This window comes from Pan troglodytes, chromosome 16 (genome assembly GCF_028858775.2).
Source record: "Pan troglodytes isolate AG18354 chromosome 16, NHGRI_mPanTro3-v2.0_pri, whole genome shotgun sequence".
Lineage (NCBI taxonomy): Eukaryota > Metazoa > Chordata > Mammalia > Primates > Hominidae > Pan > Pan troglodytes.
The window spans coordinates 80,585,299-80,726,704 of NC_072414.2; the positions used below are offsets into that span (position 1 = coordinate 80,585,299).

The window sequence follows — 141,406 nt, forward strand, 5'->3', positions numbered from 1 at the left end:
AACCACCTCTTCGTGATGCCTCTGCCTTTTGGAAAGCTTGGTGGTCTCCAATATCTGGTCCCAGGAGACAAGGAATAAAGCTGGGAGGAGGAATGGGGCTTTCTGAGGAGCTAACAATCCTAGGACTAGGAGGAAACCTCACCCTGGCAAGCTCCCTGAACCCACCACCTTAACTGAAAGATTTCGAACTAGAACATGTCTTAAGGCCTGGTGTGGAACAGTCACAGGAAGGAGGCTGCCCTCCTCTCTTTGCCTAGACCATGGGCAAACTGGGCACTACATGGGGCTCCACCAAAGGTCCAGGGCCCCCATCAGGGTGTGATGGGCTATTCTGGCAGCAGGGACCCAGTGATGGGGTCAGCCAGGCCTCACAGTGCACCATTGTGACCCTCACATACACTGGGAATATTCGGACCCCTAAAGAAGGGAACCCAGTGACTGAAATAGCCAAGTGGAGCCCAAACCTTATTCCGCCACTGGGAAACTGACTAGAGATAGCAATTGAGGCTGTTCACAATATTTCAGCTTTTCACTAACATGACACATAGGATTGCACTTTCTCTTCCACATTAGTTGGATGGAGTCATATGGCTAGTTCCAGCCAATGAGTTCTAACCAGAAGTGTCATGTGCCACCTCTGGGCTGGAGCATTTAATTGCTGATGCATGAGCATCCAGAGTTCTCTTTCCCTGTGCCATGGCAACCAGCAGTGTTCCAGATGGTGGCTGCTCCAGTCAGCCTGTGCTGGAGTGAGGATGATGTTGACCTGGTGCAAAGCTCCCAGCCTTTTCTCTTGGCCATGAGTATGGGCAAGAATGACATCTTTGTTATTTCAAGTCACTGAGATTTGGGGGCTGTTATTACTGCAGCATAACCCAGCCTGTCCTCACTGGAATATGAGTCAAAGGCCAACCAGAGCTGCACGTGTTCAGTATCACCCAATTCCAGGGACCCCCTCTAACCTTATTTCCCTATCGCCTACTTCTGACTTTGGGTCCAAGCCATTGCCTCAGTCCTAACACAACAAAAGAGAAAGGTGCCTCAGAAGCCAAACCAGTGTGGACTCCAAGTGGATGATGTTCTCTGAGCCTAAGATGCCAGCTCTTCGGGATTCAGTGGATTCCAGTGGGGGTCAGGGTGAGGGTTAGACTGCCATAGGAGGCAAAGCCCAGCTTGTCCATGGAGTCCCAGGAGTTGAGCTGTGACACAGGAACTGGTGTCTGACATCAGACTCCAAAGTACTAGCACTTCTTGCCTGCTTCAACTAAAGACAGACCAACTTGGCCTCTTCCGTGGTTTCTCTTCGGCCACGGAGAGCTCCTGCCTGTGGGTCTTCATCTGAAGTCTCCCTTGGGGCACTGTCTTCAGCCTCATGTCCCCATGAATCCTAGTGTGACTCTAGTTCTCCCATCAACTCTCTAACTTGCTATGTCATGAAGAATGTGGCTTCTAGCCTTCTTCCTTTCTCCCAACCATTGTGAGCTCAAGCCTCAGGCCATGGCCTTTGCCTATAGAATCATCCTTCTCTTCTGTCATTGAAACAGCTCCCAACCCCACCATCCCCTAGTGGATAGAGGCTGGCTAAATATTACTAAGACCTCACCCATCCACCCCTGGAGTTCCCATGCGTTCCCTACCCATTCCCATTATATACTTTACCTCATCTTTACTACATCTCAGAAAGACCAAACTTGATCTTTTCAATCAAGTGAGTAGGGAGGGGAGAAGAAATAAATGAATGTTTATGAGACCTGCAATGAGCTAGTCATTCTCCTTCACTGACTCCGTGACTCATGCAGGATGGTGAGGGATTAAAGGTACAGGTTCTGGAACCAAATTGCCTGGTGTTGAGTCTCAGCTCTGCCACTTGCTAGCAGTGTGATCTTAAGCAAGCTGCTTCACCTTTCTGGACCTCTGCTTACTTTTTGTATAAAACAGCAATGTGGCCGGGCCCGGTGGCTCACGCCTATAATCCCAGCACTTTGGGAGGCTGAGGCGGGTGGATCTTGAGGTCAGGAGTTCGAGACCCAGCCTGGCCAACATTTAGAGAGCCTCGTCTCTACTAAAAATACAAAAAGTAGCCAGGCATGGTGGCGGGCGCCTGTAATCCCAGGTACTCGGGAGGCTGAGGCAGAGAATTGCTTGAACCCAGAAGGCAGAGATTACAGTGAGCTGAGATTGTGCCACTGCACTCCAGCCTGGGCGACAGGGAGACTCCGTCTCAAAACAAAACAAAACAAAACAAAACAAACAAACAAAAAAACCCAAAAAGGAGTGATTTGTGATGGGTATTAACAAACCATCACATTGCTATGGTTACTGAATGAGTTGCTAGACATAAAGTGTATGCTAGAACAACGCCTAGCATGGTGCCCAGTGCATGTGAGTTATTATGATTCACCCACAGAGTATCTAAATGTACCAGACACAGGGCACACAAAGAGAACAAAATAGACCTATTCATTCATTCAACAAATATTCATTGAGGGACTGCATGTGTCACCCACTGTGATGGGAGCTGGGCACATGTGTCTCTGCCCTCATGAAGCTCACAATCTGGTGAGGGAGGGAGGAGGACAGTAAACCAGTGAATAGCAAACTGATCTGGGCTAGGAGGGATGGAGGCACTGTAACAGAGGTTGACGGAGGCAGAGGAGAGGTGGGGGTGGGTCAGGGAAGGCTTCTGATATTTAAAGGACAATGTGAAGATGAGGTGGTGCTATCCTGAAAAGAGCAAGGGGAAGTGCAAGGGAGATGGGTAGGGAGATGAAGGAGATGAGGGGAGGGAGGCAGGCAGGGCCAGGTCACTCAGGCCTTATAGTGCAACCCCAATCCACAAGGTGGTTACAAGCAGAGAAGCGACAGGATCTCATCTTACATCTTTCAATGGGCATACTGCAATTTTCCTTTCACTGAAGAGGAAACTGAGGCCCAAGCTCAAATCCCTGGTAAATGATGTGGTTGGGACTACAACAGCTCTCATCAGCCCCAGCTCAGCAAACTTGCCAGTTTACTACTTCTCACTCACCCTCTCCTGTACAGCAGGAACGAACTCTCCAAAAGCCCTTCACCCGATCATGGGGTCGTGGTGCCTGTCTTGACTTAAACTCACACCACCATGCACAATTGAGGGTCCAGCAAAGGTTTCCATGCCAATGGCTTGTGCAAACAACACTCCCCTGCGCTCCTTCCCCACCGTTTCCATCCCCCACAACTACCGGAGTTGACACCCAAGCCAATAACCACAGGTAAACGTGTTTCTCCCTGGGACACGGAGTTAAACACACAACCACAGAGATGTGTCTCAAGTCCAGAATGGAAGGGCCAAGGTGCCAGGGATGACAAATCCTCCGGGAATCCAGCTCGAAGCTCCCCCCGGAGACACCCCTCCCCAAAATAGGCAAAGAGGGTCAGGAACACTCGTGCAAACAGCTGATCCACAAAACCCCCACTGTGCCCACAGCTTTCCCCACCTCAGCCCTTTCTATTTTTATCAGGAGAGTGAGAGGGGGTTGCCAGGCGGGGCCACGGCGCTGTTTATGTCTGAAATTTGAAAAGATGCACAGAGTACTTGAGAGAAGGCGTTGCCGCTAAAGGAATTTCGGAGGAGAATTTCAAACCCAGCAGGGTGAATAGGTGCCTTGTGTTCTGACTTTTGACTCTGGAAAAGCCGCGTTTCCAACCTTGGCATGCAGAGGGGGCAGGGATAAGGAGAAAATGCATGCGTGTGAGATTCAGACAGGGAGTGAGACCCGGCTCACCTGGGCACAGGGAAAAACTGATTTTCAGACTGGGAGTGCTTTGGGAGGAAGCCCTTCTGCCCCTCCAGTGTCATTTCTACTTATTTATGCCCCAAGTAATTCATGGACTTTTCTTGCTCTCTTAGCCTTACCTGATTAGCCCCACTCCAATCTAGCCATTCTCTACTCCATATCTGCCATCTGTCTCCAGTTTATCAGTGAGTTTTGCTGGGTATTAATTTTCTTACGTATTTGCTCATTAAGACTTTAAGAGGCAGAAAAGCTGAAGAAAAGGAGGCTATTGGACAAAAATGTCCAATATCTGTCCAGAATCTCACTCTGGACACACAGGCTGGGATGCAGAGGCACGATCTCTGCTTACTGCAGCCTTAACCTCCTAAGCTCAAATAATTCTCCCACCTCAGCCCTCTGAATAGCTGGGACTACAGGCATGCGCCACTACGCCTGGCTAATTTTTGTATTTTTTGTAGAGATGGGGTTTTAAGAGGCTTTAAGTCACTCTGATTTGTCAATTTTTTGCTTCCTAATTACATTGTATGTGTCCCTTTGATAGCTGTATGCCTACTGTTTCTTTAACACACACACAACTTAAACCTGGTGGAGGGTTTTACTCTATAGGCAATACAGCAGGACAAATTGGTGCTATCTCTCCAACTGTGTAAAACAGGAGGCAAGAAGGGGTAACAAGAAAGTATCTTCCTGCTGAGGGAATTTCAACACATATCTCCTCTTTTTGCCTTCATCCTTCAAAGGTTAAACTGGCTCTAACGGCCCTGTACATTCCAGACCAGGCTACACAAGACCCTTATTAAGCCGGGGATCCTCAGGAAGGTTGGCGTCACTTTTAGGGGGTTGGACTTCTGACTTGATATGGGACTTCAGGGTGGACCTGATCCCCAAGTTTGTAGTTGATCTCATTTCCTTGGGTCTGGGAGTAAGCGCCAAGAAGCTCCAGCCTCACTGATGCACAGAGCTGCAAAAATGCAACTGTTTATGAAGTTCATTGGCCACAAAGTCCTAGAAGCCACAAGATGCAGTTGTCATGCAATTAAACTCTAGCTGTCTGCCCGATGAAAGTTCGTGGCTTGACAATGTCTCGATTTCTTTTTCTCTAGAACCTCCTCACACGCAGCACATTTTCTTGGGTGTGTGAGGGTCTCTGGCATTCCCTCCCCATGTTTCTAGATCTCTCTGTTTCTCTCAGCATCCTTACATTTTTGTCCAATAGCCTCCCTTTCTTCATCTTTTCTGCCGCTTCCATTTTCTCCCTTAATTAGTAAGCAATTAAGATATATTTTAGCATTTGTTGAATACAATTTAATGCTCCATTCTTCTTCTTTTTTTTTTTTTTTTTTTTTTTGAGGCAGAATCTTACCCTGTCACCCAGGCTGGAGTGCAGTAGCATGATTTCTGCTTACTGCAGCCTTGACCTCCCAAGCTCAAGTAATTCTCCGACCGCAGCACCCCCGAATAGCTGGGACTACAGGCGCACACCAACATGCCTGGCTAATTTTTGTATTTTTTGTAGAGATGGGGTTTGCCCTGTTGCCCAGGCTGGTCTCCAACTCCTGGGCTCAAGAAACCCACCCACCTTGGCCTCCCAAAGTGCTGGGATTACAGGCGAGAGTCACCGCACCTGGCTTAATGCTCCATTCTTATCTTAGGTTAATAATTTCCCTGAACTCCAGACCCACATTTCTCTGCCGTTTGGCTGCCTCCCCCTGGATGTCCCTCTACCTCTAAAAACCCAATTTGTTTACAACTAAACTCTCCGTCTTTTCTCCCCAAGTCAAGCACTTCCCGCTCCATCTTTTGTCCCCAAGCCAGCTGCTTCCCAGTTCCCCACTTTCCTGTTGCTGTTGCAGCAACTCCACCTCTGTCAATCATTCAGGTTCAGAAGTTCGAGGCCATCCGTGATTCCTGTCCCTTCCTGTCCACTCTCACTGCTGTCACCATAGAATTATTTCACCGCCTGCAGATGCAGTCATTGCACGTACCCTTCAATGTGTTGGCACATGCCATATTTTAAATTTTTAAATTAATCATCATCTGATTTTACATAAAAATCCAGATGTTTGGTTTCCCAAAGAAAAAATAATAACTACTGCTACTACAGAAACAACATGATGTAGCAACAGTGAGCCTGAGTTCCTGGTGCCAACATTCAGTGGGAGCTGGGTAGTTAGTGCTGCCCTATGAATGGGACTTACAACCTCCAGTTTGAGTGAAAGGCAGACCCAAAGGAGTACACCTGGGAAAATAACATCCAATCAAGTTCAAAAATAGACAAAATTGATCTATCAGTCAGGTCAGAATAGTGGTCGCCCTGGGGTGGGGGGATCTTCAAAGGAGCTAGAAAGTTTCTTCATATTGACCTGGGTGTGACTACAATGTTGTTCACTGAGTTGTACACTTAAGATGCACTTTATATATATCACATATTATAAAAGAAAGGAAGAGAGGGAGGGAAATGTGTTGGCTCAGTGCCTAGCTTAGTCCCTGGTATGTAGTAAGTACTCAGTAAATGGTTGTTATTTTGAGATGGAGTGTTGTTGCTCTTGTTGCCAGGCTGGAGTGCAATGGCACGATCTTGGCTCACCGCAACCTCTGCCCCACCAGGCTCAAGCGATTCTCCCACCTCAGCCTCCTGAGTAGCTGGGATTACAGGCATGCGGCACCATGCCTGCCTAATTTTGTATTTTTAGTAGAGACGAGGGTTCTCCATGTTGGTCAGGCTGGTCTTGAACTCCTGACCTCAGGTGATCCACCCGCCTCGGCCTCCCAAAGTGCTGGGATTACAGGCTTGAGCCACCGCACCTGGCCTAAAAGTTGTAAAGTATGAAGGCTCTGGAACCAGGTGGCCTGGGTTAGATCCCTGCTTCTACTAGTTAGCAACCATTGCTAATTAGTAGAGCACTGTATTAGTCTGTTTTCACACTGCTGTAAAGAACTACCTGAGACTGGGTAACTTATGAAGAAAAGAGGTTTAATTCACTCACGGTTCTGCAGGCTGTACAGGTAGCATGACTGGGAAGGCTTCAGGAAACTTACAGTCATAGTGGAAGGCGAAGGGGAAGCAAGCACAGCTGACCATTGCAGAGCAGGAGAGAGAGTGCAGGGGGAGGTGCTACACGCTTTTAAACCATCAGATCTTGTGAGAACTCACTCACTATCACGAGAACAGCCAGGGGGAAATCCACCCCCACGATCCAATCACCTTCCACCAGGTCCCTCCCCCAACACTGGGAATTACAATTCAACATGAGTTTTGGGTGGGGACACAGAGCTAAACCATATCAGGCAGCTTTCTAAACATTCCTGTCTTCAGTTTCTTCGTCTGTGAAATGGAGTTAGTGAGACTCCCTACCTCATAGGGTGATTGTGAGGTCTGTTGAAGCGCATAGCACAAGGCCTGGTAGGCAGTAAGAGCTCAATAAGTGTAACCCTAAAGGGAAGAAAATCCTGACATATGCCGCAATATGACTGAACCTGGAAGACATGATGCTAAGTGACTAAGCCAATCGCAAAAAGACAAATTTGGCGCTAATCCACTTACATAAGGTACTGACAGTAGTTAAATTCATAGAGACACAAAGTAGAATGGTGGTGGCTACGGGCAGAGGGTAGGGGTAATTAGGAATTATTATTAAATGGGTACATAGTTTTCATTGCAGAAGATAAAAAAAGTTTTGAAGATGGATAGTAGTGATGATTACATAACAATGTGAATGTACTTAATGGCACTGAACTGTACTCTTAAAATGGTTTAAATGATGAATTTTATGTTATGTATATGTTACTACAATAAATAAGTAAATAAATATGGCCATAATAATGAGGCTGTGTCAGCCCATGGAGGAACTGGCATTCCATTTTTTTGAACTTGAGAATTTGAGACTAGATAGAGTACTCTCAGCATTTTGGAAATGCCTGTTGGTAATGTATTTGGTAGATGACTGTTTTAAGACTGTAATGCTAACGAGTAAATGTCCTAAGAATAAAAGGTAACCCAGCTAAGTACTGATTTTTTCCTTACATATTCTTCATTTTCTCCCCTTAAAAAATATGCCCTAAAAAAAAATACAGCAATAACAACCACTAAAATGTCAGGAAGACTGTTCCCCGCACTATAATATCAAATGAGTGCCAAGTTTTTTGGGGAAAAGTCATGCCCACATCTTAGCAGATCATTTTTAAGCTATGGGATTGCTGTCTGCACCTCTTCTATTTCAATTCTAGCAAATGTTCATGAGATATCATTTTTGCTTATTTTATAAGTGTATATTCTGTATCTATACCATCACGTGTGGAAATCTGGGACAACAATTTTTCTGAATAATCTAATATTTACCACTGAAAGAAACTAAAAATATCAAGCCCAATGTGACAAAGGTTGAGAAGCCAGTCCCAAAAGACTCTAATGGCTGGAATAAGGAAAAGAATAGAGAAGAGCCAGCTACGATCTGGAGTGCGGGAGCCCCTTAGGGTTCGGGGTCAGGGAGAGAAGGTGAGCAGGATCACATGAGCCTCAGGGGCTGGGGCTGCCAGGAAGTACACCAGGAAGTACAAAGCCTAAATCCTCCTACTTCTCTTCTTATTCCAGACTTGCTTGGAAAAAGCTGTTGATGATGATGATGATGATGATGATGGTGGTGGTGGTGGTGGTGGTTGTGATGATGGTGGTGGGATGGATGCTGATGATGATGGTGATACGTAACATTCCACTCAGCATCACTCACTGAGTATTCTCAATGATAAAAAAAAAACACTAGTGAGTAATGAATGAAATGCTTGCCATAATTTCCTCTTTTATAAATGGCAGGGTTTTACTAAAAATAAGAATCTGCTATGAATTCAGAAAAAAAAATTGAAACTGAAGCTTTAAGAGAGTTTCCTTAAACGTGCCCTTCAATTTCTATGTCTTTGGTGACACAGCACTTTCCCGTTACTGTATGTCATTATTCCACACAGACCCGTGGAGGCTTGTGAGTGTTTCATTAACTGTCTCCATGTTCTTTATTATAACATTTCCCTCCTACTTTGCCACTTGTACAGTGTTAAAGTAATAAAACAGCACTTTTCAAGTGTTCCACTAGTTCTCACTAGACTCCACTCCCTGGCCCAGTTCTGCTATAAGAAGGCTTTTCTATATCATGTTTCTATGGCCCTTTGCTTCCAAAAAGGATCACAACGTTCTCTACACATATTACATATAGTATTCATCGTTGCCACAGTCCTATGAGGTGGGTATTTTTAGCTTCTTTTACAAACACAGAAAACAGCACACAGGAGAGAATGTACTTACTCAGGCACACCAAATTGTGGGGGCTAGGGGGAAGGAAGAAAATTAACCATCCTTGCACTTTGAGCCAGATCAGTTACTAGGGGCTGACATTCCATATCTTATTTTAATTCTCACAACAATTCCATAAGATAGCTCCATTTTACAGATGTGAAACCAAAATCCAGAGAGGTTAAGAAACTCACCCAAGGTTCCCATGCCAGACCTGGGATTCACATCCAATGCTCCCGATTACACAGGGAATCTCCTTGCTCCACAGCTCTCTTTGTTGCTTGAGATACACAGGAATCCCTTTCATGGGGGCCCGCATGGAAACAGTCTTCATTTTAATTGCCTGCAAGATTAAATATCAAGCAACAGTGAGATGTAGTTCCGAAACTCAACGATGTTTGGCCATACCGGTAGGAGCAGAATATCCAAATGGTTAGAGAAAAGAGTTGTCCTGGCTCCCCTCTAATCAGTTCACACCTGGGTTTGTGCATCTAATGCCGGGCATTGCATTTTTGAGGGGCATCCACAAACAAGGTTCGCAGAGAGTGAGGAATCCAGAAGCAAACTCCAGAAGAACACTCCCTTGGGAAACAGTCAAAGACCCTGTGAGGAGAGACATGAAGGGTGATGTGAGAACCCTCCCGCACTAACTGGAGGCTGCCCCTGTTGAAATGGGGGCAGACTGTGTTGCTCTAGAGAGCAGAATTGGGCCACTCACTTGTAAAAGAGTTTGGAATGAATGCTTCAGAGGAATTCTGCAAGCACCTTATATTGGGACTTAGCAAGGTACCTTCATGGTGTCCCCATGTACGGGATAGAAATAAGCACTCCATGGTAATACAGTCAGATGGATGGGGGGACTGGCCATGCTCTATGAGTTAGTTTAATGGAGTGTAGAAGCCAGCCTCCAAGATGCCCCCAGTGATCCCCATCCCCTGGTATTCACACCCTGTATGACCCTCCCACACTAGTTCAGGACTGGCCCTGTGTGGGACTTCCAAACCTATGACACAGAAGCACTGCACTCACTGTGTCACTGCCAGCAGCCAGCACCAATTCACCAATCACGTGAGCGACCCACCTTGGACATGGATCCTCAAGCCCCAGTCAAGCTTTCAGCCGACTGCAGCTGTAACTGACATCTGACTACAACTTCATGAGCTAGTCCAAGCCAGAACTGCCTGGCGAAGTTTCTCCCAAATTCCTGATCCATAGAAACCATGAGAGATATTAAATAACTATTGTTTTAAGACACTCAGTTTTGAGGTGATTTGTTACACAGCCATTATAACTGGAATATCGAATTATGTCATTCATTCCAGGAGGGCTGTCTCTAGTGCTCTGCTCTAGAACTCAGCCCTAATCTCTGTCCCAGGCAATATTTTTATGAACAGCCTGAATGAAAACATAGAAGTGGCACACTAGTTAGCTTTGTAGAATGTCTGCTGCTAAGAGGAATGGCAAACACATAGAATAACAGAGTCAGAATCCAAGATGATCTGAAGTAGTAAACTGAATTAGTTAGTGTAATGTTTAAAAGAAGCAAAAATGAAGCCCCACACTTGGATTGGAAAAACCCATTGTACCAGGATAAGCCAAAGGAGATGCTAGGTGGCAGAAGCACTGTGAAAAGGAAGTCTGAGCTGGCTGCAGGCTCCAAATGAGTCATGATGAGGCTGTCATAAAAGCACATAAATGTTGGCTGCATTACCAGAAGCACAGGACCCAGGTTATTGAGGTGAGCTCTCCTCTGGACCGAATCCAAAAGGGAGAAGGGAGAGACTTGAGATCACTGATTCCAAACACAGAAAGGTTTATCATGTGGCAGGAGGTCCTGGGACAGGTTAGGGTTGGGGGGATGGAAATGGGCCTGTCTTGTTCACTGCTGAATCCATAGTATTGGGCATGAGCTTCTGTGAAAGCTGAAAGCTGCCTAAATACTAGAACCATGTGAAAAAATTGGATGTGGCCTCAGAAGGGAGTCAAACTCATGGCCACATCCAAGCAGAGTCTGATGTCCTACTTGAGGGAAACATCATGGACAGGACTGACATACTCTATGGAGGGGTGTCCTTAAAGTTCTCCAAGAGCTCTTCCCAGCTCTGAGATTCTCTTATTCTGTGATTTGTGATTGAATGAGTAGAACCTGCTGAATGATGTCAGCACAGTGCTTCTCAAACTTCAGCAGGCATATACAACACGGGAGGGATCTTGTTAAAATGCAGATTGTGAGTCAGTAGGTCTGGGGAACCTGGCATTCTGCATTTTGAATAAGCTTCCAGGTGACACTGCCAGTCTATAGAACATACTCTGAGCAGCAAGAGGTTAGAAATTGCCAGTTTACAGCAGATTGCATCGGGCAGCCTGGAAAAGGCATTAGGCAACTGTAAAGTATTCTAGCAGAAGAGGGATGACCAGCTTCAGAAATATTACACCGGAACAGAGCTCCTGAGTTGGACAGGAAGAGCCTGTGTATGCCACCAAGGGCCTTCTGACACGCATGTCCTTTGACTCTCTGAATACTGTCTTTAAAGTGTCCAAATGCGTTGCCATCATCCTGGGTTTTTTGTATCCTTTAGGGGTAGGGAGTGTGAATTCATACCAGCCTGTACTCCAATCCCATTCACTACCTCGGTGGCCTCTGAGTCTTGGTTTCTTAGTGTGTAAATGGGAATGGCATCCATCTGAGAGGCTGCTGTACCAAGCAGCATCTGACACATAATAGGTGCCCAATATATGTTTCTTAGACTCATTACAAAACCAGATGATCAATAAACATTTGTTCCCTTCAATACAAAGATAAATCGCCTAATTAATATTTGCCCTTGACTTGTTCTTCATTAACCCCACCTGCCCTAGGATGAATGTTGACATGACCCCATTCTACAAATGAGAGCAATTTGTTCTCCCACAAGGCATCAGGTAAACACAGGCATGAGAATCCATGACCTCGTTGGAATTTCAGGGACTGCTTTTTTCCCAGAGGGTCATTTCTCCCTGGTCCAGGCATTGAGGCCAGTAACTATTAAGATTTCATCTCTTTTTTTTTTTGAGACGGAGTCTTGCTCTGTCGCCCAGGCTGGAGTGCAGTGGCGCGATCTCGGCTCACTGCAAGCTCCGCCTCCCGGGTTCACGCCATTCTCCTGCCTCAGCCTCCCCAGTAGCTGGGACTACAGGCGCCCGCCGCCACGCCCGGCTAATTTTTTTGTATTTTTAGTAGAGACGGGGGTTTCACCGTGTTAGCCAGGATGGTCTCCATCTCCTGACCTCGTGATCCGCCCGCCTCGGCCTCCCAAAGTGCTGGGATTACAGGCGTGAGCCACTGCGCCCGGCCTCATCTCATTTTTTTATCTGTGAGAGAAGCCACTATCACCCCCTAAGGGGCTTCGGTCACCAGCATTTTGTCTGTGTCCTAAATACTTCAAGACTTACAGACCTGACTCAATACGCTCAGGTAGAAAAAAGTGTGAAATCAAGAATGGCCAACCACTGGAACACTTTAGCCATTGCTCTGAGAGGTGGGTAGATAGAGTGGGCACTATGCTCCCTCCGACGGGGCTTCACTGCCCTGGACAGGGGAGAGACAGGCGGCTCACAGAGCATGTGCTGGGCCAGGGCCAGTCCCGCCCCCAGGCAGAGATGGCCAGTAAAATAACCACATAATTCCAGTGGAGTCGCCCTGGGGAAACCGAGGCACTTCAGTTCCTTTTCATCAAGGAACTGATTAAAGTGTGGTCTATTATCTCTGTAGTGGGGAGTCTCGAAAGATTCCACTTCTTCCTCTTCTTGCCCAATGAGAGGGTCAGGAAGTTTCCACCACCATCCTGACTGTGGCCACCACATCCTGGTGTGAAGCACCACCAGCTTCCTCCATAAGAACTCTGAAGGTCACCAGCCAGCTTGAGTCCTCCGAAGGTGCTGTGGCTCAACCAGCAGCCTGTGTAGCAGAGAGCACAAGACCTGGGACTCGAACTCAGTCCCACCTTAAAGAGGGATCTCCACCACTTTCTGAGCCTCAGTTTTCACATCTTTGGTTAGGGGCAGGTGGGAAGTTGCCATATTTACCTTGTTGGGCTCTTTGGAAAAATTAAATGAAATGTTAATGTATGTTACACAACGGGCTCATAGGAGGGATTCAAAAGCTGCTAGTTCTTTTTCTCCTTTTCCTGGAAACAGTATTAAAGAGTACTGTAGAGACACTGGAGAATTCCTGCTTCATATGAGATGTCCTTGGTCTCTCCCGGGGAATTTGAAGACCCAGAGACTCGCAGCTCCCCGTGCGCCTCCCCGCTGACGCCTTACCTCCCCCTCTCCACCATCCCCTGCCATCCCGGTGTACGCCACCCCCAAAAAAACTTTCAGCCAGCTCCTCGGTGAGGGTCGTTCCAAATCGTGGCCGACAGTAGGGGGCTGCACCCTCCTTAGATCGCGTCGTGCCCAGCCTCAGCTGCAGAACCCCGCCGGGCGCCCGGGCGCCCGGGAGCCCTGTCCGGCCGCGGCGGCCTCAGAGTCCGGGCACTTGGGGATTCTCTGAGGGTGCAGCCCTCCTGGGCCCCTCCGACTGCGGAGCTGCCGACCGCAATGCAGACGCGGGCCCTCCAGCCCTTCTCGCGCCGCCTTCCTCCCGCCAGCCCCGGAGCTGCCGGGTCCGCGCCGCCCCGGGGAGCGCTCCTCTCGCGCCCTGAGCGCAGGCCGGCTTCCCCATCGGCGCGCCGGTCCGGAGCCAGGGTCCAGCGCGCTCCAGACGCCTCTGCCTTCCCCTCCCCCTGTCGGCCGCCTCTCGGTCCCCGGGGGTGGGGTTTCCCTTTGCGCTCGCCCCCTCCCGCCCCCACCCCTCACGGGCCCTCCCCTCCCCCGCCCGTCCCTATGTATGTGTCACAGCGCGCCATGCCCGCCCGCCCGCCCACCTACCTCCCCGCCGCTCCAGAGGGGGCTCTCAGAGCTGAGGACGCGCGCAGCGCTGCTCAAGGTCTCTCTCTCTCAGCACCCTCGCCGGCCGGCATCTGACGCGGGTGCCAGGGTCTCCGGGCACCTTTCAGTGTCCATTCCCTCAGCCAGCCAGGACTCCGCAACCCAGCAGTTGCCGCTGCGGCCACAGCCCGAGGGGACCTGCGGACAGGACGCCGGCAGGAGGAGGGGTGCGCAGCGCCCGCGCAGAGCGTCTCCCTCGCTACGCAGCGAGACCCGGGCCTCCCGGCCCCAGGAGCCCCCAGCCGCCTCGCCAGGTGTGTGGGACTGAAGTTCTTGGAGAAGGGAGTCCAACTCTTCAAGGTAACTGTCTCCTTCCCTCCAGAGCGAGGCTCTCCCAGGGCGCCGGGCGAGCCAGGAACGGGACTGAGGCTGCACGCCCCGGGGCTGGGGGCTGCACTGCCTTGGTCTCCGCCCTAGAGCTATGTGTGCCGGGGGCGCAGCACATCCACCGGCTGCGTCCGCGGTGGAGTTGAGCAAACTTTTTGGCTGTTGCAGACTCAGTGAATGGGGCAAAGGAAACGTGAGAAGGGGCACTTGTCTCCTAGTCCGCCAGGATGAAGGAACAAGGGAGCCTTTTCTCCAAACACCTAGGTGATTTTAAATCCTAGGGTCTGGAAAGACCCATGGTTGACAGAGTAGCAGCTTCAGAGTCAAGGGAATGTGGGTTCAAATCGCCGAGGTGCTACTTTTGAGCTGGAAGGTGTGCTTCACCTTCCTGAGCCTTGGCCTGCCCTCAGTCAGCTGAGAAGGAAAAGGCCTTCGCGGGGTCTGGAAGAATAAATGAAATCATATGGACACTATGTCAGGGACACAGCGGGTCCTAAGCCGAGGCTAGATAGTCCATCCTTGGCCACTTGGCTTACTCCAGGGAACAGAGTGCCTGAAGAGTCTGCCCAGGGGAGAGTGGCAGAACCTGGGACAGAGCTACTGAACTGCCAGCAGGGGAGAGGAGAGCAGTGCCCTGAACACACGGGTGTCCAACCAAGAAGGGGCATTTCTCAAGGAAGAAAGGGGAGGGGAGTTGAGGACACACGACCACGAGCGGTTTTTCCGTCTGTGGGTTCCTCTTCAAACGAAGCCAATGCTGGTGGAGCAGGAGCCCTTTCCAACCCTGGGGCTGGGTTGGAGGCTGTCAGTATGTCAACTGAACCACACTCTGGGCAGAGCAAGCTGCGGGGGTGGGGGCTTGTCTCTGGTTGTGAGACAGGATCCAACCCAAACTTTTCCATCATTATCCTCCTTTCAGTCATGAGCTGGGTTCTGACAGGATCCTACTAGGGTTTCACCATGAAGAAGCTGGAGTTCCAGCATGTTGACTGATGTGTAAATTCTGATTCTGTGGGGCTGGCTGCCAGGAGGAAAATACAAAGCTGAATTGGGTTAGCACGGTGTTTTGGGGTCCTGGGTGCTGCAGTGGGTGGGTGTCTGACAGTTTAGAGGGGATTCTGGACCTTGAAAATTCACCCACCTCGTCTGAAGAGGAGGGCAAGTGGACCCAGAAAGGTGCAATGAATTTCTGAAGGTTGAACTGTGACTTAGGGGCAAGGGCAGAACTAGAATCCAGGTTTTCTGAGGCCATAGTCGGTCCCTCGTCCTGATTTAAGAGTCCTGAATTCTTGGGTTCTAATCCTTATCTCTCTTTCTTGTCCTGGGTTGCCATGGACAAGGAGCAATCAGGTTGCTCATGCACCCTGGGCAAGGTGGGTTTGGAGGCACTATGAAGATACAGTTCAGGAGTGTTGGCTTGTCAATCACAGGCTCCAGGGAGAAACTGCAGGAAATGGAAAGGCAATGGGGAAGAAAACCCTGAAGCTTGTTGGGGGAGGAAGCATTGAGCGGCAGTGGGGAGGAGAGGTTCTAACCTGAAAGAAAGATTGCAGAATAGTAGATCTCCCCAGTATAAAAAGTTTCAGAAGAAGGAATTGTCCAAAGGAAGAAAATATCTCTTAGAGAGATGCTGGAATTCCACAGGTTACCTTGAGCTGTGTTTAATTTAGATATTCTTACGTGTAGTTTCTAGTGCTGTGCCTGGTATTTTCATTCATTCTCCAATATCTGCTGAGCGCCACCTAGGTGCCAGGCTCTGTGCTCAATGCTGGCCCACAGCGGGTACTCAATAAACAGCAGATATGAGATGACCCAAGCAAAGGGCTTAGCGTAGTGCCTGGCACTGGGCAAGTACTCAGTAACTGTTTCATATTATTAATATTACTATTATCATTCTTAATTCTAGTAGTAAATGAATGTTTTTCTTTTTCTAGAATATTCACTGACAATCATACTTAAATGGGAATATTTTGTTTAATGTTCGGAAGCCCTCCTCACACCCAGGCACACCTCTTGCCCCTGTTCCCCATCTCTCTCACACCCACATGCCCAATCCCAGGCAGCCACTCACCCCTGCATGCCGAGGCAGAGCGTTCTCCTCCTCTTATGCCCCCTCCCCAATTAGAGAGGGAGCTCCAAGAGAGAGCTCACCTCCTGAGACAGTGGGCAAGAGCCAGGAGGGTGGACAGCCTGCATGCAAGGAAGACTGGGATTCAGATTCCAGCTCAGCCACTCGCTGGCTACATGGCTTTGCTAAGGGTACTGAGCCTCCCAGAGGCTTCATTTCCTCTTCTCTAAAAAGGGGAGAAAAATCCTCCGATAAGAGATTTTTGTGAAGATTAAAAGACATAAAGTGTGTGCCTTGTCCAGCTCTCAGCAAGCACCACAAACTTTAATTCCTCTCCTCTAACAGCTCCTAAGCCCCCTTGTGGGTCACAAACCCCAAGTTATGGATAGCAAAAATTTCAAATATTTTCTCTTGATAAGAGACTGTGTGTCCTAACTTTTGGTGTGAATTTTTTTTTTTTTTTTAAGATGGGAGTCTTGCTCTGTTATCCAGGCTAGAGTGCAGTGGCCCAATGTTGGCTCACTGCAACCTCCGCCTCCCAGGTTCAAGTGATTCTTGTGCCTCAGCCTCCCGAGTAGCTGGGGTTACTTGTGTACCACCACGCCCGGCTAATTTTTGTATTTTTAGTACAGACGAGATTTCACCATGTTGGCCAGGCTGGTCTCGAACTTCTGACCTCAGGTGATCGCCTGCCTCAGCCTCCCAAAATGCTAGGATTCAGGCGTGAGCCACCATGCCCAGCCAGTGAATTTCTTTTTAATGATGCCTTCTAGAACTGGGTTCCTCCCAAGACCCTTCTTATTGGGCCCTTAGGAGGACCTCAGCTGAGCCAAAGGAAGCCCATGAGACCCTGCCTAGAGTCCCACTTTGAGTCTGTCTCTGCTGCTGCAGGGATGTCTAGCACCAGATTTGTCCAACTGCAGGTTGTGAAATCAATTTAGCGGGGTTCTTAATAAAATAGGAAATACCAGATAATCTCATAGTGCCTCCTATGTAGCAAAGGTAAGTACTGTTTCTGGAAACTTTTGTTTCTGTTATTTATTTTGAAGCCCTCTATAAGGGTATGTGTGTTTATAATATAAATGTATATATGCAAATATATACAAATTTGATATTTGCATATATTTTTATTTAATTTTTTTTACTATATTGGTCCCAATGATGTTTCTGTCTCAGAAATTTCAGCATTGTGGCCCTAGGTGGCAGGTGCTGGGGCATCCTTGCTGCCACTGCACCAAGTGCTGGGGAGTCAAGGCAGCTGAGGTGGAAGCTGGAGTTGGGGAAAGGCAAGTTCAAGGAAGAGGACCCAGAGTCAGAGAGGAAGCAGGGCATGGAGGAAGGTCTGCTTATAAGTAGAGCAGGGGAGGGGACAGGCCAGCAGCTGCCCTGGGAAAGGGGATCAGGAGCACATCTTGGGAACAGGAGCCTTCCTCTCCTGCTGTCAACGGCCTGGCCTCGTGGCCATGCTTCGTGTCCTGATGGTAGCCGCGCTGCCGCCCTGATAACTTAAAGGAAGCCCCTTCAGTGGGATGAAGGGCCCGTCTCTGTGACAGCTACTTTGGGAGTGGCTGCTCCCCTTCCCCCAGATCCAACAGGACACAGCCATCCCTGCGAGGGAGTCTGGGCCCCTGGACGCAGTTGAAGAAGGGCCACTGGGAGGCCGGCAGAACAAGGGGAGGGCTGGAGAAGGAGCGGGAGTGCAGGCCAGAGGAGGACCAGAGAGGGGGAATTTGTAGGGAAAACGGTAAAACGGTTTCTTTTTTCAAAAGTTGAATCCAGGGCAAGAACGGAAACGGTGGAGTTTACTTTTAAAAACTCAGAGCCTCCTTGTAAGTGGTGGAGTGTGTGTGTGTGTGTGTGTGTGTGTGTGTGTGTGCATGCATGCTGGGAGGGCGGGCCCTGCGGGCTGGCCAGGCCTGTGAGAGGTGACTTCTCTCCCTCTCAATGGCCTTACAGTGTATCCTAAAGAAGCTTTTTGTTAAACTCATGAATAGGTGGATTTGGGGTGTGTGATGCTGGGCATCACGATTTGGATATTTGGTTACCTTTGAGGTTACATATTTTTCCTCTTAAGATACACACTCAAAAAAGGAGCCACCTCTTCTGTGTAGGTCACTATTTTGGTGTATGTGGGGGCGGGGGTGCCTGTCTTTCTGTAATTGATTTGACTGGAGGAGTGAGGGTAAGAAGGAGAAACACGGGACATGGCAGATCTGCAATGCCTGACCTGGGAGACAGCCTCCCTCAGCTCCCTGGTCTCTGGCAGTCCCCAGATCACAGATGCCCAGGGCCTTCCAGGCCTGTGATGGTCCTCATTTAAGAGATCGCAAAAGGGACCTAGGCCCAAAGAGGGGAAGGATATGCCCCAGGCTGCTGCCCCAGAGCAGGTTGGTAAGAATCTGGACTGAGATCTAGACCTTCAGGTTCTCATCACAGAATATGTCGTGTTCGCAGAGATCATTCATTCATTCTTTCAGCAGCACTTGCTACATGCCAGGCACTGTGCTAGGCATGGATAACATAGCAGTGAATAAATCAACTCACTCTTCCTGCCCTCCACCTACTTACAGTCTAATGGGGAAGACGGACTGTAACCAACCTGAACCTGACCCCTCATTTCTATACAGCAGTGGCTGTCACCTGGGGCTATTTTGCCCTCCTTCCCCGGGGAACATTTGGCCATGTCTGGAGACGTTTTTTGTTGTCACCACTGGAGAGTGAGGTGCTTGCTGCTAGCATCTCATGGATAGAGCCAGGGGTACTGTGAAACATCTTACAGTGTACAGCACAGCCCCCGCCCACATACATGCACAATAGAGAATTATCTGGCCCAAAACATCAATAGTCCCAAGGCTGAGACACCCTGCTGCAGACCTTCATTTAGTTCATGGGCCAGGCCATGCCCAACTGGGCACGGCAACTGGAAAAGAGGGGATAGGACAAGAAGGAGAGTTAGGTAGGCAGTGCAGAGGAGACAATAAATGAAAAGGAAAAGAAAAGTCCGAGCCCCCATGGTAAATTAGAAAAAATGTGGGCTTTGGTGGCCCAGACTGAGGTTGAAATCCTAGCTGTATCCCCTTGGGTAAGTCAGTTATCCTCTCTGAGCCTCACTGCGTTTCTGTTTCCATGAGATGGACTCATGGTACAGTTGTGAAGGTTTGAAAGCAAATAAAGGACCTGGCACAAATTAGACATACAATAAAATGGCAACTGTTATTAGTATATTTGAGGCTTTTAAAGTCCCCACTACGGAAAATTACAGCATCCACACGTGTGATCAGGAAGCCAAAGAAGCCTGCTCTTTGGGGCAGGGTTGCCATAGTATTCCCTCTGCTTGGGGGAGGGGCAGTGGGTGGTGTGAGCATCTCCCTTCAGTGTGTGTGGTGGGAGGAGCACTGCACTTGGAGTCACATGGACAGGGCACTGATGGCCATATGACCTAGGGGGAACTGCTTCACCTCTCAGCCTCAGGTTCTTTATTTATAACGCGGAGATGCTAAGCCTGCCCTCATGGGCCAAGATCCAGTGAGGACCTCCGAAGGAGGCCTGTGGGGGTGCCTTGAAGCCGATGCAGGCACCTTTGGTGTCTGGTGTGCCCTGTCCCTAACCCAGGGCCAGGCACATACAACAGACTAGTTGAATGAACCATAGTACTATAAATTCCTTTCAGTTCTTGACAAAGAGAGCACCAAGAATACCCAGTTGGGCAATCCTTCACTTTGTCACTCCTCCATCCTTTGCAAGATGCAGGGACCTCTGGTTCCCAGAACGTGCTGCATCAGGTTGCAGCACCAGGCAGCTGCATCCTCCAGAGAGCACTGCAGATACAGCAGCTGCACCGTGACAGCCCCACAGGGGCATCCCCATGGGGAGTGGGAGGTAGAGGGGTGGGGGTTCTCCAGAGCTGAGGTGAGCCCAGCTACTGAAAAGAGGACCAAATGAGGATCAGGACCCTGGAGATTTATCTCAATGCAGGCATGTCATTGAATACCTCCACTTTCCTATCTGTAAAATGGAGTTGAAGTCATGATAAAGTAAGGCCTCACTAAAAGCCACTAGCCAAAGGGGTGGATTTGGGTAAACTGTCAAGCTTTCCTGAGCTTCTATTTTACAGAGTCATAAAACACTGGAGCAGAAAGGGATTTATGGGTCACCACAGCGTCTTCTTCATTATGCAGAGGGGGAGGCTGAGTCCCAGAGAGCGGAGGACACTTGGATGGGGGTTCACAGGCTGCTCTTGCACCCAGGCTTCTGAGGCTCCTCCCTTCACACCACGCAAGTCCCATTCCAGCCAGTAAACGGAAGCGTCAGATCACAGCAACGCTGTGACATCCAATCAGAACCCAACTCTAAACAGATTTGGTCCTTGGGTTACCCATTGTCCACCCTTGGGACACCTTCTGGCTCTGTCCCTCCATGTCCTTGCTGTTTCCAGGGCTAATTTTTTGGGGGAAAAAAAAAAAACCTCTAGAAGAGAAATGTGTAAGGCAAGTCAGAGTTCAGCCTCCCATCTCCCTCAGAAAACCTGGCCTTCTCGCCTCAGCCGCCGCCTCGGGTCCTGTGTAGGGGATTTTTCCCAGCAAAGTCTGGACCCTTGGCCTGACCCTCCCCTCACTCCATCCCTCCCCAAGCAGATGCTCCCTGTCTCCCCTCCAGCCCATCTCACTTTGACCTGCATATCCAGATGGCTCAGGGGAAGCCTGGATTCTAGGATGACTCAGGCAGGAATGTAGTAAATGTTTTTCAACGTCACAAGACACTGAAAAGGAGGCCTGGAGGTGTCATTAGAGTTAGCCTTCAGTCCCTAAAATTAGCTGCATCTAAGGAGCTTTTCAAAAATACGGGTGGCTGAAGCCCTAATGTGCTCCAAGAGATTCTGCTTCAGTGAGATGGGGGCTTGGAGGCGGGGAATCTGTGGTTTTCAAAATTGCCCCAGGTGATTCCATTGTGGTCTAGTTTGTCAACTCCTAGTTTAAAGCCCAAAACAGTTCCTCAGAGTGTATTTGGTTCTAAGCTCTTCTCTCTAGCCCTGCCTCTTGGGCCACTTGCTCTCTTCCTTCCCCAAGGGCAGGACTACAGCCACTGCCCCCAGTTTGTCCTTTAGGGGAGTGAGAAGGTCATGGCCAGCTTCTCCTGTCTTCACTTCCCTGCCTGAGACAGGGGCCCTTCCTCCCTTGGTTCTCCAAGGTGGTTTGTATAGAACACGCCTTCCAAGGCCAGCAACAGGCTTTGTAGGTGAAAAGGATCTCATCCCTCAGAGAAAGTCAAGGATGAACAAAATTAACCCTAGTTAATTTGGGGTCTCTTCCCTGCAGGGCTTCTCAAAATGCTGATGGACCTTGGAAATCACCAAGTTTTTCAAACTGAATTTGACCGTGAAGCTTTTTTTTCCTAAAGCAGATGGAGGGACTTGAGCCTAAAAAGATGCTAATCTAGGCACTGGCCCAGGTTGAGCCTGCAGCAGGAATACAGCAGCTGCACCCAGGCCAAGGGGCAAGGGGAGACCCCACCAGGTAGGGCTTAAAATCCTAAATCTCAAATGAACTCACTGACCCAGCAAGCGCTCTCCAAGCCCCACATCTCACATCTGTAACCTTCCCTCTAAAGGCTGGCCATGCTGGGTACTCATTTTCTTCCTTTTTCTCTGGATTAGAAGACAACAATGAGGTAGAACATTCAGTGGAGTTCACTGTGGGGTGGGGTGGGGCTCTGACCCCAGGGGATTCCTGCCTTTCCACTTGTTCCCTATCCAAACCTGGCCACCTGCCTCCCCTATGTGAGCTGAGGGCCTAACCCTCTGTTGTTCCCTGGCCTGTTGGGTGACTCCAGTGGGTGCCAGTCCCCTGGAAGACTTGGACTAGCACCAATGGGGGTGAACAGCAGCCCCTGGAGCTGAGTAAAGAGGTGCCCTGCTTGCATGCTTGTCTCTGTCGCCTGACTTCACTGCCCCATACATGGGCATCACCCCCACCCCAGACTCACGTGACCCAGCCAGGTGCTTTGTTCTCTCCCATCCCCAGGCTATCTATTCCCCCTAAAGCAGCCTTGTTCTGAGATTCCCACTTGTTTCCTAAACGCAACCCATGTGGGTCTCTGTTGTGACTTGTTAATATTTTGACAGAGGGTCACCTGGTGTGGGAGACCTGATTGCTTAGATTGCCTTCACACCCACTCCTGAGCGGGAGGAGGGTTAGGAGTGGGGATGGCTTCTTTAGCGAAGGAGGAGCCTAGCCCTGGGGTTAGCGCCTCGGCCTCCTGCAGCCCCATCTAGGCCCTCCCCATCTGCCCTCTTCTCTGGATCTGCCTTCTCAGTGACCCAGGGACTCCCGGGTTTGCACACAGCAGGGTCAGCAAGACTTATGTACACCAGATAAGGCTGATGCTTCAGCGGTTGGAAAACAGGACTCCCACCCCCTCCTAAGTCACTGCAAGTACTGCACGGAATGACTCGCCCTTGGATGCACACAGCAATTGATCAAGGTTATTTGCATATTTCCTGTCAGCCCCCTGGGGATTGCAGAGGCATTTAGAAGACCTTAGAGATGGTCCTGTCTCACTTAAAATCAAGCCCAATCCCTAGCCTTGGCCTACAGGCCCCCAAGCTGGCTGGTATCCCCTCCTCCTCACATCATTCTCCCCTCCTCCACCTCCCTGCAGCCCCTGGCCTCTCACTTCCTTCAGGACTTTTGCCCTCTCGGTCCCCCTGCCCAGGTGCTCTTCCCACAGGGCTTTGCATGGCTGGTTCATTCTGGTCATGCAAGTTCAAATGTCACCTCCTCTTGGGAAGCTTTTTTTTTTGTGCCCATCTGATTTAAAGAAAACAAACACCCCCACTCCCATCCCCTGCATTTTTCTTTAACTTATCATTATCTAGAAATTCTGGCTGGTCAGTTTCCTTGGTGATTCTCTGCCCTCCTGAGCTCCACAAAGAGCACTCCTTCTCACTCCACCAAGGGGAGTGAGGAGGTCATGGCCAGTTTCTCCTGTCTCCACTTCCCTTCCTGAGACAGGGACCTTTTCTCCCTTGGTTCTCCAAGATGGTTTCTATAGAACATGCCTTCCAAGGCCAGCAACAGGCTTTGTAGGTGAAAAGGATCTCATCCCTCAGAGAAAGTCAAGGTTGAACAAAATTAACCCTAGTTAATTTTGGGTCCCTTCTTAATATGCTGATGGACCTTGGAAATCTCCATGCAGCAAAAGCTGCATGGGACATGAGCCCCATCTGTCTTGGTCACTCTCTGTCTCCAGCACCTAGGAAATGCTTGGCACACAGTAGGTGGTCAGGAAAAGTTTGTTGGCTGGACAAATAACTTCAGAGCTTTTCAAACCATGCTTCAGAGTCTGCGGGGGTCAGTCCATGATACCCCATGGGGGCTAGAGAGGTGGGTCAAGAAGTGTACAGCCAGATTCTATTAGAACATCTCCAGTTTTCTGTCTTTTGAAAGCCACTGATATGTTGCACTCTGCTCTTGTCATATATAGGAAATCTGGGACTCAGAAAAGAATATGTCTTTACTGTGGCCATGGCTCAGGGACTCTGCACAGTCAGAATGGCCACCACCTGGGCCAGCTTATGTTCTGCCACCAGTGACCCAACTGAGGAGAGGGATGGCCACTTCCATATGCCAACCCCATATCTCCCCAGCTTCTCTCAGTAGTTCGTGATGACTCAAACATCGTCAGGGAGGAGCTGCTTTTAGGAATAAATGTATATTTTTAGGTGCTACCACCTTTGGGGCCTTATCACTACTGGGCTACCCAGCATGTGCCAGGGCCATCTTTCACCTCATTTCCTTTACATCTTTTGAGCCTCAGGGTCCTATCACCTCTGTGCCACAGTAGGAAGCAGGTCAGGCAGTGGGGCTAGGATGGAGAATAAGATGTAGTCTCCCTGGCTACTCAGCCTTCGTGACTTTGTAGATCTCAGTGAGCACCTCTTCTCAGCCACTAGGGTCCACACTGAATATCTGTCACCTCACCTCCAGAATAATCTGCTTCTGTCCTCTCCAGCTCCATGCCCTGGGGGCCTCCCCTGACCCTCCAGCTCCCTCTGGTCTCTCCTCAGTTGTGATGGTGACTCTGGCACATTGGTACCTACATATTTATTCCTAGTTCCCCTCCTGATGACATCTAGTGCTTAGACTCACAAAAGAATCCATTCAGCCATTGTCTTCCAGGAGTGGATGGGATAGAAGGGCTCCAAGCTCACCAAAGTGACTTCGTCAGCAGCCATCCCTCATCAGCAGTGTGACCTTGACAGAGTTGATTAGTCTTGCTGTGCCTCGTTTTCCTCATCTGTGAATTGGGTATAATGACTCCTTCCCGATAGATTTGTTGGGAGGGTAAAATGAGATAATATAGCTAAACCACAGTACCTCCCAAGAGCAAGGGCTCTCAAAACAGTAACTGCTGTAAATCATGAATATTCCCAGACCCATTCCTGGTATCTCTGAACCTGAATTTTTGGATGATCATGACTGCCTCCTCTTGCCCAAACTGAAGTTTCTCAGCTGCTTTTCTGCCTACTTATGCTCTTAAGATAGTCTTACCATCCTGGAGCAGAAAGGGGCCTCAGGAATGCAAGAAGAGCCACATGCTGTCTGCCACCCTGCAGCTAGCTGAGGGACAGGACAGATGACGAAAGCCAGGGCTGGCTCCTGATAGGCCTGGAAAGTGTGGCAGGTTCTGTTGTACACAGGGCTCCCACAATGCATCACTCCAGAGGGCGCCATTCCATCGTGGTCCATGGGAATAGCGACTCCTCGAGTTGTGCCAGTGTGCAGCGTTTGCAATTGATTGTACCCGACTCCTTCAACCATTCTCTGGGACTGCGCTGCAGATGTTGTACTACAAAGGCTGGATCAACAAGAACTCCTCTTCAGGTGTCATAGCTGCTAGCCAGCATGTCCATGCTATCAGGAGACTTGTGAGGCGGGAGGTGCTGGTGCAGGGCTAGGGGCTGCCTCTGGCCCTACCAAACTCTGCCTCCATCCCCTGTCCTCCTCTCCTGGGACTAGGGAGTGGGGAATCCTAAATGTACCAGAAGAACCTTTGGTGGTTCTCAGCCAGTTAAGGTGGCTGAACAGACTCAGTTCTACCTCCAGCTGAAACTTTGGTTTTTCTTGTCCTGTGTGGACCCCAGAAAAAAAAAAAAAAAGATGCTCTGAGTCCAGACAGGACAGAAATCCAGAAAAAACATTCACTTCTTGATTTTTCCTTAATAAAAGGGAGGATCTGGAATATGGTTCTCCCCTCTCTTGGTTCCACTAGAAATAGAGAGCCCACGTTGTGTATCAGTGGGAATGGAAGGGGAGGTCCTGTGGTAGCTTGAGGGTCAGGAAGCCAGGCCAAGAAAGCCACAAAGATTGGATTCCAAGTAGAAGGGGAAGACCAGGCGCAGTAGCTCATGCCTGTAATCCCAGCACTTTGAGAGGCCGAGGTGGGAGGATCACTTGAGGTCAGGAGTTTGAGACCAGCTTGGGCAACATGGTGAAACCTCATCTCTACTAAAAATATAAAAATTAACTGGGTGAGGCAGCAGGCACCTGTAATCCCAGCTACTTGGGAGACTAAGGTACGAGAATTGCTTGAACCCAGGAGGAGGAGGTTACAGTGAACTGAGATCATGCCATTGCACTCCAGCCTGGGTGACAGAGCGAGACTCCAACTCAAGAAAAAAAAAAAAGTAGAAGTGCAGAAGAGAAAGGTCTTAAAAAAAAAACCATCAAGAACAATTTCAAGACATGAAATGTTCTGCACCGATTAAAAAAAAAAAGAAGGAGCCATTGAGATCAGACATAGGAAATAGTTTTCCTGAGAAATCTAAGCGACCCTGAGGTTGACTACCAAGTAAGATTGGGGACTGTTGTTTATAAAGAAGTTTTTAGATTAGTAGTAGTGTTATAATAAAAAGTTACCTTGTATTCATTTCCTAGGCCTGCCATAACAAAGTGCCACAAACTGAGTAGCTTAAAACAATAGACATTTATAGTCTCACAGTCTTGGAGGCCAGAAGTCTGAAATCAAGCCATTGGCAGGGCCATGCTCCCTCTGAAACCTATGGGAAATCCTTCCTTGCCCCTTCCTGGCTTCTGGTGGCAGCTGTCAATCTTTGGTGTTCCTTGGCTTGCAGCTGCGTCACTCCCATCTCTGCCTCGGCTGTCACTTGGTGATCTCCCTGTGTGTCTGTATTTCCACAAGGACATCTTCCCCTCCAATAAGGACACCAGCTATATTGGACTAAGGGCCCATCCTAACAACCTCATCTTAACTTGATTACATCTGCAAAGACCTTGTTTCCAAATAAGGTCACATTCACAGGCAATGGGGGTTCAGGCTTAGACATAAGGTATCTTTTTTTGGTGGGAGGGACTCAGTTCAACATATAACACCCTTTATTGACTTGCTGTCAATGTATTTAGACCTGTGCTTCATCAAAGGGATTTAAGGGAAGTCATTCTCTTGGGGGAGATGGATTAAACAAATGATGTATTCTCCCATCGGTCAGTGCTTTTATGCTAACTAGAGACTGGGCAGGTTGAGTAGAAAGTGTATGAATGCCATTGTATGATCTGAGCTGAAATCTGGTGTGCACATACTTCACACTGAAGCAGCAGAAAGCTCTATGAAGTAGGTCTAATTATTCCCATTTTATAGATAACAACACTGAGACATAGCTGGTAAGTGGTAGGACCAGGACTTGAACTCATGACTCTGATTCCAAAGTTCATGGTTGCCTGGCTGTTCCATGCACTATGCTTAGAGAAAAGGCAAATTTCTCAGTCTTTACTCACATACCCTGATATCTAGCATAAGAAAAAGAAGCAAAGAGGCCTGTTACCCAGAATGGGCCCCATGGATCAAGGTATGTGTGTAAGCTCCTGTTTATTTCAACGCACCATGCCCAAGAACTTCATATGGATTCCTTCAGCTCAGAGTCAGAGCCACCTTCAGGAGACAGAGGCTGTGAGCGAGAAAAACTTTGAGCCCCAAATCTGTTGAACACAGTAACAGAAGAAAATTCTGTTTCCCACCATCTGATTCTCAAGAGTTTTAACACACCAGGAGCCTACTCCCTTCCCCACTGAGACTTTCCTTCCCCTTCTATCCCCAGTCGGCTGCCATCTTGGTCACTGTGGAGCCCTTTGGCTTTACATAAAACTCCTGCTCTCCTAATGACCTTCCAAGGCTGGAATCTATTTTCTCCTGTGATTGACTTGAATGTAGTTTTGTTTTTGTTTTTGTTTTTGTCTTTGAGACAGAGCCTTGATTTGTCACCCAGGCTGGAGTGCAGTGGTGCGATCTTGGCTCGCTGCAACCTCTGCCTCCCGGGTTCAAGCAATTCTTCTGCCTCGGCCTCCCGAGTAGCTGTGACTACAGGTGTGTGCCACCACACCCGACTAATTTTTTTGTATTTTTAGTGGAGGTAGGGTTTCACTGTGTTAGCCAGAATGGTCTTGCTCTCCTGACCTCATGAGCTACCCACCTTGGCCTCCCAAAGTGCTGGGATTATAGGCATGAGCCACTGTGCCTGGCCAAATGTAGATTTTTTTTAAGGATATAAAATTCACTTTATTTTTAGAGACAGATTTCCTTTAAAAATAATAAAGGACATCATAGAAAATTTAGGAAATATAAAGGTTCAAGATAGAAAAAAAAAAAATTGGCCAGGCACGGTGGCTTATGCCTGTAATCCCAGGACTTTGGGAAGCCAAAGCAGGCAGATCACTTGAGCTCAGGAGTTCAAGACCAGCCTGAGAAACATGGTGAAACCCTGTCTCTACAAAAAATACAAAAATTAGCCAGGCATAGTGGTGCATGCCTATAGTCCCAGCTATTCAGGAGGCTGAGGTGGGAGGATTGCTTGAGCCTGGGAGGCGGAGGTTGCAGTGAGCCCAGATCATGCCACTGCACTCCAGACTGCGCAACAGAGTGAGACTCTGAAAAAAAAAAAAAAAAGAAAGAAAGAAAGAAAAGGAAAAGGAAAAAAAAGAAAAAATAAAAATATACTATAGACTTAACACCCAAAGATAACCAGAGTTAAATTTCTGTCTGTCTTTCCTGTCTTTTTCCCATTGAATAGATATACAGAAAAATAGAATGGAATTGTATTTTATGTGTTATTTTGCAGTTTACTTTTTGTGCTTAATGATATAGCATGAACATGTTTCCAAGTAAGTAAACAGTTTTCCTTACTTGACTATTCTATGTGCCAGGCTCTCTACCAGAGACAGGAATGGATAGAAAAGAAGGGATAGAAGTTTTCTCTGCTCTCAAGGAGCCCACAGTCTAGGTAGGAGAGAGGCATGTCTGCAATGAAAAGTACTTGTCAGTAGAATGCAAAGAGCCCTAGTTCTTTGCCCCAGCACTGCATCTGATAACACAACTATGAGTGCATTCTTCCATAAGGGAAAATCTGCACAGTTGCTCCCACCAAGTCTGAATGGATTTGAGGTTCAGCTGCAATGCAGTGGTGTGCCATTGGGAGAAAGAATACTTTAGTGAGAAATTCCGCAGGTTCTCCTCCTGGTAGGTATGTGTCCTCAGTGAGCCAGAGACAAGAGACTGAAATTTGCCATTCCCAGAGTTGGCCCCAGTTCCCTTGTTTCTCTTATGGTGTGAGCATCTTGAGGCACCAAGCAGGTGTCTGGTGTTTGATGATATTTATTTCTCATACAATATGGCCCTCATAGCAAGCCAATTAATTTATTGGCCACTCAAATACCCAATAGTCTGACTCAGCAATGGAAGGCAGATGGTTGTGTTGGACTCATTGGAAGATAACATGGGGGTCTCCAATATGGTGCCTTCCTCCAAGATTTTCAAGGGGAATTTTGTTCGTACCTGGTTTCTGACTTGTGTGGAGCTTTAGGGGCCAACCCCATGAAGAGATTCAGTTTGGCATGGTGAAAAGCATTCTGGAGATGGATGGTGATAATGGTTGCATAACAATGTGAATACGCGATGCCACTGAACTGTACATTTTTCGAAGATTAAGATGATAAATTTTATGTTATGTATATTTTACCACAATTTAGGAGAAAACATAATCAATTTCTTAAAGTAAGGAAAGGTAGCTTCCTAGTGAGGATAATGTCTTTGGAGAAACCCTGACTGGAAGGAACTGAGAGGCAGCAGACAGCATGAGTCCCCAGAAGGCACTTTTGTGAGGGCAGCTGCTGTGGCATCCTGTTGGGAGGCTATTAAGCACTATAATCCGGAGAGCCTTGCAGGGGACAGTCACACAGCCAGTATAGGCTGGCAGAGGACTGGGGACATGCCAGAGACAGCTGGAAAGGAAGGAAACAAAGTGTCGGGGGGCAACATCATGTCAACGTTTTGCAGCTCTTCAGTGACTGCTCTGGGACAGGTAGGCTGTTAGAGGGAGGTCTTTGAGGGGCTTAGGGAGCAAGTCTCTCCTCTTCTGGGGTTGGAGGCCTTATTCTGCAGCCCTGAGGTACCTTGGTTCTTTGAGTCAAATCTGATGCTGAACTCACTCCATGTGGAGAACCCTTCTGTAGCAGGCACTGAGCAAATGTCTGTTAATTGAATCCATGATTTAAATGAATCTGGAGTTGGCTGGATTCATGGACTCATGCCTGTAATCCCAACACTTTGGAAGGTTGAGGTGGGGGGATTGCTTGAAGTCAGAAGTCTGAGAGCAGCCTGGGCAACATAATGAGACTCTCGTCTCTACAAAAAAAAAAAAAAAATAGCTTGGTGTGGTGGCTCACACCTGTAGTTCCAGCTACTCAGGAGGCTGAGACAGGAAGATCACTTGAACCCAGGAATTGAAGGCTGCAGTGATCTATGATCTCACCACTGCACTCCAGCCTGGGTGACAGAGCAAGACCCTATCTCTAAAAAACATTTTTTTAATTAAAAAAAATTAATCTGGGGGCACAGTTATCAAAGGCCCTTTGAGGACTAGAACAAACCTCCAAGGGGTACTATCTTCAGCCCTTAGCATCATTCCTGGCACACACATGGGAAGCAGGGAACTAGTTGAGAGCCCAGCTTTTGGAGTCAGACCAATCCGGGTTTGAATTCTGGCTCTACCACTCACTGGCTGAGGGAGATGAGATAAGTTATTTACCCCCTCTGAGCCTCTGTCCCCTTGGTTCTAAAATAGGACTAATCACAGTGTGCCCCTCCCAGGACTATTGTGAGCATTAAACGAGATGAGGCTTATGTTCAAAATGCTGCTGGGCACCATGCCTGGCATGGACTCAAGCCTGGATATATGCAATTTTTAGAGGACGTAGTTGTGATAGGTGTTCACAGATGAGTTATAGACCCAAGGATGAATAAAACCCAGTGCATGCTCCTCCCAGTCAGTCTCCTTGCAGAGGCAGGCAGGTGCTACAGGCAGCACGTGCTCCTGCTGTGATCGAGGAGGGCAAACTGGATCATAATGGGAACATGATGGGGGACTTTGTGGAGGAAGGGCCCACCACCAAAGACCGTGAGGACTGTAGTTTCTCCCTGATACATACCTGAGTCATTCCTTGAAACCCTGAGAGCCTATTCATCACCTACAGAATGAAGTCAATTTCTATAGCCCAATCATGGAGGCCTCTTCAGAATCTGGCCCCACTTTGTTTCTAACTTTATTTAATGCTACACCACTTGGACCTGCTCCTTTCTCCCTGCCTTGTGTGTTCAGTCTCTTACTCTTAGAAGGCCCTTTCCCCACCTCTACATGTCTATATTGTACCTGTCCATCAAGGCTCAACTCAAATCCTACCTCTTTGTTGAAGCTCTCCCAGGTCTCCCAAATCAGATGATGCAGATTCTGCATCCTCTCAACTCCCAGAGCCCGCTCTCTCTGCCTCTCATTGAGAAGGGCTCTCCTTGTATTGTAGGATTTTTTTTGAGATAAGGTCTTTCTCCATTGCCCAGGCTGGGGTGAAGTGGTTGCATTAGTCCATTCTCACGCTGCTAATAAAGACATATCCAAGACTGGGTAATTTATAAAGGAAAGAGGTTTAAATGACTCACAGTTTAGCACAGCTGGGAAGGCCTGAGGAAGCATACAATCATGGTGGAAGGGGAAGCAAACACATCCTTCTTCACATGATGGCAGGAAGGAGAAGTGCCAAGCAAAGGGGGAAAAGCCCCTTATAAAACTATCAGACTTCATGAGAACTCATCACAATCAAGAGAACAACATGAGGGTAATCACTCCCATGATTCAATTACCTCCCACTGGGTCCCTCCCATGATATATGGGAATTATGGGAACTATAACTGAAAATGAGATTTGGGTGGAGACACAGCCAAACTATATCAGTGGCACAACCAGGGTTCACTGCAGCCTTGACCTCCCAGGCTCATGCGATCCTCCTACCTCAGCCTCCCGAGTAGCTGGAACCACAGTTGCATACCACCATGGCTGGCTAGTGTTGTAGAGACAGGGGGAAGGGTTGGGGGATGGGGGGTGGTCTCCCTAAGTTGTCGGGGATGATCTCCCTATGTTGTCCAGGCTGGTCTCAAACTCCTGGGCTCAAGCAATCCTCTGGCTTTGGCCTCCCAATATTGTAGGATTTATTCCCCCATTGCATCCCTGCCTCACACAGTGAGCCCCTGGGGGTAGATTCACAGCTGGTCCATCTATAGTTCCCTGTCAGCACCTGCTACAGAGTCTTCCATATGGTGAGTGTTTGACAGAGGAAAGGAAAGAGGAGGAAAGGCAAGAAGTGCTTGGAACTTTTCTGGATGAAAGGCAATTATTCCTGCCATGTGAGGTCCAGAAAGAAGGCTGTCCCAAGGAGGGAAAGCAGTGTCACTGAAGGATGCCCGTGGGATGAAGAGGTCTTGTTCACTGTCCACTCAGCCAACACTGAACCATCCTGGCCAGGATGTACTGACCTCATGGATCAGGGTGGGAGGTGTCCAAGACCACCCTCTGGTTCAGTAATTTGCTAGAAGGGCTCACAGAACTCAGCAAAACTGTTACACTCACAGTTACGGTTTATTACAGCAAAAGGATACAGATGAAAATCAGCAAAGGGAAGAGGCGCAAAGGGCAGGGGCCAGGAGAGACCAGGCATGAGCTTCCAGTTGTCCTCTTCTAGAGGAGTCATGCAGACAGCATTGCCTTCTCCCAGAAATAATACGTGCAACATCCACAGAGTCTTGCTAACCAGGGAAGCTCACCTGAGCCTTGGTATTCAGGGGTTATACTGCGGTGTGGTCATATAGACATGGCTGACCTTAGTCTCCAGCCCCTCCAGAGGTCAGGTTGATACCTTGTGCCCCAAGGTCCCCACCGTACATCACACCATTAGCCTAGGCCATCCAGCATGGCCCAAGCCTCCCACATAAACAGATTCTTATTAGACAGGACATTCCAAGGGCTTAGAGGTTGCCTCCTGGCAGCCAGGGTCAAGGGCCCAACCTTTCTTCGGGCAAAGTTAATCCTTTGCTGCACAGAAGGACTGCTCTGTGAATGCCCTGAAATCATACACAAAATCCCAGGAGTGTGGGCACTATTTCCTAAGAACTGTGTCCATAGCTTCCATCAGCTCTCAAAGAGAACCATGATCCAAGGAGCTAACTACATGTTTTTTTTTTTTGAGATGGAGTTTCGCTCTTGTTGCCCAGGCTGGAGTGCAATGGCGTGATCTTGGCTCACTGCAACCTCCGCCTCCCAGGTTCAAGCAATTCTCCTGCCTCAGCCTCCCGTGTAGCTGGGATTATGGGCATGCACCACCATGCCTGGCTAATTTTTTGTATTTTTAGTAGAGACGGGGTTTCTCCATGTTGAGGCTAGTCTCGAACTCCTGACCTCAGGTGATCTGCCCGCCTCGGCCTCCCAAAGTGCTGGGATTACAGGCGTGAGCCACCACGCCTGGCCGCTAACTACATGTGTTCTATGAGGTGAGGTCCTTCCCAGACCCTGGAATCAGGGGTTGCAATTAGGGTCCAAATAATGAGGTTGGACTACAGATAACCCATCTCCTTTCTTACCTTTGACTAGATCCAAGGACTAAACTCCAAGAACCTGAGCATCTGTCCCCAAAACTGAAAGGATTGGACTGGTCACCCCTTGTTTCCCTACAGCCACATCCCAGGCACCTGGCCCTTGCTTTGTCCAGAAATTCACCTATAACTCCACACATCTGATGGCCCTTTCTGGCAAGCAGGCATTTCCATCAGGACCCTCAGCTGCCAGACACATTTACTGGAGGTCACTTTTTAAACCTGGGCTCAATTTCCACACAGGGAGGCTACTGAAGCATCACACTGGGTCCCCCAGCCCCTTCTCATAGAGGAAAGATCTCTCTGTCCTGCAGGGTTGGCAGTCAGCGCCAAGTAAAGGGAATTTAGCTCTTGGCCCAAGATCCCTGCCCAGGAAAGGTGCTTGCGCCTGCTGGAAACTTTGGGCTGAAGTATAATCCTTTCCAAAAACTCAGGTCTGATATTTACACAAAGTCTGAAATTAATGCAGAGAAAACTTCCAAGTGCTTGGACTGGAGCAGAAGGCTGAGAACAGGAAGGGGCTGGTCCCTGGTACTAGTTTTGGTTTTTTGGTGGTTTTTTTTTTCTTTTTTTTTCTCACAGAACAGGGCAAAGCTGAGTGTCCCTGGGTGAGTGAAGCAGGAGCATTAATCATGCCCAGTGCTTCTCCACATTAAACTGGTTTTCCTGGGAATTTGCAATTGAGAGTGGGGAGGGGTAAGAATCGTGGGAAAAGGCTGATGGTGTTCAGCCAAATCCATCCTTCACGTGCCCACCCTTCTCCAGGCACATGCTTTGGGGCCATCCACGGCTGCAGCCACCCCATCCTTAGGAAGCACCACTAGCCTTCCTTTCTGGTACCTGGACTCAGCATCACTCCCAGCCTCTTGGAGATGCAGCCTTCATTCAGCACACAGCTCAGCTCTGAGTTCTGTCTTGTCCCTGGATGTCTCTAGGGTCACCTACTACTCCCTGCTTGGTGGCCCAGGCCTATCCTTCTCCACTCTTGCACCTCTTTTAGCAGAAAAGGAGTGAGAATGGATATTTCCATGGGCCGTGTGTGCGCTCCCGGCTACCCCTGACAGCTCTACTCAGAGCTACCCTCCCTCCTGGGGCTTCTTATGTGTTCTAAGGCTGAGGCAAGAAGACTGTGAAATCAGGTGACACTCAACAGTTATGATCGGTCTTAAGATTAACACTCCTGGCCGGGCGCAGTGGCTCACGCCTGTAATCCCAGCACTTTCGGAGGCCGAGGCAGGCAGATCATGAGATCAGGAGATCAAGACCATCCTGGCTAACACAGTGAAACCCCATCTCTACTAAAAATACAAAAAATTAGCCAGGCGTGGTGGCGGGCACCTGTAGTCCCAGCTACTCAGGAGGCTGAGGCAGGAGAATGGCGTGAACCCAGGAGGTGGAGCTTGCAGTAAGGCAAGATTGCGCCACTGCACTCCCGGGTGACAGAGCGAGACTCCGTCTCAAAAACAACAACAACAACAACAAAAAGATTAACACTCCTTCTACTTCCAAACCTAATACAAAGGGACATTGCCTAGTGATTAAGAGCATTCATTCATTCAACAAATACTTGTTGAGCACCTACTATGTGCCAAGCACTGTTCTAGGCACCGGAAATACAGCAGTGAGAAAAACCAAAAAAACTCCCTGCCCTCATGGGGTGTATATTCAAGTAGCTGAAACAGACAGTGAACAAACAAACAAAAAAGGACAATAATTTCAAATAATAATGATGCTATCGGCCAGGTGTGGTGGCTCATGCCTATAATCCCAGCATTTTGGGAAGCCAAGTCAAGCGGATTACCTGAGGTCAGGAGTTCAAGAACAGCCTGGCCAGCATGGTGAAACCCCATCTCTACTAAAAATACAAAAATTAGCCAGACATGGTGGCACACACCTGTAATCCCAGCTACTTGGGAGGCTGACGCAGGAGAGTTGCTTGAGCCCGGGAGGTGGAGGTTGCAGTGAGCCAAGATCTGACAGGCCTTCAGCACCACTGCACTCTAGACTGGCTGACAGAGCGAGACTCTGTCAAAAAAAAAAAAAAAAAAAAAAAGCTATAAATAGACTTTAACAGGGTAACATGATAGGGAGGGAGGGATAGGGGAGCAGGGTGGTCAAGGAAGGGACATTTAAACAGGCTAGAATGACAATGGCCAGCGAGGGAAAGATCCAGAAGTGTGTGCTGGAAGAAGAAAGAGCAAGCACAAAACCCTTAGGAGAAAATCAGCTCGTGTGGTCAAGGCACAGCTAGAATGTGGCGGGGTTGAGGGTTTGGGGAATAGTGATCTGAGCAGGAGCAGGAGCGGATCACATGGGGCCTCACAGGCCCTGGGAAGGAGCTGGATTTTTCTCCAAGAACATTCATCCTTTTCTGCCATGAAGTCCATAGGCCAAGCTCCCTTTTGCTCCCACCCCCTCCAGCAGGATCAGACTACCCAGGGAACACGAGGACTTCTGGTGGGTGACTTGGAAGGAATAAGAGGAAGTTCCAAGTAAGTTGCCACAAGGAATCATCACTCTGTATCTCTTCTCCTAACTGGAAATAAGTAATTTCCAGAGGCCTCACCTATGAAAATTCTGGCCAAAGGTGCCAAGAAACTTGCCCAAATTCACCTAGATAGTACATTATGAGTCAAAGGTATGAATTCAGGTTGTGTTCTTAAGATACCCACCTTCTAGTGTACCATGTTATCTCCCAAGAGGCTTGAGAAGAGGCTATTCAGGAAACTGCATAGAGACTGGGTCCAAAGTGGACCTCAGAGAGAGGATGAAGAACAGCATATCTCTTGTCCCAACAGGTCCAAGTCAAAGAGGTATTACTAGCAGGGACATAGATCAGTGAGTGAAGGGAATCACGACAGAGAGGCCAGAGAGGGGAGAAATTGATGTCATCTTTTCAAGTATTTCTGTGCTACACGTCCTAAACCCCAGCCTGCTCCTTCCACTTCCTACTGTGCCCACCCCCACCTCCAGAAGCAGGCAGAACCTTCACCTAAAAGCTCACACAGGCCTTCGGCAAACCAAGGCCAGCTCTGTTTTTATTGTTTGACCAGCATCCGCCTGGCTCCTGGTCAGGACAGTGAGGTTGGCCTCGGACTGGCAGTGGCAGAAACAGCTCCGTGGGCTGATTTCTGAAGCTGAAGTTTCGAAGAGGCTTCAAAACACCCCTCTCCCTGTCCCTCTGTGATCAGCAACACAGGAAGCAGCAGGAGTTGGTCAGCTCTTCCAACTGCCAGAGGTACACGGTCTCTCATGGTAGGATGGGACTTTAGAAAAGCTTAGAGACTCAGCTCACGTCGGGGGGCTCTACTGACTACCCACAGGTTGACTAGTAGGAATCCAGATATTTTTGAGCAGATGATGATCACGCTTTTGTAGGTGCTGGCTGAGACATAGCCCATTTAATCAGAAATGACTTGATTAGAGCTCTTGAAAAAGCTCATCCTGAAAACCCCTGGAGGAAGTTAACAGGACTGTCTGCAGCCCTGCCACGCAGCAGGGCATTTGTATAGTGGCCTTTTTTTTCTTTTTTTTTTTTTTTTGGAGCCCCTGGGAAATTTGCCTGAAGGACACTGTGGAAGAGCCACCATGCTGGGCTGTGGGAGCCAGCTTTGCAGGGGACCCCTGGAGACACAGGGAAAGCCAGGACTCAGAGCCCCAGCAGGGCCCTGCCCTGTGGATGGAAGGTCCAGGAGTGGATCAGGAGTCCCACTTGGGAACCCCCTCCTCCAAAATGGACCCTGTGTTACTCATTGGCAAGATCCCACCAACCCTGCGCATATTCCAGGCACTCTGCCCATATTCCTGGGCAGAACTGGAAGAGATTTGGGTTTCCCTCTCGTGAACTAATTAGTGATGCATTTTCCCATCTACCAACCCCTAAAACTTTCCAGATCTGAAATTCCATGAGAACATTCCCCATATCCCCCTTGATTTATATTTGTTACCTAGTATGTTGTCTCCCCCTTGAAATGTGTTTGTTGACTGAATAATGGAATTAATGAGTAAAGCTAATGAGCGTAAAGGGACTGTAAATGCTGAGAAAACCATAGCATTGTAGCCACAGGACCTGGATTCCAAACCAAACTCAGCCACTCACTATCTGTGTGACTTTGGGCACGTTGTCTAACCTCTCTGAGCCATTGTCTTCCGTCCTATGAAGACTGTTCTAAGGATAAGAAACGGCACATGTACAGCTGAGAGAGGAGTTCCTGACATACAGGAGGCCCTTCCTAAAGATGGCCCCTAGATTGTTCCTGAAGCCATGGCATAAGTGGATTCTGGCTATAAAATGCCCACTGTTGCCTGAAGATAGAGAGGGGATGACTGCCCTCCCTGACCACGGAGAAGCTCCAAGAGCTCTGTGGCAAGCCGTGGAGACGGCAGTGGCAGATTAGGCTCTTCCTTTACAGTCCACAGTTTTATTTCAACTCACATCCTAGTCCTGGGGCGAATAGAGGAATGATCCCTAGGCTAAAATAGTTGGTGGGGTGGGGGGCCCCATTGTTTGCTGTCATTGCAGAACAAATGACCATTCACTTACAGTATCATTTAAATTAGATACAGATGCAAATTGTATGTGGGTGGTGTTTCTTATCAGGCTAGCACCCATTAGTTGGGTGGCTACTTTGTGCAGAAACTGACCTCAGTGCCCCATTCACTTGGACCATCATTTAAATTTGATATAGATGCAAATTGCATGTGAGTGGCACTTTTTATCAGGCTAGCACCCATTAGTTGGGTGGCTACTGTGTGCTAAGACCTGCCTCAGTGCCCATAGTAGGTGCTTGGTGTATCCATATTAGATGAAATGCAGTGAGGGGCATACACAATGCAGGTGTTCTTGCTCCTCAGTGAGGGAGGAACCAGCCAGACAAACCTTGAGAAAGGAGACCAACTCAGTATCTCTCATTTAAGTCCTACAGCGTCCTATGCTATTTGATAGATCCTATCTTATCAGCACTTTAGAGGTAAGGAAATTGAGCCTCGAGAGGTTAAATAATTGAGCCAAGGTCATATGCTCACAGGAAAGTGTCAAAGCTGTGATTCAGCCACATCTGTCTGACTCCCAATCATGCTCTTTCTGTTGCACCAGGCCTGCTCCCACCCTGGCCATCGCACCCACCCATGCACACATCCCTTAAGTGGTTGGCCTAGTAGTTTGAAACAAAAGTGGGAAAGAAGCCACAAGCCAGGATGAGTCTGCTAATAAGTTGGTCATAACAACAAGAAATGACAAAGGACACAGGCAGATAGGAGAGCGTTTCAGGCTGGGGGAGGTTTCCAGGTGGTGGCATTTGCATGGGGCCTCAAGGAAGGTGGGATTAGGTCAGACATCGAGCTAAAGAGAGAGTGTTTTTTGAAGGAATGGAACTGTGTGAGCAAAAGAAGGGAGAGAAAGGACAGGGCCAGACCCTAGCCCCAGATTCAAATAGGGCACTGCCAGGGGATAAGACCCATGCCACATCGGCAGTCAGGTAACAAGTACAACCTGCAGGTATGACACTCTCCGTGGTGTCATTTCTCAGTTTCTTATTTTCTTTTCTCGCAGCTCCACTACCCGAGCCTTTTTTTTTGCTCCCCAGAGAGCCTCCCCTCACTTCTGTTAGATGTGTGCACCACCCTCCCAACCTCACAACTCTCCTTTCTGCCTTTTCCTCCCTAGCACAGTGAGGGCATGGGGGCATCTTTCTGAATAGGCTGGACCTTCCCAGAGAATGTGCTCAATACGCAAGCGAAACCCTTGTGCATTGCGCTGGATGTTGCAGCAGAACAGCAAGCAATGAGCAGGTCCCTGGCCACGAGGGAGGCTGAGAGGGTGGAGATGCAGTTCCTTCTGCTCCCAGAAGTTAAAAAGGTGGAACTCTTCTCTGCACTGCGTGGAGCTGGCATTTGGAATCTCAGGGAACTCCAGAGTTAATTCTCCCACCTGCCCCCATTTCAGAGATGGAAAATCCAAGGCTCAGGGTCAGGCAGCCATTTTAGTCAGGGCCAAGGTTAGGACCCAGAGCCAACTCACTCATGTCTGCTATCTCTGGATACAGATTTGTCTGCACTCACTAGGCTAGAAGCAACTCCAAGGAAAAACCTTTCTTTCCCTTCACTGGGCCCCTCTGTCTTAGCACAGAGCTGCTCAAGGCCAATCCTAGACAAAAGTATGGCCTTGAAGGGTTTATCTCCAGCACTCCCCACCCTGCTGCCAACTGTCTGTTTCACAGGACCTACACACTTGCCCGGAATGGAGAAAAACACATGGAATTTGATTTAAGACGCTTCAGTGATGATAGAGCAAGTAACAAATTTGGAAAAAGGAAATCAAAGATACGGAAAAAGACAAGGTGTTGAAGAAGGTGGGGAGAAGAGAAAGAGGAGGAAATATCAAAAGAGTATTGGCAGCTACAAAAATTACCTTCACAATTTCCCTGGGGGTGATGCTTGCATGATGATCCCAATTTACAGAAGGGAAAACTGTAAACTGAGGCCTTACATTGAGTTTCCTGGTGAGTTAGGACAGAGCTGGGACTGAAATCAGCTTCCTGGTTTCCCGTTTCTATACCATCCCACCACGACTGTTTAGAATATGTGGGAAGTTAACAGCTGCAGTTGGGGTGACTCTGGCCAGATATGCTCTTGGTGTAGGGTCCCTGGCCTTTTCCCTATGCTGCGTTTGAAATCCCAGCTTCGAGTGCATATGCTACTGCGTTTATGCACAGCTATCAGGATGATCTTGTTCATGAGCGAGTGACAAGAGAAAAGGTGCTATTGGGAGATTAGGCTGCAAATAAGTGATGTGCTGGTGACTGGTGACTACAGGAATGGGGCACCTTGGTCCTTTCGAATCCATCTTCTAGGACTTAAGTCAGGGACACAGAGCCACCTGGTCACAGGCAAATCTTACTGGTCTACCAGTCTACCAAACCCCAACGTCTACTTGCTCATCTAACAAGGAGGTGTCAAATACCATTTTGTGTTATTCCTGGTACTGTGTGAGTTAGCATAAAGGGATTTTGTTTTCATTTAAGACTTGATTTTCAACCTCTAGGAGGTCACAGTCTGCGTGATGAGACAAAGTTAGCACACATAAAACAACAGAAGAAAAATTGGGTGCTAAACAGCGTGTAGAAAGTCATAGCTGGGGGGAATACAACCCAGGGCCAAGGCCTGGTGAGGTTTCAGGGAGGAGGCCTGCAGGATCTGGGAGGGGAGGGTGGGCGTTCACGTAGCCAGCAAACATTTGCTGAGTCTACACTGATGTGGACTCACGCTGGGCCAGGGGAGGTGACATGGAGATGAACATTTCCTGACCATACCCTAGGGCTGGCAAACTGGCCTTGGTTTTAGGGCCAGCCTCAATGTCCCCAGGGACACATGGAGGACAGCACAATGAATGGAGAATGAGGCTTCATTCAAAGGAAAGAAAAGTGCTCATTATCCTTCCCCAGCCCGTTTCTTTATTTACTATTATAGTCATGCAACATTTAACAGGGATGCGTTCTGAGAAATGCATTCTTAGGCAATTTTGTCATCCAGCAACACGTGCAGTGGAGACCCCTCCACTAAAGTGTACTTACACAAACCTGGATGGTACAGCCTACTACACTCCTAGGCCATATGGTATAACCTAGTGCTCCTAGGTGACACACCCATACAGCATGTTACTATACTGAATACTGTATTTTTACTGTACCTTTTGTATGTGTAGATAGATTTAGATACACAAATGCTTCCCTTTGTGTATCTAAACCTATCTAAACCTATAAAAGATACAGTAAAAATCCTGTATAAAAGATAAACAATGGTACACCTATAGGGCATTTACCATGAACAGAGCTTGCAGGACTGGAAGTTGCTCTGGATGGGTGAGTGACTGAGTGGTGAGTGAATGCGAAGGCCTAGTACATTATTGTACACTGGTGTAGGCTTTATAGACACTGTACACTTAGGCTACACTAAATTTGTAAAAATAAATAAAGTAATTGCACTATGACGCTACGACGGCTGCAGCGTCACCAGGTGATCACCAGGTGATCGGCGTTTGTCAGCCCCATTAGAATCTTACAGGACCATCATCGTAGGTACAGTTTGTTGTTGACTGAAATGTTATGTGGCCCATGGCTGTAGTTACTTCCAGTAGTATGCTGGTAAATCCACTCTCAAAAAGGAAAAGAAAGAAAAAGAAAAAGAAGAAGTCTCACCTCGTTGATAGTGTCTGCTGATATCCATCATAACCAGTTTCAAACTACCAGTGTGATGTCACCGAACACAAAATTTGAAAGAGAGGCATAAAATGGGCTCTGGCCGGCTGGTGCCAATTGGCTGTAGCATAACACTGGTTCTCCTTGGAGCCCTGGGAAGGGGTGACCCTGATTGTTCCTCCTCTGGGCCGCACATGGCCTGTGACCTTCCCAAAATCACATGCTGCACTGAAGCGCTATCATTAATCAATACAGCCATGCACATCACAAGGAAGCAGCGTGTCTCTAGCTGAGACTTACTGAATGTGAAGTGGGAGTGGTCTACCTCATTTGGCTGGGCACCACCTAGGTGCTCATCACATGTGAGCCTCTAGTCCCATCCTCAGCCCTCCTCCCCCCAAGGCCTAGGGTTGAAGGAGATTACTTCTAAGACGTACGGGCTGCCATTTGTCCATTCATTCATTCAGCAATTTCCTCTCTTTGTGCCACACACTACATTGGGTGCCAGGGAGACAGTGGGGAACAAGACAGACACAGCAGCTACCTTGTGAAGTTCATTAATGCTGGGAATTATGAGGGCCAGGCCCCCTGGCACTGAGTTCTGGTTTGGGCTCCACTTCCAACCTACCATATGGCCTTGAGCAACTCAGCCTCCTCCTTGGGCCTCAGTTTCTTCATCTGTAAAATGAAGAAGTTAGGCTTGATGTTCACTAAGGTCTCTCACAGCTTAGACCTTCTGTGGCTCCAGGGGGTAAAGAGAGGTCCAGAAGGCCGCCACAGGAGGAAGCGTTGGTTGGAGGGGCCAGGAATGTCTCCATGGAGGAACAGCAGGCAGGAAGCAGATTGGACCTCTGAAGATTCACCATGAGTCCCATGAAAGAGGAGGGGATGTGTTTTGGGTGGCTTCTGATGGTGGAACTCTTGGATGTAAATTATAATGTGGGTGAGCCATTTTGACTCAATCTTGAAAGTTCTTGAGTACAATTGGAGCTGCTCAGCCAAGGAATGGGCCACCTTGTGATGGAAAGAGCACCTAACATGCAATCAGAGGCCAAAGACCACCTGGCTGAGCTGTATATACAGGATTCATGCCAGGGAGGTCATTATTGTAAAGCATCATGATCGTCAGTAGTGAAGGAATGAAAAAAAAGAAGTTGTGTGGTCCACTGTATTATGTGGAAAAGACAAATAGCATGCAAAAAGATTGCAATTACAGAAAAACACAAGTAGATACCTTAAAAAAAAAAAAAAAGACTAGAATGGCCAGGTACCATGGCTCACACCTGTAATCCCAGCACTTTGGGAGGCCAAAGTGGGTGGATCACTTGAGGACAGGAGTTCGAGACCAGCCTGCCCAACATGGTGAAACCATGTCTCTACCAAAAAATACAAAAATTAGCCAGGTATGGTGGCACACACCTGTAGTCTCAACTACTCGATGGTTGAGGCAGGACAATTGCTTGAACCTGGGAGGCAGAGGTTGCAGTGAGCCAAGATCATGCCACTGCACTCCAACCTGGATGACTAGAAGGCAAACTATCAAAACACTAATAATGAGGATTCGGATTGTAGATGATGGTCATTTTTTTTTCCCATTGTCCTATTTTCCAAATATTTGGTAGTATGATAATGTTGTGTTTGAAATGAATGCAGTTTTATTATTTATGGAAAGTCATCTGGTCCAACCCTCATCCTGGGACAGGAAGCCTCTCTACAACCACTAAACTCTCTTCCAATCCCCCAGTTCTGAGAGGCTCACTCAGGCCTGACAACCAGGGAGGTGGGAGGAAAGTTACACTGATGGATGCTTGCTGAGTGCCAGAGCCTGTGCTGGGTGCAGAGCCAAAGAAACAGTGTCCGGCCTGGAGGAGGGACGATGGCAGTCACATTATCTCACTCAGTCTTTGAAACAGCCGTGGGGCAGGTCCTGGATTATTAAGCAGTAGGCGTCCACCCACATCGAGGAGGGGTCTCCACTGCACATGTTGCTGGAAGACGCATTCAGGGAGAGTGGGTGAGCTGCCTGTTCAATCCCATAATTTGATGGAATCCAGGCCAAGACCTTGGCCAGGTAGACAACCATGGGGTAGAGTCTGGCTGATGAGGAGGTGAAGGTTTCCTTGTCTGCAACCTGGACACATGCACGCATGCTCACACAGACACATAGCCTCAGCTCAAGCTAAAAGCACCTCACTTTCCCCTACCAAATCTCCACATAATGTTCTCTGAGAAAGTCAGTTCCTTGGTGATGAACCCAAACCACATGACTCTCACCCGGCCTTCACCCAGCATCCCCTTCCTGCTCCCCAAGCTCCCCTCTCCGCTTCATTTCAGGCTCCCCGTCCCCTTCCTCTGCCTCACCTATGCTGTCGCCCTGTCAGCACCTAATTCAGCTTCCCATGGAGAAAGGCCTCCCTGTTGACAGGGCCGTGCTGGGACTCGGGGCTGCCAAAGTCAGTCTTCTCGCATAAAAGGCTCAGTGAGTCCTGGAGACACTTGGAAGCCAGACAGAATGGAATTTCTCCCTATTTTCTTTACAGCTGAGAAAACACACACAAACACAAGAGCATATTTATTGCGATATTTCTATCCCAAAGTTTGTCTTAAAAAAAAAAAAAAGAAATAAAATTAGTTTCTCTGCCCACTCCACCCCTATCCCCCTACCCCCACTCTCCTCCTCCCCACCTCTTTTCATTCCTTCCCATTTCCTGGTTTAGGCCAGGGAGAGAAACCAAGCCGTCCAAGCCCCACAGAGCACTCCTACAACCCCGGACAATGTCCAGCTTGTTCAGAGAGTGAGGGAAGAAACACAGCTCCGAAAACATACACACAACCTCCCAATGAAGGGTGTTCTGAGGGAAGAACAGGCGGGCCTTGTGTCTGAACACGAATCCCTAAGGCTCTGGGAAGAGAGGAGCCGGAAAGTCTAGACCCCTCCCCAGAGTGGAGAAGACACTTTGCCCTCTGCCCTCTGGGGAACTATTTCCCAGCCGCAACTGGTCACATGGGGCTTGAACGAGAGCCCCTCATGGTGCCACAGCCTGCAGCCAGAGACTTTTCTTTAAAAGGCAGCATCTAGGTAGAAAAATCCCTAAGGAGACACAGGGGCTACTTCTCACAACTTTGGGATTTTCCAGACTTTCTCCAGTGTGAGGATGACGTGCCTCATGCATTCACGCCATACCCCCAGCAGCACCCACAGACAGCCCTTTCATTTCTGGGGTGACTCGTATATGTAGCATAGGTGGTAGAAAGATGACACACTCAATCAACAGGAAGAAAAAGTCACTCGGAGTCCTGGGCCCACCCTGCCCCTGCCCCTGGCGTTCCTGGATGGGAACACCAGTGCCCTCCCAACACCCCTCCTGAGCCTAGGGACTCCTGGGGTGCCCCCCTCATCCCCAAATCCATCCAGCCCCAGCCGGCGGTGACTGAGCCAAGAGCGACACCTGCTGGGCCACTGGACTCTGATAGAGCAAAGGTCTGGGAATGCCAGGGGCGAGAGTTGCTGAAAGCTCCACTCTTTTCTTTAGTCCCAGATCCTCCATCCGCTCCAAGGTTCCCTCCCTCTGTGATGCAAGCACTTCTTAAACCAAAAGGGCAGGGTAGGTGCTGATGCAAGTCCATCCAACAGAACAACTCGGGGAACATCACCAGGCATGCACCGTGGAGGGAAGGTTACAGGAGGTGTCTGTAATGCGACTGCACGTGTTCTAGGCCAGCGGTGCTCCATCTTGGCTGCACCTTAGAACCTTCCAAGCTCTAAAAATCCTGAGGTCCAGGCTGAAGCCCAGGTGATTTCAGTGTGCAGCTGAGGTTGAGAGCGCTGCTCTGATGGGTCTCCTGTACATTCTGTTGGGTCTTCTTGGGTACACCTATGCTGGAGTCAGGGTTCCAATTGTGCACCTTTACACTGCGGTTGTCACAGACCTGTGTACTTATTATGACAGCTTTCCAGCAGATGACGATAAGGAAGGTTTGTCTGTCTAATCCACATGAAGTCATTGATCTAGCAGGAGAGCTACAGCTTCCTAGGTCTAATTTCTCTCCTAAAATATTAATCCGTTCATCCCATAACCTCCTCAAGAGCTCTGTAGGTGAATATCTTTTCCCTGACATGAACCAGGCCCCTAAACCTTGCCTTAAACCTTGGAGGCTAGTCCATTCTAAAACACACGTGATCTCTGGATTTGAAGTTGGTAGCAGGCCCAGGTTTCATTAGGGATGTTGAGCAACTCATCACTTCTCTGAGCCTGAAGGACTGTATTAGTCAGGGTTCTCCAAGGAAACAAACCAATAGGACACATGCACACAAACACACACCTACGCACACAGACACATACATACACACACACACACACACACACACACACACGAGAGACAGAGAGAGAATTATTATAAGGAATGGGTTCATGCAATTATAGAGGCTGGCAAGTCCCAAGGTCTGCATGATAAGTTGGTAAGCTAGACCAGGAGACCTGGTGGTGTAATTCTAGTCCAAGTTTGAAGGCTTGAGACCTAAATGAAATGATTGGAGTAGTTTCAGTTTGAAAGTCAGTAAGCTTGAGACCTAGGAAGAGCAGTTGTTTCAATTTAAGTCCAAAGGGAAGAAAAAGCAATGTTCTAGCTCAAAGGCCATCAAGCACAAATAATTCTCTCTTTCTCAGGACAGGTCAGTCTTTTCTCTCTATTCAGTCTTCAACTGATTGGACTAGACCCTCCCACATTAGGGAGGACCATCTGCTTTATTCAGTCTACCAATTCCAATGTCAATCTCATCCGGAAACACCCTCACAGACACACCCAGAACAATGCTTGGCCAAATGTCTGGGTGCCCCGGCCCAGTCAAGTTGACTCATACAATGAACCATCACAGGAACTCATTCAGATGAGACTTCACTGGCTGAAAGATGGGAGGTTAGGTTTATTAGCCTAATGCCTGGAATTAAACTGAGAAACCTGTGAAGGTTTTGTGAGGGAAGGATTTTTTAAGAAAATATCTCACAAACCACGTGCAGCCTCTTTCTCTGGAGATGATTCCAGGTCCTTGGGTGTGGAATCATCACTTTGCATCATATGTCACATGACTCTGCTTGACCTCACCATGCCTTCACTGTCTAAATAACGCCTCTGCCTCCCCTCTTCCAGGTGAACTATGACCACTTTACTCTGGGTTTTCGTGACTCTGAGGGTCATCACTGCAGCTGTCACTGTAGAAACTTCAGGTGAGGACATTCCTATACATGTTTCACGTATTCAGTAGGCATGAGTACTGGGTTTGAGTACTGGGTACTGAACCTGGTGCTACTGGTCCCAGGGATATAATTTCCCCTTTCCTGGACTTTTCCTGGCCCCACCCTTCCCCTATTGATGCATGCATAACTGTGATGGGATAGCACCCATGCGCGGGCACACTCTTGCAGGAGCCTTGCTCAGATAACACTGCTCCTGACTGCCCTCAAGCCCCGACAGCTGGCAGGGAGAGCTCCCGGCAGGTGCCCTCCTTCCCTCCATGGATCTCAGTGAGGACTGCTGCACACTGAGCTTGCAGGAGGGGCAGGACATAGACAAACCAGTGGAGAAAGGGCCATTGAGGGAGGATCGGCTGGAGCACCAAAGAAGAAAGGTCACTTGGGAGACAGCCAGAGAAAAGCCCCAGGGAATCAGACAGGTCTTTGCCTTTTCTGCAAACCATCCTCGGGAAGCCCCAGCCTGGTTTCGTGCATGTGGAAGGCACTGGGTCTACTGATAATCCAGCATTGGACCAAATGAGCAAAACTTCCACTGACCCCAGGATGGGCTTGACCCCAGAAGGGAAGGTATGTCTCCCCTAGGCCCAGACAAGAGAGGACTCTGCTCTTGGCTGTGTATTTTAGAGGCCCCCACTGGCCATCCTCCAGCCTCAACCCTCTCCAAAGGAAGCGGAGTCAGCAGGGCCAATGTGTCCGCCCAAATCTGCACTTCCCCTTTAGAGCACATTCTGGGGTCCCAGGATGCCCAGAATTTCCTCTCCAAGTGGGCCCAGGCCACATCCAGGGCCTGCATGGGTCCATCCTCCTACAGGGACACCATACTCCTGGTGGGAGCCACCCTGGGCCCAAGGGAGGGGCCAAGGAGTGGCTGTTTGTATGGGGTGTGGGCAGAGCAGGGCTGTGGGGCTGAGATAAGCACAGCAGCACATGAGACCCCCTCACAGTGCAGTCAGTGTGGGAAAAAGAAGGCAGCCCAGCTCCCCATGCTCCCACCCAGCCACTACAGCCCAAGGCAAAACACCAAGGAATCCAAGAATTCTGAATTTAAATCTGTGCTTTCAGGTCATTTTGAAAGGTACCATTGTCAAATAGGAAGATAGGACATAGAACTTAATAATCTGTTGGCCTGATTTACCACTTTTGCATCTGTAGACATATGGGACAAGGGCCTTCATTTGTACTGTTGCTGGGAGACCCACAGCCATGCAGCCCCTGGCTGTACCCAGGGGTGGTCTGCCCACACAGGGAAACCAGTTCATTAGGTTTGAGTGGGGCTTTAAAAACTGCTGAGCTGGGCACGACAGTCCCGTTCAGCTCTCCCCTGAGAACCACTACTGCTAAAACCAAGCCATGTCCAGGGTGCGAGGGCCCAGCACTCGGAGGAAGATGCCTGTGGAAGGGGCCGGTGGGACTGTCCAGGACATCAGAAGGTTAAGGCCTGGACTCTAAGCATTCCTCGCTCCCCTCCCCTTGCCCTGTGATGTATCTACAACCCACAAATATCTGAAACATTTTTTATTTCAACCTGTAGGCCCCCATGAAAGAATAGGTTTCATAAATGTATGAGTCTCCATGAAAGGTGCTATTTTTTTTTTTTTGGAAAGCTGTTTTTTTTCTTTTTTTTTTTTTCCCATTCCCAGCAGATCTTTTATTTCTAACAAGATTTGGTAAGCTTGTTGCACCTCCTGTATTGACACTCTCCATTATATTAACATGTTTGGAGTCTGATCCTATCCCATCGCCTCTCCTGCATCTGACTGTTTGCACACCAAAATGTCTGATCTTCTCGGATGCTTCTCCACCTGAGTCCCCTGACTCCCAAACAGCAGAAGAGAGTGACTTGTCCCAGTGGCAAAATCAGGCTCGCACCCAAAGCAGACCTCCCCAAATGGGACACATCTTAGAAGTTTTCTGTCTCAGCTTTAAAATTGTGTAGATTACTTTTCTACCCCAACATAATTTTTCCCAAAATCTTTGAGTTAAGCTGTCACTCCAAGGAGATGGGTCCTGTTTTATTCCATGCTTTGGTGCCCACTGCAGTACCCCAGTTTGAGAAACAGGGAGTTGGTCCTGACTCTGACGTCTCCCCTCCCTCCTCTGGAATCCTTTTCTAGCTCCATAGTTTCTGTCTCGAGATGCAGAGGCCAGGGGTCTTGAGGAACACTGCTCTGGAAAGGGTGTGGCAAGCCTTTCTGGGAATTCCCACATGACACGGGAGCATCCCCATCATAGAGACAGACACACTCATTGGATTTTGCTCTCTCAGGAGAGTGCATTGCTGGAAGGATGGATGGGGAGGCGGGGTGGTCCTCTCTAGGCACTAACAGGTCTCTCTTCTACCCCACCTCTCCCACACAGACCATGACAACTCGCTGAGTGTCAGCATCCCCCAACCGTCCCCACTGAGGGTCCTCCTGGGGACATCCCTCACCATCCCCTGCTATTTCATCGACCCCATGCACCCTGTGACCACCGCCCCTTCTACCGCCCCCCTGGCCCCAAGAATCAAGTGGAGCCGTGTGTCCAAGGAGAAGGAGGTAGTGCTGCTGGTGGCCACTGAAGGGCGCGTGCGGGTCAACAGTGCCTACCAGGACAAGGTCTCACTGCCCAACTACCCGGCCATCCCCAGTGACGCCACCTTGGAAGTCCAGAGCCTGCGCTCCAATGACTCTGGGGTCTACCGCTGCGAGGTGATGCATGGCATCGAGGACAGCGAGGCCACCCTGGAGGTCGTGGTGAAAGGTGAGAGCCTCCCACAGGGACAGACGCTGCTTCACCCACATAAAGAACCAGAGCAGTCTCCGCAGTGCAGGCGCAGGCAGGCTGGCCTTCAAACCAGCTCCTCCACGCACCTCAGCCAAGTTACTTAACTTCAGCTGCTTCCTCTGTGACATGGAGCTGGTAATATCATTCTCTCTGGACTTAGGGAGCATTAAATACTTCCTGGCTGTGGTCACAGGTAACTGACAGTTTGTGCTTCCCAAGAATCCTGTGATCCGGTGGGTCTTGTGATCGTACCCATTTTACAGACAAGCAAACTGAGGGCAAGTGACTTGCCTGAGGTTACCCTGGAAATGAGTCAGAGCAGTCTCCTGACAGTTCATCCTGGTGTCTTTTCCCTCCCCCTCTCCACTCTTATTCTCAGTTCCAGAAGCCAAAGCAAGGGCTGAAGACTCCCTGGTCTCTTTCTCTCCATGGCCCAAGGAGAACAGTCAGGTCTTTGGTTAGCTTCAGGACTTTGGTCAACACCAGATTTTTCCCAGGGGGAGGTACAGTGGGAGACTCTGTCAAAGACAGTTCACTCCTGGGCACACCTTAAATGGGGTTTCCACTAGGGTGGCCCTGGGCTGAGGGTGCAGGGCGTTCTGAGTGTCTCTTTCTCTTAATGCAATATGGGGGTCTTGGAGTGATAAGAAAAAATTATAAGGAGGCAGATTTTAGTTTAATTCAAAGAACTTTCTCATTATCAGGATTATCATAAGTCTTTAAAAAGGAATGCCTTATAAAGTAGTGAGCTCCCCATTACAGGGTGTTCCAGCAAATTCAGAAGGATCACGTGCAAAGGTGTACAGGGAGTCATGCATCAGCCCAGACCAGCCAGTTCCCTAAGATCCCTTTGACTATTGCCATAATTCTGCGAGGGCCTTGGTGATCAGAGACTGTGCCTGACCAGCTCTTCCGCTTGTGGGCGTGTATGTGTCTTGCAGGCATCGTGTTCCATTACAGAGCCATCTCTACACGGTACACCCTCGACTTTGACAGGGCGCAGCGGGCCTGCCTGCAGAACAGTGCCATCATTGCCACGCCTGAGCAGCTGCAGGCCGCCTACGAAGACGGCTTCCACCAGTGTGACGCCGGCTGGCTGGCTGACCAGACTGTCAGGTGAGCCCTAGCCCATCAGCTAGTGGGGGCCAGGAGTCAGCAGCCACAGGGGAGTGGGGCGGGTGCTGGGTGGAACGTTGGCCAGCACTGAGCTGGTGCCAGCATGACACTGTGGCCAGCCTAGGTTAGAGGCCGTGGTCATACCTTGGCCAAACAGCAGCTCAATGACCCATCCCAAACCCTTGTTATTGTGATTCTCTCTTGCAAATGGGATGAGGGACTGCTAGCAACCTTGCCCTACATGTCATTATTTTTCCTACCCATTTTTTTCTTTGCCATGATTTCCTCACTTTTAAACTTCGGTGTCTTCTGTATTTTTGTAAACAACCTTCCATCCTTTTTGTTTTTAATAAGGCAAGATATAAATTGAACCCCTTGGTACATCCTTCCCTGAGCGTAGTTGCTGAGGAGTGAGGTGCAGAGCAGACCAGATAGACCCTGCCCTCAAGGGATCTCAATGCACTGTGAAGGCAAGATGATATCACCCATTTCAGGAGCATCATAGCTCCAACAGCCAGAAACACAAAGCCTCAGGAAGGAAAATGTCTTTGCAGTCTCGGGGTAGGAAAACAGATCTTAGGATACAAAAACTATAGCCATAAAAAAAAAAAAAGATGAGATAATAGTCTAGCATAGAGCAAGAGCCCACACCTGGGGGCATAAAGAACTGGACTCAGCCGGGCGCAGTGGCTCATGCCTGTAATCCCAGCACTTTGGGAGGCCAAGGCGGGCAGATCACGAGGTCAGGAGATCGAGACCATCCTAGCTAACATGGTGAAACCCCATCTCTACTAAAAAATACAAAAAATTAGCCGGGCGTGGTGGTGGGCTCCTGTAGTCCCAGCTACTCGGGAGGCTGAGGCAGGAGAATGGCGTGAACCCGGGAGGTGGAGCTTGCAGTGAGCCGAGATCGCGCCACTGCACTCCAGCCTAGGTGACAGAGCGAGACTCCATCTCAAAAAATAAAAGAACTGGACTCAAATTCCAGCTCTGGCACTTGGAAGCTGCGTGACTGTGGACAAATGATTTAACACCTCTGAGCCCCAGTTTCTTCAAGTGTAAAGTAGATTGATGATAGCACCTACCTCACTGGGTTGACATGAGACTCAAATGATATAGAGTGAGGCCTAACAAACTATGGCCCAGAGGCCAAGTCCAACCCACCCCTTGCTTCTGTAAATAAAGTTTTATTGGGACACAGTCACACCCATTTGCATATCTGTGGGTGCTTCACGCTACAGTGGCAGTTGAGTGGTCACCACACAGACTATGCAAAACCTAAAATATTTACTATCTTGCCTTTTATAGAAAAAAAATATGTGAGCCCCTGATAGAGAAAGTGTGTTTTGTACCACTAAATATTCAGTAGTGGGGGCTGCCTTTAATCATGATTCACTGTAAAAACAGATAGGCAGTTGACATATTCAGAAGAGACATTGTCAAATGCAATATTAAGTTGCTGTTTCCTCCCATGGGAGGAGGATTCAAAGGCAGAGGCCATGGGCTTCCCTTTGTCCCCTGAGTGTCACACCTCCATTTCGGGTTCCTGGCAGATACCCCATCCACACTCCCCGGGAAGGCTGCTATGGAGACAAGGATGAGTTTCCTGGTGTGAGGACGTATGGTATCCGAGACACCAACGAGACCTATGATGTGTACTGCTTCGCCGAGGAGATGGAGGGTGAGCTGCCCTGCCCACCAGGAGGCACCCAGCTCCCTTCCCAAGGCCACCTTCCCCTCCCCATCTCCCCACTGACACTTGAGATCACACAGGCTGCCAGCTCAGGGCCTGACACACTCTGTCCTCCTCTGCCATGAAGGGAGGTGGGCTGAGGCCTACAGGTCTGCACCCCTCGCACTCCACTTTGGAGAGGGTCTCAGTGGCCCCAACATCTGCAAAATGTCTGATGTCGCCACTGGACCCAAGAGCACATGTCACAGGAGGTTTCTCACCTGGGATTGCCCCTCCCAGCTGAGACCCTGGCTGCTGTGACAAGCACATCCCTGTTCTAAGGTCCACCATGCTGTCAAAGTCCAGCCCAGCCTTACCCTCGCAAGCGACACTACACCTGCAACGAAGCTCCCAGGGCAGCTGGCCACCCAGCCACCCTCTCCCAGAGTCCCTGTGGGCAGCCCCAGCTCTGTTCTTGGACAGAGCTGGGGGCAGCAGAGAGGAACCTGGGCTTTTTCTGTTTTGTAAAGGGCACCAGTTTTGGTCACAGAGTTACCCACGCACGTGGATGACACCCTTTCCCCCATCTGCACCCATATATTCCTTTGTACTTTCCAGACTCTGCAATGTCTATCTCCTCCCTCCCTGCCCTCCCCCCCCCCAACCTGAGCACAGTGCCCACAGCTCCTCCAGGCTGGGGAGAAGAGCTGACAACTGGCACTTTCTGGGTGAGGGGCCCCGGCCAGGCTTTCTCACCATCGTAGGCCCCATGCCGCATTCCCACCCCAGGGGGCAAACCTGCCTATTAGGTAACAAGTTATTTGTGTGTTCCCACATTTGGCTAACCAAAGACAAATAGAACTGCCAGTTAGAGCTGCCACTGAGCAGGGGTAGCCAGAACCACCCCTGTGAGTGGATGCCGTCCGCCCCCACCCTTACCCCTTACCCTTACCCCTGACACAACCTTGTTAGATTTTGGGAAATTTTTTTTAAGCTCATGGTCCTCAAATGATGCTCTTACGGACTCTTCAGGGTCTAGAGACCCCAGTTTGGGAACCACTGCTCCAAGGGCTCAAGGTCTGATGCCTGCTTTTCCCAGGAAAAGTTGAGGTTTTTAAAAGGATTTGCCTTGAGTAGGCAATGCTTAACTCCTAGGAAAGATCCCCCTGTGGTGGAATGCAAATGGGGCAAAGAGGCTTTTGAGCAGAATTTTCCTCCCAGATTTCAAGTTTGCTCCACCCTTTGCCCAATCTCCCTGCCACTTTTGCTGCTTCTTTCTTGGTCCCCTTGTTTTAGGAAATTGATGTCATCCTACACAAAAGCCCAGAAATAAGCAATGAAGGGCAAGATCTGAGATGCAGACATATGGGACCAGGACTTTGGGAAGTTAAAGGACTCCCAAGACCTCGTGGAAAAGTGTGGATCTCTCTGGGGATGCAGAGCAGGGGGAGGGGGAGAAGACCCTTACCCAGCTGGCTGTGTCCTTCACAGGTGAGGTCTTTTATGCAACATCTCCAGAGAAGTTCACCTTCCAGGAAGCAGCCAATGAGTGCCGGCGGCTGGGTGCCCGGCTGGCCACCACGGGCCAGCTCTACCTGGCCTGGCAGGCTGGCATGGACATGTGCAGCGCCGGCTGGTTGGCCGACCGCAGCGTGCGCTACCCCATCTCCAAGGCCCGGCCCAACTGCGGTGGCAACCTCCTGGGCGTGAGGACTGTCTACGTGCATGCCAACCAGACGGGCTACCCCGACCCCTCATCCCGCTACGACGCCATCTGCTACACAGGTGGGGCACGGCTGGTGGTGGGAAGGGAGTTCATGCCACTAAATGGGGTCCTAGAGGGAAGAGGGGATCTTGGAAAGGGAGGGTTGGTTTTTGCCCTTGAAGGGGCCATGGGGTACCTGAACCCCATGTTTTTAGGACACCCCTCCATTTTCACTGGTTCCTAGGAAGCACTAAGGTAGAGACTCTTGAGACTGCAGCGTATCTAGCTCTGTCTCATCGGATCAGCACAGACGAGGCTTAAAAGCCTCCAAACTGTTTTCCCCAGTTTGAATCAAAGCTCTGTCACCTACTACTGTGCAACCCTGGCAAAGTCAAGGCTGTGAACCTCACTCTTCTCATCTGTCTAATGGGGAGATGGGGTGCCTGCCTGCGAAGATGTTGGGGGTCTGACATGTGACCCTGGCAGCCATGGGAGGGTGCTGCTATCTGCCTTTTTAAATTGAATATGTCTAAAAGGAGGGTCAAAATGGGTTTTGTTGTGTTTTGTTTTTTTGTTTTTCTTTGAGACAGGGTCTCACTCTGTCATCAAGGCAGGAGTTCAGTGGTGTAATCATAGCTTACTGCAGCCTTAGCCTCCTGGGCTCAAGCAATCCTCCTGCCTCAGCCTCCCATGCAACTGGGAATACAGGCACCACCATGCTTTGCTATTTTTTTTTTTTTTTTTTGGTAGAGATGGGGTCTTGTCATGTTGCCCAGACTGGGCAAAATGTCATTTTACTTTATTATTATTATTATTATTGTTGAGACAGAATCTCACTCTGTCACCCAGGCTGGAGTGCAGTGGTGCTATTTCAGCTCATTGCAACCTCCATCTCCCAGGTTCAAACGATTCTTCTGCCTCAGCCTCCCAGGTAGATTGGGATTACAGGTGTGCACCATCATGCCCAGCTAATTTTGTATTTTTAGTAGAGATGGGTTTCACCATGTTGACCAGGCTGGTCTTGAACTCCTGACCTCAGGTGATCCACCCACCTCAGCCTCCCAAAGTGCTGAGCTTGCACGCGTGAGCCACCACGCCCGGCCGCAAAATGTTATTGAAAAGAGTAGGGGAAAGTTTGATGGGGACTTTATTTTGAAAAATTACACCAAAATGTTCAAATAAGTTTTTATCTTACATTTAACACATTTTGGGTTATAATTATAATTACATGCTAATTCTTGGAGGAAAAAACAATGCATCACATGAATGAGGAGTTGCAAAACTTTTATGTCCTAAGTGGTGATAACACAATGACAACTCATTACACGTTTCATTTCCACAACCTGATCTTACAGGAAGAGAGTTAATAGCTGGGATTTCCCCCTCGAAGCCTCTCTTAACCTTTTGGTATTCTAACCACTCTTTTGGAAGTAGTATCACTCTCATGGGACCCTCATTTTTCCATGACTATGAGACAGGCAGTTCTCCAAAGCCACCTTCATCAACTTCACAAACTGCACTTTCTGCAAGATTTTCTGATTTCTCCTTATAACTGACTTACCTGGTCCTGTTGGATAGTTACAGCATCAGATGGTTGGTAAGGTGCTCACGAGACGAGTGAAGCAGCAGCTGTGTTGAGCAGGAAGGGCTGTTGGGGTGGGAACTGATCTTTATGAGCCGTCAGCTCATTGGTCAATATCTTGCCTTCTGATAGCTCTTGCACTCTTGCAATCTTGAAACTGTGGGGACTCCTACAATGAATGCCGATAGCTGAGTACCCCTGAAATGGGCTTGGCAAGGTGCCTGGCACACAGTGGTGCCCTCCTGCCCCAGCAGGGAAGGAGGAGGAGCCATGCTCATCTCCAGCCCACTCCTCATCCCCCTCAAGCCGGTCCCAGGCTGAGAGGCTAAAGCTTGTCTTTGCCCCTCCCCTAGGTGAAGACTTTGTGGACATCCCAGAAAACTTCTTTGGAGTAGGGGGTGAGGAGGACATCACCATCCAGACAGTGACCTGGCCTGACATGGAGCTGCCACTGCCTCGAAACATCACTGAGGGTGAAGCCCGAGGCAGCGTGATCCTTACCGTAAAGCCCATCTTCGAGGTCTCCCCCAGTCCCCTGGAACCCGAGGAGCCCTTCACGTTTGCCCCTGAAATAGGGGCCACTGCCTTCCCTGAGGTTGAGAATGAGACTGGAGAGGCCACCAGGCCCTGGGGCTTTCCCACACCTGGCCTGGGCCCTGCCACAGCATTCACCAGTGAGGACCTCGTCGTGCAGGTGACCGCTGTCCCTGGGCAGCCGCATTTGCCAGGGGGTAAGTAGCTGCCTGTGGGTGCATCCAGGGGCAGGTGGAGAGAACTTGGCCTGCAAGGAAGGGATTCCCGCAGTTGAAGGCTGTACCTTCTACTTAACCTGGCACGTGGGACAATGTTCTCTCCTCTCAGACCTTATTCTCCTCATCTGTGGAACAAAAACAATAGGCCAGACTAGTCAGGTCCACACTCTTGCCACCAGGGATTTATTTCAAATGAGGTCATATGTGGAATCCAGTCTCTGTATCAAGCAGGCACATGTGCCACATAGTTCTAAGGGAAGTAGCGTGGAGAACAACTGGGCTCCTTCTGTCCAGGGCCCCTCCTTGCCCCATCAGACACCCCAACAAAACAGAGCCACTAGAAAACCACTGCCTTGGATGACCCCTGAGGCCTCTCACTGCTCTGACCTCCCAGGACAAAGGCCAGCAAACTGTGGACAGTGGGCTGGGTTTAGCTGTTCTCATATGGCCCATGACTTAAGAATGATTTTTACGTTCTTAAATAGGGGCAAAAAGTCAAAAGAAAAATAATATTTTGTGACACATGAAAATTATATAAAATTCAAATTTCAATGTCCACAAATAAAGTTTGATTGGAACAAAGCCATAGCCATCTGTGGACAAGTTGTCTATGACTAACTGAGGACAATCACAGCGAGGTTGAATACAGTCAGTCTTTCATGTCTGGATTCAACCAACCGTAGATGGAAAATATTCCAAAAGAAAAGAAACAATAACAACAATACAACAATAAAAGTAATACAGATTTAAAACAATACAGTATAACCACTACTTACATAGCATTGACGTTGTATCAGGTTTTATAGGTAATCTAGAGATGCTTTTATACAAATACTACACTTTTATATCAGGGACTTGAGACTCTGCAGATTTTGGTATCTGAGGAGATCCTGGATCCCGAAGGATAACTGTAGTTGTAACAGAAGCCACATTGCCCACAAAGCCTAAAATATTTACCATTCGGCTCTTTCCAGAAAACGCTTCCAACTCCTATTCTAAGATGACAGTGTTCTAGGTGCTTAATACATGTGTGAAAATGGGATGTCAGGTAGCATAGAGCCCAGTGCTTCCCAAACTCAAGTCTATGAACAAGGACATTCTGGTGTGGCCTTGTTCCGTAATGGCCTTGGTGGGGTTCCCACGCAGCGGAGGGGCAGATGGATGCTGCCATCCACCATCACACCCACGTGGCTACCAAGTGGGATTTCAGCTTGCATTGCCCAGATAAATCCAATATGTCAGGCAGCAGGAGTTGGCCCCCCTCTGTGCCCATGGAGCCTTGGGAACTGCACACCGTGGGTCCCTGAACCTGACCGCTCCCTCCTCCCCACCCAGGGGTCGTCTTCCACTACCGCCCGGGACCCACCCGCTACTCGCTGACCTTTGAGGAGGCACAGCAGGCCTGCCTGCACACGGGGGCGGTCATTGCCTCGCCAGAGCAGCTCCAGGCCGCCTACGAAGCAGGCTATGAGCAGTGTGACGCCGGCTGGCTGCGGGACCAGACCGTCAGGTGAAGCCATGCTCCTCGCCCAGCCCGAACCCAGTTGAAGAGGTCAGGCTTAAGGAGCCACAGCCTGACACCGCCCCCAGCACACTGAGCACCCAATACCTTGTGGGTTAATGAATGAATTAGTGACTCAACTGAGGCATATCCCGAAAGGGTGGTGAAGGGCACCGAGTAATGTTCAGTTCTTGGTCATTTCTCCCCATCAGACAGAGGCAGCAGCCCCCTCCTCAAGTGCGCCGTTCCCCTCCAGCCTGACCCAGTGCCCTTCCATGCAGCTGCTCTCTCCTGAAGCCAGAAATCTCCCAGGAGCCACCAGATCCTTCCCCCAGGCTGCTCGGAGAACTTGCTGCATAAGGGGCTTTTTCCTGGTTTGAATACCACCAGACAACTGAAGACATGTCCAAGTCCCTGAGTAGCCTCTGGCCTCAGCCCAGGGCCGTGCATCTACCAGCCCCTGGAACAGGCCTTCATCTTCTCCTCCCACTCTTCTTTGCAGATACCCCATTGTGAGCCCACGGACCCCATGCGTGGGTGACAAGGACAGCAGCCCAGGGGTCAGGACCTATGGCGTGCGCCCATCAACAGAGACCTATGATGTCTACTGCTTTGTGGACAGACTTGAGGGTACAAGCCACATTCTCACATTTCGGGCCCTAGATGGGCAGGGGGTGGGCAGGGAGCTGACAGGGCGATACAAAGAAGAGAGGGGGTTACCACCCACCCACCCCTGATCCCACCCAGCTTTCCAGGTGGGAAAGGGTCCTGCTGAAAAGGGAAGGCCCCCAGCCCCGCCCTCAGATCTAGTGCCTGCTCTCCTACTGAATGTTTCATGTGGTCTCCTCCAGCATCGCAGGGGAGCATCAGTCCCTTTAAAAAGCAATGAGGTCTGTGGGTAAATCTCGGTTTATTATAAATAAACGCTATATACACCAACTCCTTCTTGGAGAGTCCCAATGCCTGGGCACAAATCAAAGGCACTGAGAAGTCCTGCAGTAAAAACAAACACAAAAAACCTCTTCAGGCTGGGCACAGTGGCTCACCTGTAATCCTAGCACTTTGGGAGGCAGAGGTGCCTCAATGTGAGTGGACTGCTCTAGCCCAGGAGTTCGAGACCAGCCTGGGCAACATGGTCAAATCCGGTCTCTACTTATTTAAAAAGAAAGAAAAAGAAAAACTTCCTTAACTCTCTTTAACTCAGCATTGCCCAATTTTTAACCACAGACCTTTATTTTGTTTTATTTCATTTCTTTTAATTTCCATGAAAATTACCAAATTTCTACTGAATGCAATTTTGGAAATGCTGGTGTTCCAGAAAGATTTCGGCATTGCCACTCACTTGTTTCAAGACCCTGGGCAAGTCACTTAACTTCTCTAGGCCTCAGCTCCTTCATCTATAAAATGGGGCTGATTTATATGTACATCAGAGGTTTTTTTGAGTATTAAATGAGATATGTATGAAAAGTTCTTGGCACAAGTAGGTGTTCAGTAAGTGTAAGCTCTCCTCCCCCTGAACCGGATAGGTATCAGGTACATTGCTAAGTGCTGGGACCCAGCCCCTGCCCTGGATGAGTTCCCAGGGTGTGGGGTGAGCACGTCCACAGCAGTCACAGTGATAAGTGCAGTGGTATAGGGGTGCAAAGGGATTGGAGGGGGCCCAGGCGAGCTGCCTCGCTTAGCCAAGGGAGGGGGTGCCTAAGTGTGAGTGGAGAATCCAGAAAAGAGGGACGGAGGAGAAGTTGTTGTGGAAACAACTCGGCCCAGTTTGACGGGAATTTTGACTGTTTTGGCACCGAAAGTCCTGTGTACCGGGAAACCCCAGTCCAGTACAAACCAGAGCGGTGGTCACCTATTTCCCAGGGTCTCAGAAAATCTAAGGGGGAGTGGTCAAAAAAGGGGTGATGGAGCTGGGCTGGGTCTTAGCCCTGGTGAGGAGGGTTAGAGGAACTCTGTCCCGGGTGGGCAGGGATGGAACTGGCCTGAGTGTAGGGGGGGTCATATTCTACCCCTTGCCTCTGCCCCCAGGGGAGGTGTTCTTCGCCACACGCCTTGAGCAGTTCACCTTCCAGGAAGCACTGGAGTTCTGTGAATCTCACAATGCCACGCTGGCCACCACGGGCCAGCTCTACGCCGCCTGGAGCCGTGGCCTGGACAAGTGCTATGCCGGCTGGCTGGCCGACGGCAGCCTCCGCTACCCCATCGTCACCCCAAGGCCTGCCTGCGGTGGGGACAAGCCAGGCGTGAGAACGGTCTACCTCTACCCTAACCAGACGGGCCTCCCAGACCCACTGTCCCGGCACCATGCCTTCTGCTTCCGAGGTATGCAGCCTCACTTCGGCTCCAACAGCCCCTTTTGTCTGGAGAGGACCCTCCCTGGGTTCACCGGATCCTGCCACCACCCAGTATCCCATCCATCAGCGCAAGAAAATGTCAGTCCCTCTGGGGCAGAGCCAGCTCTGAAACCAGCACAATGCAGGCTTTGACCCCAAGGCAAGGTCATCCTTCTAAAGTTCCCCAGAGACAAGTAGAGATAAATAAGAACTTGAGCTGGTATTTATGTCTACTAGAAATGAAGCAGACCTGAATTTGAGTTATGGCTCTGCTGCTTAATAGCTGTGTGAAAATGGAGATATAATGGTTCCTACTTCAGAGAGAGCTGCAAGAATTAATTAAGTGCACGTGGTGCCCTTGGCATAGTGCCTGGGACACAGTAAATGCTCAATAAATGTTAGCTTTATTTCACATACATATATATATGTAAAGCTATAATATATAGCTTTATTTTGTACAACCTGTAATTTGTACACCCTTGTCAAATTCTCTCCTGCTTGCAAATATTTTTGTGATGAGTTTAGTCAAATTATTCTATTATTCTTCACTAAGCACTGGTGGTTCAAGTTTTTCGTTGACCTATGCTATGGATATTCTACCATTTCAACCATCACTCCCCATTGGACTTCTGAGAGTGATGTCATCAAGCAATATAGTAAGCATGGCCAGGGCATAGCCGTGGAATTGCTGGGCTCTGGATGAGTTCCTGCAGAGTCCATGGAGGGTCTGGGTGCATGGACCAGAATGTAGATTGTAATAACAGCCTGTGCCATGTTTTATAGTTTACATCAAAACTGAGTGTCCTCGCAACTTCCTGTGAATCTAGAATTATACTCAAATAAACTTAAGGGGAAAAAAACTTGAGTGTCCCCAAGTTTCCCAGACATCCAGGGTCACCTTTTAAAACCCAATTCAAGGCCAGGAGCAGTGGCTTACGCCTGTAATCCCAGCACTTTGGGAGGCCAAGGCTGGCGGATCACTTGAGGTTAAGAGTTCGAGATCAGCCTGGCCAACATGGTGAAACCCTGTCTCTACTAAAAAAAGTGCAAAAATTAGCCGAGTTTGGTGGTGTGCACCTGTAATCCCAGCTACTAGGGAGGCTGAGGCAGGAGAACCGCCTGAACCCAGGAGGCGGAGGTTGCAGTGAGCTGAGATTATTCTGCTCTACTCCAGCCTGGGCAGCAGAGCAAGACTCTGTCTCAAAAAAAAAAAAAAATTCAAAGTTCAGCCAGCCTCAATAAGTCAAGTCCAATTCTCTCCCAGAGCCTTTGATGAGGCTCTTGTCCCAGTGCCCCTCTCCCTGCTCTGGGAAGCAGAAATCAAGCCAGTTAACCTCCCAGAAATTTCCCAGCCATGCTGCCCCCAGTCTCCCACCCCTGACCCTCCGTGAACTCAGCCTTGTGTATTATCCTGCACGGTTCAGCTTCCTTGCTGACCAAGCCTACTGCTGGTTTCCCCACACCAGTACAGTTACCCCCAGCCCATGAATCCTGCCTTCACGCTTTCAAATGCCAAGATGGTTTCATGGAATTGAAGTACCATCCTCCTATTTTTGGTCCTGACACACTTGGAACATAATCCCTGTCCCCAAGGTCGACAGCGTTGTTCAGTAGTTGAGAGCGTGGAGTCTGGCACCAGATACTTGAATTCAAAGACTAGATCTGACATTTGTAAGCCATTGACTCTGGGCAAATCATGTAACTCTGTGCCTCAGTTTCCCCATCTGTAAAATGAGATAATCATATCTCTCTCATAAAGCTGTTGTGAGATAAAGTGATTTTAGATACACAAGGCTTTAGAGCAATGCCCGGCATATATGGTTGATTCTGCAGGGGAGATGCCCCAGATCACCGGAACTAAAGTGCTGATGGTGCATATGGATATTATATCATTGGTGCCGATGGCTCTTACTAAGCGAGAAGGCAAACAGCCATCTGCTGAACTAGGAGGTGGGGCCTGGCCCACCTCAGAGTCCCCTAGCTCCCCTCAAGAAGGGCCAGCCAAGGACGGGTCACTGGTAAGAGAGGGACTCACTCTGACCACCTACATCTCCTTTAGGCATTTCAGCGGTTCCTTCTCCAGGAGAAGAAGAGGGTGGCACACCCACATCACCCTCTGGTGTGGAGGAGTGGATCGCGACCCAAGTGGTTCCTGGTGTGGCTGCTGTCCCCGTAGAAGAGGAGACAACTGCTGTACCCTCAGGGGAGACTACTGCCATCCTAGAGTTCACCACCGAGCCAGAAAACCAGACAGAATGGGAACCAGCCTATACCCCAGTGGGCACATCCCCGCTGCCAGGTTGGTATGGTTTGGGTTCTGGGGCACACCCTGAAGCTGCATACCCCTGTCTGCCTACAGTGTGCCTGGTGGGGCGGGGGGGTTCCCTCCCTGGGATTTGTGCTGTTTCCTCAGCCCTGACACTGGCTGGGTTTGCTGCTGTGGGCAACTTCAGCCACCTCAGCTGGCCTGTAGGACCTGCCCCAGAGTGACAAAAACAGCCTTGTTCATAAAATTTTTTTATTACACATTTACTTTTCTGGCCCTTATTTCCCTTGCATGAACCCCCAAATGCCCAGGACTGTGCTGATGAGAGGGGCCTCAGTTACCTTGTCCTCCTGCACTGACACCCTCACCCTAACCTCAGCCCTCTCTTGTGGGAGGATCTCTAATAGAGGAGAAAGAACCAGGGAGGGGGTTACTGTTGGAAGTCTGACTGTGACCTGTCTCCTTGCCTTTCTCCTCCTTCCATTTCCCTCTTCTGGGCCAGGCCTCCTCAGGCAGAACTTCCTGAACTCTGTCACAATTAAACCAGATGAGACTTAACAGGATGAAAGCAGCAGTCCCTAAACCTTGTTGGATAAAGTGTTTTGTGGCCACTAAAGTTTGGGAAATGCTGGCTTACAGAGATTAACAGGTTTCCTCACTGCAGACCTTCTCAGAGCCTTGAATATGCTAATGTGCACTGTAAGTCTCCAAGAGGAGGTGATAGATGTAGTGTGTCCCAAATGAACCACAGAGCCTCCCTCCACTCCCACACAGCATTGTTAATATCTAGCAGCTTCCAATTGGGGAAAGCTTGATTTAAAACAATGTACAGTAGTATGTGTGTATACCTGGTAGAGTCAGTTTCCCTGGGGGTATGTGCATCTGAAAAAAGGAGTATATCCGAGCTCCCACTAACTCATCCAGCTATGCATCAGCATTCTGTGCATGGTTCCAGAGCAATTTGGTGGTGTCAGGTGCTCTTCTGGGCATTGGAGATGCAAAGCCTGGCCTCCCTCCGTATGAGAACGTTAGGATGCCTCTGTAGAGCAGGGGAGAGTCTGTCCTAGCAGCCTCACCCAGCAGCCACACCTGCCTGTGACCTTCCTCGCCCTTCACCAGGAGAAGAATGACTGAGTCCTCTTTGGCATCAGGGTATGACTTTGCGCAGGACTCTGGCAACCACTAGTGGGGAGTTACCCGTGGGAAAGTGGCTCCAGCAGCCCTGTAGAAATGTTTTCTAGACTTCGGTTCCTGACCACCTTGCTGATTTCAGCCATATCTGGGAACCATTTGCACTATCATTTGCTCCATGTACTTTTCTTTAAGTTGACTTGCTTTAAAAAAAATAAATGTAGGGCTGAGTATGGTGGCTTACACCTGTAATCCCAGCACTTTGGGAGGCCAAGGTGGGAGGACCACTTGAGGCCAGGAGTTCAAGACCAGCCTGGCCAACATGGCAAAACCCAGTGTCTACTAAAAATACAAAAATTAGCCAGGTGTGGTGGCACGCACCTGTAGTCCCAGCTACTCAGGAGTCTGAGGCATGAGAATCACTTGAACCCAGGAGGTGGAGGTTGCAGTGAGCCAAGATGGTGCCACCACACTGCAGCCTGGGCAACAGAGCAAGACCCTCTCTCCAAAAACAAAAGAAAGAAATGTAAATTTATTTAAGAGGGAACTGTTATATTATGACTGCAAATGGTCATCCTGATGTGTTTCATAGATAAATAGATAGATGATAGATAGATACATACATACATACATACACACATACATACCTATCAAAATAAAAAAAATCTTTTTCGGGTCCTGCCCAGCTAACTGTTTTTTTTTTTTTCATGGCACCACTGCTATGCTTCATGCCCCACCTCCCCCTCTAAGATTCTCCTCTCAGCAAGAACAAACTAAACCTGCTCAGTAGACCCAGCACCCTCAGTGCTCAGGGGCCCCATCTGGGAAGTAGGCCCCAAAGTACATACAAGGTTAAAATGCAGTGTGGCTGTTTTTCAAATGCCAAAGGAAAGAAGAGCTGAAGCAAAGAATGTAGCCTTGATTAGTTAGAATTGTGGGGTTTCCTTTTTTCATTTCTCTGTTTTTCAAATTGTCTGTAACAGAGTTCTCAGAACTGGAAAAAGTCACTGTATGTTTACAAACATCACCACCTGGCCCTTTCTTCCTCAGAAGGATGGCTTAAAATGAACAGTTCTTACACTGAAGTGAGCCCCAGCATCACAAGGAGGGCTTGCTAAAACACAGTATGCCAGACTTCTTCCCAGAGTTGCTGAATCAGTGGGGCTGGGGTGAGGTCATCAGTGGGGCTGGGGTGAGGTCTAGGAATTTGCTTTTCTATTCAAGCTCCCAGAGGGTGCTCTTGCTGCGAGTCCAAGCTTTGAAAACCATGGGACCAAATCAATGAGATGGTAATGTGGAAGTACTTGCAGGATGACCTTGGTGGTCTTCAGTGGTGGGCAGGCCCCCACATCCAGTGGGTTGTGTGGATGGTGGCCCCCGCATCTCACACAAAGTACAACCTGTGTAGCCCATGGCCCTGTGGGCACCTGGGGGAGCTTCCCGGTTCCCTACCTCCCTCCTTCCTTTCTCCCTGTCCTTCTGCCTTCTTTTCTCCCTATACTTCCTTCCTTCCTTCTTTCCTTTCTTCATTTCCAAGACACTTTACACAGTTCCATTAGAAAGCATTTGGACACGTTGCTGAGCTCTTGAGAGAAAAATTTTACTGTGGAAAGAATGGAGTTTAGATTCTACATATGAGCTTAAAATGGGGCAGAGTTAATAAACCCACACTTCATCTTTCTTCCTTCTTTCCTACAGGGATCCTTCCTACTTGGCCTCCCACTGGCGCAGCAACAGAGGAAAGTACAGAAGGCCCTTCTGCAACTGAAGTGCCCTCTGCCTCAGAGGAACCATCCCCCTCAGAGGTGCCATTCCCCTCAGAGGAGCCATCCCCCTCAGAGGAACCATTCCCCTCAGTGAGGCCATTCCCCTCAGTGGAGCTGTTCCCCTCAGAGGAGCCATTCCCCTCCAAGGAGCCATCCCCCTCAGAGGAACCATCAGCCTCAGAAGAGCCGTATACACCTTCACCCCCCGTGCCCAGCTGGACTGAGCTGCCCAGCTCTGGGGAGGAATCTGGGGCCCCTGATGTCAGTGGTGACTTCATAGGCAGTGGAGATGTTTCAGGACATCTTGACTTCAGTGGGCAGCTGTCAGGGGACAGGGCAAGTGGACTGCCCTCTGGAGACCTGGACTCCAGTGGTCTTACTTCCACAGTGGGCTCAGTCCTGCCTGTGGAAAGTGGACTACCCTCAGGGGATGAAGAGAGAATTGAGTGGCCCAGCACTCCTACGGTTGGTGAACTGCCCTCTGGAGCTGAGATCCTAGAGGGCTCTGCCTCTGGAGTTGGGGATCTCAGTGGACTTCCTTCTGGAGAAGTTCTAGAGACCTCTGCCTCTGGAGTAGGAGACCTCAGTGGGCTTCCTTCTGGAGAAGTTCTAGAGACTACTGCCCCTGGAGTAGAGGACATCAGCGGGCTTCCTTCTGGAGAAGTTCTAGAGACTACTGCCCCTGGAGTAGAGGACATCAGCGGGCTTCCTTCTGGAGAAGTTCTAGAGACTACTGCCCCTGGAGTAGAGGACATCAGCGGGCTTCCTTCTGGAGAAGTTCTAGAGACTACTGCCCCTGGAGTAGAGGACATCAGCGGGCTTCCTTCTGGAGAAGTTCTAGAGACTACTGCCCCTGGAGTAGAGGACATCAGCGGGCTTCCTTCTGGAGAAGTTCTAGAGACTACTGCCCCTGGAGTAGAGATCAGTGGGCTTCCTTCTGGAGAAGTTCTAGAGACTACTGCCCCTGGAGTAGAGGACATCAGCGGGCTTCCTTCTGGAGAAGTTCTAGAGACTACTGCCCCTGGAGTAGAGGAGATCAGCGGGCTTCCTTCTGGAGAAGTTCTAGAGACTACTGCCCCTGGAGTAGAGGACATCAGCGGGCTTCCTTCTGGAGAAGTTCTAGAGACTACTGCCCCTGGAGTAGAGGACATCAGCGGGCTTCCTTCTGGAGAAGTTCTAGAGACTACTGCCCCTGGAGTAGAGGACATCAGCGGGCTTCCTTCTGGAGAAGTTCTAGAGACTACTGCCCCTGGAGTAGAGGACATCAGCGGGCTTCCTTCTGGAGAAGTTCTAGAGACTACTGCCCCTGGAGTAGAGGACATCAGCGGGCTTCCTTCTGGAGAAGTTCTAGAGACTACTGCCCCTGGAGTAGAGGACATCAGCGGGCTTCCTTCTGGAGAAGTTCTAGAGACTACTGCCCCTGGAGTAGAGGACATCAGCGGGCTTCCTTCTGGAGAAGTTCTAGAGACTACTGCCTCTGGAGTAGAGGACATCAGCGGGCTTCCTTCTGGAGAAGTTCTAGAGACTACTGCCCCTGGAGTAGAGGAGATCAGTGGGCTTCCTTCTGGAGAAGTTCTAGAGACTACTGCCTCTGGAGTAGAGGAGATCAGTGGGCTTCCTTCTGGAGAAGTTCTAGAGACTTCTACCTCTGCGGTAGGGGACGTCAGTGGACCTCCTTCTGGAGGAGAAGTTCTAGAGATTTCTGCCTCTGGAGTAGAGGACATCAGCGGGCTTCCTTCTGGAGAGGTTGTAGAGACTTCTGCCTCTGGAATAGAGGATGTCAGTGAACTTCCTTCAGGAGAAGGTCTAGAGACCTCTGCTTCTGGAGTAGAGGACCTCAGCAGGCTCCCTTCTGGAGAAGAAGTTCTAGAGATTTCTGCCTCTGGATTTGGGGACCTCAGTGGACTTCCTTCTGGAGGAGAAGGTCTAGAGACCTCTGCTTCTGAAGTAGGGACTGACCTCAGTGGGCTTCCTTCTGGAAGGGAGGGTCTAGAGACTTCAGCTTCTGGAGCTGAGGACCTCAGTGGGTTGCCTTCTGGAAAAGAAGACTTGGTGGGGTCAGCTTCTGGAGACTTGGACTTGGGCAAACTGCCTTCTGGAACTCTAGGAAGTGGGCAAGCTCCAGAAACAAGTGGTCTTCCCTCTGGATTTAGTGGTGAGTATTCTGGGGTGGACCTTGGAAGTGGCCCACCCTCTGGCCTGCCTGACTTTAGTGGACTTCCATCTGGATTCCCAACTGTTTCCCTAGTGGATTCTACATTGGTGGAAGTGGTCACAGCCTCCACTGCAAGTGAACTGGAAGGGAGGGGAACCATTGGCATCAGTGGTGCAGGAGAAATATCTGGACTGCCCTCCAGTGAGCTGGACATTAGTGGGAGAGCTAGTGGACTCCCTTCAGGAACTGAACTCAGTGGCCAAGCATCTGGGTCTCCTGATGTCAGTGGGGAAATACCTGGACTCTTTGGTGTCAGTGGACAGCCATCAGGGTTTCCTGACACTAGTGGGGAAACATCTGGAGTGACTGAGCTTAGCGGGCTGTCCTCTGGACAACCAGGTGTTAGTGGAGAAGCATCTGGAGTTCTTTATGGCACTAGTCAACCCTTTGGCATAACTGATCTGAGTGGAGAAACATCCGGGGTCCCTGATCTCAGTGGGCAGCCTTCAGGGTTACCAGGGTTCAGTGGGGCAACATCAGGAGTCCCTGACCTGGTTTCTGGTACCACGAGTGGCAGTGGTGAATCTTCTGGGATTACATTTGTGGACACCAGTTTGGTTGAAGTGGCCCCTACTACATTTAAAGAAGAAGAAGGCTTAGGGTCTGTGGAACTCAGTGGCCTCCCTTCCGGAGAGGCAGATCTGTCAGGCAAATCTGGGATGGTGGATGTCAGTGGACAGTTTTCTGGAACAGTCAATTCCAGTGGGTTTACATCCCAGACTCCGGAATTCAGTGGCCTACCAAGTGGCATAGCTGAGGTCAGTGGAGAATCCTCCAGAGCTGAGATTGGGAGCAGCCTGCCCTCGGGAGCATATTATGGCAGTGGAACTCCATCTAGTTTCCCCACTGTCTCTCTTGTAGACAGAACTTTGGTGGAATCTGTAACCCAGGCTCCAACAGCCCAAGAGGCAGGAGAAGGGCCTTCTGGCATTTTAGAACTCAGTGGTGCTCATTCTGGAGCACCAGACATGTCTGGGGAGCATTCTGGATTTCTGGACCTAAGTGGGCTGCAGTCCGGGCTGGTAGAGCCCAGCGGAGAGCCACCAGGTACTCCATATTTTAGTGGGGATTTTGCCAGCACCACCAATGTAAGTAGAGAATCCTCTGTAGCCATGGGCACCAGTGGAGAGGCCTCAGGACTTCCGGAAGTTACTTTAATCACTTCTGAGTTCGTGGAGGGTGTTACTGAACCAACTGTTTCTCAGGAACTAGGCCAAAGGCCCCCTGTGACACACACACCCCAGCTTTTTGAGTCCAGTGGAGATGTCTCCACAGCTGGGGACGTTAGTGGAGCTACCCCAGTGCTCCCTGGGTCTGGAGTAGAAGTATCATCAGTCCCAGAATCTAGCAGTGAGACGTCCGCCTATCCTGAAGCTGGGTTCGGGGCATCTGCCGCCCCTGAGGCCAGCAGAGAAGATTCTGGGTCCCCTGATCTGAGTGAAACCACCTCTGCATTCCACGAAGCTGACCTCGAGAGATCCTCTGGCCTAGGAGTGAGCGGCAGCACTTTGACATTTCAAGAAGGCGAGGCGTCCGCTGCCCCAGAAGTGAGTGGAGAATCCACCACCACCAATGATGTGGGGACAGAGGCACCAGGCTTGCCTTCAGCCACTCCCACGGCTTCTGGAGACAGGACTGAAATCAGCGGAGACCCGTCTGGTCACACCTTGCGGCTGGGCGTTGTCATCAGCACCAGCATCCCAGAGTCTGAGTGGACCCAGCAGACCCAGCGCCCTGCAGAGACGCATCTAGAAATTGAGTCCTCAAGCCTCCTGTACTCGGGAGAAGAGACTCACACAGTCAAAACAGCCACCTCCCCGACAGATGCTTCCATCCCAGCTTCTCCAGAATGGAAACGTGAATCAGAATCAACGGCTGCAGGTATTGTGATTTTTTCCCCCTTTAAATGTGCTTAGGTAGTTCAGACTGTAGCCTACTGCAGCACAGAAGGAGGCAGCATAGCTTTAAGGTTCCAAGAACAACTCCACCAAAGGTTAGCTGTGCAGCCTCAGGCAATAGTCTTCCCCTCTCTGAGCCTCATCTGTAACTAAGAGTAGGATAATACTATACCAGGGAAGATTAAGCAGAATATAAACATAGATAGATAAAGCAAGCACTTAGCATCACACTCTGCATGCAGTGCACACTTATAAAGATGAGTGATGTTATCATTACAGCGGAGTTACAGTCCGTGAGTTTTTACACGTGAATTCAACTATCTGTACTTGACACGGGGAGAGAAGGATGACTGTTTAGATAGTGCTAGAAATTCTGCTCATGCACCCTGCCCCGGAGTGAGTGTAAGATGAGAGAGTAAATCTGCTGATGGTGTTTATGTCTGAATATTTATTTTGTGCAGGGTTAAAACCTGCACAACTTAAGGAACTATGAAGTGTCATTTGGCTATCTGGTTTTAGATTCTGCATCCCCAACCCCATCCGTGTACAAAGGGGCTCCTGTACTATCATGATTGTCTCACCATGACATAACTCCAAGTGCCGGGCAGTGAGCACTGGTAGTGGTAGCTGATTTTCCTTTGTTTTGTTTTTTTTTTTTTTTGCTCTGGGGTCCCTTGTACCTTCCTTTGTGCTGAGAGAGCTTTCACAGCTAGAGAGCTCCCCCCGATGCTGTGGGCCAGGTGCCCAGGAGGGACAGAGGCCTTAGAAAAGTGCTGACCCAAAGCCAGCCTCGTGGACTTCAGGAACCTCATGCCCCAACTTTGAGGTCTTGGAGGCCATGGTAGCCAGGTGACTGTGTTCTTGATGCTCAACCTCTCCCCTGGGGGTTGCAGCCCCCGCCAGGTCCTGTGCAGAGGAGCCCTGTGGAGCTGGGACCTGCAAGGAGACAGAGGGACACGTCATATGCCTGTGCCCCCCTGGCTACACTGGCGAGCACTGTAACATAGGTAAGGCCCTCATTGGCCGTGAAGAGTGAGGGCGGAGGCGCTGGACAGACTTCTTCATCCCCCAAAGGGTCCCCAGGTGGGAGGAGGCAACCAAGGTACACTGAGGCTCAGGCTTCTCAGGCTGGTAAGGAGCTGCATGATGACATGTCAGGGGCAGAAACCACAGGACAGACATGGCTTATCTTTCTCGAATGTCTAGGTTTAGGAGAAAAGAGTCAAGTAATTAAGTTGGTAAGTATTTTTATATCAAGCCAATGACTATTGTAGGAGTAGTATGAAAAATGTGCTTGAATTTTGGAGATGAGACTTCAAAGAAATATTGAGCATGGGGTGAGTATTAAATACAGCGGTCACACCTCTCCGCTGCTGGTGAGGAGTCTCTGAGTGGGGCCGTCTTGTATCATGCACAGTGAACCCCACCAAGTTGCCTCCATGCTTGGGTCTGCGTGGGGTTTGGGTCCCCTTCTTGCCCTGAAGGAAATGACACAAACAGTGGTAATCACCCAGCACAGGGATTCGTGGCTGTAGGGCAGCTGTAACCCAGGAGCGCATCTGCCCAGGCACCCACCATGAGCCTGTTTGTCCTTAGCTATGGGTGAAGCAGCCTGTGGGATGGGTGGAGAGGCTGGGGACCCTCTGATCTGAGGTGGACCCCGGAAGGAGATGGTTAGAATCTACCTGCTGTTCCGCAGACACACGGGAGGCCCGTGGTCATGAGGACATCTCATCTCATCTCATCAACATCACCACCTTGAGGAAAGAAATGCCCAGTTACCACCAAGCTCATATTCTTTCATTAGTTCTCCCACTACCCCAGTGCCCTTATCCCCAGCCTCCCTCCTAAGTCAAGAATCAGAGACCTAGGATCTTTCCTAAAAGGGGTCACTCCTAGGACATGTGCAAAAATGAACAAACGAACCCTGGAGAAAAAACATCACTTCCACATAAACCTCATGTCGGGCAATTATCCTTCGATAGCCTTTACATCAAACACAGACAATTCTGTGTCTATATATATTAATATACATGCAAATTAATACATCATTATATATTATATATCATATAATACAAACATGCTGTATACATGGTACATATGCAGTAACTATATATGTATATATAAACAGGCGTTAGGGTAGATATTCATTCACTCTTTCCCCAACGTGTGGGCTGCAAGGACAGAGAGGGTGGGCTATCCTGGGAAGGTCCCGGGCTTACTGTAGAAGGGGACAGCATTTCCACTGGGCCATAGTGACCCCAGGGACTGTAGCTGCACCCCACCATCACTCACCCCTGATGGGTGACTCCACTCTTGGGAAATCCTTCTTAACCTGATACTTGAGGCAAAAATCTGACACTAGCATCAGAAGTCAAAGCAAGGCTCATGTTCTTGGCAGCCCTGAAACTAATAGAAGTAAGTGTCAGTGGGCCGTAACTATTCTGCTGTAAGGACAGCCTTTCTGTGATCATATATATTTCCAAAGGGCTTTTGTTCCCATGATTTCTCCCCAGACGGCTCTGTAAGCAGCTTGGTAACTACCCCCATTTGAGACTGGAACTCAGAGGAGTTAAGTAATTTGCCTAACTGTACTGAGTAGGTGGATTGAATCAAGAATCAAGACCTTAATTCACATGTTTAACACACTCAGCTAAATAAGAAACTCCCTCTTGAACATAACAACCAGTTGCTGGTCTCAAAAAACTGAAGCTGGACTTCAGGGGAGCCAGAGTGGGGAGGAGCTGGGAATCCAGGGTGGTCGGATTCAAGACTTACAGCCCAGCCTTCATTTTCCTCATTTGCAAACAGGGATCGACGGTAATGGTTCTCAGCTTTGAAAAATTATGATGCCTGAGATCTACCCCCACAGATTGTGATTGAAGTGGTTCTGTGGCCTTGGCATTGAGGTTTTTAAAACTCCCAGGTGACTCCAATGTGCAGCCAGGGCTGAGAACCGCTGCTGTGAGGGTGAAGATCACCCATGTACAACATCTGGTCAGAAGAGGCATTTAATAAAAATTGCTTCCCTTTCCCCATCTCTCACTCTACTGGCTAAGAGAAGCTTTAGCATCTCCAAAGAGTGAGTGGTGGGGATCAGCCCAGCACAAAACCTGGGTCTCTTTTCCCATGACTGTACCTTGGGGTCCCAGGTCACTCTTGTTCAACTTAGCTCAAGGTTCAAGTGCTTCCAGAAGGACTGCAGATAGTGGCCAGTCTCCACGGGTGACCCACCATTGTCTTGCACCAGAATCAGGAACTACAGGTTGTTAAAAAGACCATGGATCAGCCAGGTGCAGTGGCTCATGCCTGTAATCCCAGCACTTTGGGAGGCCAAGGCGGATGGATTGCCTGAGGTCAGGAGTTTGAAACCAGCCTAATCAATATGGTGAAACCCCATCTCTACTAAAAATACAAAAATTAGCTGGGTGTGGTGGCGCACGCCTGTAGTCCTAGCTACTCCGGAGGCTGAGGCAGGAGAACTGCTTGAACCCAGAGGCGGAGGTTGCAGTGAGCCGAGATTGTTGCACTGCACTCCAGCCTGGGTGACAGAGTGACACTCGGTCTCAAAAAAAAAAAAAAAAAAAAACAAGACCATGGATCAGTATCCTCGGGGGGCCATAGGGAGTAAAATGCAGCATGATTCCTGCAGTAATATTTGAATCCTCAGGGAAAACTTCCACCTGGTCAAGGGGGTCAGAAGCTGTATTTAGACCTTAAAAAAAATTGACAATTACTGTCATCTTTTTTAGTCAATCTTCCATAAATAAGTTCTTGATAAGTTATTATAAGTTACTGATTGATAACTGATAAGTTATCAATCAGTACTTTTGACTTCAAAATTAAGATCTAGGTTGGGCATGGTGGCTCACACCTGTGAGGCTAAAGTGGGCGGATCACTTGAGCTCAGGAGTTCGAGACTAGCCTGGGCAACATAGTGAAAACCAATCTCTATTAAAAAAAAAAAGTCAAGATCTGTTTAATGAATACTCAGATTATTTAGCAATTAAAAGCAAGACTATTCTATTCTGACCCACTTCAAAAGCAGCAGCGTCTTTCCCCACTTCCATTACTGACATCACCCAAGGGAATTAGGCTTCAGACTCTAAGGTTTCTATCCTGGCTGCAGCTTGGAATCACCTGGAGTGCTTTTAAAAAGCATCATGCCTGGGCCCCACTCTGAGATAGTCTGATTCAATTGGTCTAAAGAGGAACTTCAGCATTGGTATTTTTAAAAAATCTTTAAATAGGAATATTTTTAAAAACTACTCCAGTAATTCTAATGTGCCAGCCAAGGATGAAAAATACTGTTCTAACCAGATTTCACATCCAATTTCCAGTCATCACTGGTGCTATGTAGCCTTCTCTTATCTCCTCTGTTAGGAGGGCATGACCTTAAACTGAATCAGTTTCCTTCCTATCTTACTGCTGTTTTTCAGTTTCTAGGTTTGAAGCTCTGATCTATGACCTTCCACTCTTTCTTCCTCTAGGAGAGATGTTTGAATTTCAGTGAAACCTCTATCCTTGGGAAAGAAATGTTTTCAAAGCAAATGAAAATATAGGGTTGCAAGTGAAAATACAAAGTATGCCTTCTTGACTTAACCAAAAAGTTCCTGGGCAGATTTTAACAGGCAACTGATTGATTTAAGAAGCAGGATATTGTTGGGCACAGTGGTGCACACCTGTAATCCCAGAACTTTGGGAGGCCGAGGCAGGAGGATCACTTGAGCCCAGGAGTTCAAGACCAGCCTGGGCAACACAGTGGGATCCCATTGCTACAAAAAATATATTTTTTTAATTAGCTGGGTATGGTGGCACATGCCTTTAGTCCCAGCTACTGGGGAAGCTAAGGTAGGAGTTTCACTTGAGCCCAGGATGTTGAGACTGTAGTGAGCCATGGTCGTGCCACTGCATTCCAGCCTGGGTGACAGAGTGAGACCCTGTCTCAAAAAAAAAGCAAGATATTAAAGTTATATTCAAGATCAACCTTTAAAATACAAAAGATTTGAAATAGTACAAATAATGATAGCATATGTTATAATCTTTTTTTTTTTAAGATGGAGTCTCGCACTGTCATGCAGGCTGGAGTGCAGTGGCACAATCTCCCCTCACTGCAAGCTATACCTCCTGGGTTCAAGCGATTCTCCTGCCTCAGCCTCCCGAGTAGCTGGGATTACAGGCACACATCACCACACCTGCCTAATTTTTTGTATATTTAGTAGATGGGATTTCACTATGTTGGCCAGGCTGATCTTGAACTCCTGACCTTCTGATCCACCCGCCTCGGCCTCCCAAAGTGCTGGGATTACAAGTGTGAGCCACCGCGCTGGGCCTATATTTTTAATGTAATTATTTTATCTTAAAAGCAAATTGGGACTGGTAAATATGCTTTTATAATCCTTCTTTCATTTGTGTAAGAGACAACCAGAAAGTTAGTGTATCTACTCAGGTCTGTTCATCTTCATTGATCCCAGGTCTTTGCAACATGCAGAGCATCCATTGAATTGAGAAATTTTATCTGTATTTCTTAAGAGGTTTCCCCCATCCTTGCCCAGGAAAGTTATGTCCAGAGTCACCACATACAGCTGCACAAGTATGCACTGAACAGCTTGAGGAGTTCCATTCATATTGTAGTCTTTATGAGTGGCAACCCTTTTAGTTCAGTATCATTTGAGTTTTAGCACCTGCATTGCTCTTCGTTCAGCATTTTTTATGAGCAAATAAACTCTCACTCACTTGGAGGTCCTGGGCTGTGACCTAGGCAAAAGCTGGACAAGATCTTTTCAAGGTGGAGGCCTGACGTCTCCAATTCAGACAACCACGTGATGCTTTGTAACTATCTCTACTCCCCTGGCCTTTATCAGGGGCTCTCAGTTATTTTCTCTCCCAAGTTAGAGATATTGCTGGAGGGCCTTGTTCAGGAACAAACCAGCCCTTTTGGTTATAGTAGTGGGAAGAGGACCCTGAGAATCCTGATGCTCCCCAGAGTCCCTGCTCAGTGATGATGAGTGAGCCCTGGGTAGCTGTAGCAGCAATGGTAAGGAGGTGCTGACAGTCCAGGACTCCAGTGTCTCTCTCCCTCCACGTGGGGCAGAAGCCAACTTCCAGTCTCATTTCCTGACTCCTCCATCTCTTCAACTCTGTCTCCCCAACACCCAGGTTGGGCAAGTCACCTCACTTGTTTTCTTTCTGTTCTTTCTTTCTTTTCTGTTTTGTTTTTACATCTCAAACATGTTAAAGAATTCACATGTTTTCTCACCTGTAAATGGCATAGTGATGTCTTGCCACCTGGCCATTGGAAGGATAATGAAGGAGAACGTGTGTGAGTCAGCACTGGGCTCACAGGAGGTTCTTGAGAGTTACTGGTTTCCTCCCTTTCCTCTTTCCCTATGAAGCCTGCCCATTGCCCAAAGCCCTTCCCTCCCTCCACTTGCAAGCTACTTATCCAGGATCCATCACTCTGCATTCACAGCAGGGCCCAGCCCAACTCCTCTATCAGTTCCAGAAGGCATGAGATGTCCTAATTGCCCTTCTCAGAAAGAGGTGGGCCATGCAGGGCCAGAACGGCCCTTCCAGCCAGAACAAGAGGAGATGAGGCAGCACAGGCCAAAACAGCTAATAAGAAAGCCCCACACCGGACACCTGGCCTTCTGCCCGCTGCTGAAGATGCTGACTCAGCCTCTCCAAACTACCCTGACTGCAAACACAGGTTTTCTGACTTTCTTCAGGATTGTGGCCCTTCTTTCCCTCCTCATCTGTAAATCCAGGGCCGTGAAAAAAAAAATTCTGAGCCCCGGAATTTGTTCCTTCAGTCCCCGCAGCCTTCTCAGATTTTGTGCCCTGGTCAAACACAGAAAGAAAGCAACGCTCCCCCTCACCCCAACTCGGGCAGCCTGGGAGCAGGTTTTGTGCGACCAGCCTCTGAGACAACTGGATACCCCCCAGCCTGACCTCCGCTGGGGTGTCTTTCCTTTCCTGCCCTTTCTCCCATGGGCAGCCAGAGGCCCCAGGGTTGATGTTTTACTCTTCTCCCCAGAGGCCACTCCTGTTCCCTGCTCTGTACAACTGCTTTAGCACCTACATTTGCTTAATTCCCCTTGCCCAGTGCTTCCCATCTCCCATAATGATGCTAATGGACAAAAGAGAACATGCAGGAGAGCCGCCCCCAGCTTCCGCCCTGCCGACTGGCCTGACCTATTGCTGCTACTGCTGCTGCTGGGAATCCTGGGGCATGCTGGGAATCCAAGTGCATGCTGGGATTTCAGTCTGTTCCTCCATGCATTTTGGGTTTGCTTGGAACAGTTCCAACTTGGAACTGTTGGTTCTAGTCTATGGTGTGCCCCCCCTGAGATGAAGTTAAAGACTTCATGGGAAGAAAGAGATGCCCAACAACTGGAGATTAGGGGCTTCGTGGATGAGCAAGATGCCTGAGAGCTGGGGATTTTCAGGCTACCTGTTGCACAAATCCGCTTCTGGCCTAGAAGATGTCTACTATGCACCAGCGTAAGGACTCAGAGGAAACCACCTTTACCATCTCATCAGAAGGTTGACTTTAAGGTCTGGTCTGCTCTTATGGGAGGCAAGAACTAAGTCTTGGCACATGTTTAGGACTCTGAGATCCTATTCCCACCACAGGGCTTCGCTGTCCTGCAGAGCCCACCTACAGAGCCCACCTACAGACATGTCATTGGATCTGGAAGGTTGTGTGAACACAGCTGCACATACTGAGGCTCAGTATCTTCAAACCAATGTCATGGTGCCCCATAGCCAGTGGAACCCACTCACTGCAGAATTTTACTGATCTCCTGGCAAGAGGAGCTTCATAATAGCATTTATCATGTTCCCAGGGGAGGAAACCAAGTGGGGGGATAAAACAGCAGGAACCATTGAAGTACAAATATGAAGAAAGCAGAAGAGATCCCCCAGGTCTTCTGGTTTCTCAGCAAGATGCAGAAAGACCAGATGAGGAGATTTAGTTCTCACCTTGGCTAATTCATGAAAATTTGAGGCAATGGCCAATGACTTACCAATTCAAGTACCACAAAGAAGTTTGATCAGAAAGGATATCTCAGGACCAGAAGAACAGAAGAGAAGAAGAGCCTATCTGAAAAGAGGCAGAGGATGGGGATGTGCCTGTATCCCAGACTGGTGCCAGTGCTGTTGTGCGGCCACTTGCTAACCACCTCTGTAGCTCCGAACACTTGTCTCCCACTGGCCAGGATGGAGTCCCTCTAGAACTTGTGTCTCCCTGGAGATAGCCACCTTCTGGGGCCTTAAGCTGAAATGAGATTATATGGGGAAATGTTGGACAGGGTTTCCATCCCTCTCCCGAGAGAAAGATTCAGGCTTCATTTTTATAAGAGATTCTAAAATCATATCTACTGAAGACAAAGATGTCTGCAGCCCAAGAACTCTGATGGGTCTCACGCAAACATCCCATGCTGCCATTTTCATATGGATCTACACTCTTCAGACCATTTCGAGGTCATTCATTCTAGCCCCACACAGCCTTGCCCTCTTTCTCTGGGTCATAACTACAAAGGAAGCCAGGAAAAGAAAGACCTCTAACCAAGCTTCAAGAACTTGACTTCAGTTTCCTTGCTCACCACCATGTTCATAACCACTTCAGAATCCATGGTCTCTCAAAATATTCACAAGAGAAGGCATCTTGGAGGAACTCTATGTTCACCGTCACAAAAGACATTTGGCTTTAGACATATCAGATCTCTTCAAACCACTGGGAAATCTGGCTCCAGTGCTCCAAGTTTACCAATCAAGAATCACACACGCCCAAGAAAACCCTTGTCTGGATCTTTGCTTCAGCACTCCAAGATGGCAGCAGCAGCAGCAGCAGCAGCAACAGTTCTCAGGAAAACCAGCCAGTTCCCTCCCAGGGGTCTGGAGAGCAGCAGGACTGGCCACTCAAAAGGAGGCCACAGTGCTTGTGAGGCCGGAGTTGCCGGCAGGAGTCCTAATGGTGGCCCTTGGTTTCTTGCAGACATTGATGAGTGCCTCTCAAGCCCTTGTCTGAATGGAGCCACCTGCGTGGATGCCATCGACTCTTTCACATGCTTATGCCTTCCCAGCTACGAAGGGGACCTGTGTGAGATTGGTACGGCCGTCTCGGCTTCAGCTAATGTTACTAACTGCTGCACCCCCTCCTCCTCCCTCACCTTTCCCTCCTAACAACAGGCTCCAGGCCCTGGGTAGGGCCCCCGAGGTTCATCTGGAGAGCCATTTCAGGGGCCACAACTGAAAATTCTGCCCCACTGATTCCCACTCTTTTTCTTGCTCTCCTCCTTGAAAACCCTTTTCTGGAGCACTGGCTGATCTGACTTTCTCCAGGGCTTCCAGACCTACTGATGCCACCACCGAGGTTGGTGTATGGTTCAGACTAAGAGGACAGGGCTGATTCTGAGCACTTGTCTTGAAGGAAGCTATGGGGTGGGAGTAATTGGTTCTCATTCCAGATGACAGCCACGGATCTTCTCAGTGTGGTCATGGGCATGGGACCTTTGTGGTTCCTTCATGGCCCTGGGAGCCACTGTGCCACATTGGCCAAGCTGCCTTTCTCTTCTCCTGGGGCGAGAGCTGTGGTTGGTCTGCCTGAGATCTCCGGTGTCATCAGCATGTTCAAGTCATGCATGAGCAAGGACTGCTGCATGTCACCTTCTTCTCATCACTATTGTGACAGCTGCCATGGCAATGCCATGCCAGCCTATGCTTCCTTTCTCCCTCCCTTGTGCAAGGCAAAGAGTGGCCAGAGAGAACAGAACTGTGTTACAAGGGGGAGGAGCTGAGTTACCTCTCTTGGGCCTTGCCAACCTCTCCGTTTCTGCACCACTTCTACCAAAAGGAGCTATGCACCAGGAACCCTCCCAGGGACAGACTGAAATCTTAACTCTCTCACCTTTGGTGCTTCCTAGTCTCCCCACCAGCCTCCTGGATCTCGGGGATTTCCCAGCTCAGAAAAGGGGAGATGAGACCTTTGGATACTTGTCTCAGTGGCCCAGACAGAACTGGAAGTGTGTAGGGGCTTAAAATCCTTTTCAATGAACTCTCAAGTTGGATACCCAGGAACTTCCAGAAAGCAGGTGAAACTCCTGGGGAGTCTCCCTTTGGTCCTAAGCAGTGTGAGGAGGTAGTTTTGGGTTTCATATTCCTTTGAGGCACTGCCAAGGTTACAGACTGGTAGAGGAACTTAAGACTTTTGGGAAAAAAAAAGGCCTGGACACCCCTACTCCCTTGCAGCCTCCCACCCTCCATCCTCACCCCAAGACCCCAAGAAATTGGTATATGGGGTCTTGGCTGGGGTGCAAGCAGAGACTACAAGGATTTTCTCCCCATGATACTACAACATTTGCCACAGGGTAGAAGGGTCTGGGACTTCCATGCGGACAACAGCTATTTGGTTCCAGACTGGAAAAGTGGGCTCTGCTGGAATGGAGGCAGGACCCTCACAGGGCTCTGTACCCTGATGGGGCAGAGAGATGGTGACAGAGCCACCCAGCTCGGCCCTGGGCCTGGGGGCCCAGCTAAGCAGGGCTGCATCTCCTCTCCCATTCCAATCCTGAGTCCTCACCACTCCACGGTGCCTCCTGCCTTGGCTCTGTCCCTGTTACCTCTTTCAGTCTGGAATTGTTTCTGTTTCCTAAGAATCTTCAGCCTGCACAGCCCTGCCCTCCCATACCCACCTCCCAGAGAAGTTGCACCCTCCAGCTCTGCCTGCCCAGCTCAGCCCTTAGCCACTGAAGGGGCCAAAAACTGACCCCCTAAGTCAGCCCTAAGATGATATCTCTGGCCTCTTCAGAGTGCTGAGCTAGTCTGAGGCCTCTCCACCTCTTTCCAGACTGCAGCCTCACCCCTTGGGGAAGGCGTTCATAGCTGAGGCACCAGAGGCCTCCACGGCCCCTCCTACAGCTCTGCTCTTTCTTCTCAAGCTGCTGACCCCCTGTTCTGCTCTCCCTCCACTGTCCCCAACTGTCTCTCCCCCACTTTGCCAAGCATCCACCCCTTCAGCCTAAGACTCCTTCCCCTCGGGTACTGGTCCTTCCATTCCAGGACAGCCAGAGTATGGTGGCATCCAATCAGGGAGACCACCATGCAGCCTGAGGGGTTTATGGCCCTCCACCTGGGAGATCCCAGGGGAAGAAGGAAGAAGGGGGGCCTTGGAATTCAGTCTGTCCCACACTGTGCTGGCAGATGTTTAACAACCAGCTCTCACAGAGGAGAAAGGAGCCCTGATTGTATCATCTGCCAATTCCTGAGGTGTAAATGCTTCCACCAGGGCCAGTTTAAAGCTATCAACATGATGTCACTGAAGGCGAGGTTGAGAGGAGACACTAAGAATGAGCTCTCTCAAAGCTGAGTGAGCCAGCTCAGCATGGCTCCGCCCGTCCCCTAGGCTGTCCAAGAACTCCAAGCCAGCCCGTTCTCCAGACTGAGAACCCATTACGAATTTAGGTTTGTGAGGAGAGAAGCTCCTCCCCTCTTCCCATTCACCCCCAAAATAAAAAGCCAGGGCCCCTGGATCCCAGACCCCCAGTGGGCTATCTGACCCCCGCAAGAGGCAGGCACAGTGTGCTTAACTAAAGCCAACTCTGATCAACAGCCTTAGAGCTCTGAGTCTTCTCTCGACCCCAAGCAGACTTATTTCTGCTCCTCTGTTCCCACCCAAGGTTCTGCAGGAAGGAAACTGCCAGCTCCGCTCCATGCCCCAGCGCTACCAGCTTCCACTGCCTCCACACACTTCCCCACAGCTCTACTCCCTCTCTCCCTGGAGCCCCCCAGAGCCCCAGAACCATGTTTTGCCTTAAATCTCAAGACCTCCCACCTTCCCGCCTCTTTTTAACTGGCCTGCTGACCTCTGCCAGCCCACCAGAGCAGGCATCAAGAGGAGGAAAGCTTAGGAGAGGGTGATGGGGGAGGGCATGGCATCAGGGAAGGAAAGGGCCCCTGGCATTTTCCAGAGTGGAAGCATGTGCAGAGGCTCCCAGGGACCAGACCAGTTTCCAACCTGAACCCCTCCAGCTGTGCCTCTCCCTTCCCTTGAGGGCACAGCATGGAAGGTGGGGTGAATGCAGGAACCTATGCCATAAGACTGGCAGCATCTGCCATCCCCTGGTGGCCTCTGTCCCTCCCTTCAAGCCCCTGACCTGTGTTGCAGACCAGGAGGTATGTGAGGAGGGCTGGAACAAGTACCAGGGCCACTGTTACCGCCACTTCCCGGACCGCGAGACCTGGGTGGATGCTGAGCGCCGGTGTCGGGAGCAGCAGTCACACCTGAGCAGCATCGTCACCCCGGAGGAGCAGGAGTTTGTCAACAGTGAGTGCGGCGGGGCCTCTGAGAGGAGAGTGGTGGTGTAGGCAAAGGGCCTCACCTTTCAGAAGGCAGCAGACTTGGGCCTCGTGAGACTGCAGGACAGGGACCTGGGGGAGGGAGAACAGTGTTCCCGCAGTCTGAGCTCCCAGAGAGAAGACAACGGTCTTTGGGGCCAGAAGCTGTGGCTGCAGCCAGGGCAGACCCATTGCCAGCCAGAGTCAGCCCAAGACTAAGCTATGGCTGTCACCTGTCCATGCCAGCTTGGAGAGGTGGCCCAAAGTTCACTCCAGGCATGCACGTGCTGAGCCTCTTGTGAGGACCTGAGAAGCACGTGGCTTGCTCCTAGGAGCCCACCCACCTCCTTCCCTCCTCCATCCCCTCTGCCTCCGTGAGCTCAAGTTTCTCAGACACCCTCAGGGTGTCCAGTGTGAGGCCTGACACCCTCACCCTTTCCCCAGACAATGCCCAAGACTACCAGTGGATCGGCCTGAACGACAGGACCATCGAAGGGGACTTCCGCTGGTCAGATGGACATCCCATGGTGAGTTCTGCTGTAGGCACAGCTGGTGGCCCAGAGGACAGGGAGTGGGATAAAGACCCCTGGAGAGAGATGCATTCAAACCCCATGCAGACAGCTGCTTACCAGCTGCTGGACCGGGAACCCTTGAGGGCAGGGATTGTCTCCTTCATCTCTGCCTCTGGAACCCAGCCCGGGGCTGGACAGATTGAGCTAATGATGGCATGAGGCAAGGAGCCAGGAAGGAAATGAAGGAATAACAGCCACCACCATGAGGAGTATACAGAAGCTTTAGAGAGGTTTCTTGCCCACATTGAACTCAAGTCTACTCAAGGAGACAGAGAGAAAGCAACATAGATGCCAAGTGAATGGTACGGGCACCCAGTGATTCTCTTTGTCCTGAAGCAAGGCTGGAAGGATAAGTCTTGGGAGGACTTCTTGGTGGGCAGAAGCTGGACTTAAGAGCCGTGTTCCTACCATCCATCCCTACCCAATGTGGTCAGCCCTGGTTGGCCCTTCTGGATAAGAGGTGTGGAACCAGCTCATGTACAGAGCCTGTGAGTCCTGGGGGTTCTGAGCTCCTGAGAAGGACCTGAGCCAGGCTGTGTGACTGATTCCCTAGAGGGCCACCGGGTTCCATGGCCCCTAGAACAGCCCTGACCAGATTCCCAGCAGTTTTTGTGCTGCTATCAGATGAGCCTGAAGTTGGGGCTAAAAGAGAAAGGAGATGATGAAGAGGCTCCACGCCCGCACTGTCCTGCCCTCTCCTTACTCCTTCCCCACTCCCACCCACAGCAATTTGAGAACTGGCGCCCCAACCAGCCTGACAACTTTTTTGCCGCTGGAGAGGACTGTGTGGTGATGATCTGGCACGAGAAGGGCGAGTGGAATGATGTTCCCTGCAATTACCACCTCCCCTTCACGTGTAAAAAGGGCACAGGTAAGCTGGCGCCTGGGAGGGGTCAGGGGAGGATAGGATCAAGACCTCCAGCTACAGGTGAGGCTCTTGCTGTGTGGCCTGGGGTGAGTCCCTTGTCTTCTGGCTGCTGGTGTCTCCTCACTTGTCCAAAAAGCAGACTGGAGCTGACCTAGGGGTCCCTCCTAGCACCAGCATCCCAGGGCCAATGGCAAGGGCAAGCTCGCTGCCAGGGACCATTTGCAGGGACAGCGAGCACATGAAGGTCACAGGCTAGAAGACAGGACCCCCACTCCACACTCCACACAGTCCCTTGGATAGCAGCAGCAGAGTTACCCACAAGGGCCCCCAGGTGGGGAGCCTCCCTGTCTTTGGGATTCCCAAGGCCATCAATCACAGAGTCATAGTTGTCAGGCCTCGATCCTTTGGCTTTCAGTCTGTGGACATTGAGGTGCTGGTAGGATGCGCCCCACTGCCCCTGCTCACCACCTTGCGTCCCCCAGGCCTCCTTTCAGTCTCATTTTCCCCTGAACTGGATGTTTTCATCAAGAAGCCTGAGTCTGCCTCGCTCTCGCCCTCCACACCGTTCTACCTCCCTTTCATCTTCTCTTCATCCCTTTAAAGACCACCCCGTTTGTATTCCCTTCCTGCTGTTCTAAATTGTTGAGGAACCCAGATGTTAGAGCCAGCGGCTTCCAGATTCTTAGCGCTGCATGAAAACGTCCAGGGCTCACTGTCAGGTGTTGAGACTGTGTCCCCCACAGTGCCTCGGGTCACAACCAGCATAGGTCATCCCAGGAGACCCTATGAGACCCTTTATAAAGGGTGTTTGCCCCTCAGTGGCCTGCGGAGAGCCCCCTGTGGTGGAGCATGCCAGGACCTTCGGGCAGAAGAAGGACCGGTATGAGATCAATTCCCTGGTGCGGTACCAGTGCACGGAGGGGTTTGTCCAGCGCCACATGCCCACCATCCGGTGCCAGCCCAGCGGGCACTGGGAGGAGCCTCGGATCACCTGCACAGACCGTGAGCATCACCCCGGCCATCCTCGCTGAGCACAGGGTTAGATTCTGCCAGCACAGCCTTCCCCCCGTCCCCTCTCCTGGGGACCCTGCACCGTCCACAGGGTTGAGCAAGGGAAGGGAGGTCAGGGGGCTGCTCAGTCACAAATAGCTGACCACTGCCCTTAGAAGGGCCACGTACTTGTCCCAGGAGAGGGCTCACTTGGAGGATGAAGGAGAAAAAGCCAGAAAGTCCAAGAAAACTCAAAATCAGGAAAGCTGATAAAGCCTCAGGCGCCTGAGTCCTGGTTTCCACAAGGGAGAGAGGGTAGTCTGGGGAGAGCCTAGGCTCGCCCCACTTTCTTTCCAGGTCCACTGATATTTTTCCATCTCCCTTTCGCCCTAGCCACCACCTACAAACGCAGACTACAGAAGCGGAGCTCACGGCACCCTCGGAGGAGCCGCCCCAGCACAGCCCACTGAGAAGAGTTTCCAGGACGCACCCAGGACGCTGAGCCCAGGAGCCTGCCAGGCTGACGTGCATCCCACCCAGATGGTGTCCTCTTCTTGTCGCTTTTTGTCATATAAGGAATCCCATTAAAGAAGGAAAAAAATAAATCCCACATTGTGTATGCACCCACTCACCCCTCCAAATCAGCAAAACCGCATCTAATTTGTCCGCTGAATGCCAAAGCAAAGCAAACTTATTATAACCCGTGGACTGAGTTTAGAGACATTTCTTCAATTTCCCATCGTGCCTTTCCAGGGACCAGTGCAGGGACAGGGGGAGAAGGGGAGGGGTTAAGTTAAATAAAGAAGATTATTTTTGTTTCCTGACTTTATCCAAGAGCAGTGCAATCGTTGGTTATTTCACCTCCAGGGAGAGCTAGGGAGGAGGGAGGAGGGCTCCAAAGGAGCTGGAAGGGGCAGAGGCCTGAGAGCATGAAGAACTCGGAACCGCAGCTGAATGTATTGGATGAGAAGGAGCCAGGAAGGCTACACCATCTGTATGAGGGAAAAGCCTTGGGGGAGAGGGGTGGGTTCCTGCCTCCTGCCGAGGGTAAGCCGGCAGGGGAGAGCCATCAGAGGGACTTCCGCTGCCTGGGAGTTGGGTTCCCTCCAAGGGTCCCTCTTCCAGTGTCCTCTCTCTCACCTGGGTCTGCCACCCTAACAGGTGGCAACTCAGCAGGGCTGCTGGGGGCACTTCCTGCCCAGTGGGGGGTGCCACCCAACCTTCTCCCCTCCCCATCCCCACCCCCGGGACCGTGCAGGCACCAGGGTTCCGTGCACCTATTTATATTTTTGAAAACTGAAGATTATAATGTTATAATAATAATAAAGACATTGGAAGAGATCTATCTCTTTTCTTTTCCCTCTTTTAATTTAAGAAGAAGGCAATCATGACCCGGAGTCCCCCAAAGGGGTCTTAGGAATGGTGGCAGTGGAGACAGGTTTTGATCAAATGATCTCAAATTGGTGTGACTCTGTGACTCTGGTCTGTTCATAGCGCCTAGGACAGTCACATCTGTTGTGCTTTATTTTAACTAGGGTCCCAATGTGTTTGGTAGATGATCCGCATGTAAGCACATGTGATATGTCTCTACATGTGTGTACCTGGCTGTGCCTGTCACGTGTGACATGCGTCAGTCAGTGGGTGCCATATGGATTTACAAGTGGGCACTGTCAAAGAGCAACTCAAGCAAGACATCTGGCCACCTTGCATGCTTTGGTTCTTTGTGATCACACTGCTCTGGTGGGTTGGTAGACTGAATCCAAGAACAGAGGCAAAAATCAGGATTTATAAGAAGGGAAGGAAAAAACAAACTGCAGACAGCCTGAGAACAGTGAATCTTGCTTACACATTTTCAAGGTAAACTGCTTGCCAGCTACTAGCAAAAAGGTCTGGGCATTCTGCCCTTAAGTACACTATAGAGACCGGGCACAGTGGCTCACGCCTGGAATCCCAGCACTTTGGGAGGCCGAGGCCAGTGGATCACAAGGTCAAGAACTCAAGACCAGCCTGGCCAACATGGTGAAACCCTGTCTCTACTAAAAAAATACAAAAATTGGCCATGCATGGCAGCATGCACCTGTAATCCCAGCTACTCGGGAGGCTGAGGCAGGAGAATTGCTTGAACCCGGCAGGTGGAGGTTGCAGTGAGCCGTGAGCCAAGATTGCACCACTGCATTCCAGCCTGGGCAACAGAGCAAGACTCTGTCAAAAAAATTTAAAAAAAATAAAAAAATAAAGTACACTGTAGAATAGCAATGAAAACAATTCCAATTGTTTACGGATTCCCCTGACAAACCTTGAGCGTTAAGCCCACACACGCATGCCAGGCAGTATCCTTCCACCAGTGCCACCTCCTCAGACGCCTCCCTCATCACAGTCGCTGGACATGCCATTGAGTCTGTGTGAATATGTGTGTGTGTTGGTTCTTGCAGGCCAGTGTGAGTTCCTGGGTCCTGGTATCTTTTCAGGCGTGGGCGTGTGTACAGTTGTTTGTTCATATATATATATATATATACATATATATATATATACACTTGCATCTCTACCTCTAGAAAGAACAGTGGGCCAAAGTAGAGTGTACAGCACTGGTCACATAGTAGGTGCTCAATCATTACTTCATTAACTATTAACTGATTAGTTGGTGGTGCAACTGTCAGTGGTTTTCAAACTTGAACGTGCATCAGAATCACCTAAAGGGCTTGGTGACAACAGAGGGTGCCGGTCCACACCCCAGACTTTCTGACTCAGCAGGTCTCTGGTGGGGCCCAGGAATTTGCACTTCTAACAGGATCCCAGTGATGCTGATGCTGCCGACCACACTATGAGGAGCACTGAGCTAAGGGAAGAACCGATGGAATAACTGGTTGGTGAGTGGCAGAGGCGTTCCTGCGCAAGGCAACAAGTCAAGTTTCCTGAGGTGGGGGTGGGAGTGGGAGGCAGAGGGTGAGGCACACGGAGCACTGGCCCCTAGATCCCTGGCCTCTGAGGTCCTCTGGAGGGCATAGCCTCCTCTGTCTTCTGAGAGACACCTCTGGCTCTTCTGCTGAGCCTCACACAGACAGATGCACTGCCAAGGGGTGGGGATGGTGAAGACACAAGCCAGGTCCTCTGCCACTAGGCCAGCACCCAGGACCGGGTGAACCATTGAGCAGGCAAGGCTAGAACCAGCCCGCAGAGTTCCCTGTTCACCCCAGGGACCTGACCCAGCCAACCTATGAAGCCTGGGCTAGAACTGCCCCCACCACACCCACCAGGCAGGGGGCTGCGCCCTGAGACTGAATGAGATGGAGACACAGAAAAGGGCTGGGGATGGCGGAAGGCAGTCATAGCACCATTTATTGTCCAAAGTACACAACCTGAGGGCCCCTCCCCACACAGGGAAACAGGAGAAACAAATGACAACAAAACAGATTCTTTGGAACCGAGAGCGGAAGGGGAACGGGAAGGGGAATTTCTTCCTTCCCTCAGATTTCACCTGGAAGCCTAGAACTGGCTTCCAGCCCTAGCCCCTCAGTGGGCAGACTGGGGTCAGCAGCTTCACAGAGAAGTAGAGGTGGGCAGGAGAGGCCCAAAGCCCAGCTCCGGAGGCCCCCGAGGCCCTCTTCTTCCCCCAGGCTGAGGGGCAGGGAGAACTGTGCCCACCATGCCCGGACTCCCAGCGGCATTCTGGACAGGCCACCGCCCACTCTGGGCACCAACCTCCTTAAGGGAGGGAGACCAGCCTGGATGGCGGGGAACCCTCCAGAAGCCCACAAAACCGCAAATGGCCCAGGGGAGCAGGCATGATTCCTGGAGTGGGGTGTCCACGAGCAAAGGGAGGCATTGGGTTCTGTTTGCTTTACAAAAAATAGTAAAAAAAAATGTTTAAAGAAAATTTAAATTGAGAAGTATAAAAACAGTTAAAATGGCTCCAACCCACAAGGGAAAACAAACCACTCAATAAATACACAGCCAGTGAGGGACTGCGGCAGGGGAGGGCCCCAGGTCCTAGTGCTGGCGGTAGCAGTAAACACCGTACAAGCGGCTCTGCGGGTCGGGGAAGCCAAAGCTTCGGACCCCAGGCTCTGGGGGCCCACAGTTAGGATGCGGGTGAACCACAGGGTAGCGGACGCTGCCATCTGCCAGCCAGCCAGCGTCGCAGCGGTCCAGGCCATGGAACTTCCAGGCGGCAAAGAGCTGTCCCACCTTGGCGATCGTGGCATCATCTTCCTGGCAGGCCTCCCTTGCCTCTGTCAGTGTCAGCTTCTCGGGGTGCTCCAGGTAGTACACCCGCCCTGGGGGAAAGGGGGCGTGAGTGCCGGACAGCACGGGGGGCAGCCAGAGAGCACAACGGGGTCTGCAGAGATGCCAGCCCCAAAGACCCGTCTGAGCCCAGGGAGCTACCATACTGCAGGCATCTGCAGAGAACACTTTCTAATCTTTACCCTGTCCCAGAGAGCTCTGTCCCACCTGCCATAGAACCCAGGTCCCTCCAGTCATGTCTGCACTCCCCCACCACCCTTCCCTATTTAGGTGGGTGGGCACCCCACCTAGGCTGGACCAGTCAGAGTCTCTTGCCCATTCGGTCATTTACTGAACACCTACTATGTGTCAGACACTTTTCCAAGGGCTTGGCATATGACACTGAACCAGTTTCTGTTTTTACTTGCTCATCTTCCTATGAAATGAGCTGCTTTGTGAAGACAGGCTGTGTTTTGTTCGTCTGTGATTCCCGAGAGCCTAGTCTAGGCCCCAGCATATGGTAGGCACTCAGTAAACATTTGATGAATGAAGAAACCAATCATTTATGCCCTGCATAACGCAGCAGCAGCAAAGCACTCAAAACTCAACCAGATGCTGCTTCTAGGGTGGCTGGTGCTCTGGGCCTCCAGGTGGCAGTACCAGCAGAGCCAGCAGAGGGGGCCAGAGCTCCCCAGAAGCTGCCCTCTCACAGGTCCCGGGTGGCCACCAAACCCACAGGCCCGCGCTTGGCTATTCCACTCACCCTTAAGGGCAGTAGCGAAGCAGAATACATCATAGTGGTGCAGGCGGCGGTGGCGGGGGCCGTAGCTTCGCACGCCAGGTGCCAGGCCCGGGCCACCGCAGGGCTGCCGGGGCAACATGATGGGGTACTGCACCGTGGCATCCTGCAGCCAGCCCGCGTTGCACCAGTCCAGGCCCTCCTCCCAGGCCCGGAAGAGCTGCTCAAAGGAGGCCACCACCGCACCCTGCTCTGCACAGACCTGCTGGCCCTCGTGGAAGTTGAACTGGTAGCGCCCGTTGGGGGACTGGTAAGGAAAGACCACACCTGCAGGGGGAGGAAAGAGGAGCTTAGGGGGTGGCCAGGGGCCCAGCTGGCTGGACACCCCGCTCTCCTCCCACCTTCACTGGGACATGTGCTGCCTGCAACACACACACATACACCATCCCTCAGAAAAACTCAGCAAACATCTGACCTCCTGTCCGTTGCCGCCTCTCTCCTGGGACTCAGCTGGTTCACAGCAGTACTCAGAAAACATCCATGAGTTAAGGTAATTAATTAGTCCATTAATGTCCCCAACAATGTCCCCAACCTAATCTGCAAGGCTGTCGCCAGACCCCCAGTGAGGCTGTGCCATCTTCTCCAGACGGGCCCGGGCTTTGGGCTCTAGGGGCCAGGTTTGACTCCCAGCTCCCCACTCGTTAGCTGGGACCCGATCGTCTATGTTATTATGAATGTGGAAATTTCCTAGGAAAATGCAAGGAACTTTCCACGTGTGGCAGATGATTTTCAGGAGAATGAGAGGCCCTAGAGGCCGTGGGGAGAGGGTTGGGGAAGGGCCTTCCATAAAGGAGGCTCAAGGGCAGGGAGGTCTGGGGCAGGCGGTTTCTCTCCTTGTGGCCAGGGTCTGATAGGGGCCACAGGCCCTCAAAAGATATGTTCGTGTTTGAAATTTTACTCTAATAAAAAGTTTTTAAACTTCTGAGATGTAGTCTCTACCAAGTCAATGAAACCTTAAGGAGTGGAGGTGACCCTAGGGGTCTGGGAAGGACACTTTGGAATCTCCTCCCTGTGGCCAAGGACCCAGGAACAGCCTGAGCCCCAAACCTCCAATCTCACCAGGGCCGGAAGCCAGGCACCTGGGCAAAGCCAGGTTGGGTGGCAGAGAAGCCCATGGGCCCTGACAATCAGCTTGCAGCCTCTACGTGTGTTTGCAGGGGGACTATTTCATGCCTGGTTCCACCCCAAATTCCTAGCCCTTGAAGCCCCGGGAATGGGGTGAGGGCTCCCTGTTTCTCTAGGCTGCCCCTGCAGACCCCAGACCAATGACTCTTGCAGGTTCTCCCCAACTCCACTGCCACCCCAACTTCAAGAATGAGGAATGCGGCCCCTCTGAGCCACCATGTAAGCCATGTGGACACTGGTGGCAAAGACAGAGAACGCATTTTAAGGACATACATCTTATCCTCATTGCCTCTGAGGGAGGTAAAGGAGGAAAGATTGTGATACCCCATTTTACACCTGAGAGGCCCAGGGCTCTAAGGGGGATGAGACATTTACCCAGATGTCATAGCTGGGACGGGCTGGGGCTAAAGTCAGGTCACCTTCCTCTATCCCCGAACTGCCTCCCTAACATGTGGGAGAGATGTGAGGACACACAGTCCCATCCTAGAGACAGAGAAGGTAAATACAAATTAAAGATCAAACAGGGACCCCACATACAAGATCCGGCTTGCAGGGTGTGGCTGGTTTGGACAGCACTGGGTTTTTGTTTTTGGTTTTGGGGGGGCTTTTTGTTTGTTTTTTGTTTTGTTTTGTTTTTTAAAAGGAGGTTTTTACATAAAAATCAGGAGATCTCACATAAAGATATAAGCTTATCTTGTCAAGCCAGAAAATTTGGCAGTGGGGTCTGCATTCTGGCATGGCATCATCAGCTGGGCCTGAGTAGTGTGGGAGCTCCCTGGGGACAGGACAAGGGCTCAGGAGTGTGCCCAGTCCCCACCACTCCCATCGTCTCACAGTGGGCTGCCTCATTCGCTTGTGTTACCCGCTAACCTTGCTTAAATCTCAGCTCTGTCTCTAATAAGCTGTGGGACCAGCTCTGGTTTTCCTCTCTCTGAATGAGATGTAAATTACAGCGGGTAGAGGGGAACAGATTCTAGAGGCTGGGTGCTTGGGTTCAGACCCCAGCTCTGTCGTTTATAAGCTGTGTGACCTTAGGTAAGTTACTTGACCTCTCTGTGCCTCAGTTTTCTCACCTGTAAAATGGGGGTCACAACAGTAGCTTCCATGTGGGTTGTTTTGAGAATTAAGTACTTTTAAATGTCTAAAGCACAGAAGTCTGGATGTTTTCTCTGGTCCTCTCCCCTCTGCTCTCAGGTCCCAGTGTCACCCAGTCCCCGTTAGGGTCTCACCCCGCAGCTCCAGCTCCACCAGACCGCTTTCATCCTCCAGCCCATCAATGACCTCACAGCGGTAACGCCCATAGTCCTCCAGCCGCAGATCCTGGATCTCCAGCGAGACGTCATGCTCCTTGTCCTGCCGCAGGTGCACGCGGCCTTGGTAGTCCCCAAAGGAGCGGTGCCTCAGCCCGATGGCCACCAGCACGTCCTTCTCTGGGGCCCCGTTCTCCGACAGCTTCCACCATTTGATGCGCACGCGCCGCGGGGAGACCAGGGCCGGCTCGTAGCGGTAGCGGCAGGGTAGGATCACACTGGCCCCTTGGTAGGTGAACAGGGTCTCCTCAGGTGTCTCCACCACCAGCTTCACTCCATTAAGGAGGTCTTGGGGGAGAAACAGGGTGCAGATGAGACCTGCTGCAGCACATCTGTAGCCCTGCAAGGGCCACCGCACACCCTCATCCACGGCTCCTCCAGGCTCAGATTGCAAAAATGGCCACCATGCTCCACCCCTCCCTGTATCCACATGCTCTGCAATGTGACTTTGCATCTCCTTCCATCAAGAGATGACATTTATTCCCCCACCCCCTTGAATCTGTGCTGGCCTTGCCACTTGCTTGACCAACTGAATGCCTTGGAAGTGACTGTTATCCATCATGCCTGCTCTGAGCATACGTCCCAGGGGGCCTTGCTGCTTCCACTCTTTTTTTAGGACTTTGCCAGCCACCATGAGCACATGGCCAGGCTTGCCTGCTAGAGGATGAGAGAATACACGGAACAGAGATAGGGCGCCCCAGCTGAGGCCATCCTACAGCAACCAGCCCCCAGCTGACCTGCCCACCACGGGCAGGCACATCTGCAAGACCCAACCGCAAGACCTGAAGAAATGGAGCCCACTCCAAAATGCTGACCCACAGAATCATGAGCTAAACAAATGGCTGTCATCCTAAACAAGTCACTAAGTTTTGGGTGGTTTGCTACACATCAAAATCTAACCAATGGAGCAGGCAACAAGAGCCACCCCACATGAGGTACATGGCCAGGACAAGTGGCCCTGATAGGGATCCCTCGGAGTTTCCTTCCCCACCACACTGGCCAGAGGACAGCACAGCCCTGGCTTTACTCTCTGGTCCAGCTGTCCACCATAACTCTTCCCAAATACAGAGCAGCCTAGTGAGCTAAGGGCAGAACTTCTAAAGGAGACTACGCTCACAGCTCAGAGTTACAAATACACACAGAACTCAACATGCAACAAAAGAATCAAGTTCATAGGCTAAGGCTGCCTCATCTTTAACTTGGGAGCCCCTGTTGGGACCTCACTGATTCATTCTCTTGGGTCTAGACTTCAAGACATGCTTGATTTACTCAAGGTGGGGACAGGGGCCAGGCACAGTGGTTCACGCTTATAATCCCAACACTTTGAGAGGCCAGGACAGGAGGATCGCTTCAGCCCAGGAGTTTGAGACCAGCCTGGGCAACAAAGTGAGACCTTGTCTCTACAAAAAAATTTTTAAAACTAGCTGAGTATGGTGGTAGATGCTTGTGGTCCCAGCTACTCGGGAGGCTGAGGTGGGAGTATTGTTTCAGCCCAGAAGTCAAGGCTGCAGTGAGTCATGATCGCACCACTACATTCCAAAGTGGGTGAGAGAGCAAGACTCTGTTGCTGAAAACAAAATAAAAACAAGTTAATGAATTAAAAAGGTGGAGGCAAGGGGACAGCCTCATGGGTAAGCAGGAGACAGACAGGGAGGTTCCCTGTAGAGGAATCATGCTAAAAAAGAGCTATACCTAATGTAGCAGATTGCCATATGCAGAAGTCTCCAAGTGTGGCCCTCGGGCCAGCAGCATTAGCATCACCAGGAATTTGTCAGAAATGCACATTGTGGGGTCCCAGTGCCTCAGAGACTCTGGGAATGGGGTCCAGCCTCCAGGGGACTTTCAGGCTCATTCAGATTAGAGCTGTCCTACTCTGCAGAGGCAGTAGGTACAGAGGTTTGGAGTCAGGCAATTCGGGCTTGCCCTTGGTTCCACCTTTTCCCAGCTGTGTAATCCAGGGAAGTCAAGACTCAGCTTCCCCATTTGTAGAATGGGTTAATTACAGTCCCTACAGAGGGCTGTGGTAAGGTTCAAATCAGGTAAGGCAGGACGCCTGGCACACAGAAAGTGTCCAATAGATATGAAGCAGGGCTATCATTTAGGGGCCACTTCCTTGGTTCTTCCCAACTCTCTTAAGTAAACTACCTTTGAAGCTTTAACCTGAATAAAATGAAAATGTACATCCATATGATAAAATACTATACAGCCATGTAAAATAATCTGGTAGATGTACATTCATTCATTGACTTAGAAAAGGAGTTCTATTCTATGAGGTGATAAGGGAGAATACAAAAATCACATGTACGACATGAGCTGGTTTTTGTTGGAGAAAGTTTTCTAAATCATAAAAGAATGGCTCAGCTAGGTGCAGTGGCTCACACCTGTAATCCTAGCACTTTGGGAGGCCGAGGCAGGCAGATCACTTGAGGCCACGAGTTCAAGACTAGCGTGGCCAACACGGTGAAGCCCCATCTCTACTAAAAATACAAAAATTAGCTGGGCACAGTGGTGCACGCCTGTAGTCTCAGCTAACTCAGCAGGCTAAAGTGGAAGGATCTCTTGAGCCCAGGAGACAGAAGTTGCAGTGAGCCGAGATCACACCACTGCACTGGTGTGACAGAGTGAGACCCTGTCTCAAAAAAAAAAAAAAAGAAAAGGCTAGAAAGAGATACCTAAAAAGTTAACAGTGGTTCCCCTGGGTGGGGGGATTATATATGACTTTGCTTACATATTCAGGGACAAAAGGGAAAGAGAAAAATGAAATGTTGGCCTGTTAGTGTAGTGAAACTATGAGTAGGAAGTTTAAGTTTTTTAAATTCCGCAAATCTCATTAAAGTAGTTCTTGCAGGCCGGGCACGGTGGCTCACGCCTGTAATCCCAGCACTTTGGGAGGCCAAGGCGGGCGGATCAGGCGGTCAGGAGATAGAGACCATCCTGGCTAACACGGTGAAACCCCATCTCCACTAAAAATACAAAAAATTAGCCAGGCGTGGTGTCGGATGCCTGCAGTCCCAGCTACTCGGGAGGCTGAGGCAGGAGAATGGCATGAACCCAGGAGGCAGAGCTTGCAGTGAGCCGAGATCGCGCCACTGCACTCCAGCCCAGGTGACAGAGCGAGACTCTGTCTCAATAAATAAATAAAGTAGTGCTTGTACAACAAAATAAATTCTGAAGGAAAAGGGTGTGGTCGGCTAAATAATGGCCTCCCAAGATACCCTAAATCCTAATCCCTAGAACTTGTGAACATTACCTTATGTGGCAAAATGGACTTTGCAGATGAGGTTAAACTAAGGATGTCAAGATGGGGAGGGTATCCTGAATTTTCCAGGTGGGCCCTAAATGCAAATGCGCAAGTACCTGTTTAGAGGGAGGCAGAGGGAGATTTGCATATAAAAGAGGAGAAGGCCACGTGACCATGGAGGCAGAGACTGGAGTGAGGCAGCTACAGCCAAGGAATGCCAGCAGCCACCAGAACCGGAAGAGGCAAGGCAAGAACAGATTCTCCCCAAGAGCCACAGGAGGTACAGTCCTATCCGCACCTCGATTTCTGCACAGTGAAACTAATTTTGGATTTCTGGTGCCTAAAGCAGTGAGAGAATACATTTCTGTTGTTTCAAGCCACCAAGTTTGTGTTAATTTGTTACAGCTGACCTAGGAGACTAATCAAAAGAGGGAAAATGCCTCTGCAGGCACAATCATCTACTCAAAGGCAGAGGGAAAGGTGAGAAACACCCAGCACTGCACTTGCAGGCTCATGTGTCGTCTCTGAACCAGGCTGTGAGCTCTTCATGGCAGGTGCTGGCTATTACTGAGACCAGCCATCTGGTTCGTTCCTTCCACAAGCAAGTGGAACAAGTTTGTTGTTGTTGTTTTTGAGGCAGAGTCTCACTCTGTCACCCAGGCTGGAGTGCAGTGGCGTGATCTCAGCTTACTGCAACCTCCTCCTCCCAGGTTCAAGCAATTCTCATGCCTCAGCCTCCTGAGCAGCTGGGATTACAGGTGCACGCCACCACACCTGGCTAATTTTTTGTTTTTTGTGGTTTTTTTTTTGAGACGGAGTCTCACTTTGTCGTTCAGGCTGGAGTGCAGTGGTATGATCTCAGCTCACTGCAACCTCTGCCTCCCAGGTTCAAGCAATCCTCCTGCCTCAGCCTCCTGAGTAGCTGGGATTAAAGGCACCTGCTACCACGCCCGGCTACTTTTGTATTTTTAGTAGAGACAGGATTTCACCAGGTTGGTCAGAATGGTCTTGATCTCTTGACCTCGTGATCCATCCACCTCGGCCTCCTTAAGTGCTGGGATTACAGGTGTGAGTCACCGCGCCTGGCCAATTTTTTGTATTTTTAGTAGAGGGTTTCGGTATGTTGGCCAGGCTGGCCTTGAACTCCTGACCTCAAGTGATCCACTCATCTCAGTCTCCCAAAGTGCTGGGATTTTAGGCATGAGCCACTGCACCCAGCCCTCAGCTTTGTCTTTTTAATAGCTGTTTGACCTGGACAACTGGATCAACTCTCTGAGCCTAGTTTGCTCATCTATGAGAAGGGATGATAATAGAATCTACTTTCAGGCTGTGAGGGCAGACAGCATCAATTCAGCCTGGTCAGCACCCGTGCTGCACTAATGGTTAAAAATGTGTATTTTCGGCAAGGCTCATTGGCTCACGCCTGTAATCCCAGCATTTTGGGAGGCTGAGGCGGGTGGATCACCTGAGGTCAAGAGTTCAGGACCAGCCTGGCCAACATGGAGAAACCCCCATTTCTACTAAAAGTACAAAAATTAGCCAGGTGTGGTGGCAGATGCCTGTAATCCCAGCTGCTTGGGAGGCTGAGGCAGGAGAATCGCTTGAACCCGGGAGGCAGAGGCTGCAGTGAGCCAAGATCGTGCCACTGCACTCCAGCCTGGACAACAAAGTGAGACTCCATCTTAAAAAAAAAAAAAAATGTATATTTTCACCCTTGCCTACATCAGGGCTTTTGTGATTACAGGAGACAACAAATGCAAAATATCTAGAAGTGCGCCCAACCCATGATGGGTGCACAATAACTGCTACTTTAAAACGTTCCCTGCTCAAGGCCACACAGCTAGTAAGAGGTAGAATTATAAGATTCAAACTCGGGCCAGGCATGGTGGCTTATGCCTGTAATCCCAGCAATTTGGGAGGTCGAGGCAGGTGGATCACCTGAGGTCAGGAGTTCAAGACCAGCCTGGCCAACATGGTGAAACCCCCTCTCTACTAAAAATACAAAAAGTAGCCAGGCATGGTGGCACATGCTTGTAATCCCAGCTACTCAGGAGGCCGAGGCAGGAGAATCGCTTGAACCTGGGAGGCAGAGGTTGCAGTGAGCCGAGATCGCGCCATTGCACTCCAGCCTCGGCAACAGAGTGAGACTTTATCTCAAAAACAAACAAAAAAAAAACATTCAAACTCACATCTATTCAACCCCAGGTCCCCTTTCCACTGGGGGGACCAGGGGAGGACACATTCAAGCTGGACCTTGAACAACTGGCAAGACTTTTAGGGAAAGTAAAAAGCCTAAGTGAATTGGGCCCCATGACGAAGGGGCTGGCGAACACAGGAAAATGAACTCACCCCTTCCTCTGTCTGAGAAGCAAGCTGGTCCACTACAAGGGCCCTGCTGGAACAGGGCTGCTGTCCCTGTCCCAGCCTGGAACCCGCAGATCACAGCAAGAGCCGAGGAGGTCTAGGTCACCCAGGGGAGCAAAGAGCCGGGTGCAGGAGGTCGCCTACCTTTGCCATGACCGTTGCCTAGGTTCTGGTCGTTGGCGCTGTTGGAGTAGTAGAAGCCGTTGTAGAAGGGCAGTCCGTAGGAGCCAGGCAGCAGGAGCAACGGGACCAGGAGCAACAGGCCCATCTCCTCATGCCAGGGTGACCCGGGCCAGGCTGGGGCCCCAGGGCAAACTGGGAAGGGGAGGAAAACAAGGCAATTAGAAAAGCCTGGCTTCCAGGGCCCACATCCCCTCTGCTCCAACACCACTCACTCGCTTGCTCAACAGCTCACTGCGGGATACCTGCCGCCTGCGTGCCAGACGCTGTTCCCGGAGCTGAGAAGACAGCAGTGACAAGCTAGATGAGGTTCCTGCTTTCAGGGAGCTGTACCCCGAAGGCAAGACGGGAGATCAGCAAAGAGACAAATCATAAGAAGGAAGTATCAGGCAGCTAAAAGACAGCAGAGAAAATTAAGCAGGATGATATGACAGGCTCAATGTTTTTCAAGCCAGAATTTGAAAGGTTATGGGCAGGCTGGGCATGGTGGCTCACGCTTATAATCCCAGCACTTTGGGAGGCTGAGGCGGGCGGATCATCTGAGGTTGGGAGTTTGAGACCAGCCTGGCCAACATGCAGAAACCCCGTCTCTACTAAAAATACAAAATTAGCCAGGCATGGTGGCACATGCCTGTAATCCCAGCTACTCGGGAGGCTGAGGCAGGAGAATCGCTTGAACCCAGGAGGCGGAGGTTGTGGTGAGCCAAGATCACGCCATTGCACTCCAGCCTGGGCAACAAGAGTGAAACTCTGTCTCAAAAAAAAAGAAAAAAGAAAGAAAAGAAAAGAAAGGTATGAGCAGCATTTTTTAATGACGCCAAATAAACTAGACTAGAATAGAAAATATCAGGGTGAATAGAGGGTATGTTAAGTAAAGATGAGTCCTGCGTTGTGAACCCTTTTTTTTTTTTTTTTTGAGACGGAGTCTCGCTCTGTCGCCCAGGCTGGAGTGGAGGTTGCTCACTGCAACCTCCGCCTCCTGGGTTCAAGAAATTCTCCTGCCTCAGCCTCCCGAGTAGCTGGGACTACAGGTGCGTGCCACCAAGCTCAGCTAATTTTTTGTATTTTTAGTAGAGACGGGGTTTCACCGCGTTAGCCAGGATGGTCTCAATCTCCTGACGTAGTGATCAGGCCTCCCAAAGTGCTGGGATTACAGGCATAAGCCACTGCGCCCAACTCAAAAATAATTTTTGAACACCATGCTAGAGGTCTTGGGAGCTATTCCAGTTTGGGTGGGCGCTCAAAAGAGGTAGCCAACCCATGGGCTGTAGTTTGATGATTTGATTTTTTTCTAAATATTGTATTCAAATATTTTGTCTTGATTACTAAGATTTCTAGCAAACTCCCTTCCTCCCCCGCTTAAATCTCACACCAAGGGCTACTGCCTCACTCATGTCACCCTAGCCCTGCTCACCTGCCATTTACTGCGTGCTCTCAACAAATAAAAGATGGGGTCACTCCTTGAAGGAGCTTGGTCCAGGGAGGGGGCAGAGTTGTGGGCAGGCAGTCTTGATTGCTGTGTGTTGAGTACCACGATGGAGGTACAGAAACGGGAATGTCCAAATGAGACTGAAGGTGCAGGAGTTTGCCAGGTGGAGAAGGACTGACAGGTTTATCCAGTAGGGCACTGCCACTACAAAGGTGCAGATGCCAGCAAGAGTCCCGAGCCTGGGGGTGCTGGGGGTATACAGGAGGTCCTCCATTTGCCCCACACACCCACCAGGTCCATCGTCTGTCCTTCTCTGACATGTATTGGTCCCTGTTGTCCCGGTTCCCCAGGCCCTCTGGCTTCCAGTGGGATTGAGCCAATGGGAGGCACTCAGAGAAGATGGCAGAGAGGGAAGAGGAGGAAGATGGGGCATTGCTTCCCAGCTCCCTTGCCATCCCAGTGCCTCTGCCATAGAGTGTCTGCTGCTGCTGCTGGTCTCTGCGTCCCCCACTTCCTTGTTGGGTCCCCTCACCCTACTCTCTAGAAGTCATTCCTCCATTAAAGTCTCTTTATTGGAATCATCTGGGCTGAATTCTGCTTCCTGCCAAGACCCTGGCTGCATGGGGTAGAGGAGGTAAGGGGGTCACCAGGGCCAGTGTCTGGATGCCTTGGGTGTCAGGCCCAGAAGCATATCCTGTTTTGTTTTTTTTTAAAGATAGAATCTCACTCTGTCGTCCAAGCTGGAGTGCAGTGGCAAGATCTGAGCTCACTGCAACCTCCGTCTCCTGGGTTCAAGTGATTCTCATGCCTCAGCCTCCCGAGTAGCTGGGATTACAGGCATGCGCCAACATGCCCCATTAATTTTTGTATTTTTTGTAGAGACGGGGTTTCACCATGTTGGCCAGGCTGGTCTCGAACTCCTGGCCTCAAGTGATCCGCCCACCTCGGCCTCCCAAAGTGCTGGGATTACAGGCATGAGCCACCACACCTGGCCAGAAGTCTATCCTTTGTCCTGGAGGCCAGTGATGGCTTTAAGCAGAGAAGTCACAGGATCAGACTCACATCTTAAGACACTTCCCGGCAGGGGCTGAGTGGAAGGTAGACCTGGGGGCAGCAAGACCAGAATGACAGCAGGCAGCTGCAAACATAACTATGATTATCATGTAGCAACGTGGAAGAATGCTTAGGATGTGAGTTAAAATAGACAAAGCAGAACATACAATTGCCTCTGCTATGATTGCAACCATGTGGTCTTGTGAATGCCTGTGTACAGGACCCAGAAGATGAGGAAACATTTAAAGAGGAAGGGAGGGAGGACAGAAGGGAGAAAGGAAGGAAGGAAAGAAGGAAGGGAGGGAGGGAGGGAGGAAGGAAGGGGAGGAAGGAAGGAAAGGAAGGAAGGAAGGAAGGAAAGGGAAGGAGGGAGGAAAGAAGGCAGGCAGACACACACAGCATTGGCTTGTTAGAGTGATGGGATTGTGGAGGAAACATTCTTGTTTCCAGAACAGTTAGGAGCTCTTGCTGGAGAGAATGGATGTAAAGAAAGTTGAGAGGCCAAATCCACCATTCTCTTAGACACCACAGAAATCCCAAGGCCCAGACCTGCCATCTGTGCTGTGCACTGCAGCCAGGACACTACCAACTCTGAAGCCCCACTTCTTGTCCAAGAGGAATTCATTCCCCTGTTGACACCTGTAAGGCCCCTTGGTGAGGGAGAACTGGGAGGCCTAAGCACAATGGGGCAACCTGGTACAGAGTTTGGGAACTGGAAGATCAGAGTTCAAATCCCACCTCTACTATTTATTCACTGCGAGATTCTGGGCAAGTTTCCTCGGTTGCGAAATGGAGATCATAAAACTCACCCTGGTATATTTCTCGCCAATGCATTCTAGTTTTCTCCTAAAGTAACAGAGGTCTAGATGGGTGCACGACCACTCAGCTGAAGACTGCATTTCCAGCCTCCCTCGCAGCTAGGAGAGCTATGTGACTCAGTTCTCATCAATGGCAGCAAGCAGAAATAACATGCCACATCCAAGTCTGGCAATTAAAACAATTACAGATGCCTTTCCCTGGTATTCCTTCCCCCAACCTTCTGGAAACCACAGTATCCAGCTTAGAGTCAGAGATGGAAACCACAGATTGAATGGCAGAGCTGCCCATCAGCCCTGGACCTCCTCCACTTGCACTGTCCTATGAGAGAGAAACAGAGTCCTATCATATTTAAGCCACCACTTTTTTGCATCTTTTTTTTTTTTTTTTTTTGAGACGAAGTCTCACTCTGTCGCCCAGGCTGGAGTGCAATGGTGCAATCTCGGCTCACTGCAACCTCTGCTCCCAGATTCAAGCAATTCTCCCTGCCTCAGCCTCCTGAGTAGCTGAGATTACAGGCACCTGCCACCACACCCGGCTAATTTTTGTAATTTTTTAGTAGAGACAGGGTTTCGCCATGTTGGCCCAGCTAGTCTTGAACTCCTGACCTCAGGTGATCCGCCCACCTCGGCCTCCCAAAGTGCTGGGATTACAGGCGTGAGCCACCGCGCCCGGCCTGCATCTCTTTGTCAACACAGCTTAGCCTCACTTGTCCTAACAAATACACACACCACAGCATTACTATGATCAGTATAAAAGTATTAACAGCTGAGCACTTACTCTCTCATTTATTTTATTTTTGTTTTTGTTTTGAGGCCAAGTCTCACTCTGTCGCCCAGACTGGAGTGCAGTGGTGCGATCTCGGCTCATAGCAACCTCCGCCTCCTGGGTTCAAATGAATCTCCTGCCTCAGCCTCCCAAGTAGCTGGGATTACAGGTGTGTGCCACCACACCCAGCTAATTCTTTGTATTTCTAGTAGAGATGGAGTTTCACCATGTTGCCCAGGCTGGTCTCAAACTCCTGGGCTTAATCGTTCTGCCCGCCTCCGCCTCCCAAAGTGCTGGTATTACAGGCATGAGCCACCACACCTGGTATCTCTCCTTTAATCCTTACCACTACCCTGACATGTGAGCCTAGTAGTGTTCCCATTTTGCAGATGGAAAAACCAAGGCACAGAGAGACTAAGTCATATGCCCAAGGTCATCCAGCTAGGAAGTGGCAGAGCTAGGATTCGAACCCACTCCAGCCCCAAAGCCTGGAACCACGCCAAATTCAGGGAGGTGATTGTGTGGCACACAGCCCAGTGGCCCAGAGCAAACCCTTGTAAGAGTTCGTTTCCTCTGCCTTCCTTCAGGCTCCACACCTGGAACCAGGAGGGAAGTGGGGCCAAGACTTGATGTTGAGCTTGATGTCCTGGGCTCCCCGCTGTCCCCGGGCACCTAGAGTCTCCTTGAGCAGAGGGGATCCCAGCTGCTGCTTATAATGTTTCCAGCCTCTAACAGCGGCTCATCTAGCACAAATGCTCCCTAGTGAGAAAGGGCTTCCTAAGGGTAAACAAACGCAGGCGTTTCTGCCACTAAGTGACATCAGTAACACCTCTTTGTTGGATGCTAACTCAGCAGTAATGTAACCTCACATTGAGGGGGATGCCAAGAAAATCAAAAGGAATTAGCCGGGCACAATGGCTTACACCTGTTATCCCAGCACTTTGGAGGCCAAGGAGGGTAGATCACCTGAGGTCAGGAGTTTGAGACCAGCTTGGCCAACATGGTGAAACCCCGTCTCTACTAAAAATATAAAAAATAGATGGGTGTGGTGGTGGGTGCCTGTAATCCCAGCTACTCCAGAGGCTGAGGCAGGAGAACTGCTTGAACCTGGGAGGCAGAGGTTGCAGTGAGCCGAGATCACACCTTTGCACTCCAGCCTGGGCGACAGAGTGAAACTGAATCTCAAAAAAACAAAGAAAAGAAAAACAAAAGGAATTATAAGAAAAGATCAGCCCTGTGCCCAAGAACGAAAGGCCAGGAGGAAGCTGGCCATTTTCCAGGCCTCTCTGAGAGAGGAGCAGCACACAGGCCCAAGGTTTCAAGTTAAACTCATTGAGGTTGGGTCTTGGCTCTGCCACCTGCTAGCTGGGTGACCCTGGGAAAGTCATTTGACCTCTCTGAACAGAAAATTTCCTCTCTCCAGAGAAGACTAAAGGGGAACTCGAGGGCTGAGGACAAGCACAGCCTTGAATGCTAAGGTCAGTGCACAGGACAGAGTCCTGTGTGGGAGTCAGGAGTGGCAATTGCCACTTGGTTGCTGCCTTGCCCCAGGTCCATCTCTGACCATCCCTGACCACTACCACTGAGGGGAGGGATGAGTAGCCTCTGCTCCCCTACCATGGCTATCCAGCCACCAACTCCTCAGGACCACCACAGAGGTGCCACCAGCTGGAAGGCCCAAGACCAAGTCCAGCCCAGTCACCTTGGCAGTGGATAGCTCCCCAAATCTTCTGGAGTCCTGCCTAGGCACTCAGACCTGGGCCCGGTATTGGAGCTGGACACACTGCATCCTGCTGAGTGACTTCGGGCAAGTTCACCTCTCTGTGCCTCCATTTCCTCATCTGTAAAAAAAAGGAATTTAAGGCCGGGTGCGGTGGCTCACACCTGTAATCCTAGAGCATTTTGGGAAGCTGAGGGGGTGGATCACCTGAGGTCAGGAGTTCGAGACTGGCCTGGCCAACACAGTGAAACCCCCATCTCTACTAAAAATACAAAATTTAGCTGGGTGTGGTGGCAGATGCCTGTAATCCCAGCTACTGGGGTGGCTAAGGCAGGAGAATTGTTTGAACCCAGGAGGCGGAAGTTGCAGTGAGCCAAGACCACACCACTGCACTCCAGACTGGCCAACAGAGCAAGACTCCAGCTCAAAAAAAAAAAAAAAAAGGGCTGTGGTGACAATTATAGAAGATGTATGATGTCTGGTCCCTGGCATGTAGCAGGTGCTCAACAAATGAACATGGCAAAGATTTCAGGCTCTAGAAGCAGATTGGCTGCCTGCATTCAGTTCTGGCTCCACCCACTTACTAACCCTCTGTCATTGGACAAGTCGCTGCACCTCTCTGAGCCTCAGTTTCTTCATCTTTAAAATGGGGGTCACAAGCCAGGCACAGTGCCTCATGCCTGTTATCCCTGCACTTTGGGAGGCTGAGGTGGGCGGATCACCTGAGGTCAAGAGTTCAAGACTAGCCTGGCCAACACGGTGAAACCCCATCTCTACTAAAAATACAAAAATTAGCCGAGCATGGTGATGGGTGCTTGTAGTCCCAGCTACTCGGGAGGCTGAGGCAGAAGAATCGCTTGAACCCAGGAGGCGGAGGTTGCAGTGAGCCGAAATTGAGCCATTGCACTCCAGTCTGGGCAAGAAGAGCGAGACTCCATCTCAAAAAAAAAAAAAAAGTTGGGGTGGGGGGCGGTCACGACAATACCAAACAGAAAACACTCTCGTGAAGATTAAGGGAGAGAATAGCTGCAGAGCACTGAAAATACTGCTTGATGCTTGATAAGGAGCAAGCACTGGGAAAATATGACCTATTACTACTCTGGTGAGCAGTTCACACAGTGAAGTCTTACACCATCTCAGTGGCTCTTTCTCCTCTCTCACTGCCTACGAGACAAAGTGGTCACCACTGCCTCCTCTTCACAGTTGAGGAAACTGAGGCCAAGAGGGTGGAGGTCAGTGAACTACCCAAGGCGTTCGTTATCTTTGTCAAATATCTCGAACTTAGAGAAAGTTCAGGTTTCCTGATGACCAGCCCTTTGCTTTTCCCAGGCGCCCCTAGCCTAGGGACCCCTCCACCCAAGAACAATAAGCCTGGGCTTGGAGGGAGGGTGGGTGCCACCTCCCTGCCAGGTGCATGTCCGCACTGGGCCGTCCGTGAGTACAAGTCCCCCAGGTACCAGCAGGAGGCAGCATCGCCTGAGAGGTCTGCACGAGCGCTGCTCCCAGCGAGAAATTTGACATCCCTGTCCCTGTTTGCACAAGGCTTGATCTCCGCCTTTGAAACCTGCAGCCCCCAGGAGAATGAAAACCAGAGGTGTTTCCTACCAGCATTCCCATCCGCTGGCCCGGGCGGCGTCGAGGGAGAGAAGCCAGGGCCCCTCTCAATCGCCGCCCCCTGCTCCAGGGAGCACAGGCACTCCCGCGGGTCAGCGCTGGACACCAAGGTCCCAACAGGTTTACAGGCTGCCTGTGGCCACCCGACGAGCTGGTGGCAGGACTGGGTCCAAGTGCCGCGCTGTTTCCATACTGGCTGCGCACAAGCCTACGTTTCTCCCTGAGGGTCGCCATCTCCCACCCAGGGCTCTGCCCTCCACCCTCCCTACCCTTCTGGCCTCTCTGTCCCTGGGGCAGGAACCCCGGTGAGCGAGGTCTGGAACCCATAGGCATCAGTTGCCTTTGCCCCAGGGCGCCCAGAGCCGGCCAGCTGCGGTCCAGAGGTGCAGGTCCGCCAGCCGCCTCGCAGGTTGCCCTCAGCCCCTCCCAGGACTCCCGGGGCCCCCGGAGCATCCAACAGATACCCAGGGGCAGGGCCTGGGGCGCCGCGGACCGCACTGGAGGCAGCCGACCCTGGACAGACGACAGGGGAGAGAGCCAAGCGGACCCTGGCAGGAAGGGGGCTGGAGGCGGACGGTGGTCTCGGAGGCCACGGGGTCCGCTCGGGCTCTGCTCCCTCACGGTGGGCACGAGGGTTCGGCGCGAGGGTCCGGCGCCCGCACCCCCGCGCCGCTCCCTCCCCACTTGCGCCCCGGGCGCCCCTCGCCCGCGATCACAGCCCATCTCAGCTCGGGCCTCCGCAGTGCCCGGCCCACGCCTCCTGCCCCTTCCCCCGACCCTGCCTGGGAGGTGTGGGGAGCCGCAGGGCACCCAAAGCGGTAAGGGAGGAACCCGGCCCGCACACAGCCCCAGAAGCCCAGCGACCCCTGAGCCACGTACCGTCCCCAGGCAGCTCCTCGACGGCTAGAGCTCTCGGGGGCCGCGAGCTGTCCCAGTCCAAGGCAACAGTCTGATTTCGGGGAAATTAAAAGGGCAGAAAGGAAGCGGCAGCAGAAAAACCCCCGCGCTCCCGCCAGACCAGCCCCTTAAAGGAACACGCGCACCTTTCCCTCCCAAGGGCTGGGCCCGAAGGGAGGAGTTGCTGCAGGCTTGAGCGGTCTCCAGACTCGCTGGGAACCACCGCAAAGGGGGTGTGCAAGAGTTGAGGCCCTTACGTCTTGGGAAAGGAGAGTAGGGATGGAATAGGAGAGTTTGGGGAGGAGGGATCCCCTTAGAAAGTCTGGTATACCAAAAACAGTGCGAGTAAGCAGGGGAAGCCCCTGTCCAGCATTCTGCTAGGGGCTAAGGCTGCTCCCCACCTTTGATTGTGGAAGGGGTGAGACTTCTGTATTACTTTCTTTTCCAAATAGAAAGCAAGGGGGTGAGGCCAGGTGCAGTGAGTGGCTCATGCTTGTAACCCCAGCACTTTGGGAGGTGGAGGCCGGTGGATCACCTGAGGTCAGGAGTTCAAGACCAGCCTGGGCAACATGGTGAAACCCTGTCCCTACTAAAAACACAAAATTAGCTGGGCGTGGTGGAGCATGCCTGTAATCCCAGCTACTTGGGAGGCTGAGGCAGGAGAATTGCTTGAACCCAGGAGGCGGAGGTTGCAGTGAGCTGAGATCATGCCTGGGCAACAAGAGCAAAACTCCATCTCAAAAAAAAAAAAAAAAAAAAAAAGCAAGGAGTTGCTGATGTCCTCATGCCCCTGAGTTTGGCCATCATGAAACGCTGGCCAGATTCCTAACTCACTGTCAGGCACATAGCAGGTGCTATCACCAGCACATGGGGCTTGAATGAGTGGCCCTGGCTGGGAGGGGAGACACAGGGTGGGATGCCTCTGGAGCCTGCAGGGGCAATCAGGCTTCTGAGTGGTCCTCCAACAGGGGTGGGCCTCCCTTCGGAATCCTGCTAATCAGCACAGCCATCCAGGCAGCCGCTCAGGATGCCTCTGTTTGGACAGGGTGTTTTCTTTCCTGTCCAGACCAATGGGGGCCCTGGCCTGGACAGCCCGATGTTTCCTCAGCAGAAAAGACTAAGGAGGTCCTTCAGCTTTGGCTGGGGGAAGGGTTGAAGGGTCACAGGGTCACAGAGCCCAGAGCCTCTTCCTAAACACAGCTCAAGTTGGCCCATGAGTGTGTGTGTGTGTGCATGTGTGTGTGTTACACACAGCCAGGGGCACATTGGAGCACAAAGAACTGTGATCAACAGGTAAACTGCACCTAAAAGGAACGCCAGGCTTGATGGGCAAAGGGGAGCCAAGGTAGGTCCCTCTGCAGGTTCCCGACAGGGGAGAGGATGGACAGTAGGGAGAGCACATTTTGTTACAGTTAAGTCGAGTTGAACATGCCAGCCAGGGGTAGGGGTAGCCAGCAGGTGGAATCTGAACGCTCACCCTCTGCCTTGCAGTGGGGCAGAAAAAAGTTAATGTGTAGGGGTGATGGTAAAAGCTGGGCAAATGGAAGACACTGCTGAGGGAGAGAAGCCAAGGAAGGAAGGAGGGGGTCAGGAGTGAGGGGACTCCATTCCAGGGTCCCAGGAGGGGGACTTTTAGAAGGCTGTGGCTAACCCATCCCAGAGCAGAGATGCTTCTCCCACTGTCTGCTTATCCCCAGGGTATGCTGGAACAGGGGTTCAGGGCAGGAAACTCCCCCGGGAGGGAGACCTGAGGCTTGAAAGCACCCAGAAAGACTTGGCTCTAAACCCAATCCACGCCGCTCCACAGAAGAGAGCTCTGAAACGGGAAGCAGTAGGCCAAGGGACCCCCAGGGGAAGGGAGTCCCCCATCCTCAGTTCCTACGAAGACCACGGCCTGGGCCTTTTATTCAGACCCTGCTAGGCCCAGGAGCCCAGCAACCGCAGATCTCAGAAAGGAACCACTTCCAGACACATTTCCCTGATGTGGTTCCAGCAAAGCCACGCCCTCCCTTTGGCAGCCCTGCGGCCCCACCTCCTGCTGCTCAGAGGCAGCCCCACCTCCTGCTGCTCAGATGCACCCCCTGCCTGCAGAACACAGCACGGCTCCCAAAGTTTGGAAAAATTCACCTTGACAAAGAGGGTGGTTTTTCCTACACCCCTTCCCAAGCTAGCCAAGCCTCTGCCTGCAAGTCACCCTCCCAGATCGCCAAGACACTGGCCCGCAAGGCCCACCCCCACTTCTTGATGACCCCCACACAGGGGAGGGCAGAGAGGGTATCCCTGGAGCACACACGCCAGTGGCCTACCAGGAACCAGTGTGTTCAGGCAGGAGGCCTCATGCCCACTTGGCAGAGCCCCGGCCCCCTCCTCCAGTCCCACGCTGCACCAACCCCAGGAACTCCCGCAGTTCTGAAGGCATCCAGGTTCACTGAGTTTCTTATAGTTTCTCCAGCCCACCACTCCAGTTGCAGAGAGAATGGAAACTGCTGAAGGGGAAAACCAGCTGCCCCAGCCAGTCTTCCTGGCAGGAAGGGAGCAAAAGCATTCAGGAGACAGTGTCTGCCAGCACTCGCTGGGCCCCTGACCAGGCAGCAGTTGTGGGGCTCAGGGCCAGACGGCATGGAGGTAGAAAGCAGAGGGAAGAGGGGAAGTCAGGTTTTGAGGACCTGGAAGTCCTGACTTCCTTCAGGCCGCCCTGAACCAAAGTCTCCAGCCTCCTGCTATGAAGCTATGTGTAGTCAGGCAGGTGACATAAAGAAAGATGGGGCTGGGCACGGTGGCTCACGCCTGTAATCCCAGCACTTTGGGAGGCCGAGGCAGGTGGATCACAAGGTCAAGAGATTGAGACAATCCTGGCCAACACGGTGAAACCCTGTCTCTACTAAAAATACAAAAATTAGCTGGGCATGGTGGTGTGCACCTATAGTCCCAGCTACTTGGGAGGCTGAGGTAGGAGAAATGCTTGAACCCAGGAGGCAGAGATTGCAATGAGCCGAGATCACACCACTGCACTCCAGCCTGGTGACAGAGCAAGACTCCATCTCAAAAAAAAAAAAAAAAAGCAAGCAAGCAAGCTGGGGCTCAGGGAGGACCACAGGTGGGGGGTGGGGAAACCAGGGCAATTTAAATCCCATTCCCATGAAACAATAACAAACCACACCAAGAGTTCCCGGGAAGAAGATAAATATATTTTGGAAGCTGCCTGTGTCCTCTGGGGTGAAAAGCCAGCATAGAGGGCCCCAAACGCCCACCCTGCCAACCCATGCCCTCCTCTGACCTCGCTCCCTTTCTCCCCATAGACCCGCCCCACCCCCTTCTGTGTCGCTGGGCTTCAGGACAAGGAGCAAGAGAGGTAACCAGGGAGACAAGGGGAAGTGTCTTGGGGACAGGGGGCCACAGCAGTTGTGGCCACATGGTACCCCAGGGCCGACGCAGGGCCGACGGGCAAGAGGCTGTTATCTCCAGCCTGGCGCTTCCGGGCCTTTCTTGAGGCCACCATGGGAATGTGATGTGTGAGAGAGGGGCTAGGAGAGACAGAGACACACGCGCCTGGGATCGGCGGTCCGGACAGGGGCAGGGAAACCACACGCCCTACTTTGCCCTTTCCTGTCCATCCCAGACCTACTCAGATCCCTCAGTGCCTAAGAAAACAGGACAGTGAGGACTGGGGGTTAGGGGACGGGGGTTAGGGGCTGGGGCAGGGCCCGTGAGAGGTGGAGGGTGAGAAAGAGGGAGGGAGGGGTGACTGTGTGGTGGTGCTGCCTCTGAACACCCTCCCCTTCCCCAGTCCCCAGCCCTATGGTGATTTAAAGGGGCTGAGAAGCCAAGAGGCAGCGGGCCCATGGAAAGCAGGAAGACCTGGGGGTGGCAGGTGGCCACTAACAGCCCAGCAGCTCCAGGCGCAGGGCGATGCGGTTGTGCCAGGCTACAGGCAGGATGCGCACATAGCGAGCCAGGATGGGCGTCTCAAACAAGTTCTTCTTGTGGGAGTGGTTGTCCCAGTTGCCAGGGAAGATCTAGAGGCAGAGCGGGTGTCAGGAGGACCCCAAGCCAGCCCCCCTCCCCTCAGAGCCCCAGGCCAGACTCCCAGGGAAGTAATGAAGGAATGGCAAAGGGTGGGCAGCTGGACAGACACCCACCTTACTGCTGCCAGTCCTGGGGTCCTGGTACTCAGTCCAGTTCGCACTGTCATTACTGTAGGCAACCTTGTAGGATGCCACAAACTGGACAGAGCCAAAGTTACGGGCCCCCTGGGTGATGATGCCTGTCACCTCCTTCGGGGAGCCCAGGTCCACCTACAGAAGAAACCAACCACATTTTCTCTGCTTGGACCATCTCCAGTAAGGTGAAAAGAGGCAGACACACTGAGGCATGAATTCTAGTTTTGAAAAAAACTACTTGGGTGAGCCTCAGTTTCTTTGGCTATAAAATGGGCATAAGGCCGGACATGGTGTCTCATGCCTATAATCCCAACACTTTGGGAGAGACTTGAGGCAGGTGGATCACCTGAGGTCAGGAGTTCGAGACCAGCCTGACCAACATGGTGAAACCCCATCTCTACTAAAAATACAAAAAATTAGCTGGGCATGATGGTGGCTGCCTGTAATCCCAGCTACTAGGGAGGCTGAGTCAGAAGAACTGCTTGAACCTGGGAGGCGGAGGTTGCGGTGAGCCGAAATGGCGCCACTGCACTCCAGCCTGGGTGACAGAGCAAGGCTCTGTCTCAGAAAAAAAAAAAAAAAAAAAGCGGTGGGGGGGCATAAATAATACCACCTACTTTGCCACACATGGTGTTCAGTACCTCACTGCTATAAAGCTCATAGGGTCTGGGCCCTGGCCAACTCCACGCCAACCACCCCTGCCTGAGACCTGCACTGCACTGTGATGGGAAGGACAGGAGAGGCCACAGCCTGGAGGGGCATGAACTGCTCTAGAGGCTCCCTGCGGCGCCGCCCACAGTCTGACACTGGTCCTGAGGGTGTCCACAGGCAGGCAGCTCCTCAGGGAACCCAGCTCCGCAGTGTGCTCCATGGGGCCCTGAGACAGACCTCCTGTCCCCGGTCCCTGACCTCCCTGGAGAACCTGCCAGCTGCACCTGGACACACAGTTCCCCAACATCCAGGTGTAAACCCAACTCACTGCCAGCCAGCAGGTGGGTACTAGGCAGATCATCGTCCTGCCAGCTCTCGGCTTCCTCATCTATAAAACAAGCTCTGGTTTTCCATGGCTCTCTTTTGTTTCCTAGTTTCAATGACAGACAAGGGCTGTCACATGGTGGCTTCTTAGACACTGAGTCAGAGAATATGTATGCTGTGCTCAAGGGAGAGGTCCCAAGATGCCTGGGTCATGTCTCCCTCTTCCGCCTCCGCCCTGCTGTCCATAGGCTGAGCCTTGTCAATCCTGTGGCAGCCCATAGAATGGCTCACCTCTTGTGTACACACATACACACACACATTCACACACACACATTCACACACACATTCACACACACACATTCTCACACACACATTCTCACACACATTCTCACACACACATTCACACACATTCACACATACACATTCACACACATTCACACATACACATTAACACACATTCACACACATTCACACACATTCTCACACATTCACACACATTCACACATACATTCACACGCACGCATTCACACGCACGCATTCACACGCACACATTCACACTCACATTCACACACATTCACACACTCACACACACATTCACACGCACACATTCTCACTCACACACACACACACACCCTTTCTCCACCTTGGTGGAAGCAGGATCAAGAGAAGGGAGTACAGGTGGGAAGAAGAAAGAAAAGCCGAAGAAAAACAAGGCTTTTCCAGAACTCTTTTGGGGAGCAGAAGAGAAGCCTGGGCTGGAGAGAGGTCAAAGATCTGGCAGTCCCACCTCATCCCACCCAACCCCAGCCCCACATCCCAAGAAGGCTGACCCACCTGCAGCCACTGATCGTTACCGTAGCTCCCCGCAACCCAGGCGTTGAAGTTGCCCTGCTTGTCCAGCCGTGCATAGGAGGGGTTCCAGCTGAAGAGATGCAAGCCCCAGGTCTTGTAGCTGCTGGAGGCCGTGATCTGCTTGTCAGGGATGCTGTTATTCTTCAGGCCCAGGGGATTGGCGCATCCTGCCAGCAAGGTGGGCTGTCATCTGGATCTGGGATCCACAGCTCCCAGGGGCAGGAGCACAAGGCGATGAAGCAGAAAGAACTCTGTGGATCCTGACCAGCCCCTGTCATGCTCTTGGGCAACAGAAAGCAGCTCCATCCGCCTTGCAGGGCCAACTGTGCGACCTTCTTACTGCCGACCCCACCACCTCCTCACCTCAACCAGCCGGGCTCAGCTCCTCACAGATCACCGAAGACCTCCCACTCACCACCCTTCTCCTCTGCACCAGGGAAGGCCCCTGCTCCACCACCTCCTGCCCTCCTTCAATGCCTGACTTTGGAGACACCTCCTCCAAGAAGTCTGCCCTGACTACTTCACTTGGGCAGGATTTCTTCCTCTTCTGGACTCACAGCACTGCCCCCATCGCCTCGGCCTCCCATCCGTCCCATGGCACAGTCACTATCTACTTTAATAACAACCACATTGTTTATTCAGTGCTTACTTCAGTCATTTAACCTGCCACCAAAAAAAAAAAGAAAAAAAAACACTAAATGAAGTAGAAATTAGTAAGCCCATTCTACAGATGAGAAAACTGAAAGACATTAAGCATCATGCTCAAGTCACATACAAACTCCTAATATCACACTATGACGTCACCTCTACCAGCTACACATCCCAGCTAGATGATGAAGGCCTGCCTAGTGGCGACCCAGTGATGAACAGGACAACATCCCTGCCCTCCAGCAGCTGGCAGTTAGAGAAATCAGACAACTCCTGGGGCACAGGAACATCTCTATTTCCATTCCCCAGAAGCCCCCTGACTTAGTGTCTCCCAGAGGGCCTTCGCACACTCAAATGTTCTGGGGATGCTGTCACACAGGCCTGCGAGGGCTGGCCCGGGAAGCTGGCCTTTGTTTCACTCAGCCCTGCCCCAAACACTCAGGAATGTGCCGGGCTGCCTTGCACTTGTATCTGCACCTGCATATGGCTAGAACAGTTGGGGATGGGCAAGAGATACAACTCCCAAGAGAATGATGGGGGTGTCTCCCACCTGGAAGAATCCTCACTCCACAAGTGTCTATCCCTCTGGGGAATTGAGGGAGGCAGGAGTGGACGGTGGGACTGGAGAGCCCCCTGCCCTCTGGGAGCCAGCTAAGTTATATCACTGCCCTCCAATACTCTCACCACTCAAGAGTACTGGGAGCCAGCTAAGTTATATCACTGCCCACCTGTACTCTCACCACTCAAGACATTTGCCTCCAGGGTGTGTTGACAATGCCTGCTGATGGTACCATCATCTCCTGATGGTGATGCACCAGGGAACCACCACCTTCCCCCTCAAAGAGAGGCTCCCGGGCTGAGAGCTGGTTGTCCCTTGGCCCCAGAAGAGGAGAGGCCTGAGGCAGGCTAAAACCTGGGCAGCTTTGCAGAGGACACCAATTCTCCACAATGTGCTCAACGCAGACCCCTCTACAGATCATCTGCTTCTAGTGGTTCATACCCTCCTCACTCTCAGCCTCCCCAGGAAGTCAGACAGCCTTTCTGGTAAAATGCAGTTGGAAGGGGCACCAGGGCAGGGACAGGACTGTCAGCTCCAGCACTCTAGGAAGTCCCTTCCTCTCTCTGGCTCTCAGTCTCCCCATCTATAAAATGAGATACTAGGGGAGTAATTCTCACAGATCACCTGGGGATCTTGATATATAAAAAAAAAAAAAAGCTTATGTTTCAGCAAGTCTAGGCTGGGGCTTTCAGTCTGTATTTCTTTTTTTGTGTTTTTTTGTTTGTTTGTTTGAGACACAGTCTCGCTCTGTCACCCAGGCTGGAGTGCAGTGGCATGATCTCGGCTCACTGCAACCTCCACCTTCTGACTGGGTTCAGGCAATTATCCTGCCTCAGCCTCCCTAGTAGCTGGGATTACAGGCACCTGCCACCACGCCCGGCTAAGTTTTGTATTTTTTTTAGTAGAGACGGGGTTTCGCCATGTTGGCCAAGCTGGTCTTGATCTCCTGACCTCAGGTGATCCGCTTGCCTCGGCCTCCCAAAATGCTGGGATTACAGGCGTAAGCCACCGCACCCGGCCTCAGTCTGCATTTCTAGGAAGCTCCTAGGTGATGACACTGCAGGTCCCTGGGGCTCTTCACCCACCAAGCTGCCCCTCCATCTCTTGACTCCAGCTCCACTGGCCTTCCTTCCACCCTTCAACATGCCCCAGGGCCTTTGCATTTACCAATTCCTTGCCGGCAGTACTTTTTTTGCAGTGCTGTTTTTAAGTTTTTCATGTGGTTGGCTCTCCATCATTCAGGCCCCCAGTCAAAGGCCTTCCCGACAGAGCAGTCCTTGTCTTGCTCTCTCCCCTCACCCCAAGTCATGGTCATCTCATCAGCCTCTAGCTTTTCTTCAGAGCTGTTACTGCTCTCTGTCATCTGCTCCTCGCCTCAAGTCTGCCTCCCTTGCTACAATGCAAATTCCATGAGGTCAAGGAATCATTCCCTAGAGCCAAGCACCCAGGAGGGACTTAATCAATATCTTAATAAACATCCATTGAATTAAATAATTAATTCACCAAAGACACCATATGCCTGCAAAGAGGAATCCCTTGTGGAATCCCAGGTACCCCCAGACCTCAGCCCCACCCACACACATGCACACATGCACACATGCACCAACACTCTCCAGCCGACTGGAAGGCCTATAGGGAAAGGAGTGGTCCAGACCCTGAAGGAAGCAGACAGGGTACCTGGGCTTCCTTGGTTTGCAAGACTCACCCTCTCTTGGCCCTGAGCAGGGGCCAGTCATGCCTGGATACAGGCAACTTTAATGGCCAAAGGCTTCAAGCCAAAACAGCAAGTGTCAGGGACTCCAGGGAGAGGCACACAGACCTGGCTCTGTCCTTTCCCAGTAGCCTACATTTCCTTCTAGCAGAAGGCAAAGTCTTATACTCCCTACTGAAACAATACGGCTCAAAAGGGCCCCTGGTGGAGGAAGCATACCTACTCAAGTTCATACTAAAAACACTGAACCCAGCTAGGCACTGAACTCAGCTCTGAGGGGTATTTGGGTGGTGTCTGAAATGCGACAACAGGAAGAGGTGTCACAGAGGGGAAAGGCGGGGCACAGGAGGGCAGGTAAGATCAAAACGCCAGCGGGTAAGATAAGAACGCTTAGCGAGCCCTCCAGTTCCACTGATGGCCAGCAGGTGGCATTGTGGCTGCAAAGAGAGAGAAATACCCAGACCTCAGGAAAGCTGGGTTGAGCTGGGCTGAGACAATTAATGTCTGTCAGCCCAAATCCGGCACTCTGACCTCGCCCAGGCTGTCTCCTGGCTCTGCAGAAATCTGTCCCTTTATGGTCTCCCCAGCTCTTCATCTGGGAATCTCTTTGGAAAAGGCAGCAGGAAGCACCAGCTCCAAGCCCTGTGGTCCAAGAAGCCCCTGTGTTTCTCTGGAGTGCAGACTCTTAAGAGTTTGGCAGGGAAAGCTCTGGATGGGTGTGGTCGGGAGCCCAGAAATCTAGACCAAGTCTTAATACCTACCAGATGTGTACCCTTAATAAATCATTCATCGGGGCCCCACGCCCCTCATTCATTCATTCACTCATTCATCAAATATTTATTGAGTACCTATAAACCAGACACTATTCTAGGCACTGGGAATACCGAAGCAAACAAAACAGACAGATTCTCTGCCCTCGTAAAGCTGACATCTGCCAAACACACCTAACGCTACATGTTCTAGAAGCTACAGGAGAGAAGCCAACCAGAAGAAGGGAAAATACTTTGAAAACTGATGTCTTTTTCTCTATCAATCAGAATGCCCTGGGTCATGGGTTGGCAGACAGCAAACACCTGGGTGGGGCTGCTATGGCCAGGTGACCCCCTAGAGTGCGTTGCCCGAGTGAAGCCTGGTCCCCGGGCCTTGTTGCTGCCCTACCCAGCTCAGTTTGGCTGAGAAAAGAGGCAGCAGGGAGGGCCACCTCCTAGGATTGGCCAACAGTGCCCCCCTACCCGCACCCCCAGCACTCACCATTCAGCTCACAGCCCAGTAGCTCAAAGCGCAGAGTACAGGCCATGTGGCAGCTCGTGGGGTACAATCTCACGTACTGAGCCTCCACAGGGGTCTCAAACAGGTTGACATGCACCGCGTTTTTGTTCCAGTTACCCACAAACTCCTAGGAGGGAAGGGACAAGACTGGAGAAGGGGGTCCATCTGAGCAGTCCCCCTCCCTGGGGTTACCTCATCTTCCTCTTCAGACCTGGGAGGCAGAGGTGGGGCTGGGAGGGTGAAGAGGACTTGGAAGAGCCAGCAGAGGCTCACACAGCAGCCTCTCCTTTGGCCACCCCATGGCCCTCCACAAAGATTCTCCTCTCACTTTCCTTAATCATCATGGAGCCTGGGCATAAACCCCTATAGCTGACACAGGGCCACCTGTAACCTACAGGGTATCTCTTTGCAAATTAGGAAAAGGCACTCCTTTCTCAAATAGTTTATTATGACAATTTTCTGACAGAGTTCCACAAATGTACAATGCCTGTACTGTGAATGGTGCCTGCTTAGCAATGACATCCTTGAGCAGTGGACAACCTACACAACTGTACATGTACCCCTGAAGGCTCAGAATGAAACCCAGCTCCACCACCACTATCACCCTCAACAGGTCACTGTACCATTTTGAATCTCACTAGTCTCATCTCTAAAGTAGGACTATTGCTTATAAACCACAGAACATGGACACAGTCTGGGTTTCCCAATTTTTAGAAGCCAAGATGCACCCGAAGACCCACATCATAGCCAATCACCTAGGGTTCTCTGGACTCGCTGGGGGTCCTCAGTCAATGCTAGAACCTTAGGGGGTATGGACCACAGCCCTTCTTTCGGGCCCCAACAAGACCTACCTTGTGTTTTTTATTAACATCATGGATGAAATCGAATTCGTGTCCATTAAGGCTGTAGGCCACCTTGAAGGCCTTCAGGTACTCATGACTGGCCAAGCGGCTGGCACCCTGCGTCACCACACCTGTTACCCACATCCTCCGCAGCAGGTTCACCTGGACACAGGGCAGGGGAGATGGCACCCTTATCTCCTGGGTTCTTTCCACTCAAGATCCAAGCAGACCCATCCCTTCACTCCCCCACTGGGTAGGGGAACAACTCAAGCAAAACAGAGGAGGGGCAGCTGAGCACACTGCCCGCACAAAGGGCTTTCTTCTTCTGCCCAGGCCTCCAGAGGCCTCATCCAGCACCAACAGCTCCTCCACAGCCTGGGGCCTCCTCCCCCCTCCCCTTGACCCCATACCAGGTTCCCCCAGGGATGCCATCCACTTACAGATACTTCATCCATGGGAACCTGCTACCTTGCCACCTGAACCCCAGTGATGAACCCTCCTGGGGTAACCCCCAAATGCAGGAACATTCATCGAGCCTTCTCTCCATCGCCCCACCCCAGGGCCATCCCCAGGCATACCTGGATCCAGGGGTTATCGTCATTGCTGCTGGGTGTCCAGGCATTGACCATGCCTGCACGGTTCAGGCGGGCCAGCTCCGGGACCCAATGCTGCAAACCCAAGAAGGTCACACGCACAGATGAGGCGGCGATCTGTGAGTTGGCAATGTTCCCATTCTCCATGCCCAGTGGCTCGACACATTCTGAGGGAAGGGAGGTGGCAGTCAGGTGGCTACCCCAGCAGGTTCCTGGGCCCAGCTGGGACCCAGCGGACAAGAAAATAAGACTGTATGACCTCTGCCTAAGCCCCAGGGCCAGGGAGAACCTCAGAGCCTCTCTCAGAACAAAGACCACAAAGGGACAATGAAGGCAGTGCCCAAGACGAGGTGCCAAGAAAAGGTATGTGGCCGGGGGTGGTGAGGATGAGGGGGGTGGGCAGAGTCATGGGAGGCCAGGACCCAGGGCTGCCAGAGGATCCCAGCCAGGGTAGCACTGTGGGGACAGCCATGATTGGCACTCATGGAAAGTAGAGTCCCCCTCCAGGCTGTGGGAGGTGGCCTCGTTCATATAGGGCATCTGGCAGCAATCAGTCTGGTGCAGGGGTTAGACTGGTGGCACAGAATACCGGTGTGACCCCCTCTTCCTCAGTGTCCCCCCCCACCACCAGGAAGGGACGCCATCCTCAGCCCAGCCCCTGGCTTCCTCAGGAGGGTGGCTTTGGGAGAAGGGCTACCTCGGATGGCAGTGAACAGTACCAGCACTGCACACAAAGTAAAGCTAATCTGCCTGGAGTTTTCTAGAATCCCACTGGCAGGAGTTCTCTGGGTGGGGCACAATTGCCATTCTGCTTTCCCTCTTTGCGCCTTCCACCTGTGGGCCCTCACCTAGCCATCTGTGAACATGCCCGTGGCCAAGGCCCCACCCCCCTCACCATCACTCCAGCAGTGCGGTCCCAGGAACCCAGGACAGCTACCAGGCCCACCTACAGGCCAAGCTTCTCTCATCACCTGGGGATCCCCCCAGCGTGTGCCTGGGCCTTCCAGCTGCCAAGCAGAGAACCCACAGACAGATCTAGTCTTCCTCCAACATCACAGGCGCGGACGAGCTCAGTGTTAGCGCACTCTGGCAGGGAGGGGAACACGCAAAGTGAGGCCAGAGCCTCAAGACCAGAGCTCGGCCAGTGGCTGAGCTGAGATTTGACCCCAGTCTGCCTCCAGGACTATCCCCATACCCCACCACGCTCACACCCTGAAGGAGTCCAGTGTGCATTCTTTGGGCCCGCAGGGTCCTTGTTGGCTCCAAGGAAACATACCACGTAAAAGGCAAGGAAGAGCTGCGAAGGTCCCTCTGAGGGCTTCCTCCGCTGTGTGGTCACCCCTGCCTTCTTCCTGGGTGCAGCCATGTCCAGCCTGGGGAAGATCCCAGGCCCAGAAGCTAGAAGTCAGGGTGGGTAATTCCCACTCAGACACACTCACTGTTACCTCAGCTCCCAGGATACTTGTTAGTGGCTCCACCTGGCCCTACCCAGGGCTCTGATTGCCTTAGCAACCCGTCCCCCAAACCATACACACACCCTTCCACCAGGATCTCAAACACATCTGGCCTCAGGGCAGGGTCCAAGGCACAGGCCCCAGGGCCACTTGGGAGGTAAAAGGCATCCTACTCACTTGACCTGCTCTCTCCCAGGGCCCCTGCTGCCACCCAGCTGGCTCAAGCCCCCCGCCCCCTCCTTCTGGAGGCCAATAAACCTCAGAGCCCATCCCCACATCTCCCTGAGGAGGGCAAGATGTCCCCTGTCCCCTACCCAAGATGCTCAGCGACTGACCTGCTGGATTCAGAAACCTAGGACCCCCATTCCACCCATCCCTGGGCCCACATGTGGGCAACCCGCCTGCCCCATGAGGAGTCCTAGTGGGGTGGGAGCACTGAGTGGGAGGGACTCCAGCTGGGCCTGGAGGGAGGACAGCAGGGGAACTGCTGTTGCCACCCCACCTAGGGCCATTCTGGGGCCGAGTGGATAACCAGGCAGGTCACACGCGGACAGCCCCTCTGGGCATGCAGGGCCTCTGACCACCTGACCGCGTGGGGATGGCTCAGCTGGCCCAGGCCTCTCCCTTCTCCCCGAGCTCTGTGATGAGGCTGCAGGTCAAACTTGGGCCAGGAACTGTCAGTCAGACTCTGAAACCAAGGCTGATTTACTGAGTTCCTGGGCCTCAAAAGACTAAGAACGTGTTTGTTTTCCCCTCTTAGGTAGAAAAATCCTTGTGACTTAACCCTAATGCTGTGTGTCTGGCTCATGGTGACTCAAGAAACAGCACTCCCGTGACCTCCAGGGTGACCACAACCCCTCACTCCTCTGCATCAGCATCAGGCCTGGCCGGCAGTCTCAGGAAAGAGGGCCAGGCAGAAAGAAGGAAGAAACAACAGGACCCTTTTCCCCCCTCGGTCTAACTGAGGCTCTGTCTCTCTCTCTCAGTCTCCCCAGAGGAGGCCTTGACACCTCCACTGGGGTGGGGATCACAGGGAGAGAATAAGGCCAGCATATGGCCTATGCCACCAGGGCTGTGGCTCAGGGTCTACTGCTAGAAACAGGCAACAAGCACCCCCAGATACTCACTCGTCTCACAGTGGTTGCCCGCGTAGCCCTTAAGGCACGTGCAGGTGTACGAGGGGAAGACATCTCCTCGCACTTCTTGGGAAATCTCCTCGCATAAACCACCGTTGTGGCAGGGGTTTTTGGAACAGATATCTGGGGACAGAGACAGGTAAGATGAGCAGATGATCAGGAAGGAGCTGGGGACACAGGTGAGAAGTAGCAGATGGGTCCAGCCCAAAAGGACCCTCCACTCAAACTCAGCCCATTATCTCTTCCTCTCCCTCTTCCCCCGTGTGCTGGATGGAGCCTGAGTCCGCCTAGAGCCAAGGAAGTCCATGTGTAGGCGAATCGGCCCACATAAGGGAAGCGCCCAGCTTTCCAAGTGGCCTGGGAGTGTCCAGAAAAGTGCTGGCTGACAATGGCAGTGGTGCTGGGGACCACTGCCCACTGGTGGAAGAGCTGGCAGCTGGGGTCTGGAGAAGCAGGCAAGGTCCAGGGCAGGTCTCTTGGCAGCAGTTTGATTGCAAAGGAGGCCCATGAGGACTTTCAGGCAGGGGCAGTGGAAGGAAGCATTGTCCTGGCCCATCGAGCAGGTTCCGCCCACCAATTCAGGCACAGGTTGCAGTCACAGATGTCACCTCCAACGGCAGCCCTGACTCAGGAACAGCACGATGATCATCCAGGAAACACTGGGAGGGCCAATGACCATGCTAGGCCCCTGAGACAGAGAAATCAGATGCAGCGCAGGCCTCAAGAAGCCAAGGGGAAAGAGGCCAGCAAGTCCACAGATGAGGAAGATTGCCCAATGCTCCAGAAGCCTGCATGGACCGTCACTGGAGGCATGATTTCTGCTGGGGAATTGGAAGTTCCCCAGAGGAGGGAATATTTGAGCTGGGTCTAGAAGACAAAGTAAGGGGGGTGCCAGACTGGGCAATGAGTAAAGAATGTTCCAAGAAAAGCAGATGCACAGAGGGTGTGGTATGTTGGAGCACAGTTAGATGCAGCTGGAAGGGTAGGCTGGGGCCAGACTGGGAGGGATCTGAAGAATGACAAGTTTAGTTTTTCATCCTGTAGAGCAGTGGCTTTTAACCTTCCTTCACCCTCCTCACCACTGTCCACCAGGGGGGAGAAAAAATAAAAATAAAATAGTCAGTTCCAATTGCAGGATGAAGAAGGCTGAAAAGGCCCATGTGCAGACATGCCGCTGAGCTCCCCCAGGGTGGGGAGCATCTGGTAGCTGCAGACAGGTCCCTCTGGCTGAAATGCAGAAATCCCACTGAAGAGGGTGAAGGTGGAGAGCAGGAGAGCATGGTGAGAGAGGAAGTCAGAGCAGAGAAGTGAAAAGGAAGGGTGATTTCAGAACCACCAGGGGGCATGGGCTGGAGAGGCCACCAGGGCTTCTGGATGGGAACCTGGATGACAGATGTACACTATCAGCCCCGGTGGTGGAGAACACAGGAGAAGGAACAGGAGGGCCTGTCCTCAATCCCTTGACTCTGGTGGGTCGGCCGGGCCCAACAGGAGTCCTCTAGCCGACATTAGCATCCCAGAAGGGCTGCCCCAGACCCTACACCCAAATCTGTCATTTGGAGCAAGACATGAGACATCTTTTTGCTTTGGCTGGGTGTGGTGGCTCACACCTGTAATCCCAGCACTTTGGGAGGCCAAGGTGGGAGGATCATGAGGTCAGGAGATCCAGACCATCCTGGCTAACACGGTGAAACCCCATCTCTACTAAAAATACAAAAAATTAGTCGGGCCGGGCGTGGTGGCGGGTGCCTGTACTCCCAGCTACTTGGGAGGCTGAGGAAAGAGAATGGCATGAACCCAGCAGGCGAAGCTTGTAGTGAACCGAGACCACGCCACTGCACTCCAGCCTGGGCGACACAGCAAGATTCCATCTCAAAAAGAAAAAAGAAAAAAAAAACCCTTTTTGCCTCCCCCTCAGAGTCACCCATCTAAGGCTGGAGAGTCCTCCTGAAATCTCAAAGCCCCTTCATCCCACTCCAGGGAAGGCAACAACACCATTAATGAGCGATCTGCCCTCAGAGCTCCCCCTCCACGGGCCTCCGGAGCTTAAAGTGGCTCCCAAGGAGCTATTAGTCATTGGCTTTAAATAGCAGGTAATCCTTCCTCTGACCTGGCAGGCAGGGGCGAGCATTGACACAGACAGAGGCTTGGGTTGGGAATGGACTCTTCCCTCCCAACTGCACCGGCCCTCTCCCTACACTGCTCCAGGGCAAAACGGTCCAGTGGGAAAACGGGAAAGTGAAAGGTGTACTCTACCCAGCCACGTTACCTGTGTGGAAGATAGGTATGGTGTTTCCTCCTTCTGGAAAAGGCCAGATCACCCTGTATAAAAACATCTTTGGGACTTCAGAGTCCTGCTCTTTCGGGGACTTTCCAGTAACATTTGGCCAGAGTTCAGGTTGGGGGGTACAGGGAAGAGTAGAAAGGGGCTATGAAGATCCAGCTGTCTTTCATGGTGGCCGGGGAGGGCCAGGAGCTCCCAAGTTCCTGGGAGCTTGGAGCACTCTGGAAGCTCTAGCCCCGAGGGTCAGGCAGATCACAGGACATAGGGCTGGGGCTCAGCTGTTACCTACCTTGCTTCAGTCAATCCCATTTCTATGAGAAAATGATGGAGGGGCCGCCTAAAGAGTCCTGGCCCTGACCCCCTCCCAGCGCTCCACGGTGAATGGCACGGGGCATCCGCAAGTCCAGCCTGCAAGGGGCCCAGCTGGCCGCCGGAGGCCTCCTGGGAGGCGGAGGAGGACCAGGGAAGATACAGCAGCCGGCCAAGGCCGCGGGAGGGAGGGAGTCAGGAGACTCCCATCAGCAGGCAGCCCTCTTCCAAGTTCCTCGAAGCCTCTGGGTCCCCTCCCGGGCCCCGCTTACGGCCTGCGTCCATTGCACCGACTCCCCAGCCCTTCCCTTATGTGACCAGGCACGGACAATTGGGAGCGCAAAAATCCAATGAACTGTCCAGCCAACTGGAGTTGGCAGGGAGATGGCCAGGACAAAGTTATCCAGACAAGACTTATCCATACTAGAGTCCTAGAATCTCCCAGGTGGAAGGGGTTCGAAAGTCAAACGCAGTTCCCTGGCCTCATTTTTCACCAGGGAAAAGAGAGGCCCGACACAGCGGATTCCTTTGTCATTATCTGTAAGCCGCATCCCTGGGGGCGGCAGGGCTGTCACCCGATGTCCCGAGTCCCAGCCCAAAAGCCCCAGCGCAGAGACAGCAGGGCCGCATCCCCCTGTCCCGCCAGGGCGCAGCGGAAGAAGCCGCCCCTCTGCCCGGCCCGGTCCCCGGGGCTTTGTCTAAGTTTGTCAACAGTGGAGGTGGAGGGCGGGCGCCGGGCAAACTTCCGAGCGGCGCGGGGAGGAGGGGCGAGGGGCAGAGGCGCGATCCACTCACCCAGGGCGACGAGGAGGCTGGGGGCGCAGAGCAGCGCGCCGCACAGCGCGGCCAGCAGGCGGGGGCGCGGCATGCTGCGGGGACGGGGGCGCTGGAATGGGCACGCCGGGCTGCTCAGACCCCGCGGGGTTCTGGCGCCTTCTCCTCCGGGACCGGAATAAATCAGGCGGCTCAGCACCTCCCACTGGCCGTGCGCTCCGCCCAAGCTGGCCAGAGGCGGACTGGGGGCGGGGCTCCGCGGCTGCGAGGGAATTGGTTGAAAGGAATTGGGGGGCGCGGGGGTGGTCCGCGATATCTGCCTCTTCCGCCACTGCCACACCGGCGTCCCGCGTCGTGCCAACGGCCCGGTCACGAGTCTTGAGTCTGTTGGGCGGGAAAAGTTCAGGAGTTTTGTTTTTAAGATTTTTAGACTTGAAAAGATGCTAACTCTTTATTCATAATCAGATAGATGCAAATTAAAACTACAATGAGCATCGTGTTTCCCTTCTCGGATCGGCAAGTATCAAGATGTTAACAAGGTTAGTGGAGGCTGTGGGGAACAGGTCCAAGCATGTTTCGCTGAAGACAGTATAAATTAGTTCAACTTCCCTAGAGGGCTATTTGGAAACACCTATCAAAACGACAAATGCTGACACCTTAAGACCTAGCATTTCCACATAGAGAGATTCATTCTACAGAAACTCCCATGTGCAAAATGACAGATATACAAAGATAGCATAGCAACATTGTCTGAAATGGTAAAATACTAAAAAAAAAAAAAAAAAAAAAAAAAAAAAAAAAAAAAAAAAAAAAAAATCAGCAAAGATTTCTGTAAAGGACCTAATAGAAAATGTTCTCTGATATGTAGGCCCTGAGTCTCTGTAGCAGCTATTCATCTCTGCCTTTGTTGCAAGAAAAGCACCATAGACAAAATGCGAGGAAATGGGCACCTGTTTGCCGAAAGGGAATAAAACAAAGCAATCCTGTCACCGTTGACTTTTTACTAAATGATTTGTACTTATCATGTGCAAATATTACCTGTTTACAAATAAGTGATTTTAATAATAGTGTTTTGGCTGGGTGCGTTGGCTCACACCTGTAATCCCAGCACTTTGGGAGGCCGAGGCACGTGGAACACCTGAGGTCGGAGTTCAAGACCAGCCTGGTCAAGATGGTGAAACCCCGTCTCTACTAAAAATACAAAAATTAGCCGGGCGCAGTGGCAGGTGCCTGTAATCCCAGCTACTCGGGAGGCTGAGGCAGGAGAATTGCTTGAACCCAGGCGGCAGAGGTCCCAGTGAGCCGAGATCATGCCACTGCACTCCAGCCTGGGTGACAGAGTGAGACTCCGTCTCTAATAATAATAATAATAATAATAATAATGCTTCAGGCCGGGAGCGGTGACTCAAGCCTGTAATGCCAGCTCTTGGGGAGGCCGAGGTAGGCGGATCACTTAAGCTCAAGAGTTCGAGACCTTCCTGGGCAACATGGCAAAACCCTGTTTCTACAAAAAAAGAAATACAAAAGTATTCCAGGCGCATGCCTGTAGTCCCAGCTACTCAGGAGGCTGAGGTAGGAAGATCGCTTGATCCCAAGAGGTCGAGGCTGCAGTGAGCCACGATTGCACCACTGCACTCCAGCCTGGGCAACAGAGCGAGACTGTCTCAAAAAATAATAACAATAGTAATAGTAATAAGTGTTTAAGTCAGACTAGCCAACAAACAAAATAGAACAGTCACACATCTCCCCTCCTAGCTGTGTTGAGACCTAAGTTGGGACTAGAGTCCACTGGCAAGATGCCCTTCTTAAAATATTCAGAAGGGGGTACTGGGCGTGGTGGCTCATGCCTGTAATCCCAACATTTTAGGAGGCCGAGGCAGGCGGATCACGAGGTCAGGAGATCGAGACCATCCTGGCTAACACGGTGAAACCTCGTCTCTACTAAAAATACAAAAAAAAATTAGCCGAGCGTGGTGGTGGGTGCCTGTAGTCCCAGCTGCTCAGGAGGCTGAGGCAGGAGAATGGCGTGAGCCCGGGAGGCGGAGCTTGCAGTGAGCCGAGATCGCGCTACTGCACTCCAGCCTGGGCAACAGGGCAAGACTCCGTCTTAAAAAAATATATATATATATATATATATATATGGGGAAAAGACATATAGTATCAACTCAATAATCACAGAAAAAGCATTTGATAATATCCAACACCTCTTCGTGATAAAACACTCAACAAACTAGAAGTGAAAGGGAGCTTCCTCAACCTGATTTTTAAAAATCTATGAAAAACCGATGGGTACAGTGGCTCACGCCTGCAATCCCAACACTCTGGGAGGCCTAGGCGGGCAGATCAGCTGAGGTCAGCAGCTCAAGACCAGCCTGACCAACATGGTGTAACCTGGTCCCCACTGAAAATACAAAAAGTAACCAGGCATGGTGGTGCACACCTGCAATCCCAGCTACTCAAGAGGCTGAGGCACAAGAATCGCTTGAATCTGGGAGGCGGCAGTTGCAGTGAGCCGAGATTGCACTCCTGCTCTCTAGCCCGGGTGACACAGTAAGACTCTGTCTCAAAAAAAATAAAAATAAAAATAAATAAATAAATAAATATATATATATATATGAAAAACCCATAGCTACTATCATACTTAATGGTGAAAAACTGAATGTTTCCCCTAAGCTCAGGAATAGGACATGGTGTTCTGCTCTCATCACTTCTATTTCATCACTGTGCTGGAGGTTCCAGCCAGGACAATTACGCAAGAAACAGAAAATACATCCCCATTGGAAAGGAGGCAGTAGAACTATCTCTATCTCTACTTACAGATGGCATGATCTTGTATATAAAAAACCCTAAAGAGCCAAGCGCAGTGGCTCATGCCTGTAATCCCAGCACTTTGGGAGGCTGAGGTGGGCAGAACACCTGAGGTCAGGAGTTCGAGACCAGCCTCAACATGGAGAAACCCCGTCTCTACTAAAAATACAAAATTAGCTGAGCGTGGTGGTGCATGCCTGTAATCTCAGCTACTCGGGAGGCTGAGGCAGGAGAATTGCTTGAACCTGGGAGGCGGAGGTTGCGGTGAGCCGAGATCGCGCCATTGCACTCCAGCCTGGGCAACAAAAGCGAAACTCCATCTCAAAACAAAACAAAACAAAAAAACAACCCTAAAGAATCCACATACACACACACACAAAAACACACAACTATTAAAGATAATAAATGAGCTAAGCAAGGTTGCAGGATACACAATTAATATACAAAAATCAGGTGTATTTCTTACACTAGAAATAAACAATCCAAAAACATAATTTTTAAAAATCCCATTTACAATAGGATTAAAAAGAATAAAATACTTAGGAATAAATTTAACAAAAGAAATACAAGACATGGCGGGGCACGGTGGTTCATGCCTGTTATCCCAGCACTTCGGGAGGCCAAGGTGGGTGGATCACCTGAGGTCAGGAGTTCAAGACCAGCCTGACCAACATGGCGAAACCCTGTCCCTACTAAAAATACAAAAAGTAGCCAGGTGTGGTGGCTGGCACCTGTAATCCCAGCTACTTGGGAGGCTAAGGCAGGAGAATCGCTTGAACCTGAGAGGCAGAGGTTGCAGTGAGCTGAGATCGTGCCACTGCACTCCAGCCTGGGCGACAGAGAGAGACTTCGTCTCAAAAAAAAAAGAAAAAGAAATACAAGAGCTGTACGTTGAACACTACAAAACATCATCAAAAAAATTAAAGAGGATCTAAACAAATGGAAAATTATCCCGTTCGCAGGTTGGAAGACTTGTATTGTTAAGATGCCAGTACACCCCCAAATTGATGTACAGATTCAATACAATCTCTGTCGAAATTCCATCTGCCCTTTTTGTGGAAATTGACAAGTTGATACTAAAATTCATACGGAGGCCTGGCGCAGTGGCTCATGCTTGTAATCCCAGCACTTTGGGAGGCCAATGCGGGCGGATCACAAGGTCAGGAGATCGAGTCCATCCTGGCTAACACAGTGAAACCCCGTCTCTACTAAAAATACAAAAAATTAGCCGGGAGTGGTGGCGGCCTCCTGTAGTCTCAGCTACTCGGCAGGCTGAGGCAGAAGAATGGTGTGAACCTGGGAGGCAGAGCTTTCAATGAACCGAGATCGCACCACTGCACTCCAGCCTGGGTGACAGAGCGAGACTCTGTCTCAAAAAAAAAAAAAAAAAAAAAAAAAAATCACACGGAAATGCAAGGGATCCGGAATAGCCAAAACAATCTTGAGGGAAAAAAAAGAACAACGTTGAAAGACTAACATTTCTCAATTCCAAAACTTACTACAAAGCTATAATAATCAAGTCTTCTAATTAGAATTTACTGTTCCCAACCTGTCTCTCTTAAATTTGCAGTCTCTCCTATAGTTCTTATCAAACTTTGCCTCATATTGGAATGATGGTCGCAATACCTGTCACTCGATTGTAAGTCCTGGTATATGGAATAATGTCATGTATTCTTGTCACCCTAGCCCAGCACCTTTTATGTAGAAAGAGATCCATCAGCAATGTTACTTTCAGTCGCCTCCCTGTGACCAAGCCTTCTCCCAGAGAAGGAAGCTGCCCTGCTCAGGGACATATGACCCATCCCCAAACCACAGGCTCCCTCATGGTCTTCAGGGTTGAGCCAAGAAGGCTCACCAGGCACCCTCTGGGGTTAAATTAATGATACATACATAGTAAACAAATAAAAACACTGTTAAAGCCAGATGCGATGGCTCACGCCTGTAATCCCAGCACTTTGGGAAGGTAAAACGCCATCTCAAAAAACAAACAAACAAAAAATTATGCTAAATGAAAGAAGCCAGTCACAAAGACCATGTTGTGTATTATTCCTTTTCTATGAAATGTCCAGAAAAGGCAAATCTATAGAGACCAATGTTAGATAAGCAGTTGCCAGGGGCTGGGGTGAGGGGAGAATGAGGAATGCTGTTCGTAGATACAGAGTTCTTTTGGGGGATGATGAAGATGTTTTGAACATAGTGATAATGGTTGTATGACCTTGTGAGCATACTAGAAACCACTGAACTGTACTTTTTTTTTTTTTTTGAGATGGAGTCTTGCTCTGTCACCCAGGCGGGAGTGCAGTGGCTCAATCTTGGCTCACTGCAACCTCTGCCTCCCAGGTTCAAGCAATTCTTGTGCCTCAGCCTCCCAAGTAGCTGGGGTTACAGACATGTGCCTCCACACCCAGCTAATTTTTGTATTTTTAGTAGAGACAGGGTTTCCTCATGTTGACCAGGCTGGTCTCGAACTCCCAACCTCACGTGATCCGCTGGCCTCCGCCTCCCAAAGTGCTGGGATTACAGGCATGAGCCACTGTGCCCAGCCTCTGAACTGTACATCTTAAGAGTGTATTTTTGGTTATGTGAATTTTATTTCAATAAAAAAGAAATACAACACTTCAGAAATCCATCTCAGATGGCAGGTAGAGAATGCTGTGAGCATAGCACCTTACCAGTTAATGCCACTTACTCTTACAGAACGGAACTTCCTAATCGCCCTCACTGGCTTTCTGCCACCCACGTGAAACAACTGCACAGTTACCCAATTAAGACACATTTAATCATTGAGTCATTCAAGAAACATGCATTGAGCACTGACTGTGGTTAGCTTTATGACTGGAAACCTCAGCTGCAGACTAGCCTCACTTGGGAAGATTCTTCAAACACAGATGACCAGGCTCCACCCAGAGGAATCAAATCAGAATCACTGAGGTGGGGCCTGGGCATCAGTATTTTTTAAGTTCCTCAGATGAGGCTAATGTACAACTAGGATGAGAACTACTGGATAAACCCACTGTGAGAAGAAACAAAAGACCTAGGTTTGGGGACCAGGAGTTTACAAGGGGGTTTAACAGGGGAGGGGAGGCATGGAGAGGAAGGGGATTTTCCTCTATGATTTTATCTTTATAGAGTTCAGTGGGATGGCATCTCCTTGGCTTGAACATTTTTCTTATCCAGTACGAGAGCATCATAGCATTACAGGATTTGGTTAGATTTTCTTTTCTTTCTTTTTTTTTTTTGAGACAGAGTCTCACTCTGTCACCCAGGCTGGAGTGCAGTGGCTCTCAGCTCACTGTAACCTCCACCTCCTGGGTTCAAGTGATTCTGCTGCCTCAGCCTCCCAAGTAGCTGGGAATATAGACCTGTGCCACCACGCCCGGCTAATTTTTGTATTTTTAATAGACACGGGGTTTTGCCATTTTGGTCATGGCTGGTCTCGAACTCCTGACCTCAAGTGATCCACCCACCTTGGCCTCCCAAAGTGCTGGGATTACAGGCACGAGCCACCACACCTGGCCATAATTTGGTTAGATTTTCTAACAATAGTATCGTACTGTGATCATATTAAACAAGCAGGCCATTGAAAACTTTCAGGTTTTTGTTATATAAATGGCAGGGAAGGCTGGGCGCAGTGGCTCACACTTATAATCCCAGCACTTTGGGAGGCTGAAGCAGGGGGATTCCTTCAGCCCAAGAGTTTGAGACCAGCCCGGGCAAGCAACATGGTGAAACCGCGTCTCTACCAAATATCAGGCAAGTGCAGTGGTTTCTGCCTGTGGTCCCAGCTACTGGAGAGATTGAGGTGGGAGGATTGCTTGAGCCGGGGAGGCGGAGGTTACAGTGAGCCAAGATTACACCACTGCACTCCAGTTTAGGTGACAGAGTGAGACCCTGTCTCAAAAAAGAAAAGAAAAGAAAAAAGCAGGGAAACCAGAGATACCTTCACTTTTTAGCTAGTCCACCCTGCCCCCGACACACACACAGAGAACATATTCTGTTTTCCAGAGACTTAACAAAAACCAATTAAATTGATAAAACTTAATGAATGGGGCTATGGGGAAAATAAATACAATTTATGCCTAATTGACGGAACTATAAGTTGGTTCAGTGTTTCTGGATCACAGTCTGTAACAAAATCTACAAACCTCGACCAGGTGAAACCGCCTTTGCAAAATTATGACTCAGACAGTGAAAGAGATCTAACTTAACTGACTCCATCTTGCTTCTTCTAACCTCCAAGCTGTCCTTGTTCATCCCTGTGCGTAGGCGGAACTAACTTTGGGAGAAACGTAGTTTATAGTTTAAACAAAGACAGTAACAGCACTTTCCCAAAGCAGACCTCATTCTTGTCTGGGGACTAGATTGCCTTTTTAGGACTAAGATTAGCCACAATATTAGAAATTATGGTTTAGGAGTCATGCAGTTGGAGGCTACAAGATTCTGACCCTCCCTAAACTGCTCCCAAGATCAGTGCTTGAGATACTTTGCAGACCCTGCACTGGATGTGATCAGCTGGCACCACCCAGGTCAATAAACTCGCTCATCCGATCCTGTGGCCCCCACCCAGGAACTGACTCAGCACAAGAAGCAGATGCAACTCCCTATGATTTCATCCCTGACCAATCAGCACTCCTGGCTCACTGGCTTCCCCCCACCCACCAAGTTATCCTTAAAAACTCTGCCCCCTGATCCAGGCATGGTGGCTCACACCTGTAATCCCAGCACTTTGGGAGGCCGAGGCAGGCAGATCATGAGGTCAGGAGATCGAGACCATCCTCGCCAGCGTAGTGAAACCCTGTCTCTACTAAAAATACAAAAAAAAAAAAAATTAGCTGGGCATTGTGGCATGTGCCTGTAATCCCAGCTACACGGGAGGCTGAAGCAGGAGAATAGCTTGAACCAGGGAGTCAGAGGTTGCAGTGAGCCAAGATCGCACCACCGCACTCCAGCCTGGTGACAGAGCAAGGCTCCGTCTCAAAAAAAAAAAAAAAAAAAAAAAACCACCTCTGCTCCCTGAATGCTCAGGGAGACTGATTTGAGTCATACTAAAACTCCACTCTCCTGCACAGCCAGCTCTGCATGAATTACTCATTCTCTGGTACTCTCTCTACTGGCGGGGTGCTGCCGACCTAATGTGCATGGGTTTAGTTGCAATGGAGAAATAGTCCTGGGGAGATGTCCTTTAACTGTAGCCCTATCACAGGGTGTCTTTCTGTAGCCCCATGGTGGGGTGTCTGGACTGGCGAGTATCCTAGGCGCTACCAATGCCTCCTTCCTTTTCCCAACTGGTTCTGTAGCCCTATGGGGGTTGTCTGTAGCTCCACCATGGGGTGTCTGTGTCTGTAGCCCCGTTGCAGGGTGTCTGTTCGGCTCCTGGGTGGTCTCAGTTGGCTTTTTCTAACTAGTAGGAAGAGTCCTGGTTTGAGAGACTTCCCAATCAGGAAGATTTCAAGGAGGTTTCTCAGATGGAGAATAGGATAGTTTGGAAGGGATACTCTTGGAGTTCTCGGTTAGCAATATGATTTGGAAGGCCTTCCGTCCATCTCATCTTTGTGTATGTTTGTAAATGTGGAAGGGATCTCAAAAGGAATTGATGATGGAAGGGGCCTAACTCAGAGAACCCCACTTATTTGTCTGGTCACATTCCATGAGCCCTAAAGAAGGCTCAACAGACCTGTCTCTTGAGGTGACTATCTGCTCTTTGCCTTGCCCAGAGATCCCATTGTGAATTACCATTCGGAGGTCATCCCTTCCCACCTGGAATGGATCAAAGACAACAGGGATCAATGGGGAAAAAGTTTGAGCTTTGCCAGGTTGATATTGGGTGCTGAACAAGGTGACTACTGTTCATTTTGTTAGGTGTGTTTTGCTGGGATGGAAAATGTTAATTCCATTCCCCGTGCAGCCTGTTGGGCAGCATCTTGGAAATTAAGAATCTTGCCTATGGTTCCATAAAACGGTGAATGGTGATTTTCTCTTGAACCCCACAGCTATGGCACAGTGAGCAGGATCATCAGAAGCCGCTCCGTTGAGAAAGAGAGTCCAGAAACCTGGTATGCTGGCAAAACAGGGTAAGAAATTCTTACCAGCCAAGTTTCTGGTCTCTCTCTGTTTCTCTGTCTGGGTAAATGGTAAACATCACTATTTGTCTCTCTGCAAGGGTCTGATTAATAGAAAAAGGATTTGTGAGACTAGTCTTAGGCAGTAGCAAATCTGGTGTACTTTGTGCTAAGAATTTGTCTTTCTGTGTTCTGTAACGGAGAGAGGGGCATCACAGGATAGAATGTGAGTTTAGGACGTCTATCAGCCCGCTTTTCAAGCCAGACAAAAGCAGGTCAGTTACAAACTTTGCTACGGACGGGTCTCTGAAACCAATACTGTATGAAATTTCTGTCTTGTATAGGCTGGGTGCGGTGGCTCATGTCTGTAATCCCAGCACTTTGGGAGGCCAAGGCGGGTGGATCGCAAGATCAGGAGTTCAAGACTAGTCTAGCCAACATAGTGAAACCCTGTCTCTACTAAAAATACAAAAAATTAGCCGGGCATGGTGGCAGGTACCTATAATCCCAGCTACTTGGGAGGCTGAGGCAGGAGAATTGCTTGAACCCAGGAGGTGGAGGTTGCAGTGAGCAGAGATCAGGCCACTGCACTCCAGCCTGGGTGACAGTGCAAGACTCTGTCTCAAAAAAAAAAAAAAAAAGAAAAGAAAGAAAGAAAGAAATTTCTGTCTTGTGTCCTTAAGAGCTTAATTTAACCTTGTGACCATGTGGGGATACTTTCTCTTGGCTCCCACTCCCACCATCGAGAGGACAGGAATTTTGTGGTTCATGTCATAGTTAGCCCTAAAAATTATCTTGAGCGGTTAAAAGCCTTTGCAAGCTTGAAATTGACTTCTCTAGGATCCTTTTGGGAAAAGCAATAGAAATTGCTCATTGCTCTAACTCAGGAGCTAAGGCTTTGCTTTTTGACAATGGCAGCCTGGGTTCTATTCTTGCCTTCCAGAATGATTCCTTTTTGGTTTTTTATTTATGTTACTTTGCCATTTATTGAGGTTTCCCTCCACCCCATGGATAGCTTCTGATTTCCTGTCTTGAATTTTTCTTTCTCTAAACTACCCTGGGGGAGATTCTAAATTTTGTAAAAACAAAAAAAAAAAGAAGGAAAAGGAAAAGAAACTGCTTACCATCCCTTTGAGACACCTATGTGTCCATGGTTAAGTTGTAACCTTAGTTAAAACGGGTTAATTTCAAGTGGGAAGTTACCTGTGATAGACTTCAAGAGCCAAAAATATCAGCCGCTTGGCATGGCTAAAGTCAGGTAATAAAAAAATTTTAAAGGATTTTTTTTGTAAGAGTGCTATGGCTAAAAGTCAGCTTAATTAAAAGTGGATAAACAAGCTCTAAGTATATTTAAAGGCCTTTATGTTTTTCTCTTCTTGGAACTTGTTTTTCTGGAAAAAGATTTTTTCTTCTCAGTCGACTGAATTATTTTTCTCAATTTTTTTTTTTGTCTTGCCACTCTTAATGCATACATGAGAGGCCCTAAGATAACTTCTGCTAGTCTGGGACTCATTGGGGAAAAACAGAGGAGGCACCACAGACCCCATTTTGGGAAAACAAAACAAAACAAAACAAAAACAAAAACAAAAAAAACTTCTGTTTTCCTCATGAAACCCAGGAAGCAAAAGCAGATAGATCTCTCTCAAAATCAAAGGCTGTGTTCTGTTTTGCATTGTGTTATCTGACCATTTTGAGTTTGGGGGATATCAGAAATTACTTCGCATTATGAGAGAGTTTTGGTGTGTAATAACTAAGTAGGAAATATACTGTAAGGATGGCTAATAATAGTTACGGAGGAATACTTGACTCTGCACACTTGGATCAGAGAAGCGTGCTCTTGGCCGCCTGGAAGATAAGAAAACATCCCCACCCCTGACTGAGAGATGAGACTCCCATGAGGGATGGGCTGATGACAAAATGGGCTCATTGGCTTTGGGTTGCCTTGTAATGAAATGCAGGGTAGAAGCACTGCACTGTCAGCCAGGCACATTGGCTTATGACTGTAATCCCAGCACTTTGGGAGGCCGAGGTGGGTGGGTCACCTGAGGTCAGGAGTTCAAGACCAGCCTGGCCAACATGGTGAAACCCCGTCTCTACTAAAAATACAAAAATTAGCCGGGCGTGGTGGCGGGCGCCTGTAATCCCAGCTACTCAGGAGGCTGAGGCAGGAGAATCGCTTGAACTCGGGAGGTGGAGGTTGCAGTGAGTGGAGATCTTGCCACCGCACTCCAGCCTGGATGACAAGAACAAAACTCCATCTCAAAAAAAGAAGCACTGCATGGTCTTCTCCCATAGTATTTCCCTCCTTTTGGGGATCCAAGGTCCAGTATAAAATGGCACCCTTAATTCTGGGGATCTGTCTTTGTCTTCAGCTACTTATTTGCTGCTTGTTTGGCCCTAGAAACGCATGCTTTCCTGGCCCTGTTCCTCCACAGCCTCCACCCTGAAGCCAGTAATCCAATTAAGAAACTGGCAAATGAAAAATCTTACAAGTGCCGAATCTTCTGTCTGTATTTATATGTGTTGTCTGTGAGGTTTATATGTAAAAGAGCTCTGATGAATTGGCTTAGAAAAATAAGGGCTTAAATATTTTGTCACAAAAATGGAAACTTTAATGCCTTTTTGTTCACGTGATGTTAGTAACCTTTTGGAAATAAAGACAGTTTTAAAGATTATTGGTAATGTCTGTAATCCCAGGACTTTGGGAGGCTGAGATGGGCGGATCACAAGGTCAGGGATTCGAGGCCAGCATGGCCAACATGGTGAAACCCCATCTTGTTGGGAACAAGCCCCCCAAAATCTGGCCATAAACTGGCCATAAACAAAATCTCTGCAGCACTGTGACATGTTCATGATGGCCATAAAGCCCACGCTGGAAGGTTGTGGGTTTACTGGAATGAGGGCAAGGAACACCTGGCCCGCCCAGGGCGGAAAACCGCTTAAAGGCATTCTTAAGCCACAAACAATAGCATGAGTGATCTGTGCCTTAAGGACATGCACCTGCTGCAGTTAACTAGCCCAACCTATTCCTTTAATTTGGCCCATCTGTTCATTTCCCATAAAGGATACTCTTAGTTAATTTAATATCTATAGAAACAATGCTAATGACTGGCTTGCTGTTAACAAATACGTGGGTAAATCTCTCTGTTCGGGACTCTCAGCTCTGAAGGCTGTGAGACCCCTGATTTCCCACTTCACACCTCTATATTTCTGTGTGTGTGTCTTTAATTTCTCTAGCACCACTGGGTTAGGGTCTCCCCAACCAAGCTGGTCTCAGCACCATCTCTATTAAAGATAAAAAAATTAGCCGGGCATGGTGGTGCATGCCTGTAATCCCAGCTACTCGGGAGGTAAAGGTTGTAGTGAGCCAAGATTATGCCATTGCACTCTAGCCTGGGCCACAAGCCAAGACTCCATCTCAAAAAAAAAAAAAGATTATTCGTAAAATAAAAGGTCTTGAAAATGTAGATATTTGGTCTAAATTAAGGTCAGATATCAGATTTGCTAAATGCTTTAAGGTCAAACTGTTTCTTTGACTTTTGAAAATTGTTCAATTTACCTACTTTGGAGCATTAGGTGATAGATAAGGCCTGGGGACATATGGAGAGCCATGCCTGCTAGCTATGCTAAAGAGTCAGGCCTTATTTTCATTTCTGTCTGATGTCCTAGGCTCCACCCCAGTACATAATTAAAATTGCTTACTTATCAAGCTTCTGACTAAAAATAAAAGTTGCTAAGAGTTAACATTGTAACATGTAATTGAGACCACTGGAGAAACAGTTTACATACAAGGTGTGTAGGAAATGTGTTTTTGGTAAAAGATTATAAGAAGGTATGGGAATATGGCTTTGTTAAAGGGAATGTAATTTTGTCTAGTTCAGAGGGTTTTAAAGATTGTCTTGTTGCTGTGTCTGTGTAGAAAGAAGTAGACATGGGAGACTTTTCATTTTGTTCTGTACTAAGAAAAATTCTTCTGCCTTGGGATCCTGTTGATCTATGACCTTACCCCCAACCCTGTGCTCTCTGAAACATGTGCTGTGTCCACTCAGGGTTAAATGGATTAAGGGCGGTGCAAGATGTGCTTTGTTAAACAGATGCTTGACGGCAGCATGCTGGTTAAGAGTCATCACCACTCCCTAATCTCAAGTACCCAGGGACACAAACACTGCGGAAGGCCACAGGGTCCTCTGCCTAGGAAAACCAGAGACCTTTGTTCACTTGTTTATCTGCTGACCTTCCCTCCACTATTGTCCTATGACCCTGCCAAATCCCCCTCTGCGAGAAACACCCAAGAATGATCAATAAAAAAAAAGAAAAAAAAAAAAAAAAAAGATTGTCTTGTAGGGTGCAGTGGCTCATGCCTGTAATCCCAGCACTTTGGGAGGCCTAGGTGGGCAGATCACCTGAGGTCAGGAGTTCAAGACCAGCCTAACCAACATGGAGAAACCCTGTCTCTACTAAAAACACAAAATTAGCTGACCATGGTGGCACATGCCTGTAATCCCAGCTACTTGGTAGGCTGAGGCAGGAGAATCACTTGAACCCGGGAGGTGGAGGTTGTGGTGAGCTAAGATCACGCCACTGCACTCCAGCCTGAGCAACAGGAGCAAAACTTTATCTCAAAAAATATATAAAATAAAATAAAGATTGTCTTAACCTAAAAGAGTAATGGAACAAAACTGAAGGTTTACGCAAAGTGAAAGGGTTAGTAAATGGTTAATCTTATAAAAAAAATTCTGTGGGTATAAACAAGTTGGCTGAGATTTAAAAGAAATTATTTAGCTTTTTTTCTATAGGTTAAAACTTTAAAATGATACTGTTTTGGGACCAGAATTTGGGCCCATGTGTCTGAATAACACAGTTTTCTTAGAAAATTGATCTGCTGTTTGATGGAAAATTGTAAAGGGTTCTAGAAAACCTTACCTTATGGTCAAACTAATTACAACTGAATAGAGATATAAAATTTTATTTAAGAAACTAGCCTTAACATTAAAGATGCACTAAAGCAAACATGAAATTTGGTTTTCTCTTTTGAAAATGATTTTTATGTAATGATAAAAGATAATGAAATGGTTTTGTTTTCTCCTGTGGGTAAATGGCAGGGAAAAAAGGGAAAAGAGAGAAGAGACAAATTTAGTTAGCCTCATACTATCTTTATTGGGTCTTGTTTGGAAAGCTAAGTCTCCTCTCTCAGAGTAAAGGCTTTCTTTTTAAAACTTTTTTTTGGAGTTATCATTTTGGGCAAATGAATAACTTATAGTGACCTGGGATTCTCTTTTGTGATATCCAGTATTTTAAGCCTTTGATATTTAACAAACTTTCCAAAATCAAATGATAGATTATGTCTCTTTCTAGCCCAGTATTTTAGATATTAGGTCCTCTAAAGTCCAAAAATGACATTTGGCTTATTTGGTACAAAAATCATACAGGAAGCATTGTCAAATATGAAATGGTGTTTGGCTTTCTTTGGTCTATATTTGTGTAAATGTGTTGTTGGTATATGTTCCAAAATTATGTAAAACTGCTGTAACTCAAATATGACTTGGTATGTTTTATCAGTAATAATTATAATTATTATGTTAAATGACTGTGTGCCACAGAGGTAAATTTCCTTGTCAATTTTGCCTTTAACTGTGGTGCCCTAAAATGTTTTTGTCATCCTAGACAATTGTTATCTCACTTTGGTCCTCTTTAAAAGATGATTTTATAGTCAACTATAAAATTTAACAGGTGCTCCTAAATGCAGATTTCTGATGAATAACTCTGGGAGATTGTGACATTAGAATAGAAAACAACCTTTCAAATAGAAGAGTGAATGGTGTTTCATTTTCTTTGGACTGTGTTTGTTTAAATATGTTATTGGTATGTGTTCCAAAATTATGGGAAACTTCTATAATGTTGAGATAATTTAGCATACATTATCAATAATTATAATTGTTATGTAAAATTGTTGTATGCCACAGAAGTAACCAAAATTCCTAGTCAATTGTAGCTTTAATAGTGGCTATAGACTTTTGTCATCCACAGATCTTTTGTCTTACTTTGGTCCTCTTCTTTACTTCTTTTTTTTTTTTTTTTTTTTTTTTTTTTTGAGACAGAGTCTCACTCTGTCGCCCAGGCTGGAATGCAGTGGTGCAATCTTGGCACACTGCAACCTCCGCCTCCTGGGTTCAAGCAATTCTCTGCCTCAGCCTCCCAAGTAGCTGGGATTACAGGTGCCCGCTACCAAGCCTGGCTAATTTTTTGTATATTTAGTAGAGACGGGGTTTCACCATCTTGGCCACACTGGTCTTGAGCTCCAGAAATCATGATCCACATTCCTCAGCCTCCCAAAGTGCTGGGATTACAGGCATGAGCCACCGCACCGAGCCTACTTTAGTCCTTTTCAAAACACAGTTTATAATCAGATATAGGACTCTCAGTGCAGGTCTCAGATAAGTTTAAAAATTGTGCTATTGGAATAGAGGAAGAAAACAAACTTCCAGGACTCTCAGGGAGAGCTAATGTGTTAAATATTGCTAAACCTTTTGTTTTCAGAGTCAAGAGAACTTATTTCTTTAGAGCTATTTGCAACTTTCAACAACTGAGTAAAATATACTCCTGTGAACAAAATTTGGAGCATATTTATTCCTCTCTACTTTATTTCTCCAGAATTTGGAAACTATTTGTGAGTATTCTCAATTTATGGCAGCATAGTTAATTGCATAAGTGCAATAAGAATCTGTTTTCTTTTGTAACAGGACACAATTGGAGAAATTGGTTATTTTATGAAGGCTTTGACTGGAATGGCATGCTTCTTTTAAGGAATCAAAGTTGACTTATAAAGCCAATTAAAGCCCATTAGGGCATCTGGCCTCATGCCCTGTCCACAATAGAGTCCCTGTACAGGGTTCCTGACCTGTGATAAGTAAAGAATGTAACTTTCTAACTGGCCCAGGAACCCCAAGTTATCTTGGGACCCCCAAGAGGAGAGGAATTTGCCCAACTCATAGGTATTTGAGGGTACAAACCCATGGCTGGGCTCGGCTATTAAAAAGTCTTATCTGAGATTCCTCATGGAACAGAGTTCTATCAAAGCCAATTTTTAAAAGCCTAAGTGGAAAATAATTATTTTTGCTTCACTTTATGTAAATAATCAGGCTGAGTACAGTAAGTCTAAAGTTTATTTTATAAACAAATCAGTTCCATCATAATAGGTTTTTAATAAAAATGGGGACTGGAGAGAGAAAAATTATGCTTTAGAAGAAAAACTATAGTACACCGTTAGCTGTTCTTGAGGTTTTTCCTGCAGTTTAGACTAAATTCTAAATTCCTTATGGGTTAGAAGTCCCCAAACTAATGTTTTCAAATATTTGCTTTTAAAATTTGGAATTGTACTCTTCATCCTAGGACTTATTATTTACCTTACAGTAGGCTGTTCACTTAAACACTGTAGTAAAACTATAGATGAGAGTACTAATGTTTTTGCCACGCAAGCCTCGGAAGCTCAACCAGGCCTGCATGAGTACACTCAAGACAATTGCAAAGTAGTTCCATTCTTCTCACCTTGGGGTTCACTCCCATTCCCACTACATTCCCTGTCAGCAGAAAGAAGCCAGAGCGATCAACGGCCTTTTCCCATCTTCATAGCCTACACCTTAAGATTAAGGTGTTATAAAACCCAAAGGGAGGGATGGAAACCACCTTTGCAAAATTATGACTGAGACAGTGGAAGAGATCTAACTTCACTGACTCCATCTTACTTCTAACCTCCAGGCTGTCCTTGTTCGTTCCTGGGCATAGGCTGAACTAACTTTGGGAGAAACTTAGTTTATAGTTTAAGCAAAGACAGTAACAGCCCTTTCCCAAAGCAGACCTCATTCTTGCCTGGGACTAGATTGCCTTTGTAGGATTAACATTAGCCACAAGATTTGAAATTATGGTTAAGGAGTCATGCAGCTGGAGGCTACAAGATTCTGACCCTCCGTAAACTGCTCCTAAGATCAGTGCTTGAGATATTTTGCAGACCTTGCACTGGATGGATCAGCTGGCACCACCCAGATCAATAAACTGGCTCATCTGATGGCTCCCACCCAGGAACTGACTCAGCACAAGAAGACAGCAACAACTCCCTATGATTTCATCCCTGGCCAATCAGCACTCCTGGTTCACTGGCATCCCCCCACCCACCAAGTTATCCTTAAAAACTCTGTTCCCTGAATGCTTGGGAAGACTGATTTGAGTGATAATAAAACTCCGGTCTCCAGCACAGCTGGCTCTGCAGGAATTACTCTTTAGCTATTGCAATTCCCCTTTCTTGATGAATTGGCTCTGTCTAGGCAGTGGGCAAGGTGAACCTCTTGGGCAGTTACACAAGTATTCAGCTTTGGGCAAATATGCTGAAAGAAAATTACCCAAATAAAAAGGAATATAGAAAGATGCGGCCGGGCGCAGTGGCTCATGCCTGTAATCCCAGCACTTTGGGAAGCTGAGGCAGGTAGATCATTTGAGGTCAGGAGTTCGAGACCAGCCTGGCCAACATGGTGAAATCCTGTCTCTACTAAAACTACAAAAATTAACTAGACATGCTTGCTTGAACCCAGGAGGGAGAGGTTGCCATGAGCCGAGATAGTGCCACTGCACTCCAGCCTGGGCGACAGAGCAAAACTCCGTCTCAAAAAAATAAAAAATAAAAATAAAAACAAAAAAATGCCTTGAGAAAGGCACAAGCCTGGCTGATTGACCAAGAGAATGAGGGCAGGAGAGTAGAACCCAAGAGGCATGGAGTCGGACAAGGGCCAGCCCTGGCAGGACTTTGTCAGCCTGGGTTTGAAGGCTGGTTTTGCCATATACCAAGTAGGTGATCTTAGGCAAGTTCCTCAATCTCTGCCTGAGCCTCAGTTTCCTAACCTGTAACATGGAGTAATAATAACGCCTACCTGGTGCTTTCTAGCCTAGGCCTGTAACATTCTTGTACATGTCTTTTGGTGAGCATATGCCTACCTATCTGTTGAGTGGTTACCTAGGAATTGCTGAATCATAAGGCACACACATACTTAGCTGAGTACATGCTGCCAGTGTTCCAAAATATTTGTACCCCTCCAGTGGATTTTATGTGTTTTGTTTTGTTTTGTTTTT

General features: G+C 50.0%; 3 protein-coding genes across 11 annotated transcripts; 1 reads left to right on the forward strand and 2 right to left on the reverse strand.

Annotated features, from left to right (window-relative positions):
* The first annotated feature begins 14,098 nt into the window (after positions 1–14,098).
* Positions 14,099–84,924, forward strand: ACAN (aggrecan). Of its 4 annotated transcripts, XM_054667145.2 has the most exons (19): positions 14,099–14,325; positions 46,747–46,823; positions 49,209–49,592; positions 50,558–50,732; positions 52,286–52,413; positions 53,896–54,189; positions 56,045–56,422; positions 57,779–57,953; positions 58,447–58,574; positions 59,973–60,266; positions 62,337–62,576; positions 65,373–69,536; positions 70,447–70,560; positions 78,552–78,665; positions 81,720–81,878; positions 82,334–82,416; positions 83,188–83,332; positions 84,149–84,331; positions 84,713–84,924. In XM_054667145.2, the coding sequence occupies exons 2-19, from the start codon at positions 46,754–46,756 to the stop codon at positions 84,787–84,789; spliced, it is 7,305 nt and encodes a 2,434-aa protein (XP_054523120.1). In that variant the 5' UTR covers positions 14,099–14,325; positions 46,747–46,753; the 3' UTR covers positions 84,790–84,924. The 4 variants fall into 4 exon arrangements, with proteins under 4 accessions (XP_054523120.1, XP_003952775.4, XP_054523118.1 ...); XM_003952726.6 differs by lacking the exon at positions 78,552–78,665; XM_054667143.2 differs by lacking the exon at positions 70,447–70,560.
* A 2,705-nt stretch (positions 84,925–87,629) lies between these two features.
* On the reverse strand, positions 87,630–105,986 carry HAPLN3 (hyaluronan and proteoglycan link protein 3). Of its 5 annotated transcripts, XM_063794330.1 has the most exons (7): positions 105,839–105,913; positions 103,328–103,466; positions 97,805–97,886; positions 97,524–97,694; positions 91,694–92,062; positions 89,304–89,606; positions 87,630–88,593 (listed from the first exon to the last, which is right to left on the reverse strand). In XM_063794330.1, the coding sequence occupies exons 4-7, from the start codon at positions 97,645–97,647 to the stop codon at positions 88,307–88,309; spliced, it is 1,083 nt and encodes a 360-aa protein (XP_063650400.1). In that variant the 5' UTR covers positions 97,648–97,694; positions 97,805–97,886; positions 103,328–103,466; positions 105,839–105,913; the 3' UTR covers positions 87,630–88,306. The 5 variants fall into 5 exon arrangements, with proteins under 5 accessions (XP_063650400.1, XP_063650399.1, XP_001165614.2 ...); XM_063794329.1 differs by lacking the exon at positions 97,805–97,886 and having other exon boundaries at positions 105,839–105,930; XM_001165614.6 differs by lacking the exons at positions 97,805–97,886; positions 103,328–103,466 and having other exon boundaries at positions 105,839–105,986.
* Positions 105,987–109,022: 3,036 nt separating this feature from the next.
* MFGE8 (milk fat globule EGF and factor V/VIII domain containing) lies at positions 109,023–123,666 on the reverse strand. Of its 2 annotated transcripts, XM_001165898.8 has the most exons (8): positions 123,444–123,666; positions 120,047–120,178; positions 117,451–117,632; positions 116,882–117,034; positions 116,013–116,157; positions 111,826–112,010; positions 109,996–110,151; positions 109,023–109,872 (listed from the first exon to the last, which is right to left on the reverse strand). In XM_001165898.8, the coding sequence occupies exons 1-8, from the start codon at positions 123,514–123,516 to the stop codon at positions 109,735–109,737; spliced, it is 1,164 nt and encodes a 387-aa protein (XP_001165898.1). In that variant the 5' UTR covers positions 123,517–123,666; the 3' UTR covers positions 109,023–109,734. The 2 variants fall into 2 exon arrangements, with proteins under 2 accessions (XP_001165898.1, XP_016782875.1); XM_016927386.3 differs by lacking the exon at positions 109,996–110,151 and having other exon boundaries at positions 123,444–123,660.
* Positions 123,667–141,406: the final 17,740 nt, after the last annotated feature.

Bases quoted from the DNA above. Each gene is read 5' to 3' on its own strand.
- MFGE8 (XM_001165898.8), bottom strand. From the start codon at position 123,516: ATGCCGCGCCCCCGCCTGCTGGCCGCGCTGTGCGGCGCGCTGCTCTGC. The intron at 110,152-111,825 runs GTGGGTCAGCCT...TTTCTTCTGTAG, and splicing joins GTAACGATCAGTGGCTGCAG to GTGGACCTGGGCTCCCCGAA. The intron at 109,873-109,995 runs GTGGGTGTCTGT...CTCTGCCTCTAG, and splicing joins CCAGGACTGGCAGCAGTAAG to ATCTTCCCTGGCAACTGGGA.
- ACAN (XM_054667145.2), top strand. From the start codon at position 46,754: ATGACCACTTTACTCTGGGTTTTCGTGACTCTGAGGGTCATCACTGCA. The intron at 58,575-59,972 runs GTACAAGCCACA...CTCTGCCCCCAG, and splicing joins CTTTGTGGACAGACTTGAGG to GGGAGGTGTTCTTCGCCACA. The intron at 83,333-84,148 runs GTAAGCTGGCGC...TTTGCCCCTCAG, and splicing joins CACGTGTAAAAAGGGCACAG to TGGCCTGCGGAGAGCCCCCT.
- HAPLN3 (XM_001165614.6), bottom strand. From the start codon at position 97,647: ATGGGCCTGTTGCTCCTGGTCCCGTTGCTCCTGCTGCCTGGCTCCTAC. The intron at 92,063-97,523 runs GTAGGCGACCTC...TTCTCCCCCAAG, and splicing joins AGGCAACGGTCATGGCAAAG to ACCTCCTTAATGGAGTGAAG. The intron at 89,607-91,693 runs GTGAGACCCTAA...CTCCCCCTGCAG, and splicing joins GGTGGAGCTGGAGCTGCGGG to GTGTGGTCTTTCCTTACCAG.